This window comes from Dermacentor silvarum, chromosome 8 (assembly GCF_013339745.2).
Source record: "Dermacentor silvarum isolate Dsil-2018 chromosome 8, BIME_Dsil_1.4, whole genome shotgun sequence".
NCBI lineage: Eukaryota > Metazoa > Arthropoda > Arachnida > Ixodida > Ixodidae > Dermacentor > Dermacentor silvarum.
This window is the reverse complement of record NC_051161.1, coordinates 122070022-122214200: the sequence shown is the minus strand read 5'-3', so window position 1 is coordinate 122214200 and position 144179 is coordinate 122070022. Positions and strand designations below refer to the sequence as shown.

The 144179-nt window shown below is 45.8% G+C and overlaps 1 protein-coding gene across 1 annotated transcript; it reads left to right on the top strand.

Annotated features, from left to right (window-relative positions):
* Nucleotides 1–42843: 42843 nt before the first annotated feature.
* On the top strand, nt 42844–143183 carry LOC119462387 (uncharacterized). The gene is made up of 30 exons (XM_037723731.2): nt 42844–43419; nt 56523–56706; nt 60101–60175; nt 62321–62402; nt 65407–65552; nt 67661–67749; nt 69294–69380; nt 71120–71204; nt 73442–73455; nt 73523–73585; nt 74985–75145; nt 83866–83986; nt 84585–84962; nt 93818–101349; nt 103561–103633; nt 107200–107341; nt 108727–108895; nt 111307–111605; nt 118307–118490; nt 119245–119357; nt 120413–120554; nt 121701–121945; nt 124254–124305; nt 125541–125620; nt 132227–132293; nt 133666–133773; nt 136342–136448; nt 139308–139422; nt 140732–140869; nt 142971–143183. Exons 1-30 carry the CDS (start codon nt 43200–43202, stop codon nt 143163–143165), a joined length of 11466 nt encoding a protein of 3821 aa, XP_037579659.1. The 5' UTR covers nt 42844–43199; the 3' UTR covers nt 143166–143183.
* The last annotated feature ends 996 nt before the right edge of the window (nt 143184–144179 follow it).

The following is a 144179-nucleotide window of genomic DNA, read 5'->3' as shown; positions in this document are numbered from 1 at the left end:
TTCTGTTCTCTTCCGTTAGCATGTTTTTCTGTGATTTCACCGAAATAATCCGCGTTTACAGTTTTTCCGGAATTTCGCAGAATTCTTTTTTACGCATTTTATTCTATTACGCGTGAGTAGGTTCAATCCGCTCATGTCTGCAGCTTTTTTGTAGTACGAAGGAGTCCACTGCTGATGATGATGATGATGAATTTGGTGTTTTGTGGCGCAAGGGCCAAGTATGTCAACTGCTGGAATGCGGTTGTAGCAGACCATACGTGTATACAGATAAGCACGTACGCTATACGTATAGCACATATCAGATGTGACCACCCCTGAATAGATATCTGGCGGCAAATCAGGCCGGCACCACGCCAAACATCCAAGTATGTATGTATCCACTCCACGAGTTCATATATATAGCCATGTTCTGAGCGGCATGATCGACTGATTGCAGGTGTATCTTGCACAGAAAATATTTGGCTGACGCGTACGAGGTTAAAATGAATGAAAATTCTGTTTGGCCATAAACGGAAAGAGTCGTTTTTTTAAAATATCTCCTTTTAAAAATATATTTCTTCCAGTGAAAAGGCGTTATGCAATACCGAAGGAGAGAGAGAGAGAGAAATTTATTAACAGAAAGGCAGAGAGGTCGGCCTCTCTGTCGAAGGCCTCTCTGTCGATACAGCTTCGCGGCCCGCTTTCGCGTGCCGCGAAGCTGTATCGTATACGGCGCGCAATTGTCACCATGCACACGTCTCGTTCTAAAGGAGCCCGCGAACGGCACTTATATACCACGCATCGTGAGCGCATGCGCGAGCAACATCACTCGTACAACGCTATCCCGACTTGGATTATATGTGACAAGTTAAGCGCCGCTCAGAATCTGTCGGCTCGCATGCCACGGAGCATATAAGGTCAAATAATGTGTAGCGACACTTGTTGCAGCACACGTGTGCATGATCAATCTCGTCGGGAGCACAGCAGCAGCCGTTGCGACGCAGACAAAGCGCGCCAGCCGTCCACGGCACTCGGTGGATAGTGGAGTTATGTATATATGGAGCGTTGTATATACGATGCAGCGAGCGCTTGAGATGCACTGCTGCGGGTAGTTATACCTGGTGTCTGCAGGAGTGACCCCGCTTCGCATCATGACTGTCTACCGCAAGGCCTCGCAAGGTAAGTTTTGGACAACGGGCAGCCGCTATGGACAACTGTTTACGGGAACGAATTTCCGCGGCACATATTCGTTTGCGATATCAGAGATCTTGATATATGCGTGCTGTTTAGGCACTGACGTGTCCGGAGGGAGGAGTAGGTCCCAAGGTGCTAGCCCCTTCCCTGATTCTACTTTGGGGACAATGTATAGAAACAGGGGGTATAGCCCTGATTGCAGGGGGTAGCCCCTCAGCTATAGCCCTGCATGTGTGTAGGCCGCGTATAGCGACGCACACATGCAAGTATACCGATCTTCCGTGCACTTCGACAACGTTTCCGCAGATTCTGTTCAATCAGGCATGTTGAGTTCCAGTGTATAGGCCACATATCACGATACCAGATATGATGCATTTCGCTTTCAACGATCATCCATATGCACTTCAGCAATACAAACTTTTCCGTACAGACGATCTATGCCTAAAACGTTAATGACAACGTCATCGCGATAAAAAAAAAAAAAGAAAGCTTATAAGATACAACGATCCATTTTGTTTGCCTAGTGTTCTAGAAGAAATGAAAACCGTCGGGGATAGAACGGAAACACTGAAAGTGTAACCGTTGCTCAGGAAACGACGCCGTTATGTGCGCGGCGCTTGGCGCGTTCCGCAATTTGGCGCGCGATTTTATTTAGCGGCTACCGGCTCACGTCAAGCGCTTGCATGCTACACATCATGACAATTTGACGCCACCTGCCGCATAGTGTAAACGTCACATGCATTTCATTTTCTTGGGTTTAAATACTTAGTGAAACACGTACACAGCTATAGCTAGTTCATTTGAACGGACATTGAAGTATTTTCGTGGCCTTCGTGGTTTCTTCTATGACTGGGGGCCATATATACGTTTCCGCAATGCGCATGTAACTGACCCATCTTAAAATGTGAACATCGGATATGGCTTATCTATATATAAGGGGTCTGAAGCACGGTCCTTACAAGAGTGCTAGACGTGTTCTTTCAAAGCAATCTCAATTGGTCACTCCAAATCTACATGTCGCCTATACACTACACTGTTTATAAGTATGCGAACTGCAGGATTTGTGTTTCGTGAAGATCGTTATAACTGGACTTCGCTGTGCACCTGCAACGTGCGAAGCACTCAAGCTTGCGAATACCTCAGCGCACCACTATAAATTACAGCCAATGATTTCATTGATTTTCGCCCATGCCAGAAGGACGAATTAATTAAACCGCGCATACGACATTCCACCAACAGAACGGTATAATCTAAGCGACGAGCGCGCCATCCAGACAGCCACGTGGTCAAATAGCTACAGAAGGGTACAGCTTACTCGGACTCCAAGAAAATGCCAGTCACACAATACCTTTTGTAGTCAGTTCTTGGAATCAACTGGTCTCCTCCGAAGCTGAAAAACTCATTGTTTAGTCCAATGGCACGGGTTCACACGAACTTGCGCAACTCGGTGCATGCAATCCGGGACCGGGAGCAGCTCTCGATGTTGTTCAGCTAAAAACCTCTTCTGCTCGTGCCAACGCTGTCGACCGGCATTTATCGAAAATGGGACGGGGGTCTCTGGATTTTGCAGCGTCCACAACCCGATTGTTTAAGTAACTGCTTTAGGCACAAAGAAACTCGGAGGCACCTAGCCTGCTTTTTGTTAAACTCTATCCGTGCAGCTCAGGGGTACTTATACGTCAACTTTGTACAAAATAAATGTATGCTAGTATTGTGCAACTATCTTTAGGTCATTCAAACGAACACGAACCGGTTCAAACTGCTCTAGAAAACAGTTATATTTTCGCTCGCAGTTGAAACGGCAATGAACCGTTTTCGATGAACTGGAACGAAAGCTGGAACTAAAAAGTTTAACTTCGACACCCTGGGTAAGATGGTGTCACGCAGGGGCGTAGCCCGAAATTTTTTTTCGGGGGGGGGGGGGGGGGGGGGGCGCATGCGTCTGTTTTCCTCTACGTGCCGTGATCGATAATCAATATCGGTAGTTTAAGCAGACTCTATACATGTATATCAAAAACGTGGGGACTCCCCCCCCCTTCGCGTGTGCTTGTGCAGCAATTAAGTAAAACGTAAAGTAAGCTCAGTAAAATACAGTATGTACGACAGGTAAAGTGGGCGTTTGGAGCAACGGTCTCTCATCACGCCACTGAATGGACCAGTGTTCGAAAACGCATCATTGAGACGATCCGCCCGATCGGAGAAGACGTCGTTAATCGTTAATCTCCGTTAAGCGTAGATGGATGGTGTCGTCCTCGTCGGGGCGAAGTGCGTTTAACAAGTCAAGGACGGCTAAACACGTGAAAATGCATGTGTGACCAGGCCAGTAGCGCACCCAGGATCTCTGCCAGGGGGGGGTTGACAGTTTGCCAATACCATATAAACAGCACTAATTTCGATTTCTTCACGGGAAATTGTAAACAAATGCGCTTTTTGCGAGTGTGCCGACGATTGCGCATCTTACATCTTAGTTGCAGCACTCAAATGCGTAAGGAAAGAAAAGGGGTTAAACAAAAGGGGGGGTTAAGTCGGCCTCAGGGGGGGGGGGGGTTACAACCCCCGAATCCCCCCCCCGTCGGTGCGCCACTGGACCAGGCTATACCTACTCCCATAGCAATACCTTGTTCGCTGCGTCTTTGGGCTAGAAAACTTAAATACGCGCAAAAACGCGTAATGCTTTTTTTTTTTCGAAGCTTTCGTCGCCCTGCTCCCTCATACGAGAGGGTTGCTTTTCCTGCGGCAAGTGCATGGGCCGCTGTGTCATCCGCTGTGTGCGAGCGTGCAGCCGTCATTTGCCTTTACGTCAACAGATTCAGAATTGTACAGAATATTTCACCGCACAGCATAGGTATGGCATGTGCACGCATTTTAAGTAGTGCGTGCAACTCATTTCTGCTGCACTTACGCCGGTGCAAACAGGAAGGGGCCTCGTACCTCACAGAATGTCGACCGATTGGTGTACTAGTGATGCAGGAATGAACTCCGGTATTGTTCAGTGCATAGTGCACATAATCGATTTCTCAGGACGCGTGAACTCCGACGAGAACTGTCAGCGCCTGCAACAAGAGTTTACTTACGCTGTACTGCGCACAGCAGTAATCCATGCTTGTCGGCTGTATGTTTCGTGCATTCTGTTGCGAGTCGGTGGAATTTCACTGCTGTCATCAACCCCTTCGTGCGTACATTGCTGGTTTGGGATTCCACAACAAAACAGCAACTACCAGCCTTCCGTAATTGCTGGTTTGGGATTCAGAAACACAACAGTAACTACCAGCCTTCCGTAATTGCTGGTTTGGGATTCAACAACACAACAGTGGGCCTCTTCGATTATGCAATCCCGGACTGTCCGCAAACCGTCCGCGGCTTCCGGTCTGACTAGCCCTGACCAGCGCCTCCCCAGGCGCTGCCCTGACAGAAGAGCGCGTCACAGTCACGTGATCCAGCTGTCGGGGACTGTCCGAGATTTCGGTCGAAGCACCGCGACCGGAAGTCACTCTACTGGCTGCCGTCGTCTGCTCTTTGCTATATACTCGTAGATAGCCCCCTATCCAGCGTTTTTATTAGCGTGGCCTCCGAAATGGTGCAGTCTCAGAGACATACGTCGCCGACACACCATGAAGCTAGCACAGTGTAATCGTAGCCTGAGCGCGTAGAACGTTTTCGCAAAGCGTTTATTACGTCGCGCTAGCCAGCTCATTGCCTGAGAAACTTAAGTTGAATTCCCACACGGACGTATAAGCAAAGTCGTGGTGGTGATGAAATATATTTATTGGCCCCCAAAATTGCTGTGGAGATTCTCCGAAATTATGGTCGTGCCACGTCGCTGTTCATGCAGAAAGCACCCGCGAACATCCTCAAAGCTCGCGAGACCGTCTGCTAATTAAAAGCCCGACGCGTGAGAGAGCGCGTGTACACCGTCTACTAATCCTGCACGTCAAAAATCAAACGCTCGAACTTGGTAGCAAAAGGGATCAACAGGTATGTCAACAGCAATCCGCGAAGCGCCTATTGTATACCACCCCAGCTACCGGCGTGAAATAGCCACATGCAATATATGATTCCTTGCACGTACGCTAGTTTCACTTACCTGAAAAGCAAAATTTACCTGCTTACTGCGTACGTATATAGCAATGAGCATGACAGATTTCGTGAAACACATTAAGAAAAGCAAGCATGTGCGCCTGATCGCTGTACTTCTTTCTTAAAAAAAAAAAAAAAAAAAAACACGCAGACTAAAGCTACAACAATTAGACGGCTCGTAAAAAACTTGCAAAATGGCACACAAAGCACCGATGTAACAGAAGCGATAACTCAATGCACAGTAGTTGCCGTCTGGAGCGCGCAAAGTACGCAGAAGCACACGGAATCTTTCACAACATGGCGTCAAACACCGCGCACATCTTTTTAAAGACAGCCGTCGTCTGCTAGCTACTTGCGCTTGTCCGAGCAAACATCTGCTGACAGCTCCAACAGTCCGCGGGCAGTCCGGAACTTCCGGTCCGTGAAAAAACGAACGTGCTTCTGACAACACTCGGACTAGTGGGCGGAGCTTCGGAAGCTGTCCGAGCAAAATCGAATGCGGCACAGCAGTCCCAAGCAGTCCGGGACTGTCAGGGACTGATAATCGAAGAGGCCCAGTAACTACCAGCCTTCCGTAGCGGCGCAATCGCAAACAAGAGACGTTTCGCGCGCAGAAGATCTTGCGCGAACGCGGCCTAACCGGCACCTGAAGGGAAGCGGCGGAAATGTATACCGGAAATTTCGACCACCTGTGGTCTTTAACGTGCACCTAAATCTAAACGGGCCTCGAGCATTTTCGCCTTCATCTAAAATGCGGCTGCCGCATTTGTTGCTTAATTTGTTGCGCATTTGTTGCTTCAGAATGCGGCCGCCGCAATGCGGCCGCCACATTCTCGCCCAAAACCTCACAGAGTGTCAAAGCCTTGACAAACACCGTGACAGTTTTTTTCCATATGCACACATGATTCGCTGTAAATTACCAACCCAAACGGAAGCGCCCAGGAATGAAATTGTGATAGTAGCATCGGTTTCTTGAATCATGTCAGCGCCAAGCGACGAGAAAAAAGGGGTGGGTAAGGGGGGGGGGGGGGGTTGAACCTTTCCAACGAACCTTCCCAAAGGAAACCCATACGGGTTCCTCGAAAGTCTTTTGAGGAACCCGTATGGGTTTTCTTTGTAGCAGTTGCTACGATTGGGTGGATGTCTCATTTCCCCTTTAAGGTGGACACTTGCAGAACCCCCCCCCCCAAGTGTTTCTTTTTACGCAGCACAGTTTTTTTTAATGTCATATTTTAGTCCCTAACATTAATAATAGGCTACGTGGCCATAGGCGGACGTTAGCTCCAAGAAAATTTTCGACGATTATTTCGCTATTAAATAAGTGTTAGTTTGCCAATTACTACATTTATGGCACACGTGTTAATTGCGGAATTGCAGCAGGGCAGTCATGTCTTCTTAGCAGAAATCCTGATAGCAGCACCACTTTCGAGACATCCGTCCGCGAAATCCGCTAAAGAATGCCTCGACGTTCCAGTTAAGATCGTCCCGACCTGTTAGGGACACGCTATTGGGAAACTGTTAATTGGAACGCCAATGTATTTCGTAGCATAGTTTAAGATCGCATATCTCGTGAGTGGTATAAGTCTTAGGATTTGTGCTAATCAGACGTGATTTCATTGCCCCTCGGCTTCCATTTCGGACTTACAACATGTGCCCTAAAGTAAGTAATTGAAACGTTTGTAAGCATATTTTAGATAATTAGCGAAATTATCAGTGAGATTTTACTTGCTGCTAGTGTCCGCCTACCAAAGTAGCCTGTCAGTAAAAACGACAGGAACATAGACATGCCAGTATGTAAAAAATATTTTGCATAAAAGAAGCACCGGGTATATCCTGTATGTGATGCCGCCGTAAGACGTATTTATCGGGGGGGGGGGGGGGGGCACCTCCTCCCCACCATGGTCAGAAGTGGGGGGGCACAGCATTTCTTTTTTTGGTGGTGGTGGTGGTCGGGGGGGGGGGGGGGGTATGCATGCGTGGCACGTATATTGGGTTTGCCTGGTGTCCTCAGTGAACTAAATAAGGCACTTTCTTTGTCTGGTGCCAGTGAGAACGAGGTGTGTAGGCAAAGTTAAAAGTGTATGGTTAGCTGGGGCTGCTGTAATAATTTACACATGCAAGCGCTCTATGGAGCGTTATGAGTGTCTAACGAAAGGGACAGAATTTAGCCCGTTGTCCTGGCAGAATTACAAATGCCAGCCGCCCATTTAGCGAAAATTGGTGGAACGCTATGAAAAATCTCTGTGCGAAGTTGATTGAGTCAAATCAAACACAGCTTCTGAAAAAAAAAATGTCTTCATCAAGTTTTAGAAGATGTGATATGGCCGCTATCAGCTATGCTTCCCATTGTCCCAACACATATCTGTATGTTACAAAATGTTTGTATTTTGTATTGTGGAAATTGGAGGAGTGGCCATGGTAACTGCCATGTTAGACAAAGGTTTTACATTCCTGGTCTAGTTAGAAGCGTTGAAAACACTTACTGAAGCCTCGTTTTCTTATTTGTTTCTTTTCTCCATTTTCATGTATCATAATAGGTTCGTATTTGTTTTCTCCGAGGTTCTCGGTGAAATAATTAAGTGAGGTATCTTAACTGTATACTTGCGGAAATAAGGGGCGCGTTATGGGTAATGTATAAGGGCAAAGTTTATAGTGAGGGGACAAATTGCGACATTTGCAGTAAATTACGCATGCAAATGATCCGGTGCTTTATCAATGTGTTTTGCGAACAAAGAATTTATCCCGCGCTGCTCTGGGAGAACTAAAAACGCAACCGAGATCAAATCTAGCAAAAATAGGGGGAGGGGGCTATGGTTAAATGTTCTGGCGAAGTAGAGTGTGTGTTGATGAAATATTGGCTTATTCAAAATTCCCAAAAATACGTGCTCGATCGCGTTACATTCCGGCAAGGTTTCAAACGGAACCGTCATATACGGGCAACCTTTTAAATGTGAAACTGAAACAGGAAACTGAAAATCTAATTTGAACTGCTCGAAAGAAACAGTTTCGCTAGAACATGGTTTGTAATTCTGCAAGGTCCCAAACATCTGCGGACGTTTTTAAAAATTTTGTTGTTGTGATTAATACAAGTACTTTATGTTCACTGTACTTTGTTACGTATAACATCGACAATATCATCATCATAATCATCCTATATTTATGTTTACTGCAGGACGAAGGCCTCTCCCTGCGATCTCCAATTACCCCTGTCTTGCGCTAGCGTATTCCAACTTGCGCCTGCAAATTTCCTAACTTCATCATCCCGCCTGGTTTTCTGACGTCCTCGACTGCGCTTCCTTTCTCTTGGTATCCATTATGTAACTCTAATGGTCCACCGGTTATCCATCCGATGCATTACGTGGCCTGCCCAATTTTTCTCCCTCTTAATGGCAACTATAGAATATAGGCTATCCCCGTTTGTTCTCTGATCCACACCGCTCTCTTCCTGTCTCTTAACGTTAGGCCCAACATTTTTCGTTCCATCGCTTTTTGTGCGGTCCTTAACTTTTTCTCGAGCTTCTTTGTTAACCTCCAAGTTTCTGCCCCATATGTTAGCACCGGTAGAATGCAATGATTGTACACTTTTCTTTTCAACGACAGTGGTAATTAGGCTCCCAGGCACGATTTGGCAATGCCTGCCGTATGGACTCCAACCCAATTTTATTCTTCTGTAAATTTCTTTCTCATGATCAGGGTCCCCTGTGAGCCAAGATAAACGTACTCCTTTACAGACTCTAGAGGCTGACTGGCGATCCTGAATTCTTGCTCCCTTGCCAGACTATTGAACCTTATCTTTGTCTTCTGCATATTAATCTTCAACCGCACTCTTACACTTTCTCGATTAGGGTCCTCAATCACTTGCTTTAATTCGTCCCCATTGTTGCTGAATAGGACAATGTCATCTGCAAACCGAAGGTTGCTGAGATATTCGCCCTTGATCGTCTCTCCTAAGCCTTCCATCGACAATATACATCGACATAACATCGACAATATACTATGGCCTTAACTAGTGATAAATTTGCGCTGTTGACTTATACGTCAAGTAGTATTATTTGTTAAATTAATAAAATTGTAGAAAATGTCTATTTTTATACGCGCTGTGCTGCTGTGCGAGGTCAGGGGATATTCTGTCAGGTGCTCATTAATTGTCTTTTCACACTGCATCACCTTGTGATTTTATATAATTTCAGGGAATATGTTCAATGTTCGCTCCACCATATGGTTCACCATGTGTGACTGATAATCACGTAATATCGACCAAAAAAAGTTTACGGACCACGGTATCTCAGAAAACGCTAAATATCCGAGCAGCCTTTAAAAAAACCGTACAACACAACGTTCGCTTATATCAGTATAGAGGCTGGAAATGGGAATACCAGGCTGCGTTTTGAGGCTGCGGGAATATTCAGCTTTGTGTCAGATCCCTTGGTCCGTAAACTTTTTTGGTCGATAGAACGTGGCTGATAACGCTAAAAGTAACTGACAGACGCATTTCCAGGCTATTTCTCTTAATGCAATAGTAATTAGCAATATGCACACACAATTATATATATATATATATATATATATATATATATCGAGAGAGCGAGAGAGAGAGAGAGGGTCGGAATGGTTTAACGGTTTGCCCCCAGCCCACTCGAGAAATAATTGGTATATACACCACTGGATGCCGCATGCATCTGAAGCAACAATTACGGTTTACATTTGAGCACCATATATAATCGAAGTTGATATTGTTGAGGAGGATGTACACGGAGTCCGAGCAGGATAACGGTCTCAAAGTAAGCAAGTTGGCGTTGGAGCGTTGAAAAAGTCGCGACGCGGAGAGAATTAAGTACGGATAAAAATAAGGCTGCAGCACATTCTCGCGCACGAGGCGAGCATGCACTTGTGTTTTTCTCCTATACCATTCCGCTTGCGCCGGAGCAGCAGCAACATGCAGTCGCTTAAGTATGTGTGTTCTGTCTTTCCAGCTGCTTGGCATATTCTTTAGCAGGACAAATACCGATTGATCACAACGGAAGCTGAGGCGCGTTGTACGATGCGAAGCCTGAACATGAGCGTAAACACATAAATATATATATACAGGGTGTTTCAGCGAACGATTTCGAAAATTCTTAAAGGTTGCCTGTGTGTGGAGAGAAGAATTACGATTTTTTCGAACTCTCTGCAAACGCCTCTAAAAGCGGGAGCGTGACTCATATATTGCATTCTTGGAGAAGAGTGCCTCCGACCGGCCGGCGGAATTTGGAAGTATATCCGCAAGCGCTCTAGTAATCGCGGAGAGTGGTTTCGCCTGCTCGACTCTATAGAGGAGTAGAAGTCCAAGCAGTCGCGGATTGTTTTGCTGCCCATTTTGCTTCCTTATATGCCAAGATAAACGTACTCCTTTACAGACTCTAGAGGCTGACTGGCGATCCTGAATTCTTGCTCCCTTGCCAGACTATTGAACCTTATCTTTGTCTTCTGCATATTAATCTTCAACCGCACTCTTACACTTTCTCGATTAGGGTCCTCAATCACTTGCTTTAATTCGTCCAAACCTTCAGGTTTCAACGCTGGTGTATGTCAGCAGCACACAACAGCTCCTACATCTAGTCCTGTGTGTTTTTTTTTTTAATGAAAAGCTGATCAGCGAATGCCTTAAGCGCTTGAAGCCTTCCCTATCGTGCGGCCCTGATGGCAACCCCTCCGCAATTTTAAAAGCTTACGGCAGTATATTTGCACCAGTATTGACATCTATATTTAATAACTCTCTGAATACTTCCACTTTCCCTCGCATGTGGAAAAGTGCTCGTGTTTTTCTTGTATTTAAGTCTGGCTGTAAAACCGATGTCTCAAGTTATCGCCCGATTTCTCTTCTCTGTGCCACGTTTAAGATATTTGAGCTTGCTCTTCACAACATATTGTCTTTTACTGTGAAGAACGCATTGATCCCGAATCAGCATGGATTCCTCACCGGCCGCTCCACTATCACAAATCTCGCAAGTTTTATGACCCAGATCTCCTCGCCGGCACTCCAAAGGGGGCAGGTTGACACCATTTATTGTAACCTCAGCAAAGCTTTTGATGTGGTCAGCCACTCACTGCTTCTGATCAAGCTTACATACTTTGGTGTTGAATCGTCAAATGTAAATCTCTTGCGGGGTAATCTTATTGATAGATCGTGGTATGTTAACGTGAATGGCCAAACGTCTTCCTTTTACGAGGCAACTAGCGGCGTCCCTCAGGGATCAGTATTGGGACCACTCCTTTTTAAAATTTTTATTAATGACGTTCTTTCAACTATTCAGCATTCTTCATTCCTTCTATATGCCGATGACATCACCGATGACATCACATCCTGCACTCTCACCTGCTTTCTTTTTCTAAATGGTGCATATATAGATAATAACCTAACCTTGAATGCTGTTAAGACCAAAGTCATGACTTTCACCCGCAAAACAGCAAGCATTTCTTTTTTTTATTCGGTAGATTCTGTACCATTGTGTAGGGTCCGTGAGATCAATGATCTCGGTGTACTTTTTGATACAACCTTACACTTTTTAGCTCACACTAAACGCGTTGCAATGCGGGGCATGCGAACTCTTGGCTCTGTTTGCCGACTATCGAGAGAATTCAATTCTCCTACATCGTTCCGCAAGTTGTACACAACAACCTGTCTTCCTCAACTCGAATACGCGTTGGTCGTCTGGAACGGCATCCCTAGATCCAATTACCAGTGACATTATAGATCAGGTCCAGGAAAAAGGTTTCTAAGCATATATCGTCACCGCTTTGCTAACACGGACGCATAATAATAATAATAATAATAATAATAATAATAATAATAATAATAATAATAATAATAATAATAATAATAATAATAATAATAATAATAATAATAATAATAATAATAATAATAATAATAATAATAATTATTATTATTATATTATTATTATTATATATATATATTATTATTATTATTATTATTATTATTATTATTATTATTATTATTATTATTATTATTATTATTATTATTATTACTTTACCGGACGCGTCTGGAACGCCGTCGGTCGGAACTGCATCTGGGCAGTCCAAATGCTTTGGTTGTATAGTTAATCAGTCCAAACTTGATAATCTTGTGATTTCGTTTGCCTGGGCATCCTTAACCAAGGAATATTCGCCGGTAAAAGTCTATGAAAGGTTCTGTACTCAACTGAACAAAATTTGAATTGCGTTTCTAAACGGTTGGTAGCTAAACCGATAAAAAAGGGTAACTGATGGTTGAACACGGAAATTCTTGCTGCGATTTTGTATCGAGATACCTCGTGGAAACGCTGCAAAAGAAATCCGAGAAACCAAGCACGGCGACTTGAATACAAGTCGGCAAGAAATAGAGCGGTTGCTTTTCTGCTTGGAGCCAAACGCCGTTACTTTTCCCATACATTTCAGCAATCCTCAAATAATGTAAGCAAAACTTGACCTTTGGTAAATAATCTCAGAGGGGTGAGTTCGAGTAAACGCTCTGTTTTCGATTCTTTTTCAGCAACCTCCCACAGCAGTGGCTGATGCTTTCAGCAGGCACTTTGTAAAAGCGTCCCCAAGTGCTGTCTCTCTATCCACGAACACTCGGTCGTTAAAGCAATCCGTATCTGCGTCAGCTTTTCTTCCGAGAATTTTTAGGTGTGACCTGTAAGGAATTCTTTTCAGTTTCCGTCCTAACAAGCCCCCTGGATATGATGGAATGTCATTGCACATCAACCGAAGGAATTTCAGTGCTCTGTCAGATATTAACCTTCATATGCTGAATTTTTTTGGGGGGAAGGTGACGAAATTTCGGAATGCCTAAAAACTGCAGTTGTTTTACCACTACACAAGTCAGGGAAGAAAGATAAGATCGAAAACTATCGGCCTATTTCTATCTTACCGGTTATCGCCATTGTTGTTTAACATCTTCGTTAATGACTTTCCTGTGGCAATTTCCACATGTTAGGTGTTCCAGTATGCTAACGACACTGTGTTACTGGCAAAACGTCTTTCTTACAAAATGTCCACTGAAATGGTGCAAAATGACGTGTACGATGCAGTGCTTTGGTTCACTAACAACGGAATTGTTGTCAATGCCCCAAAAATACTTGTTTGTTTTCGCTCTCCACTCAATACTATTGTAATTAACATGCCTCTCTACTTACATAAGTCGAACTGTGTTTCTTGTAAATGTGCGCCTATTCCGTACGTGCGCTGTGTTAAATATCTTGAAATATCTTTCGATAGTACCTTATGTTATAGCGTGACGTCGCATATCAGTGTGCACCCAGTGTGTGCATTCCTTTTGTTACGGATCAGGTGATCCCTGTCTATATAAGTGCACTGTGAAATAAACGGTCATCCTTTTGCTTGTTGGAATGCTGCCTGTTCGCTCTATCGCACCTTATTCTGGCAACATCACTTATGACTTGTTCAAAACTGCGATCAGTCGCTTTAGATGTTGCTTAATATCAAAAGATTTGTGGCCCCTGTCTATAAAAAAAATTATTGTACACGCATTGGGTTACAGTCTGTTGAGATACGGCATTACAGTCGTCGGCTTCTGTTCGGATCGTTGGTGATGCAGGGTAGACAGGATTAAATATACTATATTCTTTTAAAATGTTGCCTACAATATATATATATATCACCGAGAGGTGCTCAAGAGACGAGCCGCCGCGAGAAAGATGATGAAGTGTGTCTGGGCTCTTGGCGTGAGCGAGTGTCAGCCTGGCTGCATGGCTCCAGTGTAAATAGCGTGTAAATAGCCTCTTTCGTCTGCGTCTTTCCACACGTCACATTCTGGTGGAGGTGCTGGGTAGCCGCGTGATGCGGTGTGTGATACGGCGGCTCTAATTAGCCTGTTCAAGGCGACGGCATTCTTTTATAATGGCGTCGATAGTCGAGACGTTGCCGAAAACAAGCAAATTGAAAGCGTCGTCGGCGACGCCTTTTAGCACATGTGCCACTTCATCTGCTTCAGACATAGTGTCGTCAGCTTTGCGGCAAAGAGCCATGACGTCTAGTATGTATGAAACGTACGCCTCCGTAGATGTCTGAACACGAGACGCAAGAGCCTTTCTCGTGGCAACCTTGTGCCCAAAGGGGTCACCGAACAGTTCCCGTAGCTTTTCTTTGAAACTGTCCCAGCTGCATGGTTATCTCGTCGTCATGCGTTTGGAGTCACACGCATGGGGTGCCGCCGAGATAAAAGAGGACATTGGCGAGCATAATCGTCGGGTCCTACATGTTATTAGCCCTGGCGCGTTCATAGAGCTTGATCCATTCCAGGCCAGAGAACACACCAGGGCCGCGATGTTGGGGCAACCGTGACGATTGGAGAGTCGGACGCAAGCAGCCTTCCCAGCTCCCCGCTGGTTACCTGCAGCCGCTCGACATCCCTGCCGAGCCCTTCCATCGTGTCGGCCTAGACATTCTCGGCGCATTTCCGGAATCTGCATGAGGAAACAAGTGGGTTGCCGTCGCTGCGGACTACGCGACCCACTACGCCGTAACATGCGCTCTTCCTACCAGTTGCGCAACTGATGTTGCGGACTTACTCCTACACGATATAATTTTGATGCATGGTGCTCCGCGTCAATTGCTCACAGACCGTGGCCGTACGTTTGTGTCCAAAGTCATTGACGACATCATGCGTGCCTCCTCAATACAGCATAAATTTATCACCTCCTACCACCCACAAACGAACGGCCTTACTGAGAGTTTGAACCGCACCCTTACAGACACGCTACCGAAATACGTTTCAGCCAACCACCGTGACTGGGACCTGGCTCTACCTTACATTACCTTTGCGTACAACTCTTCCCGCGTCGAAACTGCTGGCTTTTCCCCGTTTTACCTCTTATATGGCCGAGAACCGACACTACCACTAGACACTGTGCTTCCGTCCACCACAACTTCAACTAGCGATTATGCCCGTGATGCAATCGCCCGCCAACTTGCGCGCCAACTTGCGCGCGCTCGTCTGCAAGTGTCTCCAGACAAACAGAAGCAACGCTGTATACGACCTCCGTCACCGTGATGTCCATTTTGCGCTCGGAACTCTCGTGTTGCGTTGGTCACCATCGCCTAAAGTTGGCCTTTGTGAAAAATTGATCTCCTATTACACAGGCCCATATCGCCTGCTCCGCCAAGTGACCAATTTCACCTATGAAATCGTTCTAGCCACGCCCACTAGGTCCACTATAGTGACATTGTCCACGTCTCCCGACTCAAGCCCTACAACTCTACACACGCCTTGGATATTTAACAGTGCCATGATTGCGCTTTTGCCGCCGGGCAGTAATATTACGATATCAACGATCATTCCTTGCGGACAGAGAAGCCACTCTCAGGGCGGGAGACCTCGTTTCGGACTCGGTTAGGCTGGGTTTCAGAGGGACGCCACAGGGGTCTGTCATATCCCCGACCCTGTTTAACCTAACCATGATCGGTCTGTCGAGGAGACTCTCCGAAGTCGAGGGTATCAACCACACAATATATGCAGACGACGTCACCATTTGGTGTACCGGAGGCAGTGATGGACGGGTGGAGGCTGCGTTGCAGGAAGCCATCGAGATAACGGAGGAATATCTTAAGCCGACCGGCCTTCGGTGTTCCCCTCGGAAATCAGAACTGCTCATTTACAGGCCCAGGCGAAGGGGGCCCAAACCGAAGGGTTGGAAGCCTGTAGAGGACGTCGACATCACTCTACGGACAAGTGAGGACGGTGTCATCCCCAGGGTGGACTCCCTCCGGGTCCTAGGTATGACGATCGAATCAAACGGCTCCAATAACCTGACGGTGTCAAAACTAGCCAAGAAAACGGATAATGCCATCAGACTCATACGGAGAGTTGCCAACCGGCAGCAGGGTCTTGGAGAGGACAATCTTGTGAGACTGGTGCACGCCTTTGTAATGTGTCATTTTACCTACGTGGCGGCCATGCACAATTGGCAAAGGTCGGAGAGGGACAAGCTCAACACGTTGATCAGGAAGACTATCAAGAGGGCCCTCGGCCTGCCCATGTACACAAGCTCGGAGAAACTGATGTGTCTCGGCATGCACAACACGCTGGAAGAGATCGCGGAAGCGCAGGAGAGGGCGCAGTACGCCAGGTTGTCCACCACCCAAGCGGGTAGGAGCATGCTGCGGGAGCTGGGGGTTTCTCCGGCGGAAATCGAGTCCCGCTTCTGCGGTCTCCCTCGAGAACAGCGGGAACGCATTGTCATGGCTCCAATTCCACGCAATGTTCATCCCGAACACAACGTAGGTCGGAGACGAGCTAGGGCCAAGGCTCTCCTGAGCAAAGCTCGGGAAGAGGCTCCGGATTGCTGTTTTGTTGATGCTGCCCGGTACCCAGACGGGACGGCGTTCGTAGCGGTGGGCATCGATCACGATGGGAAAATCACCAACTGTGCGACTGTTCGAACGAAGTCGGCCGAGGTGGCGGAGCAGGTGGCCATAGCCCTGACCCTGCTGGACGACAAAAGGACCACGATCTACAGCGACTCGCGGACGGCTGTACGAGCTTTCGCCAAGGGCACCGTTTCGGAGCAGGTCGTGCGCATTCTACGGGACAAGGACATCAAGTCGCACACGATCATCTGGTTCCCTGCACACATGGGGCAGATCAAGGGCGCCCCGCCCAACCTCAACGAGTCGGCCCACAGAGCTGCGCGAGGAGTCGTTGACCGCGTAGATACCGGGTGGCGCGACGCTGAGGTTATGGACAATCGGGACCCTCCCTCCTCATATAACGAACTTACGAAACATTTTTACATGGGACGGAGACGATATCCTCCGCCACATAGGAAACTAAACAGACCACAGGCGTTGACACTCAGATTACTCCAGGTCGGGGCATACCCTAACCCCGCACTGTTACACAGAATATACCCAGATATACAATCGACCAATGCTTGCGAGCTATGCTCAGACCTAGCTGACTTGGAACATATGCTCTGGCGGTGCCCCGCGTTACACGACGGCGACGATGTCACGTCGACCAAATGGGAGGCTGTCCTAAGCAGCCCCGATCTTGAAGCACAGCTATGGGCTGTCCATCGGGCCCGCGACGAAGCAGAGAGGCTCGGCCTTTCTGTGCCGACGTGGGAGCGGCCCGCTACGTGCTGATGCGCGTTCCGACGGAATAAAGTTTTACCATACCATACCATCAACGAGAGATGCTCAAGAGACGAGCCGAGAAAGACGATAAAGTGTGTCTGGCTCGTGGCGCGAGGGAGTGTCGACCTGGCTGTGTGGCTCCAGTGTAAATAGCGTGATATACATATTTATTTATTTATTTATTTATTTATTTATTTATTTATTTATTTATTTATTTATTTATTTATTTATTTATTTATTTATTTATTTATTTATTTATTTATTTATTTATTTATTTATTTATTTATTTATTAAAAAAACACCTAAGGGCCCTCTTACGAGGGTATTACATAGGGGGGCGGGTACATTTGAAAAAGCGAAAAAAAAAAAAAAGAAATACAACTGTGGAACATATATAAAAGCTGGTATTAATACATCATTATAGCAGGAACATTATGTAGAACACAAATTTGAAAGCGTTGACATTTTCTGATTAGAAAACATGTAAACATAGTAACAGTGGTTGATGCAGCATTATATTCACACTGATGCTAAATGTATTGCTGCGTACATAACGAAAACAGGTATTGCTATCAGTCTAAGTAAACTTTTCTCGTAAGAAAGCCTGAAAATATGATAAATTAGATTCAGTCGCTATGTATGACGCTAGGTTATTCCATTCAATGATTGTGCGTGGTATAAATGATTTAGCGTAAAGAGATGAGCGGCAAGTTATGCGTGCTACTTTGTTATCATGGTCACGGCGCGGGAAGACAACGTGAGGTGAAGAAAAGAAGTCATTATGAAGCGTGCGATGATAGTACAGTTTATGAAATAGGGTTAGCCGAGCAAAGTGATGTCGACGTGATAGTGGTTCCAACTCGGCTCGTTGCTTTAATGCTGTGACACTCGTGAAGCGGGAGTAATCAGAGTAGATGGAAGCGAGCAGCACGGTTTTGCAAGGATTCAATGTTGTTGATGATATATGTTTGATCAGGATCCCATATTGCAGAAGCATATTCAATCTTTGGGCGGATGAGTGTTATGTAAGCTAGCTTTTTTAGGTGGGATGGGGCATGCTTGAGGTTACGCTTGAGAAGACCGAATGCTCGGTTAGCTGATGCTAATACAGTGTTAATATGGTAGTGTCAAGTTAAATCAGACTGAAGATGGACACCAAGGTACTTATAGGTTGATGTAAGTTCAATGCTAGTATTATTGAGTAAGTAGGTTGTAGGAAGGCGAGTGGAATGGTTAGTGAATGACATTAGCTTCGTTTTAGACGCATTCAGGGACATTAGCCATGAGGAGCACCAAGTTGTCACTTCCTCAAGGTCAGTTTGGAGGGCATGGCGGTCAGCATCGTTAGTAATTTTTCTATATATAACACAATCATCTGCGAATAATCGAATTTTGGAGGAAACACGTTTCGGGAGATCATTAATAAAAATTAAGAAAAGTAGGGGACCAAGAACACTGCCTTGAGGAACTCCAGAGGTTACGGGAACAGAAGAAGAGTTATAGCCATCAGCACATGTGTATTGTTGTCTATTGGAAAGAAATTCTTTAATCCAGGCGATCACGTTAGGATGAATATTGAGGTGCGTTAATTTCGTTAGAAGCCGGTGATGAGGAACACGATCAAAAGCCTTAGAGTAATCGAGAAACACTGCGTCCACTTGAAAGCCTGCGTCAACTGCTGAAAATAAATCGTGAGTAAAACCGGCGAGTTGTGTATCACATGAGTAACCCTTGCGAAAACCGTGCTGATATTTAAAAATTATGCCATGCTCTTCTAGGTAACTTATTACTTGAGAATGTATGATGTGCTCGAGAAGTTTACATATGTTACTAGTTAATGAGATAGGACGATAGTTGAGTGGAACGGAGCGGTCACCTGATTTGAAAATAGGGATTACTTTAGCTATTCGCCAATCGTGAGGAACAATACCAAATGATAATGACTGTGAGAACAAGGCTGATAACACTGGAGAAAGGTTTAGAGAAGCATTTTTAAGTATCTTGTTATTGAACCCGAGGTGATCAGAGCTGGTAGTAGTTTTGAGGTTATTCAACAGGGCATAAATGCCGGATTCACTCATGATAATTTCTGACATAGAAATGTTAGGCAGTGGCTGCAATGTAGGTGAAGAAGTGATGTCTTCATTGGTGAAAACAGATGAAAAAGCGTCGTTCAGCAGTCGTGAACACTCAGTTTCATTGACTGGTTCTCTGTCAATGGTCGTTAGGACTATGTCAGGATGAAAACTTGGATTGATTACTCGCCAAAATCGATGACAATTATTGGTTAACATAATGGGCAGATCATAACTGAAGAAATGACGACGAGTTGTTTTAAGCAGGGTCTGATACTCCTTATCGCAAACACGGTACTTCTCCCATGACAAAGGGAGGCCGGTATCAACTGCTCGGCGGTACAGGCGTTTTTTCTTATTATTAAGACGACGAAGGCGATGTGTAAACCAAGGTGAATTTTTATGATGACGGATGGCGATAGTCGGCGCATACTTCTTGACAAGGTCAGTCAATGTGGTTTTAAGCGACAGCCAATTTTGTTCAACTGTGCGAGTTGAATAATGAGCAAGGAAGTTGTCAGAAAAGCTTTGTAGTTCTGTGTTGATCATCTCAAAGTTAGCGCGGTTGTAGCAGTGAATTTTCTTAGCGGTTGTTTTCTTTTTCCTTAACGGGTGCATGATGCATCCGGTAATATTGTCATGATCAGATAGACCATTAAAATGCAGCATATCAGTAAAAACGTCTGGGTTGTTTGTTAGGACGAGATCAAGGATATTAGCAGCTGTAGCGGAGCGACGGGTGGGACTAATAATTAATTGCGAAAGAGAAAAATCCAAGCAGGACGAAAGAAATGCATGGGCTTCATTGTCACTTGACTTAACAGAAAGTGTGACCCAATCAATGTTTGGGAAATTGAAGTCGCCAAAGACAAGGAACATAGCGTTAGAAAAGCGTACATGTAAGTCACTAAGTATTCGGTGAAATTCACAAGAAAATCCACTACACATATCTGGCGGCCGATAAAAAGCACCAATAATAACATCGGTAACGCCCAATTTGCACCGTATCCACACACATTCAAGGAAAGTAGGAACAGTGAGGGGAACAGCGGATATTTGTTTCTTTGTGGCTATAAGAACCGCCGCCCCCTTTTCTATTTTTTTTCTGTCACATCGAAAAAAGCAAAATTCAGATTCACTGAGCAGGATGCTATGATCCGGGATAGAATCATCAGTTAACACAAGAAGTGAAGTGCATGTAGAATCCACGAGTGAAGAAAGGGCGACAGTTTTGGATAAAATACTTCTAATGTTTGTGAACAAGAAATTGGCGATATTGTTCACGCAAGGGCGAACATTAGGCGGAAATGAAGCAGACACTGGGGAAGTTGGCTTATCTGCCAACACAGGTCAAGCTGTAGCGGGTTGATTTACTGGTACTGCACGAGCACCCGCAACATCCCACATGTAAATATCGTTATTGATATGCAGTTTATCAAATGTTAGACGAACACGGTCACCTTCTTTTTTAATCGATCGAGAGAACTGAAGAAGTTGTCGGCGCTTATCACGAACGGCTTGGGAATAATCACGTCCAATGCTGAAACCTGTGTTCCTGAGCTTGCGGCCGTTACTTAAGATAGTCTCAACTTCTTTATCGTTAAAGAACTTTGCTATAATGGGGCGCTTTTTGTCGGTCGAAAAACGTCCCACACGGTGTGCTCTAGCAATGGAAGTCACACTGACGCCAAGTTTATCATGACCGAATTCATGCACAAATCGCTCTGAAGTTACCCAGCTTTCGGATTCAACTGCGTCTGCAACACCGTAGAACAAAATACTTGATCTACGCGACCGGTTCTCTAGGTCATCAATTTTATTAAGTATATTAGACATTCCACCCGCAAGGTGCCCTGAGACATCGACTGACGCTGATGATTCCACTTTGGTTTCCAATTCCTGTACTCGATTGGTAAGACTTTCCAGGTCTGTTTTGAGCGTGGCATGCATATTGAGCACCCTCATTACAGATTCCAAAAGGCTTGCATTGCTGGCTTCAAGACGCCAACAGCCTCAACCACACCATCTAACTTCTCCTCTTGAGCCTTTGTCATTGGTCCGGGGTTTACCTCTACGTCACCGCCCAGAAGCAACAGGCGCAAAACGTAAACGAGAGCAATATAGGTGCGTTTGAAAGAATTGGGTGGCCACGACACTGCCAGAAGGCAAACATCATTGCTGCGGTAACAGTGTGTTTGGTAATAACTGACCTGTAGAAAAGCAGTCGGTGAGCAACGAACAACTGTGGCACTGTCGTGGCCCAGGGGTTCGTCGAAAAAGCGCGCGTTTTTGAGTAGGCGGTGCTGATATCGTCGTTCCAGGTTGACCGACGAGTGACACGAAACTGTCCAAGAATGGCGGCGGGTGATGCAGCAGGCTTGATAAGTTGCGGCAAGTAGGCGGGTTTTCCATGCAATCCGGAAAGATCATGCATTTTTCGCTGACCCAGGCATCACCGAGTTGTACTGCAGGCAGCGACAGCAGCCGTCCCAAGAGCGGTAGTAGCAGCATCGTCGACGTTGTAAGTCCCTTCGGTTATTGGCCAGTACTGCGAGTTCCACTGATAACGCCAGGCGTCCTCAGAAACCGTTGTGTAGCTGCCCAAAGTAGATGAAGAACACTATATATATATGTATATATATATGATTCAAACAGCATCAAATCCCAATACATACTGAATTCTCGAATCGAATAGCAAAGCACTACAAAAGCATTAGAAATATCGATTAGGCGCACGCCCCTACGTAATTAATGAGCTAGATACATCGTGAAGCCGTGCATCGACGGAAGCCTGTCGACGGCCACATAGCCATATGTACCATGAAGTGCACAGTGCTGATCAAAGGGCAAAGGTTGCGGATACGTAAGCGCGCCGTCTTTCCACAAATGTATTAGCGCTTGTTCCGGCTCAATTTATGCACGGAATGCAAACAGCAAAGCAAGACATTCGAAAAAGCAGTCGTGTCGATATGCATTTATAGCTGGACTCGTGCAAGTGACAATTTGACAGGTACTTTGTTTCATTCTTTACGCCGCATCTTCTGCACCGCGTGCGTTTGAAAATGCGTTTGAAATTCCTTAGGAATAGGAAAGGTGAGATGTTTAAATGATTTCCTGTGGATTGCTTTTACCGCGGATGCATACATTTGAACTGACGCGGTGTTCTAATTAGTCAAATAATTATTCAAATTAGACTAATTGAATTTTAACCAGTAGAGCCATGCGACTGGTCCCAATGCAACACTTGAATCGTATCCATTCGAGGAGTTCATATTCTTTTCCAGAATTCCCAAAAGTGGACGCTGCTAATTTTTACAGCCTAATGAATCCCGCCCGATTTCGCGCAGAAAAGAAAAAAAAATTCGGCGGAACCCATTTTACAATGACTGTCAATACAGCGACACAGCGTATTGCCGCCGTCGAAACGCGTTATGTATGAGGCGTGTACTACAGCGGGATTCCTCTTTCGCGCTTTCACACGAACACTCCGCGCCATCTAGCGCTGCCGCCGCAAAGCCTGCGTGTGGCCTCCGAAATGCGTGGCGCGCCGGTGCGTGCGAACACTGAGAATTGTTCCCTTGCTTGCCGCATGCTGAGTGGCACATATACTGAGTGATCGAAATTGGCGAGAGAGAGAGAGAGAGAAGCAACTTTATTTTACCAAGGGATTCCGGCACTTAGGTCCCAGCTTCCCCGCACGACCCCACTGCACTACACGTTTGTGAGTTCATGGAGTTCCATGACGTACGTGCGCGGCCGGGTCAGTGGCGATCTTCTGCCTTGTCGGGTCCGTCGAGCGCAGCAGTCTCTGCCATTCCTCCAAAGTGGTCAGGAGCTCCAGGCCCCGCGGGGGAGGGTCCGCCGGACATTCAAGGAGAATGTGGGTAAGGGTAGCATGGGGATGGGTGCATTGAGCACATGAGGGGGTGTATGCTCCCCGGTGGATGCGGGAGAGGAAGTAGGGGGAGGGAATTTAGGGGGTTGGTCTGAAGGTGGCGCCGTAATATTTGGTGATAATTGTCAAGGGATTGGTGGGGGGGGGGGGGGGGTATAGCTGGCCTTCGATCGGCGCGATATGGCTGGGTCAGCTCGCTCACGGCCGGACTCGACTCCACCCTCCGCGGAGCGCGGAGGAGAGTCGAGTCCGGCCGTGGCTCGCTGAACGAGTGCATACGCTCCCGGGAAGAGCTCGACTCCGATTCCGCCGCCGCCCGGTTGATGAGACCTCGGGCGTGGTCTCATGAGGCGAGCCTGCTACAGCATCGTGTTGCTGTCCTTGAGGAACCCTTGAGACATGGGTTCGATTCCGCTCAGCACCGGAGAAACTTAAGGCACATTCCCAGTGGCACGTACCTATAGTTACCCAAGTTGTCGTCAAATATGTTCACTCAAGAGCGGCACATGCACGCTACTGGCACATACCCAGTGACCCAAGTTAACATAAATGTTTCATTGAATACTAGCGCAGACCGAGTTGCACATATACCCAGAGCTCCAAGTCGGCGTCAAAGAGTTTCTTCGAACAGTGTTGCCTACCCAGTCCCGCATCTAGAGCGACCCATGTCGGCGTGAACGAGGTTCGTTGAAGAGTGGCCCGTATATATACACGTTGCCACACAGTCAGTGACCCAATTTGATCTGATGGTTGGTTTCGCACCCTGTTACCGCAGCTCAGCCATGCACCACCCGGTGACCCATGGAGGCGGGGAAATGGTTAGATATAGATAGATAGATAGATAGATAGCCCTTATTAGACACCCATGAGTGACGTGACTGCTTTCGCCTCACGGTGACGTCACTCATGGGCGGCCATAGTAAGAGCTCAACAGTTGCGCTCTTCGGCTGTTCAGTTTCGCTTTTCTGTGTGACATTGGCCGGAATACATTTTGCTGTCACTTGAAACATGCAGCGTCAAGTTTTGCAATTCCGAAAACGTTTATGAGCTCCTCATATGGAACGCTTCAATTTTTCCATTGGGAATATGGAATCGCAAGACTTTTTTTGCTTAATGTAATAAGTTTAATTTGCATAAGAGCTCGAGTAATTAGTAATTTCTACATTCAGTCATTTTCAAGTGTATGCATCTGTCGTGAAAGCAATCAAGAAGAAATCATTTAATTATCTAATCTACTCCATCTTTAAGCAATTTAGAGCGCGGTATAAGCATGCTTCGACACTAACTTGCCGGAGTTCGTTCATTTTGCCAAACGGTTGTCGGTGCTATCAAAAGCAGGTGGCAGGACGTGGAGAACGGCTCAGAAATTTGCGATGCACACAGTGACCTTCTCGCTGCTTTGTTATCGCTCATATGTCGCAACAGGGTTGCATTCCATTGTCGTTCAACATACAGGGTGATCATTTTCAATTGTGTTACAGAATTTTTAAACATAGCATGTTGCAGATAATATACCTCAAGTCCTTGAGCTAGAATCTTCAGAGAGGCGGACATTACTTGCACGAGAACTCAAAACACCTATTTAACTAATTAACAAAATATCACTAATTATCTTCTGAATTAATTATTTTCGCACATATTGCAATTTACGGTGAGCTTGCAAGGCGTATTCACTGGGAATGAATTTCCAGAATGACGCCAGTTTGGAGATGTGCGCCGTCAAACTCGCCGTAAAATGCACTGTTGTTTCACAAATTTTTTAACACGACACACTTTTATGTCTTGAAGCACAAAAGCAACTGGAACGCCCATGTATTTAGTCCCGCACTTTGGGAAATGATTTCTCGAAACTGGTGCCATCCTGGAAATTATGTTCAAGTGGACACGTCCTGCCAGCTGAATGGCTGCAATTCAATATTGGCCGTGAAGTAATCAATTAAGAAGTTAATTAGTTGAATATGTGTTTCGATTTCTCGTTCTAGCAATGTGCGCCTCTTCGAATAATGCAGCTCAAGGACAAGAATTATGCTGTCTGCCACAGGTGACTATTAAAAATTCCATAGAACTTCGAAATGATCACCCAGTATAACACTTGAGCACTGTTACTTGCGAGCAGACAAGTGATAGAGCCAAGTGTTATTAGTAATCGACAGGTACCATAGAATAAGATCTTATCGCGAAATTTGAGCGATAACATAGCAGCAGTAAGCGCAGTATCTTTTTTGAGAAGTATTTAAGCAAAAAATTCGCAGTTCCACCCAAAAGGCGAAGCTTCAATTGCAATAGCAAATTATATCAGATAGCCATACGAAGCAAGGGTAGTAGCTTTATCGGCCGTATACAAACTTGTAAATATTCGCTGACTAACTTAGCAAGCATGGTGTCACGCGCGCACAAACATGAACACACATCACTCAATGACCACGCACACTCGCTGTCAAAACGCTCGAAAACGCTTGAACGCGAGCTAAGCGGTGAGAACATAGCGCACGGCTCACTGTGACCCGACGCAGATGGCACTCGGCGCACTCCGCCTCCATTGCAGATCGCTTTCAAAATAGAGCCAGCGTGGCCGCACCATACGCAGCCGCCACCGGAGTAGACCCCCCCCTCGCCCCCCTGGTGTCTTGCGCGCGATGTAAGATGGTGCGCTACCTCCCCGCTTTCCTCCCTTGTGTGAGCGAGATCGTGGAAGATGGTGCGCTACCTCCCCGCTTTCCTCCCTTGCGTGAGCGAGATCGAGCCACCATCGTCGGCTCACCCTCGCACGCTTTCACTCGCACATGCAGCATACGGCGCGCGGCGACGATGTTATCGCAATTAGTCTTGTGGGGGAGCACACGCTGCCACCTTCTCCCGCGGGCGCTCGCCCGTCGCCGGCGCACGGAGCGACCGCGACAGCAGCCGGGTGGACATCTCGTGCGCGCACACCGCGCGCTGCGGGAGCCGGGCGAACACGGGAGAAATGCACTTTGCCCTCTCCCGGTTCTCGCTCGCCTCTCGCGACGCGCGTGCCGCGCGGGAAGAGGGAAAGTATCCGGCGGGCGAGGAGGACACTCCCCTCGCGGAAAGGCAAAAAGGCATAAAAGAGCGCGACCGAGAGACCCCCGCTCTCTCTGACCTCGCTTGACCTTCTGCCTGGACGGATTTTTACCTGCTGAAAGCCGTGAGTGACCTCGTTCGCGTGACTACCACATACCTACCTTCCAGAGATGGGGTTTGCATTGCGATCGACAGTAAACCGCTCGACTGGGTATGCGCCTTCTTCTCTCAACCTGGGGAGAGAGCTGCCGAATCCGATGGATAGGGTTCTCGCGGATCGCAGCGGAATGCCAGTCGTGCCGTCAGCACGAGCTGAATACGCGACGCATCTACGTGCCAAGATGACGGAAGCTTTACATAAAGCACGCTGTAATCTTCGCACTGCAAGGGCACAGCAGAAGGCGCAGTACGACCGCTCGCATCGGAACGTCCACTACGAAGTGGGCGATCTGGTGCTTCGACGCCAGCACGTTCTCAGCGATGCTACCAAACAGTTCGCTGCCTCGCTGGCGCCGAAGTGGACCGGGCCGTATCTAGTGAGAGAGAAGGTTTCCTCGCTTGTTTACCGGCTCGAGAACAAGAAAGGAAAGCCGATCGGCGGACCGGTACACGTATGCGACCTGAAACGCTACGTGCCGCGTGATGAGCAGTGGGATGACGATCAGGCCCTCCCTCAACCGCGATCGGTGAGAGAGAGCAGTCAGAACAGAACGGCGAGCCCGCAGCCGCGCTACAATTTGCGTAGCAGGCGAAGGTAATCTGACTGCTAGTTGCGTAACCCGACGACTGCGAGGAACATTCGTAAGTCCGGGTGGCGTTGCGTACCGCGTGAGCATACAGCCGCGCCGGGCTGGCACCTTGGTAGTTCCTGCCGGGGAAGCGAACGTCTAGTGACCACGGAGCGCCGAGTATGGACGACGAGTCGTCGAGGCCACGACGGGAATGTGGCGTGAACGCTCTACGCGTGGGTGTGCGGTTTCACTAAAGACTGCTGTGAGGGCCAGTGCGGTGATTATCCTGTGCTGCGACTCGAATTGGTGATGATGCTTGCGAACATTCCCTTCGCAACAGACGTCGATGGTGTCCCCGGATACGGCCAACTATGCTGCTGATCACAGTGCCGTTCCGTGCAGTTTGCTATGCAGTTGCTGATAATAATTTCCAGGAGCAGAGCAAGACGAGATACGGCCGTGCGAATTGCCTGCAGTACGCGCTGGAACAACTGACGCCCTTGCAGTACTGACGGCGCTACGCCGGCCTTGGAGCCGCACGAACCGCTAGCCGGCGGACGACCACCCCCTCCAGCGCAGCCGACACCTAGGGCGCAGCACTGAGAGTCACCTTCGAGCCCCGACAACGATCCCGCCTCGCAAGCCCGAGCAGTGCAGCTGACCAGCCGCCTCCGAGTCGGCATCAAGTGTCCGCCAGCTGAGGGCTACATCACCACAACGCTTCCTCGGTCGCCAACCTCGGCGGGTACTCAGGCAAACGGACGTCCCTAGGTGCCAGCCTCAACGTACGGGGGCCTTCTTAAGGGGGGGAGGATGTGGGGGAGCACACGCTGCCACCTTCTCCCGCGGGCGCTCGCCCGTCGCCGGCGCACGGAGCGACCGCGACAGCAGCCGGGTGGACATCTCGTGCGCGCACACCGCGCGCTGCGGGAGCCGGGCGAACACGGGAGAAATGCACTTTGCCCTCTCCCGGTTCTCGCTCGCCTCTCGCGACGCGCGTGCCGCGCGGGAAGAGGGAAAGCATCCGGCGGGCGAGGAGGACACTCCCCTCGCGGAAAGGCAAAAAGGCATAAAAGAGCGCGACCGAGAGACCCCCGCTCTCTCTGACCTCGCTTGACCTTCTGCCTGGACGGATTTTTACCTGCTGAAAGCCGTGAGTGACCTCGTTCGCGTGACTACCACACGCGACGAGGCAAGCCTATTTTATTAGTTGTTGTACAGAGCGGACTTCCCTCTACAAGTGTGTTTTATTGCTGACAGCAATAAACGTTGTTGAGTTGACTCGCTGGTTGCCTTATTCGCCCGAACCCTACGTAGCTGCGATTACACGCGCTACGGGTTGGGGAAGACCAATGCACTTTGCCCTCTCCCGGTTCTCGCTCGCCTCTCGCGACGCGCGTGCCGCGCGGGAAGAGGGAAAGTATCCGGCGGGCGAGGAGGACACTCCCCTCGCGGAAAGGCAAAAAGGCATAAAAGAGCGCGACCGAGAGACCCCCGCTCTCTCTGACCTCGCTTGACCTTCTGCCTGGACGGATTTTTACCTGCTGAAAGCCGTGAGTGACCTCGTTCGCGTGACTACCACACGCGACGAGGCAAGCCTATTTTATTAGTTGTTGTACAGAGCGGACTTCCCTCTACAAGTGTGTTTTATTGCTGACAGCAATAAACGTTGTTGAGTTGACTCGCTGGTTGCCTTATTCGCCCGAACCCTACGTAGCTGCGATTACACGCGCTACGGGTTGGGGAAGACCCCCACAGTCTTTATACGGAGCATCACGGTGACGCCGTCGACGACGATGGAAGTACGCCTGAAGTCTCCATAAAATTGAAACGTGGATCTCTGTACGCTCACTTGCGTAATGAACACAGGTATTTCGAACCCTGAGCCCGCGTGAACCTGTTCATGTAACTCCGGTGCGGACTATATACGCCAACAAAATAAAATATAGAAGGAAAACAATAAGGGAACTACCGAGGTTTACCGAACTGGGATGGGTTGGTGCATATCGAAAGGAATTTGCTCACACGTCCATCGTCTAACACTATATGCATCGCCCTTTTTCTGCGCTGTTTGATTCGCTCCGTTAAACCGGAAAGAAGCACGCTTGCTGCACATTGCGCTTGCGCGACCTTTATTCGCACCGCTTGCAGTCCCGTACGGCCATTGTGTTCCGGTATAATATAGATCAACAGCTTTACTTCGAGGACGGAAGAAGGATGTACACGGAACAATGATCTTGCACGACTCCTCATCAGCAGAGTAAAAACACGCGTTGCCAACAATTTGGCGGGGTGTTGCGAACAGGTGCGCTCGCTGTGCCACTTTTCTTATTGTGTATGATGTGAGCGCACTCTCACCTAAGTCCAGCGTGGATACAATGTATACACAGCGACTCTCTGAGCTGGGGCTTGTAGGGCACCTCCATGGGTCAGACGGCACTGCAGTGGGCTGGTTGCGCTGAAATTGCCCAATACAGCGCTTGCAGCTTTCTTTGAGGGTAAAAGGGAAACATTGTCATGGAACGAATTAAGCTACAAAGGAAACCCCATACTGGTTTCTCAGAAAGAAAACTTCGAAGTTGAAGAAAATTTACTCCTTGTCCCGGGATTCGAACCTGGGAGCTCCAACGGATGTATGCGGGAAGAGAGGGGGGGGGGGGTTACATTAAAAAAGAGGTATATATATATATATATATATATATATATATATATATATATATATATATACATGTATATATATATATATATATATATATATATATATATATATATATATATATATACACGTTTCTGTCGTTGTGAAAAAGTATATCGGTTTCATCTTGTAACGTATGTACGTGCACTGAACTAGTCCACTCAAGTGTGACCAGCCGAAAAAAAAAAAAAAAAGAAACGTTTGTGAAAAAATATACAGAAAACAAAGCGGCTTTTTACTGACATAACTGTTTTTGTTTGCTTGTTTTTTTTTCCATACTTTTTCCGTCGTTTTGCTAACATACTTGGTTCACTTTGTTATTGGAGTAACCATTACTCGCCCTCCTGACTTCACTTTTAACAGATCGCGAAAGTACAGATAACCAGGCTACTTAATAGAACATATGTAAGGAGTGACAACACACGCGCTCTTTAAAGTGGATCCAATGTACTCGATCGCTTTAGCCTTTCGTCCCTATCGAAATTGCTTCTAATCGAAATGTGGCAGCCAGTGCTGGGGTACGTCGAACCGGTGACTTCGAGTTCAGCAGTTAGCTATAGCGCAGCGGGAAGATGTCAGACCTACGTTGCACGTGTGTTGTGCTGCGACTGTCACGGACATGCGTGACTGCCCGTAACCTTCCCCCAAAACTGCCAAAATAAATAAATAAATAAATAAATAATAAAAATTCATGTGTATATCTACAGTTCTCGGCGCTTGTGACAAATTTTCACCAAACATGGCCAAACTATGACCAAATTTTGAGCTCATGCTTATCTATCTCCGCAATAAATCGCGTTCTCTCGTGTATGCAGTCGATGTCTTTATGCAGGATTGCACTGATGCACGCAGCATAAAACAAACCTTTGTTTTTATTTTATTGCATTATACGTGGTCAACAAACATGCCACCTGACATATATGGGTAATGTTCACTAGACGTAACTAAATGGCATCTATACGCTGTTTGCATGTAAAGTTGTTACTACATATATATTGGTCTCCGACTAGACATTAACCCGCCGCGGTGGCTTAGTGGCTAAGGTGTTGCGCTGCTGAGCACGAGGTCGCGAGATCGAATCCCGGCCGCTCGGCCGCATTTCGATGCAGGCGAAATGCAAGAACGCCCGTGTGCTTGCGTGGTAGTGCACGTTAAAGAACCCCAGGTGGTCAAAATTAATCAGAAGCCCTCCACTACGGTGTTACTCATAATCAGAAATGGTTTTGGCACGTAAAACCCCAGAAAGAAGAAAAGAAGACTAGACATTAGGACCTAATTCGTACATCGCAGAGACATTTGTGGTTTGCTGTGAAGGAGATGATTGCCTGGGCACAGGAGTGTGCTAATTGTGTTCATGGTGCTTCTTGCACAAAGTTAATATGCATATGGCAAAAAATGTGCAGAAACAAAAGAAAAAAAAACCTGAAGAGAGAGTGAAAAAATTCAGAGCCTTTCCCCTGTCGAGAAAATGGGGGTAAGCGGAGCTTGTGGCAAGACGACACTGTCGCAGGCGTTCCGCTTCGTTTGTCCTAAACTCGGTGTCCGCGGCTCTTCGCTGACGTTTCGCCTGGGCTTCGGAAGCCCTCACGATAGAATCGGACGACAAGCTTCGCTTACCCCCATTTTTTTCGACAGGGGAAGGGCTGGTGATTTTGTCTCTTTGGGTAATTCAAGGGCGCATTACAGTTCCCCGAACCCACAGGGGTATGTGCCATTGATCTTGGACCCTTTCTGCCCATCACCAGGATCGGCCCACATGACAGGGGTATGTGCCATTGAGGTTGGGCCTATTCGGCACTATCACCAGTATCGGCCCACTTTTCAGCGTGACACCACCACCACCGCCCACACTTGTGAGCCTATCAAGCGTCGCTTAAAAGAAAAGGACCTAAAAGAGAATGCGGAAAATTAAATATACATGTATGCGCATTACCCGATAAGTTTAAGTTGTATAAGTTACATATGTGTAAGTTAAACCAGACAGATGCGTGTAATTTTAAAGCGCAGCTTTATATTGCCAGGCGAAACGGAAAAGCGTCTGTCCGTCGCCTGTGTACAGAAAACTACCATCATCAGCACTGGCTCGAGCGTCGCCGTCTTCTTCCGCAGCTGGCTCGTTGGCGCCCCTCGGGTTGCGCTCGTGCTCGGCACGCGCTCGTGCCACTGCTCCCGCGTTCGTCGTCGTCGTCCGCTTCCACAGCTGGCTGCGTTGCCTCTCATCATTCCAGCATGTTTCTCTGTGATTCCATGAATGAATGAATAAACCTTTATTTGAAGCAGTGAGTTGGCAGTCGAGGTGGGAGGGTCCCTTATTCCAGGAACCCTCTGGCTAAATGGATCGCCCATGCAAATAATTTTTTCTCTCTCTCTCTCTCAGCGTAGAACTTCCCTTCTCTTCTGTCGTCGTAATGCGGAGGCCGCGTTTACGGGGGTATGAGCCATTCATTGTCTTACGGAATTGACAGATTTAATTTTGAAGAAATTGTATTTCGAAGAATCGCAAGCGGCAAAGACGGGCGAATACTATACTAATCACGCCGCCTATAGCAAACTCGAGACACCGAACGCAAGCGACAACGGCGGACTGCGGGCATACCGATCAGTGACATCGTTCGCTCCGTCACAGCCGAACGTGTGTGTAATCTCATAATTGAGAAAGACTTTAATGCACCATCGGGATTATACCAGTGATAAACACTGGGGCCGCGCGTTTCAGCTTCGCTGGTTAACCGTCTGTACGGAGTGCTTGGGCGGTGATTTGTTTTCGCTAAACGGCACCGACCGCCAGATCTTTTGCGGCATGGGGCCCTTAAGGCTATCGCGTTAAAATAAGCGTGAAGCCCGAAAAGAAGCAAGAGCGAAAGACAGCTGCCGACACCGCCATCAAGTTCCCCGTGCGTGCAAGCTCGGCGTGACGCCATGCATTTTGACAGCGTCTCCTCGGGCCTTGTTAATTTATTACCGGCAAAGATTGACTGCACATTGTATACCAATAGAGCCATTAACAGAACTTGGGAGACTTTCGACAAGTTTTACTGCGTCACACTGGCCCGAATAAGGTACTTTGAAATCAATGACGTGCCAGTGCCAGCACTGGGGTCTCGGCGCGCGAAAAAAAAAAAGAAAGGAAATTGGGCCTTCACGTTCTTTTCTGGTAATCAATCTCTTACCGCAAGCTTAATGTGAATAGAGTCTCAAAAGACTACTTTATTATTATGAACTGTTTTAGTATTTCGTTTCACTTTTCCTTTAATTGCCGAATGGGCGAGAATGATGTCACGCGTGTTCATGAGCTTGCAGAATCGCAACCAAATTTCCAGCGAAGCTGTTTCTTTCGAGCAGTTGGAATAATAATTTCAATTCCCTGCAATTAAATCACAAACTTTAAAACGTTATCCCTAACACTAGGCCGTTTAACACCCTCTAGCAGGATGTATATAGCGCATTCCGGCACTCTCGTTTTGTTTTTGTTTTTGTTTTGCTCTTCTTTACATTTTTTACATATCTTTTCTATTATCCTTTATTCCCCTTGCCCCCTTTCCCCAACACAGGGTAGCCAGCCGGTCTGAGAACTGGCTAACCTCCCTGTCTTTCCATCTATTTCTCCTTCCTTCCTTAAAGAAATAACAAAATAAATTACAATGACTTTGCTAGAATATTGGCCATCATAGTCCCCTCATTTTCACTAGTTGTGATCTTGTTGGCATTTACAGCTCCCCACTTGCCGTGGTGGCGTACGGCCTTTTTTTTTTTTTTTTTTTTGCGCTGCTAAGCTAGAGGGCGCGGGATCAAATCCCGGCCGCGGCGGCTGCATTTCGTATAAAACGGGAAAATACGCGAAAAAAAAGGGAGCTCAGTAACTACTTGCAACGCTTATAATCTAGCCAGGAAAGTTAAGGTTTCGTCACACATTGCACTGAACATGGACCCCGTTTTCAGCAAATATATAAACTTAGTGTAAAATAGCGTTATCTCGGCTTAAAAGGAATTGCATAGCTGATAACGGCACTGTGACATCTTTGAGCAAATGTTTAAAGTTTTAACAAAGGGAGTATTTATTTACCACGCATTTATCTTCGCACAAGGATTTGCCATAGCCTTCTCCCCATTTTCGCTAAATTTAATCTCGATGGCATTAGTTGTTAATGCAGGGAAACGAGCTAAATTTTGGGCGCTTGTATAGCAATCATATGAGCTCTTGGATACGTAATTTATTTCAATATCCGCAATGAACCGTAACCATTTTGAACTTTGACTACACATGACCCTTTACCTGGCCCTTCACCAAAAGAAACAAGGTAGATCTTATAGTTCACCGAGGACAGCGGGCGAATTTCGTATATCTCGTATGGAAATACTGCAAAAACGTGGATTTAGGGATTTCTTGTAGCGCTCCTAATAAGGAAAGTAAGGCTAAAATTTCGGGACACATTGCACTTAAGATGCTCATCCTGCTTGTTAAATATGAAGATAGTGTAATGCAGAGGTCTTTCCGCAGGGTTGGGGAAACGTCGCTATATATAACGGCAACGTGACATTTGGGAGCATAATTTTTAGATTTTTTTTAGCAAAAGGTGTATTTGATTCACACGCACTTAACTCGAATACAGAGTGGTATGTCTATATTGGTATAGTTTTGTCTTGGTGGCCTGTATGCGATGGCAGCGGAGTAAATTTGGCGTCGCTCGTAAAACCACCTCATAATGCTCCTGAGCACTTGCATACGCAATTTATTGCAAACGTTGCAATTAACCCGCACATTTCCAACTTTGCGTACACGTTAGTCATAGCCTGGCTTTATTTTCATATAAGCGAGTTGCCTTGTCTAATTTACCAAGGACACCGGAGACACCAATTGCAAACCTGGTATTACAAATGAAAGTAAGAAAAAAAAAAAGAAAAACCGAAGGTCCCGTAATTCTTTGTAACGCCTCTATTTAAACAAGAAAAATTAAAAGTTCACCAAACGTTCCACTTACGTTCTGACTAATTTCCCTGAATTACAAGTTGGTGTCATGTGCAATTGATTTAGTACTTTGGGATATATAGCGAAAAGCGGCAGTACAACACTCTGGCACACTTGAGTAAGAAACTTTCTAGAAAGGCGGTAATTAAATGGGTCCTGAACCACCCTTCTTGGCGAAATAAAACACTTGGCGTTTCTTCGCCAAGAGCGGTGGTTGGTGAAAAAAACACAGTCCTCGGATAGCATACGCTGTTGTGAACGTCTAAGCAAAATTTTTCTGCTGTGCGCGGCGTCACCTTTTTCTCAAACGCTCTTTTCCACAGAACCCTATCCGCTCCTCACTATTCTCTGGACGCTTTATTACCACACGCGGCTGCTATATTAATTGGCCAATGACTGACATCACTCATCATCAGTGCGCTTCTCCCTGCTGTTGCTGTGTATATTTGTAGACGCAGTTTAATAAAGGGGCTGAAGTAAATAAGCTAAAATGTGCGTAAAAGTGGTAAAATTACGTACTTCCGGAAGAAGCCGACTATATCGTCTGCTCACGCTCGGCCGTGGCTGCTCGCGTAGGTCTTAAACTTTGGCCACCCTGCTTATCGGTGTCGAAGCCGTCGGGTTTCGCTAATTTCGACTTGTTTTGAACACTAAGCTATAGCCTCGAACCACGCGAAACTTAAGGTCAGACCACACGCGCGCTCACTCCTATAGCCGCTCGTTAGACGCCTTGGCAGACTGCACTTCGTATTGAACTATCGATAGCGCTTCAGGATGCGCAAGCTGGATGTGGCTACCATCCGCCGATAAAGGCGGTGCAGGACAAAGCCGGTCCGCACCACGTAGCACGGCCAGACTGGAGCATACATTATGAGCTCGAGCGCGCACTCAAGTCCTGTCGGGCCCAAAGCAAACGCTGCGCATGCGCTCCACAGTTGCATGCAGCTGCGGTCTGCTACGTAGCGTAGGTACCGCGACCGCCGCGGGGCACAGCGACGAGTCCACTGACTGAGCACACTGAGGCTCACTGAGGACAGTGTACGTGAACATTCAAAATCAAATTTGAACTGAGCACCAGGCGGAGCGTTGTGAGCACACGCCGCAGGGCAAGTCATTGAAGAAGGAGCGGAGGCACAGCGAATGGGATCATACGCGACCTTCGATTGTCAACACCTCCGCTTCTGCTGAACGCATCGAAGTATACTTTTCGCGGCAAAGTATTTCTGAAATAGTCTTCAAATGCATTTCTCGAGTTCGGTAAAAAGTGGTTCAAGGCCCCTTTAAGCTACAGAGATGAAACATTTATTGTTCGTCGCGCACCAGATGCTCCCTTCATCAACGAGATGTAAGCAGCGTGCTTCGTGCAGTTCACTAAAGAGATTGGGGAACAGCAGCTACCTGATGTGTGCAACATTTAAAAATTAGGAGAAGACGAGTGTTCAGTAATTCTATTTGAAGCACATAATTACCGTAAACATTTCAAGCTTTCGGCAAACGTCACCCATAGAATGGCCCCCATTTCTTCAAAATTTGGAATTTATGACATTTAATGGTCCGCCCACAGAAGCGAGAAACATTTTTAAGCTGTTCATATTAAGCGTTCTATGTAGGCTTTTCATACATAACCTGTATATAGGCCAAACACAAGTGTTTGATAATTTTCGTTTACCCCTGAGTGACAAAAAAATTTCAAAGTTTACCTTAACAATCCCCAGATTTGCTTAAATTATACATTTTAGGACTTGGCTTTTTCATAAAATCGTGAAAATTGGCAGATAACGTTTTCCAGTGGTCCCAGTCGCAATACCAGTTTCGCTCTAAAGAAAAAAAGACAAAAAACGAAGCATTTTTCAGAACTCTCACAACACACACACACACACACACACACACACACACACACACACACACACACACACACACACACACACACACACACACACACACACACACACGCACACGCACACGCACACGCACACGCACACGCACACGCACACGCACACACGCACACGCGCGCACAATTAAGATCTACAATTGCCTTCATCGCCTGACGAGCGAAACATTTTGGCCCGGGACCTAAAGTATAGCGCTTTCAGAAAATGGTCGACTGTCGATTACACGCTAAATAGAGTCGCGGCTAGATGTTTCTCTTTCGAATATGCAACGGTTACACGCAACGCATATATGATCAATAGACTACGGCATTGATCACAGTCCAGGCTGTCAGCACGGCCAACAAGATGAACGCAGTATACCGATCGAGTAAATAAATTAAGAGCACGACAAGTCGTAATTGCCTATGCATCCACCGTGGTCATTGTAGCTTCTCTGCGTGTACACGTGGGGTCGATGATAGAGTCCATATGCAGCGGCGGGTTCTCCACGTAGCCGTGTATGGTGACGCGAGACCTGCGCAGCCAAAAAAACTGCGCACAAAATATAACACGTATGCCCGTTCTTTTCCGTCCACGTTTATACATCCGCTCTTAGTAAAAGAAAAGAAAAATTATAGACACATAACAGAATATTAATAAATAGACGGCAACTCGGAAGAAGTATGCGCTCGGTGGCGCGAACAATTAGATAGCTTTAGTTTAATAGCGGGGTTAAGGGAAATAGCGTTACCGTTCATCAAACGAACTTTGCGGAATATGCATCCTTATCACGCAGCGCGCAAACCTTGCGCTCGTATGTCGAAAAGCCAGCGCGTTTCATGTGACGATGAAAGTAATATTGCCGGTCGTTTCGCGTAAGTGCAGATAAGCACTTCGCCGTTTTATAAGGTGGCGGATATTTAATTATGCGTGAAACTGGTGCTTAACATTAACTTCCAGCGGAAATTTCCTCGATTGTTTAATTTATTCGATCGACATGCGCACATAAAAATAATTATTATGTATAACACTTCCATGGTGATGCGCGCGGATTGAAAGTTTGGAGGACATCTCGATCTTTGGCAGGTCTATATCACTTTTTTTTTTTGGGGGGGGGGGGGTTGGGTTAAGAACGAATATATGCCAAAAATAGCCTGTGTGACATACAGCGTTGTTTTTTTAAGTGTATTTCCGAAAAAGGTAGAAATTACATGCATGATAAATCGCACTGTCCAGTCAGCTAATTTAAATATTCACTAGTTTACCTTTTAATTATTGAATCTGGACCCACGTTGAAATTGCGAGATTGAAGCCGAACTTAGACGGACTGAAAAAGTCGTAGTTTCGCCCGAAAGGCGAAGCATCGATTGCGATAGCAAATTAGTAGAGAGCTATACGAAGCAAGGATAGTAGGTTAAATATCCGTATGAAGTTGTAAACATTCGCTAACTAAGTAGACAAGTACGGTGTCAGGCGCCCACAAGTAAACATCAACAAACATCGCTCAATGACCGCGGAAACTCGCTGTGAAAACGCCAGAGTGAGAAAGCGCGCCAGCAGCAGCGGGCAAATTGACCTTCGCACTGTCTCTCGTCTCGCTTCAACGTGAACTAAACGTCGAAAGCACAGCGCATACGAAGCTACCGGTACTCGGTGCATGCACTTTGTCCCCATCGCAGATCGCGTTGAAGATGAGGCCCGCGCGGGCGCGCACCTCGGGCACGTCGCAGATCGCTATCAAGATACGGCGGCCGCGCGCGCGGTCCGCAATGTGAGCAGCAGCCGATGGAGCTGAACGTTTTTTCACCGTGAGCAGAACGCACCCCCCTCCCTCTCGCTCACCGTCGCCTCGCCCCAGTGCCTCGCGCGCGAACGAATACGGCGCGCTTCCGGCCTCCTCCCTCGCGTGCGCTATACTCAGCCGCGATTGCCGGCTTACCCTTGTATACGCTTTCACTCGCACACACAGCGTACGGCGCTCTGCGACGATTTTATCGCCGTTGGACTTTATACGGAACCTCACGGCGACGCCGACGGCAGAAATGCGCTTTGGAGTGTCCATATAATTGTTATCGCAATAGAACTGAATTCCATTCTGCTGTATGACGAGCCAGAACCACACTCCTATTGGGGAGCGGGCCGTATAGTGGGGGTCACCGGATTAATTTTGACCACGTGGGATTCTTTAACGTTCACCCGATGCACCGGTACACGAGTGTTGGGACGGGAATCGAAACCGCGACTTCGAGCTCAGATCGCTCGACAGTTGACCAAGTTGATATAGGATTCATGTTACTGAAGGCAGGCGTCCAAAGATGGACACGAGTCAGTGTCACGCACCTGCCTGTGTTTTCCTTTTAGTCATATACAATCACACGTACGCGGTGATCATATTGAAGTTTTCCCGAAAATTTTAAAAATCGCCTTTTGCAGATAACGTAATTCTTGCCCTTGATCTGGATTATTCAGAGGTGGCCATTATACTTGCCCGAGAAATCGAAGCACAGATTCAACTAATTTTTAAAAAATCACTAGTTAACTTCCTAATGAATTATTCTCCTTAGCGAATAACTTCTTAATGAATACGTTATGGAACATATTGCGATTTACGAATTGCAGCAGGCCATTGTGCTAGGCTAACCACTTGGAATTAATTTATAGAATTTCAGTAGCATCTTTTGTACGTATATGGCCTCTAACGCCGAACGCGTTTAACGTGATGGTGCCATCTAAGAACGGTGCTAAGTGCATCTTAGCCACTTGGATCACGTACCTTAGGTCTGTGTGATGCGTCATTAGCAATACATCGCGCTTGCCAAATGCAGGCTAAATGAAACGTGATCAGGCGTTGCCAAAAGTTCAGGGCCCGTCATTTTTGTACAGTTGAGCATGGAGGAGGCGCGATGATCAGTGAGGCCGCATGTCTCGGTATACCGTCTGCGAGGGGAAAAAAAACTAATTCGTTTAACCCTGATCTATCGGTTGAAAGGTATGACTGTAAATGAGCTCCTATAGCATATCTTATCGCCAGAACAGCGCACTCCTCTCCACGAGGAATGTGGATGCGCTACTGGCAGGTTTCATAGTGAAGCTGTTTATGGCTAGGGTTCCGTGCATTTTTGTTCTGCACGTGAAAAACACGGGTCCCACGCGAACGCGCTCGTGCCACTGCTCGCGCGTTCGTCGTCGTCTTCTTCCACAGCGGGCTCGTCGGCGTCCCTCGGATATGCATTTTGAGTAGATTAGTTATCAACATAGGCACCATTTTCAAGTTCAGTAGACTCCCAGGTGGATAATAAAGGTTTCTCATAGATTTGGCGCTGTGCGACCCGCGTCGGTCATGTCTACTACGTTCGCACCACCCTCTCTTTGTCGGTGTTCCAAGCGCTTGCCTATCTATAAAACTTTAGAAGGCAGCGGCATTTGCCCCCTCAAAGGCGGATGCATACGAGCCTCCACCAATGGGCGCGCAATAAGGACTTGCGTCATGAGCCGGACAGCCGGTGTCCCCGCCGACGGAGAACATGGCAGCCCACGCTTCAAGCCGGGGCGAGTCGCGTCAGCGGGACTATTTATTTAGTCGCGGAGGAAATCGGCTGCTGCGCTTCGGTCATCTGGGCGGGGCCTCTCCTGTCTTCTTAAGTTGTACCCGACTATAGTTTCCTTTCCTTCCGCTCTCCTGTGGTGGCGGTGCATGCCGTCGAAACATCACGCGTGTCTACTTTTCTTCGGCTCCTCACGCGAATGTATATATAAAAAACCGGAAAGTGAAGTTGCCGTTCTCCATTTTGAATTTCACTATACTGTCGTCGTAATGGGGATTCCGAGTATATAGTCCGGATTCCCGAGGAGCAAAGTGCCTACCTGCTAAACAGCTTAATTCGCTGGTCATCCTCGCTCACAGAGTGGAATGGCTCACTATTTTTTTTTATCATTGTCGAAGCTGCACGTATACGCTTCAGCACGGAGAATGCAAAACAGGCGAGCCACTGAAATTATCGTGTTTTATCACAGATCTCAAGTAAAACAGGCAGGGACCTTTCTTGCATGATTTCTTGTTGTTATACTCCCGTTTACGTCACGAAGTTTATGCTGTGATGATGCACATGAAATTGAAAAATTGGGTCTTCCAAAGTTGAAAGTAGCAAAGAGAGGCAGCAGAAACATCTGAGGCACCAGGCGCAGGAAAGTGTATACCGCTCAACGGATTAGACTATAATAACGCACGTTTTGTACATTCACATGGCAATGACTAATAGTTAAAAGTGATTAAATTATGGTGTTTAACATCCCTAAGCTGCTCACTGGCTTATGATAAAGGTTGCAAAGGAGGGCTTCAAATTCATTTTGACCACCTGTGGTTTCTTACCGTGCACCTAAAGCACAGTAACGAGTACTTTTGCATTCCGCCCCCAACGGAATGCAGACGACGCCGCTTCATGGGTATGATTGATAAGCTCATTAGGGAGTTCATCTTGTATATCATTTAAGATTACACTGTACATGGGATGCCACTTAGGTATACTTTGTGTCAATGTAAATGCAGATGTTTTGTCCGAAGGCCACTCATTTAAGCAAATTGTCGTTTTGAGCGCTGTGAAAATATACATCTTCTATGGTGAAATGTTCGCTTTCGAAGAGTAAAAAAAAAAAAATGATCTACGGAAGAGGCATTGTTATGAAATGATCATATGCTGGCTTATATAAAGAAACCGTGCACTTGACAACAACGCTATGTTGTTCCAGTAAAACGAGGATGGTTACGTCCCTTTAAATGTATATAAAGTCGTTTAGCGGGCCCTTTAGAATTTTGTGAATTTCTTGCAGCTCCTGTGGACAATTTCGCCCGCGTTCTTGCAGCTTCGTTATTATCTGATTTTCAGTTTTCACGCGTCTGTTTCTTTAGATCTCTCTTTGTGGCGCGCCCCCCAACTGCTGCAACTTTCATAATTTATCACTCCCCTGATTGCACCGCGTAATTGCTGCATTTCCAGCATGTTGCGCAAGTGTAGTGCGCAATTTATTCAGAAGTATTTAACTCCGATCCAACTCTTACTTCTCTTGCAGCAAATTCGTCTCGACCACGTCGCGGTGTGTGCAATATTCAATCAGCGAGGTTTATAATTTGATAATTTCTTGTGACTCCCAGGATTTCAAATATGTACAATTCCGTATGTGTATCCACGCTCATGCCGGAGCGCTAGCACTGTTCTCGCGTTCTAACGAGGCCTTGATGTACGTATCGCAGCCATTACCGGGAATACTATTCTGGTCATACGTTGTTGAATTCGGTAATGGCGGTATTTTGAGCCAATCAGGGAGATGCCAACAGTAGCCTCTGATTGGCTCAAAATTCTGCCATTACCAAATTCGACAGCATGGCGGGATTGTCAATGTCCTCCCGTCGACGCATGCAAAGTTTATTGAAGAATCATTTTTGCGAGCTCTTTTCTCCGCACGCTTATAAATAATTCTGCCACTCTTACCAGTATTCCTGCAACGATCGGGAAGAAAACGCGAGGTTTCTTAATTCCTTCTTTTTTAAGGAGCGAAAACATCTGGGCTCCATGCATCCAGCCATGTGCCGCCCGTGGCTTTTGTTTGTCATTTTTTGTTCCGTTTTAGTGCTGCCGGAGCTGTGAATTTTCTGCAACGGCGCATACTTTCTCGAATTAACAGAACTTATTAGCGGAACACTTTTCGTGATGCTGGAAAAAGCGCGCTGTGTTTTCTACTGCGTTTCTGAGAATGTACTCGGCCATCAAAATTAAAAAAAAAAAAAAAAAAATGTTCCAAAAGCCAGGGGAACTCATACTTCAACGTTTTCTTTTACTCAACAAAAGTGTATGTTATATATAACATGGACGTTTCGCCACCTATGTGAGTGGTACCGTCAATACAGAATTTGCGTGAAAAAGTCTGCTTGGCGTGGGAATACTGGTTCGTGCGCTCGCGGCAGACAACACGCGCAGAATCGAAAACCGAAAGCTCACCTCCACCGCCTCCATTGCATGATTTCGAAATCACAAAAGAACCATAATGACTTACGTTGCAGATATTTTATGACACAATATAGCTACAAAATTATAATGAATATTTTATTTCACTTCAAAGCAAGACAATATAGAGGCTGCGTTAGAGATATGAACCAACAAGGGCTACAAAAGCGAAAAGGCGAAACTACCAAACGTCACGAAAGGCCGACGTCAGTATGTATGCGTTGCACATGGCGCGGAGCTGCGCGCAGTTTCAGTTGTCGAGAAGTTTCCGAATTGCGACTCGTTAATCGCGCCGCGCGCCCCGTGTACGACGGAAGATGTAGGGTTCTCGCGGCTTCGTTTGTTCTCAGACTGCGACTAGCACGAGGCTGCCCGTTTAGCGCTTGTGTTGTGGTCGCTGGCCGAACGGCGCCAACCGAACGGTGGCCGCTCGTTCTATGGGCTTTCTCTGTGTTCGTTTAGGATTGTGCACTTGCGCATCGCTTTGTACGTAGGCTCGCCGCGGCAAAGTGCGCGCTTTTTTCTTCGCTCGTGCGAGAGATGGATGACGATCGAAGGAGGGATCACAAAGGCGCCGTAAAACACGGCACCCACGACGACTCCGTGAATCACAGGAGCAGCATGTTCGAACTGCGGCTGGTGACGCTGGACCACTACCTGGCGGCTCCCTCGGCCCCGCTGGACCCGCTCGTCTCCAAGCTGGGCGGCTGGGAAGTCTGGCAGGTGCCCGTTTTGCGGATCTTCGGCGTCACGCCCGCAGGTAAGTTGTTCTTTTTTTCGATCCGCGGTGTGTCCACGACGGTGGCGTCGTTTAGTACGGACCGCCGCTCACAATCGGTGTCGATGGCGGAGCGCGAGCGGCTGCGTGGCCCCGGGCTTTTGTTCGCCGTCCGCTGCTTGGCCGGCTCTCCGGTGCCGACAGTGTTTGAAGTTAACTTGCTAGGACGGCGACAGCGCTCTGGCGACCAATTCCTTGCTGCTGTCTCGTTCGCTGCACGTGAGGCAAAGGTGAATGACCTGCGTTGCGATGGTGCGAGACCTCGGGAGTAGCGTTAGCTGTGACGGCTCTCGCTTTGAGCGCTGTTTCCTGTCTGGCAGCTACGGCTCTCGAGAAGCGAAAGAGGTACAACTTAACGGTGTTCTAGGCGACGCTGAAGCTTGCAGCCCGCTTTACTAAATGTCAGTTAAAGGCAAGTGACCTGGATTTAGATTGGGGACTTTTGTAATGTATGCTACATAGCTGTGGGTATAACTAAAGCTAACTAAGTTCGCCGCCAATGTTACGAATATGTGATTATCGCGAAAATAATAACGTTATGATATTCGCATATCTTGTTATTGCAGCGGTCGGACTGTTGCGGTTTAAGTTCGTGCAGTAGATTAGTGATTAGTCGTAGTATTTGTGCCTAAACTAATGGTAACCGTATGGTAGTTTTATGTTATTGCGTAGGAACACAATGCGATCGCTATACGGAGGCTACATCTTTATATGCAGCGAAACAGATTTTAGGTACTACAATATAGCTACCAAAATCTGCACTTCAGCATTGTAGGAGCAATAAAATAGTTACACTAAGTTTTGCTTAATCTCGGCGTAATTTTAGACAGAGAAATGTGGTACGTTCTGCTTCCAAAGGCAGAAAAACAATAAAATGGACCAGCTAATTTTTATTCTGGCAAAGGCTTTGCACCTGTTCCTATAAACAGTGCACCAATTGTCTTAAAGGGTCGGAGTGAACAAATGTTGTACAAGGAGACCGTTCATAACCTGTAATGCCACGCGACTTGGAACCTGCCAAACCACTGGGTCCTGTTTTGTTTATTTGGTTCCTTAGACAGTGTCTAAGAGGAGCTCGATGCTAAAGGCTAAATTGTGTCATGAGGCCTCGACCAGGCATTCTGATGACTTGCTTCGGTATCCTTGCTTTGGTGGCCTGTGACGTAACGTTTCATTGCGAAGGAGTTGCCAACCAAATAACCATTTTGTTGCTTACTCACGGTATCTCGGTTGCACGAGGAATTGTAAATGTCACCGACGGGTGCACGAACCTATTGCTAACAAATTTTAGCACTGAGAGATGGCACCTTCCAAAAGGCACGGCTGTGGCTTATTTTGACGGTGTTGCGGAAGTTCGTGGCTGCTGTTCACTACTCGAAGAAGCGCCTACACGAGACCCAGCTCCTGTACTTGACGTCAGCACTGTTTTTCCGCAGCATGACCGAGAACGGCTTCTTACGCTATTTGCCACGTTCAACGACTGCTTTTTGTCGACGTCAAAAGTTGGTCGGACGCCTCTAACAAGGCACCGAATAATGACATCGGATACGGCAAGACCTATTCACCAAAATCCTTATCGTGTGGCTCCCAGAGAACGTGAAGCCATACAACAACAGGTGACAAAAATGCTTGAAGACGACGTGATCCAACCATCAACGAGTCCCTGGGCATCCCCTGTAGTTCTAGTCAAGAAAAAAGAGGGCAGCTTGCGTTTCTGTGTGGACTACCGAAAACTAAATCAGGTGACGAAGACGTGTACCCGCTTCCCCGTCGAGAGACGACGCTGCTTTTGTATGGGCCGACGAAGAGCAAGGGGCATTTAAGTTAACGTCTTGCGGCAACGTCTCCAGACACCTCCACCAGTGTCGCGGTACAACGCTAAGAGAAGACTCTGAGACGTTCTTCAGGAACAACGATACAACCAGTTCAAGCAAAACAGATCAGAGACACGTCTTCTTCGTCGTCGGCAAAATCCCACCGACCCACTAGACGGAGTCCGTTAAATGCCCCCCATCGTCGTTGTCGTCTGCCTAGAGCACACGCGTCAATATAAAACCGATTAGGCGGTTAAATGTGTTAACCTATTTAAGCACATAGGTGGTCATGTTACAATACACCGAGTGGAATACAATCATGCTCGTACGGGAAGGAACTGCATCTGGACCTAACAAATTCACCAGCGTACCTTCCTTCACTTGGTAGACCTGGACTAGAGATTGCAATTTACCTGACTTATGATGTGACGCAAATGCCAATTACGCCGGGCGTTTCAAGGCCAACTTTCGTATAACATTAAAATACCCTACATTTTCCAGTCTTTGCACTTGCTAAGTGTAATCCTTTCATTTGCAAGAAGCACATGTTACAGTTTGTACAATTTGAAAAAAAAAAAAAAAATCGTGTTAGTACTAAGGATAGGTGAAGATTCAAGGTTTTGAATATGAATAGAATATTATGCACTAACTATTTGCATTCTTATTCAAATATGAACTATTTGGTATTTTTGAATATGGAAACAAACCAAATATTTTGCAACTACTTACTGGCTAGTGTTCTCCGTCTGTTATTGACCCTTTTTGCAGAGCAGTTTGTTCTCGAGAAACGAGATGGCGCTTTCGGCGCTGTGCCGCATTTGGCCTCAGCGAAAGCGCACTAGTACGAAACCATTACAGCTTCTGCTCTGTTTCTGTGCGATCAGCTGTCGGAAATGCAACTAGGTTTTCGCTCACGCACTGTGCTCCATTCGTGCTGCAAAATGTGGAGCAGTGGATTGAAAACATGGACAGTAGTTGGCGGCAAAAATAGTGACTGGCATATTAAGGAATGGAATGAATATGTGTGACCAAGTTCACGGACCGTACCTACATACGGACAACCTGTGTTGCCGGCGCTTCTTGATGCACAACTTTCCTCGTGGATAAAAAAATTTCACTCATTTGCCAGTGTTGTATCGCTAAACTCCAAAGAAAAGACTTCAAGCCCAGAATGTTGGCAATAGTGAGTACCGCTCGTTAAACAATGACAAAGGGAGTAACGCCACTTCCTGGCATAGTAAGTTTCGCGCACGTTGTCTACAAACATCTACCCCAACTCGCACCGCAAGCTTTTGCACACTTTATCGCCAGCGTATTAACAATATGTGAATAGGCGCACACTTGAGTCAATGTGCCAAAGCATGGGTGACAGTGACTACACCGACAGCACACAAATGGTCGAAGCTGAATGTTTCGTTACGGTCCACAGGAGTAAGCGAGGTACTAGTGATAATATATCTTTGATACAAGCTATTACAAAGTAAAGAACAGCTACGTTGCAAGCCTTGTGTGCAGCAAGAACAAATCTATTGCAACTGAGCACACCCGCGAGCAATTGGGCAGAAAATAATCAGACAGTGACCACACCGACGAACTTCACTGCGTCGGAAACGTGACAAGCCACTGCTTCAAAGTATTTGCCAAATAAAAAATGAAGAGCAAAACACTGATCCTGACTCAATTCATAAGCGGAAAGTTTGAATAGCTTGGAATACATTTTTAGCCTCGCTTTAAGAACAAGCACCATGTATGCTGTTCGCGCCGTTTGGACAAAGCTCAAAGGGCTCCGAAAGCGCTTTTATGTGTCCTCTTAAGCTGTGGCCAAAGCTTCGTGTCGTCCACCCAGTCAGCTTCTACGATATCTCCCGAAACAGACGTTAAGTGAGTCGCACCGGGTGTCATCTACGTACATTGTAAACAAGAAGGCAGCTGAGGCAAGCTATGGACGTGTCTACACGTGATCATACATAGCAGCACCCATGGGATTGCCGTGAAAAAGGTCAATAAAATTCTCGCAAATTATCAGAAGTGAAGCAACGACGAAAGTTTTTGAATCAATGCAGAAATAAAATGGGCAATGCGAGCTTTGTTTTCTGTTTCGCCACAGAAGCCTACATCGCAACCTGTAATTTTTGCTTGTAATTTGTGATTGTGTGTTTCTTGCAGTGTAGTCATGTAGTAGTATTATTTTTATGCTACAACCAGTGATGTTTGCCATGCAATCGGCCCTTTTTCATGTGTTTCCCGTATACAAGTTTTCCAGCAGCTTTTTTTTTTTTTTTCTGCGACTTCTCTTTTTTCAACGAGTGTCTATTGAGCATTTTTCGAAAGCTAATCATACAGCAGCCAGGCACTCTTGGAAAGCTTCTTTGCAACCAGGCTCTAAAGATGTTGAGAGGCTATTCTGTGTTTAAAACTGATCCTAACTGTTCATGATATTTAGCTGTCTTTTTTTTTTTTTTTCACTAGTCAGTACAATCGTTGTAGGTAGTTATACCGAAATAAATATTCCTGGGCCGGTATAACGTAAAACTATTCCAATCTGTTTTTATTCCAAATCGGTCATTAGCTCTCCGTGATAGGTCAAAATAGCTCGGACTCTGCCCATAGGGGCTGGACCTGAACCATTCTGACCTATCACGGAGGTCTAATGGCTGATTTGGAGTAAAAACAGATTGGAATAGATTTACGCTATACCGGCCCTGCTGTAAATATATGTGTCTGCATTTGACTATTCAATATTTGATACTTACTATTTGTATTGGATTAATATTCGAAAAAAATTGATATTTGCCCACCTCTAGTTAGTAATTCTGTAAGCATAAGTGCATTGAAAAAGCAATAAGGACTAGGAACATCATCTTGGCACCGGCTTGAGCCGCACACATGTGCTCCGAGTGTCTTGTTACCAGGCCATTGAAAATGCCCGAGAAGTGTTAAGTGCCTATTGTAATGAGAACAAGTCTTTGTCTGGCTGGCGGGAGGAAGTAAACACTAGTGTCATTCAAGGAAAACACGTGCTCGCAATGTGCGCAGTCAAAAACAAGGATTAATTACAGATTATGAGAGCAGCTTCGTGGGCCCAGGCATTCTCTTTCCACGAACACTCCACAGGTGGCGGCTCAGATATGCTGCCTTTGTGCTTGCATTTCCGACCGCATTGTGCAGGGTCGCACTTGGGTGTGATTAGTGAAGCATGGTGATGCAGTAAGAAAAAAAAATATGACCAGACTAGCCTCACTATCAAATTGAAATGTCTTATAAGTGTTGCCTAGCCTTCACACTTGCTAAATGCCATCTGCATCCCGTTTGATGAGTGAGAAATTGGGAACCAGCTTGGTATGATTTGTGCTGCTAGCTTATTTAGGGGGAAACAGTACATTAATTTGATTACTACATAATAGCTTAATGCTTTACTATGTCGTACTTCGTCTGATGTTCTAGGATACTTGCAGCTTTAAAATGATGAATAATTTTTGCAGCGGTGCGCAATTAGTGAATCTGCCGGCTTTAACCCTTTGTTTGCCAATGTCACCAATAAAGATGTCTTGTGTCGCAGCTGTATTGCTGGCCTTCTGCACCAAACTTTGTGTCTGCCTGCATTGAATGCAAACAGGAGCCAGAAATGTGCATTTTTAACTGGCTTTGTCATGGGGTGATGATGGCTAAGCGTTGTACTAGTAATGGAACTATATAAATGATTGATTGATTGTGTTTAATCTATATCATAGTTATGACATATGTTGGGAGTGGAGGGCAACGGATTAATTTTCACAACTTAAGGCTGTTTAACAGGTGTTCAAAGTGCGATACACGAGCTTTCTTGCATTTCACCAAAGCTTGGAGAGCCAGTGTGGCACACAAGTTATTCGTTCTTATGACAACCAGTAATTAAGCACTCTTAATGGCATTTTTTGACTGGTCGCCTGAATCCTCCAACTCAGAGTTAGGCGGGTATGGCATCCCTCGAACTCAGGCATGCAAGCTGAATATGTGACTCACTCTGTGATCTTGGCAAAGGCAAAAGCATGTGACTACAACAAAAATCACGTTTCACGTCGAAGCGTAGCCAAAGCTCCTGATGCTGCCAGGAAAAACGGTGGATGCGTTGATGGGAGGAGTGTTTGTTGAGATGCAGTGGCCTGGGTTACGGTGGACCGTCGCCAACGGTGGCGATGCCACAAGGCTACGTTGTGATCGCACAACGGGTGAAGCTCTCAATCTCGACAGCTGCTCCAACGACAGTGCTTAGAGATCCTGAGAGTGCTCCATGTCAGAGGAAAGTGATCAAAAATAACCAGCTGAACGCAAGGCACGGGGTCTCAGTCGACCTGTCAAAAAGAATGCTGCTTGCGAGAATGGCCTAGAGCGCTCCGAAAGGACCAGCTGAAGATACCGTAAGATAGAATTTCTCATGGGAAAAAAAAAAGAAAGCATTGTAACTTTATTCCGGTTGTCTTTTTGTTGCTAGCTATTTCAGTGTATATACAATCATTATAAATGGCCCCACTACTAGTACACAATTGTATTCATTTTGGTAACTTTTTGAATATAAACTTGGAACCTCAAATTGCAGTTGCTGTGAAATGCCAATGAAAATTCTGCACTGCCTCTTAGACCACTTCATGTATCCACGCACTGCAAATTGACAGAATGTAGGGGCACAGTGGCACCAGTTTGCTCAGTGCATCTATTAGAATGCTGAAGCACCTGCATGACATTGCAGCAGTGGGCTGAATGCCCACAGTGGACGTCCACATCAGACAGAGGATCGCAGAAAGATGGAGGCTGGAAGTCATCTACAGTGGTCAAACAAGGGATGTCAGTGGAGCCATCATTATGGCATGCAGACCAGTCAGGGCATCAACTGCTTTCCTTGACTAAATTTATGTATGCAAAGGCCGCTCTGACATGACATTGTCAACTTGTTATTTGTTTTGCATTAAGTGATGTTCCAACACCGCTAAATCCTAGATAAAGTACTGTCAGTATGATAAATCAGTTCTGTGGGAAGCCCACAATGTGGAAGAAGGTTCATGAAAGGTAAAATTAACATCCACGTGACTTTTAGCACTAGCATACTTGTCGACTAATATCCATCTGACTTGCAGGTTCTACAGAACTGATTTGCATTATTCAGTGACCCTTGCTTCGAGTTGTCAGTTAATTCAGCATCGCGCAACAATCGGCCAGTCTCCTGGTTAGCTCAGATGGTATAGTGAACGCCCCCGGAATGGCGTTGGTCCTTGGTTCAATCCCCGGAACAGGATGAATTTTTCTTCAACTGCAAAGCTTCCTTTTTGCAAAACTCGTACTGGTTTTCATTGTAGCTTTGTGTGCTACTAGTCGGATGGATGTTAAAGTACTGTCAAGGGTCAGAGTGCTCTAAATAATTTACTGTAATACTTGTTTCTACGAACCAGTTTCATTTTTGGTACCCAGGAGGTAAGTGTGCCATGATGTCATGACACACTGGCTCATTTCATTTCAGCTGCCACATGGGAGTGCTGCCAGAACAAGTGCATGCAGCACTCTTGCAATTTTTTTTTTTTTTTGAGCAATGTGACTATACCTAGCCTTATTGCTACACGTTTGTAAATTTTGCTCTGTGTCGTTATGGCACAGTTCAATGTTTTGAGACTAGCCTCACTATCAAATTGAAATGTCTTATAAGTGTTGCCTAGCCTTCACACTTGCTAAATGCCATCTTGAAGTTCAAAAAGTGTGTGGTAAGTTGCCTGCTGCTTCGAAATGTGTTGGTACTCCTTTAAGTATCAATGGCCCAGAAAAAGAGTGACCCGTATTGAGGTTCAGTTTCCCTTTCATATGGTGCAAAAATCAGGAAATTTGATCTTTCCGTTATCAAAGATCAACTTTGTCCTACCTTTACGTTGCTCATTTATTGAAACATTCAATCACTTCTGACTGGTGAAGTACTCTTTCAGACATTTTTTCGTTAATTTGGCAGAAAATTGCTCATTACTAGCATTTGAAACAAACACATCAGCAGCATATTACAAAGCCATGTGTAACAAATGCATCACAAATGTTATTATATCACAAAAGTTTGTTAAGGCGAGGTTGGGTGTATTGAAATACTACCTGATATATCGAACTATAATTTGCGCATAAGCCTGTTCATTTTAGCTGGATTCGACCGTACACTAATTATATTGATATTAAAAATTTATTTATTTATTTATTTTACATACCCTTAAGCATCTAGGCATCGTAGAGGGGAGTGGGGTACATGCGTACAACAATAACAAGATTAAACTTGCACAATACTAGCGGCACTTGTGCTGAAAACAACGAGGTTGACAAAAGACATAAAAAATAATAATTTAATCACTAATACAAAGAACAATATTTGCAGTCATGGGGTATTGTCATAACTCGATAAAGGCAAGCATAGTTTGGCGGAAAAGTGCAGTCTTCTGTTGATACAATATCAGCGGGAAGGTGGTTCCAGTCGTCGGTTGTATGTGAAATGAATTAGCATAAAAACCTAGCAGTGTGACAAAAAATGCCTCTTTGTGATCTACTTGAGAGGACTGATATTTAGTTGTTAGGATAAGTTCACTATGAAGGATAAGGTGACGATACACTTTCTAAGAAAGGCACAAGCGAAAAATTTTTCGGTGCAGTGATAACAGTGGAAGACGCAAGCTGTTTTTCATAAAGATACGATTGTAGTTGGAAAGAATGGAGCATGTGGAATTATTTTGAACCATTTCAAGAGAGTTAACGAGCATAGCATTATTAATGTCCCAAATGGCAGCAGCGTATTCCAACTTGGAACTTGTATTTATTCCCTTGTCATGCAGAATAAATACTAGAGACACTCAAAGGGGAAGAACAACTAAAATACAGAACAAATTTGCTAAAGAGGCCGGCTTTATCACATGATCATTTGGCTGCGCTCGACATCGCAGTAAGAAGCACTAACGAGGGTACAAAATTTCTATCAGATTAGGGCGTCAGGAAATCAATTTCTTTTGCGCTAAGGAAAACAGACGGCATGCTTACGCACATACATCCCATGCACGCAATCTCAGCGGCTACTCGGTGGCTTCGATAATCTCTCACCTCACTTGGCTTCCATCTTTGCTCACAATCATGCAGTTCTCAAAGATTGGCTGACATCGGCAATCTCTACAATGAATCCCAAGGTGTCCGGCGACTGCTCTTAAAACATTATAGTCATGTGCCTTTAATCTTTTGTTCAAACAGTACTCAATCTGTCTGATATACTTTCTGCCGCACGAAAGTTGAACAGAATATACCACTTGCTCAGTGCAGCCGACGAACTTCTTTCTGTGTTGTTTTTCACAGCCTCGTTTCTGTGTGGCACCTGGCTCTACCTTGGCACACACACTCAGCAATTTTTCCAGGGCCGTAAAAAAAAACAAAAAAAAAAAAACACATTTACCATTGCACTATTTACCAAATTTCTCTGCATGGTGCGTGATCAAATGAATGTATGGCATCACCACTATCTTTTAATGTCTGCTTGGGCTGCAGGGCTGCAGCCCAGATAATGGTTGCCTGGTTTCGATTTCCTTGAGCAATGATTGTGCCACAGATACCAACACATGGGAAGGATAGCCTGCTCGCGTAAGCCTGCGGGTTTGCTCCCGGAAGATGTCAGCAATGCTATGATGGCATGATTTTAGAGCGCAGCTCTTAGGCGCCCGTTCCTGCATTGAGCGTCGGCGTCCCTCGGCGTAACCGATCGATTATGAATCGAATACGAAGTCATCAACCGATAAGTGTCAGAAGTGAATCGAATCGAATATCGCAGTTTTCGAATGATGAACAGCTGTTATCAAAATAAATATAAAAAGATGTTGACATCCTCATACCGTTAAAGTTCGCAAGTTCCTGTCATTACATAGTATGTTATGAAAAAGTTTATGAAATGCACAAATGGGGGCGTTAGGAGCAAACATGTAGTTTATTCGCATTCACAGGACTTTTCGGAGAGTGCAAATGACCGCTGTATATATAGCCTATAAAATATGGCTCCCTAAACGACATAACGGGGAGGGGGGGGGGGTATTCTTAAGTCTCCTAGTGGACATGTCCATTTCATCTGCTGCTAAAGCTCTGATTGGCTGGGCTGGGTTAGGCGTCAGGAGGACACAAGCAACCCCTGCCAATCAGCATTTCAGCAGCACACAAAATGGACATGTCCACTAGGTGGACACCTACAGAATATCCCCACCTGCTCCGCTATGCAAGTCTCCATGTTTTATGTCTATACTATGTTCATGGGGGTAAACATTTATCGTATCTTTGCTCCTATTTTATGTTTAATTGGGCGCAGTTGACGTATTGAAATATTTCCAACGTATTACAAAAATATTTGCGTTTACGAGTAGTGACTATTCGATTGGTTATTCAAAAGTTTCGAATATTCGCACACCCCTAGTATAATCCAATAAAAGAGTTGTAAGTGCCCTATAATTGATGTTTGCTTTATTATTTTCTAGGGCTATGGCTTTTCAGGAAGCCTTAATAAGGTCACATGACCTCTGGCCTTATAGAGGGCCTCGGTGCTTGATGGCCAGACTTGTATGCGATGAATTACATGTAATTAAATACTTGTAAATGATTATGTTGCTTGGTAATTTTGTAATTTAATGACTACATATTTTACTCGGTAATGCTTACGGTAATTTGGTAACTTTTTTCTGCAACCAATTGCATCTAATCAGTTACATTTTTGACGAAACAAGCTCCGACAGGCGATGCAGCTTTGAGCACCTAAATTTGGTGGGACCTGCAGAGTCGAAAGGGACGAAACGTGAACATAGGTTACCTCCTCATAATCAGTGTCTTGCAGCTACGCCTGGATCACCGGAACATGGCAGCCTTGCAGATTTGCGCACTTGTCTTGGAAGTTCGACTTCTGAATTTTTCTCATAAATTTCTCTCCTTCACTCCTAGAAGCACTAATAGGCATCCTTCATAGAATGCCGAAGCTGCTGCTGAGTTTTTCTTTGCTTAGTGCAGTCTATGACTTGCAGTCTATGATGTGCACGATGCAGACTCAGACAGTGGTGCCATCTCTGCATGGATATTTTGTTGACCAGTGTAGGCGACACTATAGCAGACGTGGACAACGCTATGGGCATTTTAAAGAAAATGTCTGCTAGAGTTCAGAGCCAGAAAAAACGCTGAAGTCTGCCGACTTTCAGTTTCACAGACAGCCACCACAAGGACATAGAGTAAAACGTTTAACTAACTAGTTCACACTGGTGAAACAAAAGCAACGAAAAGGGGGCACATCAGTCTGAAGTCTGAATGGCTGAGTCATTACACTGCTCTGAACAAAGGATTGCAGTCTAGTGAAAGAACCGCTGGGCAGGCGACACTTCCCCCAGGTGCTTGCTCCTAACATCTTCTTCCCCATACCATACTGGCACGATGTATTAAAAAGAATTGAATGCCGTGGCTCGTGGCATATTGTGGTGGATTCTGGCATCTGTATATTTCCACTGGTATCTAACATTGTTCATTGTATGGTTCAGCTGCTCGAAATTTTTGCTAGGTGCATTGTCTCATTGTTGTGGGAAATTGAAGAAGAAAGGAAGGGGGGGAGGTGAGAAAGGTAATGGAAGAAAGGAAAGGTCACTGGCATCTTGACTGTCTCGGCTGTCGGAGGACACCTTAGTTTTCCTTCGGAGGACAAAATGGAGGACAATGCCAAGAAGCAAGGAAACAAGAGAAGACATGCGTCTGCTGCATTCGACTGGTTCCTACAAAGCCTACCAAGCGATGTGAAGCCCCCTTGAGATTAGAGTCAGCGAAAGACTGACCCAACTGAGCGTGCTAGATGCTTCCAGAGCAATCGGTGTAGCCACATGCTCGAGTTTCTGTCTGATCTTGGTTGAAGGTTGGAGTGCCTCGTGAAACGTGGCACTCTGAATGAACCAGACGAATGCATTTTGAGTGCTTAATTTCAACCAGTTCAATGAAAACAGGACTGCGAGAACGCTCGAAAGCGACTAGCTGAATGTACTAATAGACAACCAAATTTATCTTGTTATACAAGATGCTATATACCAAAAATAAAAACAAAATGTCTTGATGCAGTCAGCAGCCCACTGTTGTGACACATGCTGCCAAGTCGATCTCCACCAGGAATGTCTCCAAGGCAGTTTGATCTCTCTCATGAATCCATGGCATGCCCTCAAGGAAGAGCTATGCAGTCTTGGAGAGCGTGAAGGAATTCAGTAACATTGCCAAGCACCATTTTTTTAATCATTTCATGTGAAAAGTCTTGCCTTCATGCCAATGTATTAGTTCTTTGTTGTCATGTCATTGTTACGCGATTTTCACTCTGTTGTCACTTCGCTGTCATTACATAAACACGCCATCGTCGTAATTTCTTCCATCTTTATGCCATTGTGATCATTCATTCATTGTCACACCATTGTCACTATTCTGCGGTCTTCACTCTGTCGTCATCACTAAGCCCTTCATTATCTCTTTATCACCATTATCTCTCTATCACCATTATCTCTTTATCACTCAGTTATCGTACAGCTGTTGCCACATTCAGTGCAGTCATCCCATTGTCATCATACCGTCTTTATTATTTCAGCATCATTTTCTCATTGTCATCATGCTGTCATGCATCATACCATCGTCATGTTGTGATCCCATTGTTGTCATGCCTCCATTGCTTTCTTAAATGAGAACAGTATTCTTCACAAACACCGATGAAAGCTTCGCTTCATCTGATTCCCACATCACATAGGATCTGTATACTTTTTTTAGGCCGTTCGTCCAAGTTATATAGTAGGTTGGCTTTTCAGAACCTGTGGCCCATACTTTTCCTCATTAGTGTGCACCGCTTTATCACGGTAAACTAAAAGCACTATTAATGGCAGGCAGTCAGTGCAAAACTCGCCACCAGAATCTTTAAACAAACATTGACATTTTTTTATTATTGTTTCATCCTTCATGTGGTTTGTAAGGTTTATGCACAGGTCGAATGTCTACCATAGCATTGCTCTATCATTCCACTCAGATTAGTACCATATAAACAATGCACCATGTTATGCGCCGTGCTAATCTACAAGTCATCTCTGATGAATTTCAAGTACTACGTTCCCGAAGATTCCTATTGGTTTCAGCTGGTTATGTACATCTGCCATAAAATGTCTTGCTGACCATGTTGACTTCTTTGTGTGGCTTATCATTTTTTTTTGTCTGTGCCCTCAGTGCTCAAAGTTGAAATGACATGTCGTCCCTGTGCAGGCCAGAAAGCATGCCTGCATGTTCACGGGGTCCTGCCGTACTTGACGGTGCCATGCACGGAGCCACGACCCGAGCGCTTTGCTGTCGTGCTCGCTTCCGAGATCGACCTGCTGCTCAACACGGCCGCTGGACGGGCCACCAGCATGCACCGGCACGTCCACCACGTGGCTGTCTTCCGTGGCATGTGAGTAAAGCCACACTGCTACTGTGCTAGCTGTGTTTGACTTGTGGTTGAGCTGAAGTACCTTTGAGTAAACCCATTACTAATTGTGAATGTTTTTGTCTTGGAAAAGGACAAGAAACAACACTATTGCACCACAATTTTGCTTATAATAAAGACTAGGAATTTGACCAGTAACATGAAACGCACGTTACCATTGTGTTTCTTTAGGCCAAAATAAATTAATAAAGCTTGTACTCAAAAGCAAGTTTTCCTTCTTTCTTTGAACAAACATGACAATCTGAAATGCTGTTGCTCGGGCACTTAATAATGTAAAAAAAACGAAAAGCATAATGCTGCGCAAAAAGGTCTGATAGCTGGAGAAAGAAAAGTTGCAATAGGATTGAAAGTTGGGTGAGTTAGTAGGGTAACGTAATTTTTTTGCAGCATGAAAGGACGAAGACATAGACGAGATACACGGGATGAGTGCTTACTTTCAACTGTCATCACAAGCTACAGTTAGATCTGTGCTGCATGTTAGAACCTGATCATGTTTGTTGACGTGACTCTCCTATGTCTAAGAAACCACTGCTTGATTTTTCTTCTAGTCATTCAAAAGTCGTAATACAAAGGACATCACACTAGGCTCTCAGATCAGCTGTAACAAAGTCATGTGCATATGGCAAACAGCCAAGTTTTTTGCAACAGATCGAGAGGCTAAAGCAAGCTGGTTTTCTCAGTAAAGTGCTGTGCAGAATTTGTGAGAAGCTTTTAAAAGGGGTAAAAGAATCAGGCTATTACAAGTAAACAGGAAAATAAACAAAAAAGAGAAAGGTTTGCTGTGGTTTTGCAAAGGTTTGCAAAATGCTTGCAAGTTGTCACATGGTTTAAGGAATGTTGCCAATAGATGCGGGGTAAACTCATTGTTCTCGGCTCCAGAGAAGCTGTCAATGATTTGTCCACTCACTAGAAGAAAGCTTCAGCGGTGTGATAATACACAAGGTGGTTGCGCTATAAAGTACTTGTCAACGTTTGTGCCTTGCAAGGCTGGGATTGGGTATCAAATTCCACTAACATGTAGAAAATCATATGGGACAGAGTGGTAGGTGCGTCAGTACCCAATTAAAAGAGCACAATCAATCATTAAAGAGATCTAATGCATCGTATCTAATGTTGTGCTGTCATACATGTCGCTGCACACCCACGTTTGTAGATACAAAAATCCTTTCTAGACATAGGTACCAAGCAACTTGCGAACTAATCGAAGCTTTTCATATTTAAAGGAATGAGGGACGCATGCGTCAGCCAGGCTTTGGTTTCGTTGTCAGACAAGGAATATGCATATCTGCGCTCACCACACATGCGCTCACCTTACATAATCTGTTATTTTAAGTTTTGTTTTTTGCCTTTGTGGTTTAGTTTATTTCAGCTATTTTTTATGTTTGATTTCTTTCAATTTTTATGCTTTGTTAACCTTTGTGTCAGACCACATGTTCCTTTACTTTCTTGTGTGTAGCAGTCATCTCATACAGTCAGTGTCCACTTTTCCGGACATGCCCCATAATTTGGACTCCTTCTCAACACAGTCACCGACCCCATAAAGCCCAGTGTATAAAAACGTCTGACATTTCGGTTGCTCAAACTCTTCGCCGTCCGATTTTCCGGCCTTTTAACCCTAACTGCAGGTCTGAAGCAGCATCCGTCACCGCCATTTTGATTATCTTGCAGCCTCGAACCCCCACTCGTGCCCGCCGATATGCTACCGGTAGCGAGCTGTAGCACCACGGCCTCTGTATCATATTGAAACCTCAATCCAGCGCTCATGCACGCCAATCCATTGGCAGCCGTAGCCAGCCGTAGCTATTGCCACAGCCTTTTGTGTTTATCCGCGTGTCGTTTGGTTAGGTTTGTGATAGGTCATGTGATTGTGTTGTGTTGTGTGGCTGTGCGCTCTCTTTGATGTTCGCTAAGAAGCTTCCCGCTGTTTGGTGATGGGCTTTTCATGGAGCGGATTCGCCGCTGACAGCGATGGCACCGACTATGCCTTCGTCATCTTCGCCCATGGCTTTGAAGCGCTCAACGCCCTATCATAGGCTGACAATGGCAAAGAAAGCTGCCATCATCAAGCATGTTGAAAGCGGCCGGTTACAAGCCGACGTGGGCAAGGAGTTCGTAATTTCAAAGGAAATGGTTTCGAGTTTTGAAAAACTAGTTGAAGATCTTGGAAATGGCTGTAAATTCAACCGGGGCTCATAAAAAGTATGCTAGCCAGGGCTTTCACCCGAAGCTTGAGGAAGCATTCCTCGTGTGGCTCACTGCCGTGGTCGCAAAGCGAATCCCATTCTCGGGTTACATCTTGTAGCAAAAGGCGGAGACTTTCGCTATTTATATGAATGTTGAGGGCTTCAAGTTTGGCGATGGGTGGAACAGAAATTTGAAGAATTGCAATGACCTCAAGTTCAAGAAGATCTGCGGGTAGCGCTGTAAACGATTCAGCCGTCGCCCAATAGCGGAATGGAAAGCTGCAGTCTTCGTTGCAGCAGTTCGCACCTGAGAACATTTTCAATTGATATGCAATGATATGACCCAGGCTGAAATTGAAGCAAACGTCATCACATCCAAGCGGAACGCCGCGCAAAAGATAATAAACAATCGGGCAGTAACAAGCAGCGTTGACCCAGCTGAAGATAGCACTAGCTACATTGACGGCACCCTCTGTCGGATTAAAAAAAAATTATTAACAACTCTGTTCAGAGCCACCTTAACAATATATTGGCAAAGTTGTGCAAGTCTGATACTACGTCGTTGACCCTCTCCATCTGAGAAATGCCTATAAAATGGCGTGTTTTCTGCATGCATTCTTTTTTCAGACTGCCAAATTTTTCGTATGTTTTAGTGGTCCTTTGCAAGTCCGAAAAATCGGGCGTTGACTGAATACAATCTTTTTCAATAAAATCTTCAGTCGAGAGTCAGCGCTTGTTCTGTGTATCTTGTCTACGTCTTCGTCCTTTCGCGCTCCAGCAAAATTATGAAATAAAAGTTATTAGGTGCGGTATATAAAGTGCACAAACTGAAGCTATGCTTACATTGGTGAAAGTGGCTATCTTAAAAATTGCCTGAAACAATACAAAAGGATGCTTCCAATGCACTTGAAAACTGTGGCAGCTGCGAATCATGATGCTCACTGTAACATTGCTTCCATAATCATCAAAGAAAACAGTTGTAATTCATAACAGTATTACTGGTTATCCTAACATGAAACATGCTGAATTAGGATGGCAATCTTCCGTTTGCATATGCAAGATGCCCGATTCAGCAACTAAAATGAACTTAGGCTTATCATTTCGAGGAGCTCATTTTTCAGGAATTATGCTTTCCATGTGGAAAAAATTATACATGAATGACTGTTTATGCGCAGGCGCCTGTACGGTTTCCATGACAGAGAGGAGACCTTCCTGCGAATCTACCTCTACAACCCGCATCATGTGCCCAAGTGAGTGTCCAGTTTTGTCTTCTGTTGGCAACGGCCCAGTGCTTCTGAAATGCTTTCACCAGCCTGCTTGTTTTCACTTGCACATTGAGATTCTCTGCTCTTCGAGGCTACCATCAATGACCTATTCTTAGAGCAGATCTGACAGCAGTGTTTTGTCTATTACTGCTCATTTATTATACCATATTTTCTGATGTATAAGTCACGTTTTTTCTGAATTTTTGTCGGTGTGTGTTATAGAACGGTGTGACTTATATGACCACGCGAAGCGTGCTGAATCGGCCTCTTCTGGCAGTTAGTATGGGTTGTATATGCGCTATGGAGGTACTGGGTTCAAGACGCGCGCCGCTATGCAAACTATGCAGATGCAACGAGAGTGCAAGACGGGGGGGGGGGGGGGTCTTGTTTGTTGATAGTTTGTTGGACATACTGCAATACCCTTCCTGTGCTGCCTTCCCGCTTTCCTCCCTTGTGCGCGATTCGGCTCACCGTCGCATGCTTTCACTTGCACATGCAGCATGCGGAGCACGGGGATGATGCTATCGCCCTTGGAATTCATATGAAACATTGCGGCGACCACGATGGCAGAATTGCACCTGGAGTGTCCATATCATTGCTATTGCAACTATATAGGAATGGCACTCATACACTTGCACGTGACCCGCATTCATGAAGTGATATACATCACTGTAATTTTTTTTAAATCGCTTACCGAATGAACAGGTGCATCTTATACACCGGTGTGACTTTTATAAATTTTTTTTCCGGGAAAGCTGCCGCTTTGAGGGTGGTGCGACTTATAGACCGGAAAATACGGTATATGAGGATGGCTTTTTCTTTGCTCATTTCAGTGCAGTTCAGTGTATTGTCCTAGATAGCCCCTGGAAGGGGTATTACTGCAATACATAAGGCGGGGGGGTTCCACAAAATGTTACATAAAAAAAAACACAGGGTCTGATTATGTACAGGGTGTATTTATACTGAGATGCACGGCTCTCAACAAAATGGTGAACAGCTCGCATGCAGAACAGTAACATAAATGGGTAGCTGATAGCAACAATGTAAGGAGGAAGGCTGTTCTATTCCTTGGCGTTTCAAAAAAAAAAAAAAAAAATGAGGCAGTAAATGTTGTACTGGCATCTAGGTATGAAACTTGTTGCATAGAGCTGACACAGTGAGAGATGGGCGCTGTAAAATAGCTTTTGATAAAGCGTAAAGGACCCCTGGGCAGACTCGATTGAAAATGTTGGCTTCATGCAGGAAGTTGTAATACGCCATCTAGGGAGCATTTTACTGCAAGAATTCTTCAATTTTGTTCATTACAGTTGAAACTTGTAACAAAGTCGCGTTCGGCATGAAAACATTTGTTACATTCGATATTTGTTATAAGCATATAACAAATATTATATAACAAATATGTAACAGATATAACTCACTGGTGTCAGGGAGAAACATTTTAGATTTACTTCTTTATATCTGATAATTTGTTAAATCCATGATTGTTTATTGTGGTTTATTAGAGGAGATATGAGAAATTGAAATGTCTAAATTTCATTCTTCCAGGAGGTGAGCTTACCTGCCTACATAAACACACTCTCCCTTTGCCTCAACTTGCGCTCGCAAGCAGCATTTCTTCCCTGCGTTCTCCTGATGCTGTAGCTGAGAGACCGTGTCACATGTAGGGACATTACATATACACTTTTTCCGGTGGTTTGTAACTTGCTACGTGCGGGTTGCTTAGGGAATGGGCAGCGTCCCTTTCAGTCGCATTTCACCTGGAAGAAAGTGGTCGAGCTCTGCCCGTTAATTCCTTCACCCTTCTATCTGTCTGTCATCTCTCTCGCACTTGCTCCTCTGCCTCGCAGCAAGAGCCGTGAGCAGGGAGTTGTCAGCGCATTGCACGCCAAGCCTTTCATTTCCGCCCTCTCATTTCGAAATCATTTGCCTCTCTCACTGGCACTTGCGTACGCTTTGTGCGTCTTCATGTCCATGTTTTCTTTTGCACCATTTTATCTATTACAGTATGACCAACAAACTATCATCACAACCTTAGTCAATGAGCAAATTTTGGATGGGTGCTTGCTTGGTATTTCAAAGGAATACTCAACGTCGAAGTCATCGGGAGTAACCACGTGTCTCTGTGCGCAGAGTGGCGGAGTTGTTGCTGTCGGGGCACGTGCTGAAGCAGGTGATGCAACCGCACGAGGCCCACATTCCCTACTCTTTGCAGGTGAGCCAGGGGCAGTGGACTTGGCTGCTGTCTTTGTTGGGTATTACTTAATTCTGTCAGTTTGTCAAACTTTACTTCTAGTGCATTTGTATCTTCAGCATTGTGAAAAGCGAACAATGGCAGAACAGGTTGGGAATTTGAAATTTTTTTGTGTGTTTTGTTATGCCCTCAAAGGGTGATCTCAATGCCTTAGCTCCCAGAGGTACTTCAGGTACAAAAACACAATCTACAATTTCACTCCCAGTGTCAAAAGGGTTCAAAGAATATTGTTTGACATAATCAATGCAGTATGCTGCAGTAACCCCTTGTCAATTTGGATTTCATGGGAGCATAAAAAATGTCCGAATTAATTGAATGCTGAATTATCAAATGTATCAAGAAAACAATAAACAAATGCTTACTGCACCAATTAGACTGAATAAATCCGTAACTGCTTTATTTTGCACAAAATCAGCGTGGAAGCTGCAAACCTCGTCATCTTATGACCAATTAGTGCCCGCAGCAGCGAGGGCCTCACGACTTCCTTCTCAGTGCAGCCACGCTATCTGACCTGGGTTTTCATCCGAGTAGACGTACTTGACGTGCTTTTCACTACCACATGCACATCCAAATTTTTCGCCAATGAGCTGGTCGGCAACAGATCGTTCGTCCATCACAATGTAGCCGATGGGTTTAATGCCAGTCAAACCACGGTAGAATTGCCCTTCATCAAAAGCTTTTTCCCCCCATTTATGACGTTGTGCGTGTCTTGCAAACAATACTGCTGCTTGCTGCAACCACTGCAGATGTATCTGCTGTTATTGACGTGATCATGGATGGTGACCATGCGCGCGGTTTTGGTGTTGTATCAGATTGCACTGTGCAGGCAATTACCCAAAATTTCTTGGAAAAAAAGGCATTCATTAGAATAGGGAATTATTTCAGTTACAGTAGAACCTCATTGATACGATTTCCTTGCACCAACGTTCGCGATCGAAAACACAAAAAATGATCTAATATGGTTACTTCTTTTTTGCCTGCTTATACGTTCCCGGAAAACATGGATCTTTCAGCACTAATGTTCAATACATTGCCAAACTGCCATCGTTATGGCACATGTACTGGCCGCTAGATCCCATGTAAACAAGAAAAGACGTGATGCACGCCTGTTCGAGAACAGTAGCCACCAGCCACAGCAGCTTCCCCACAGTACTCACCTGCCTTTGTCACGTGAAAATGCCAGCGCACACTCAGCGCGCAACCGAAGCGCGCTGCCGTTCTCTGCTGCATGCGGCGCGAAATGAGCGTCATGTATCGCTCTGGCGGCATCATATTCATGCACCGCCCAGCAACTCGATTTCGTTTCGTTTGCCTGTCGCTGTTTTAACTCTTTCCGTACCACACCCATTGAGCATCATTAGCCTGCTATTGATGGTTTGAAACACTGCTTTCGAGACCTTCCGCGTCGCTCACGGACACACTGCGCAATAGGACGTGAAGGAGGAGAACTATATTTTAGTTTTCTAAGCAGTTCGCTTTTTTCCCACGAGGTGGTTATTTTTGAACGCGCTCCGAAGTTTTGCGATCATCAAAGTAGAAAGCAAGAATGGCCGCCTCTGAGTGGTGCGCGCGCTTTGAGAAATAGCAGATCTTGTGATTGAGCTGCGTCTGCGGCTCATTTTATCGATGGATCGTGCAGCAGCGAGTCTGAGGATGGTGCTATTTCGTCGGACTTCGATTCTGAGAGCGACAATGATGCAAACCAGCCCGGAACATCGGTGGCTGCGGCCCAGCATGCCCAACTGTAGTGCTTGCTGTCGAATTTTTGTAGCGGAATACCTGTTCAACGAAAAATTTCAGTTTTTGCGGAGATAGTGCCTATTAAGAGGGCAATACATTTTGTAGATCTCGTAATTTTTGTAACATTTTTTTCCTAGTGGATACAAGCGTGTTCAGTTTTATCCCACAATCTTGATTTTGGCAATTTATATCTTTTTTTATGACATACATCTCATTAATAAACATTTATGTGTGAAAATTGAATTGATTTTGCTTTTTTTATGTTTTAGATAAAATATTCAATGTAGTAGTTCCTTCAGAAAAAAGAAATCTGGCATAACCTACAAAAACACCTATTTTCCTCACGGTAGGGAAAGAGTTGAAACACTGCACAGTAGAGAATCAACAATGCGCGTCTGGCCACTCAAGCCCCACCACCTTGACTTGCTTCCCCGCCTTGTGCCGCAACAATTCGCGCCGCGTGAGCATGTCGAAACATTTCGCCTCCCGAAGTCGCTGCTGACCCGGGCCTAAGTATGTGTCCCTTCCTCACCTCCACCTCAACACTCCACTCGGGCCGAATTCGAGGAGCGCAAACGTAAGCAAGCCGCAGAAACAACAATGTGCATCTCGGGCTGCCCAGGTCGTATCAGCTCGGCGTGTATCGGTTGTGCTACAATGATTTGTGTAGCGCTTCGCATTATGTAGATGTCCCGAGTCTTCCAAATTTTGTAGTGACTTCGGATCATACGTTTTTCCGGTTAGTATGTTATTTCTCATGTTTTTTTCCCAAACGTATGAATGTGGTTCTACTGTTTTTCATTGTGAGCTATTGTTACTTGGAAAATCTTCCTGAAAACTGGCGTTTTTGGCATGAGATGACGTCTTTAACACATTCACTGTCCCCTAAGTGCCACCGAGGCAGATGCTCCCGCTGTTTGAGTCGCCATCGGGTCACCATTGGAGTCGGGCGTGTGCGTGCTGACCATTGAACCTTGATTTATCCAGGGAAGGCCAATTTTGGGATTGAAATAACAAATGTTTGGGCCCATTGAAGTCTATGGGACGTTCAGTCGGGACTGAATTAACCCTAATTGATTAACAGAAGTCTACTGTATCAGAAGTGAAAAATAATGACGTCAGTCAGACTAAAGTGTGTTGCTGCTTCTGTCTAGTTTGGGGGGGGGGGAGGCATCGGTGTGATTTTGAACTTTTCAAGTCCACGATGGCACTTTATCGGTTGCAGTTCATGGTGGACCATAACCTTCATGGCATGAGCTTTGTACGCGTGGAGTCATTCAAGTTCCGGCGGCCACTGAGCTGGGCACACGACGACAGAAGCAAGGCCCTTGGTAGTGGACCTGGCATCTGGAGCCTGCGAAACCTGCCCGTGTGAGTCTTTGCTTCTTTCTGTGACTGCTGTTGAATGCATGTGAGCCCCGCCGTGTTGCCGTGTAGGCATTACTTTGCATCATATGATGATAACGTAAGCCTTCTTTTTTTTTTTTTTGCCCGCCGTGGTAGCTTAGTGGCTGTGGCATTGTGCTGCTAAGCACAAGTGTGCCGGATCAAATCTTGGCCGCAGTGGCCACATTTCGATGCCTCTTGTTTTCAGCATAGGGGTACATAAACATAATCATGGCTATGTACGGATTAAAAAATTAAGCGGCGTTTCTCGAGGAAAGCGCAGGAGGGATCGACCCACTAGAAACGGCTGGAGAGCATGACCCGCTATGGCGTTCGTATTCTTCGCTACATTGTAAAGAATTTTCCATAACATTTGTTGTTTTACCAACAGCAGGATTGGGCGCTTCTGATGGTAAGCTTTCTGTTGCATCAAAAAGATAATAGATACCATAAAAATTATGCAGATCGAGTGCAGATCTTGGAATACGCTGTTTAACCTCGATCTAAAAAACTTCAATATAATGAAATTCTCGATATAACAAACAAAGTGTTTAGCTTTCCATAACTTGTTGTCCATAGAACATCATGTATTTAGAACCCCAATATAACGAAGTGTGTTTATACACCATTTCAGTATGACAAAATTTCTCTGTCACCATAAAGCGGAGCAGTGTCATGTTCCGTATAACGCCGAAGTGCAATAGGATCCCATTGCACCCTGCACATTGTGTGCTTTGAGTGCGAGTGAAAGCCTGCGAGGGTAAGTCAAGAAGGATGGTGGCTTGATGAGCTGTCTTCCCATGCGAGCAAGGGGAAATAGGGAGGGTAGCGACCTCACGGTAAACCGATCAAACGTGCAGGAGGAAGGAGGGGGGGGGGCAGGTAGGCGCTTGTGTCCTTTTCTAGCGTAGCTGTTGCTGTGCATGCCTGTCGGTGTGGTTGAGTGCATTTTCAGCCTGGTGCCCCGTTTTAGAGGTAATCTTCTGCGTGTGCTAAGACTGGATGAGCCGAGATGACGCGGCGTCATGTGCGCTGTCTTCCCGCGCTTTTTGTGCTGGGTGTTGCGCAATCTTGAGTTTTGGAAACGCGTTAAAGTGAGAAAATAGACGAAGCATTCGTTCCAGCCGGTACTTTTCATGATAGTGTCATCCCACTGCGGGCAACACTGTCAGCCGTGGGGGCAGTGTGGGCGAGAAAGTGTGGCTGGCTTCGCTTCGTACCGCTGATGTGAAGATGTCGTTGACACGGCATGAAACTATCTTTCGTAGCCGCCTCTCAAATTCAAGATAGTGAATTTTTTTTTCTCAACCAAATTTGATTTTTCTGATTGCCTCACAATTTGAAAAATTTTGTGGTCCCTTATGTGTAAGAAAAATTCTTCAGTGTATGTGTTTATCTGCAAAAAAGGTCATATTTTAGTATAATGAGATTTCGATGGAATGAAGCAAGTTGCCAATTTTACCGACTTCGTTATATTGAGGTTTAACTGTATTAATTGAAAGGCATTGCACTCACTCTAGTGTGTTCTCAGTTTTGAAAAAAAAAAAAAGTGTCACCGGGTTCCTTAAGTGTTTCCACACTCTGCAGAAAGGCACTGTGGTTTCAAGATACTCGTCCTTGAACCTCTAAGTACTTGCAAAGTTGAAATCATTCTGTTTTAATGATGTGTAGATAGCAAGTGTTACACTACACTACATCGCAGCTGTGAAGAGGTGTTATGATTATGGTAGAAATTTGCGTCACGCGATATCTGAGCGATAGCCTTGATTTTAAAGTGCTGCAAGAAAGCGTGGGCGATATTTAGAGTACATTTATTGCTATGAGGCACTTGGGTAATAGCTGACTTGTAAATTATTGACAGCATCGTCTTCCTTTCAAAAGTGTGAGTTGCTGGCCTTGTATTGTGAAACAGCAAACCGCTCACAATGACCATCGGAAGTCATATGAATTGTTAGCATGCTAAAGTCAAATAATAAACAGCTAGCACTTCAACTAGCCATGTTGTTCATTGATGGCAGCTTCAGATGCTGTTAGCCTTCATTTCACTGGTGGCTCTTTTCAGTGATGAATTAATGACTCCACATACTCTACAGGGAGCAGTTTGGAGACCTGGAGAAGCAGACTACGTGCGAGCTGGAGCTGGACTGCTGCGCTAAGGACATCGCCAACGCCAGCGAGAAAGGTGCCATGGTCTAGGGGCACCAGTCCCGCTTAATTAAATCAGTGGATACAGACTCGATTCCTACAAGCTATTTGCAGTAGGGCAAAGTAGTTGCCCATTGCTTCTTTATGGTTCGTCAGGATCGTTGGCGTTTTCTATTTCTCGTTCGGAAAAGGGGCGCCTCGCATTCACGAGCCGTAGAGTTTCCTTAAAAATATTTCTAGAGAAAGACCAGGTGCTCGTGTCTACGGAAACTGCAAGTATGGCACCCGAGACAGAATGTGAACATTGAGTACAGTACATGGATTTGCCTAAACTGCGTCCTTCTGGCTTCAAAAGGCTTTGCGACATTGCAAATTGATCATTATGAACAAAATCTAAGTGGTGTCCAAAACAGGGCCTCTATGACATGTGTATATCTGCAATTGCTTCCAATGCATGCAGTTAGCAAAAGTATAACCTTGAAGGGCAGCTTTTGTTACCTACGGAGAGCCATCGCTGGGGTCAGTATTTGGAACCACCTATTGCGTTAAAATTTTCAGGCGCAAGTTGAAATCGGCTAGCGCAAGACAGGGGTAATTGGAGATTGCTAGGAGGGGCCTTTGTCCTGCAGTGGATATAAAAATAGCCTGATGATGATGATGATGATTGCATTATAGATGCGAAAGGTTATCAGCAATTAGGCATGTGCACAGATATTTGTTGGCTTCATGCGTTTAGGAAAATATGAATGCCTGAAAATGTGAAAACATAATTCATAATTCAGATAAATAAAAGCACACGGGTGTCTAAAGCCTTAAGTACGAGGACTAGACAATCAGTGAACTAACCTTCATTCCCATGGTTGCTGAATGATCCCTGCACGAGATTTCCCTCTTGTAATTTTAGCACGAAACTTTTATGTCGTGAGCATTTTGCACAGTTGCGTTTCCATGTGCTCTTGACGGGTGAGTGTTTGTCTTCCATTTGCCGCTTCGCACGTCCATTCGCTAAGCGCAGCCACATGGCTCAAAAAGCACTCGTGCAGCATTGAGAAGTTTCCACTAAGGCACAGGCATATACTACATTTTGGTGCCTCCTTCTTCGCCGACCACTGTCCAGATGACTACTTCCAAAATTAGTCGGTCTTCTTGATTCTCTTTCTTTATTTTGTACTTGTTCAGGATTGATTGGCATGTGTTTGGAGAGATGACACCACCGCGATACGCGTAACAAAAGATCCTGGGCTAGGCGACATCTCTGAGCATGCAATGGGATACTTTTATACGGTCAGAAGAAATTGAACCACCATCCTTGCCGAGTTGTGTTTAGTTCATGTCCCACCTAAAGTGTGTCGACCATGCAAATACTAGTGGGAGTTGACTACTGATCGCTAATGTCGAGACGAGCTTGGCCCCTGCGAACATGACATGTGGCTTTTCCTCAAAACTTTGGTTCATTATACATGCAAGATGGTGGACCTCCGCGCAACTCTGCTCACAACTCTACACCAATGAGCCTGCTTGTCTTTGTTGACGCCGTTTAACGTGTCAGGTCGCAGCATGTTGTTGTCGCTGGTCGTGCAGAGGCACTCAACCCGGGACTGGCGGCTCTGTGGCAAGAAGAAGAGGACCGTCGGCAGGAGCCAGTCTCATGGGCACCCCTCTCACTTGGTACGTTGTCTACAGATTGAGAGAGATTGAGTCGATCATAAAGAAGCCAACTGCAAAAAAAAAAAAATTTACTTTGGCTAAATTTATTATGAATGACTAGTATGTGCTATTGAAACAATACTGGCAAAACTGCAGAGGTAGTAATTGTTAAATATTTTTTTTTCTAGAAGTCTTTAAATGGCACCTAAGCAAATGATGTGGTCGCCTGGTAGTTTTGGGGTGTGACCCAAATGCCAGAACATGGCCGATTTTCACCGTGCCGCGGACACACATCCAATCTCTAAAATCATGCCCAGGAGTTGAGCTGTTTCTCAATGTCCCAGTTCTGCATCATTTTTGGTGAGGGACAATGGTGATATTTTGATAAGTTTCTGCATAAAAAACATGCCATTTTTAAACATCTTTCATGATGCATTCACTGTTATTTCAAAAATAAAATTTTGTGTGGAGGATGATCTATACCTAAGCTGTCTAAAGCTAAGATTGTTATGCGGTCCGAAATTTTGTTGCTGTAGCCTCTTTTTAAGAGGAGCTTTTTATTACACATTTCAAGCACCTGTCAAACGGAGAAAGGTTTGCACATGGCTATTGTTGTGCAAATCTGAATTAAATTCGTTGCATTTACCTGACAAAGTTTTATTCTTCTGGCAGTTGTGTAAGCAGAAGTTTGGATGACGGCTTCACCTGAAAGAAAACCGAGTGCGTGATCCTGGAGACTGTATCTACGGCTGTAACATTGAAGAATCGAGCCCCTTGATTCTCCTTATTCTATTTGCTCATTGATGCATAGGGGTGTCGTTATAGGCCCAACCAGATACACGTGATATTCAAGTGATAACGATGAGTGACAATGACAAGCACAGAGGGTGTTCACAGACTGTCACAGAGGGCGATCTGTTGCCTTTGCTTGTCGCATCACCAGCTTTTGGCGGCCTAGAAAATATTGCTTGTTGCCTGAAATTCTGCAAAAGGGGCTTCCATCAGTCAGCATGATTGCGTAACAACATTGCAGCGCTTGGGCTGCCCACTTCCATACAATTTTGCCCTTGCTGCTTGGCCTTCATTGTGACAGCAAGAAATCAATAGTAAAAAATAAGCCTGTGCTTAGTTACATGTCGCACCAAGGACAAAGTTTGTTGTTGGTAGTGGAATTAGCTGTTTTATTTGATGTTGTTAGGCCTAAGACAGAACTGAGCTGTGAAAGTGTTTTGATTTGCACCTGCCCGATGGTGCCACAGCATCTAACATTGGTGATGCGGAACACTTTTTCACTGTGCTCAAGCGCAGTATGAAATGGTGCTATATTAAAACTATATCTAGTGCACCCTAGTTGAAAACATTGATCTCGTGGCACATTTGCAGTTTTTTACAGGTGTGCGATTGTATTCAATTGGACAACAATGTAAATTTTTCGGTACCCATTATCACGATGTCGTGTCAGTGTGTTTGCCCCACACTATGAAACGGCAGGGTCCACTTATAGCCGTTGCTTGAGGATCGAATACATGTTGTTGCCGCTCAAGTTTGCAAATAGGATATGTTAGGTCACAGCTAACAGAAAATGGTTGCATTGCTTACCTCAGTTTTGTAAAAGGCTTTTTCACAGCATTTTGGTGTAGAGTAGGCATTCAAGAAGGGTGGTAGAAGCTAACTTGGAATCATCCACTACAGCGTACCCTCGTGGCTGATATGCAGTTTTCGGGCATTGAACCAATCAATGCCTTGCACTAACCATGCAGAGGACGATGGCTTCCCCCCTACCGAGAGCGAGCGGTTCTACCTGGCCAGGCTCGACAAGCTGCTTACCAGGCCTACCATGGATGAGTGAGTGTCCCTTGCTGCATTGAGCCTGGCTCATTGATGTGTGCCGCTACACCCAAGTTACTGTACAGTTTGGAAAGGCTATTGTGGTGTTGTTGTCGGATTTTTGTTTGCTTTAGTGTACACCATGCCCCACGTCCAGATGTTTTAGCTTCTGTATACCACGTCAACACATAACGGACATGTTACACTAAGATGGGCCATAACTTCTTCGCAAGTGCAGTTCTTCTTCACTATCTGCTAGACTCAGGCTCACAAGCCTTAGATGCTTCAGTTGGCTTGGCATACTGTATAGCTGCAATCTTTGTGGTTCAGAAAATGGTTATGTAAAAGCGGGGTTATAGTCTGTTGGAACAGAGAAGCCACCTTGTTCTGAAGGACAGATGAGTTGCAAAGGTGGTACTCAATGTTCGGATTGGTAATACTTAAAAGAAATACAGTTGACTTGCATGAATTCGACCCTGATGGGACTGATGGAATTGATCAAATTATCTGGTGGATCGAATTAAACAAGGTGCAGAAAAAATCCAAAACACACCACTGATTCATTTGGCAGCGGTTTCCTGATTCTGACATGCCCCCGATTCAAATGCTCGCCCACTTTCCATGTGTCCAAAGTACAAAACTAACGTAGAATTGATAAAGCTCCTAAACAAAGTAGAAATCTAACGCACATCCTATTTCTTAGCAAGAAAAATGGGCAAAGGTCTAATATGTGTTGTACAAGGGCGGTCGGTTTTCTAAAGCCAGCTTCACCGCACTGGTATTTTTTAAGTCAGCTTTGTCTTAATACAGCAGTGTTTTGCGGTAAAGCATATGAACACGGTTCTGGCTTTGTGTTCGACTGCACTGTGCTGGCCCAATTTCGTGGAAAAAAAAAAAAAGAAAGACGCATTAGAATCGGGTAAATACCGTAATCAGACGTTGTGAGCTACCGTTATTGATTGAAAATATTGCTAGCGCAGGCAGAAAATAGGCATTTCGAACGGGAGATTACGTGTGTTCAATGTATTCCCTTAAGCTCTGCTGAGACGTGCTGCTGCTAGAGGAATTGCTATTGGGGTCACCATAGGGGTGGCGCACATGCATGCTGACTAGTCAATTTCGAATTATCCACAAAGGCCAATTTTAGGATCGAAATAGTGAAAGTTTAGGCCCATAGAAATGCATAAATGTTCAGGCCCATAGAAATGCATGGGTGCTAGCGGGGACCTTTGTTTGATATCGAATTGACCAAAATATGGCATTAACTGGAGTCGAATTAACGGAAGTCTACTGTACTAAGGATACGATTCTGGGTGTCCGACAGTTGACTTTACTTGCTCCATGCTTCTGGCGAGAATATATTCTGTTAGAGTTCCTCGTTAGATTGTATGTCAACTGTCATGGAATTTATGCTGTCGTTGATTGCTAAGGGGCAACTCCTGCAATGTATTTAGTTGCACAGGTCTCAGCAGTTTTGTGCGTTCTACTGGGCACTTTGGTTATGCCTACCAAATTGTGTGAGTGAGGGTCATGCAGACGGCAAGGTTCCTCAATTATGTGCTCCACGAGCATGATCACAAAGTGCACATAATCAATGCAAGGACACCTAGGGATCAACTTCCATGAGTTCAGTTGCCAAACTGATTTTCAAAACTGCTTCGTTTTGGCCAAACATTCCAAGCTTGGAGAGTATGGAGGCAACCACAATTTATTGCTTGGGGAACCACTGTGGGTGTGTTGCTTTGATGGTGCTATTGCAAAATCATGTTAAATTGCATTGGACATGTGGTTGCAGTTGTTTTCTTGGTTTACTTGGCTACCTTGAATTTTCATATTTTTTTCGTGTTGCTTGGTTGCAGCTCTTTGTATCTTGGTTCTATAAACAGTCAAGCATGTGTATCATACCAACGATATGAAATAATGTACGTCTATCGAATCAATTCCAGTTAGAAATTTACAGTGATGTCTCTCCTTTCGCACTTCTTGTCTTAACTTCGTGTGCCCCACCAGGATAACGTATTCCTGAAAGCAATCAACACAGGATACGGCGCATGCCTTGCCTCTGCTTCCTTTTGCTGCTGAGATTTTGTCGGTGCAGTGAACGGCCAGGGGGGTGTTCATTGCAGGAAGCACTGTGTGCGAGTGTGTTGTTCTCTAACCTCTGTGTGTTTCTGAAGGGCTAGGCTCAAAAACCAGGGGGGCATAGCCACGCTGCTTCTTTAACGGTGTGGCACATGTTTTCTGTTGCTTTGCAGGCAGGAACTAACGGGTAGGTGGGCATGTTGGTGGCCTGCGGAGCGCGCACTTCTCTTTCTCATCCCTTCTCTTGGCCTTAGGCAGCGCCAAGCAGTCCAGAAAGAAGCACCACTCCAGGCTGCTGGACACCTCCCACGGAATCCGTGAGTGTTTCCTCCACACTTTTATTTTAGAGTCCCAGTGTAATACACTGACTTGACTGTGTATCACTGTGTATTACTTTCCCTTTGTTTTGCTCCGTGCGTTGAGTGTATAATGTTTTTTTTTTGTGTGTGTGTGTGTTATGCTTTTCTTGCTGGTACATACATGATTCAGTTTGTACTGTAGTGCACCACACTAAAGGCTGTCTGTGGGCAAGTATGCAGCAAAATAAAATAAGAAAAATAAAAGTATTATTGTGAGTGAAATTGGTTGGAAGTTAGCTAGCTCGCCTATGCCTTGTCTTCTTATTTCTGTCCTGTTTAGTTCTTCTTTCTTTCTGGGGTGTTACGTGCCAAAACCAGTTCTGATTATGAGGCACACCGTAGTAGAGGGCTCCGGATTAATTTTGACCACATGGGGTTCTTTTACCCTTTGAGGGTCAAATTTTTTTGCCAAATGCGACCCCCCAGATTTGCTTTTTTTTGTTGCTGATTTAAATTCTTAGAAAGAATCTATTTAGAAAAAAATGGTAATTTTTTTAGGGTGACCGTAAAGTGACGAAAAAATCGTTTGTGTTGTGGAATACACAATGTTTACTCATGAATAAGACAAGCGCACTGAAAAATGGTTGTGTGCACGTCCGTAAATTGAAACAACTGAGAAGCCTTCGTTTTATCGTAAACAAGGTGCAATAGAGCTCTTGTGGTCTATAAAAAAGTAAACGCAAAAACGGCAGCATCGTTTGTGTATATACATGCCTGCCCGGAAACCGGTGTAATTGCGCTGCGGTGAGCGATAAACGATCGAGTGACAAGCGGTCACCCTTTGAGAGATTTGAAACCAGATAGCCATCAGGTTAGCGCGTGCAACAAGTGGGAGCCACCACAGGAGAAAACTGAAACTTGCCGCCGCCGCACGCGCACACGCCCGGATGCGGCCAGATGCGCGAGCAATAACCAACGTAGCGTTGCCATAAAAAAAAAAAAAAGAGAGAGAAGCATTAGCGCAAGTAAAAAAATTCCACGCATTCCCGTCGAGTGGCAGGACATGCCAAGCGAAAGAAATGACCGAATGAGGCGGGCTTTTTGAATGTACAAGCGATGACGTACATGTACGTCATTGACCATTTTGAAGGTGTTCGCGGAGGGCGTATATGTACGTCATTGACCCTGAAAGGGTCAACGTGCGCTACAACGCAAGCACACGGGCGTTTTTGCATTTCGCCTACATCAAAATGCGGCCGCCGCGGCCGGGATTCAATCCCACGACCTCGTGCTCAGCAGTGCAACGCCTTAGGTAACAGCCACCGCAGCGGGTACTGTCCTGTTTAGTGCTAGTTCGACTTGTGCAGCGCTAGAGAATTTGCATAATGACTCTGGTTGTGACCCGTGACATGTGCAGTGGACAGTCAGGATGAGGCGCTGGCCGAGGCACTGGCGCAGGCGGCATCCAGCTGGCACCAGGGTGCAAACGAGGAGCAGGACAGCATCCTGGGTAGCCTGCCAGGGCCCGACGATGTGGTTGACGAAGAAGATGACAATGACGTTGAGGACATGTCCCAGGTATGACTGCTTGTGGACGAGCCTTGTGGAAATGAAACTAAAGAGCTCACGGGGGGGGGGGGGTTCAGTTGGTCCCAATTGCTGTACTGGCTAAGGGCTTGTGCATGTCTGTGCTACCTCTGTTTGGATCCATAAGGAAGTTCTGTGCATTACACATACTTAGTGAGCAAATTAGTTGTGCACTTCCATAACTAAGGTTACAGTGGAACCCCAGTCATAGGGAGCATGGATATATAGCGAAATACCAATGATTTAAAATCTCTGAATTTGAATTGACAGATGATTCGAACTGCGTTGTGGACCTCGGCAAAGTCCTGTGTATTTGAATAGAGAAAAACTCCCACGAATTTGAACAAACCCGAGCTAAAGGCAAAGGTTCGACGCATCCCTAGCTACCATTGCATGCCGCAAAAATGACGAGGCAAGACACGCGAGAAGCCGAGACCAAAGCGGAGCAAGCAGAGCAGTGCACGCCCTCCTTTCCCATCTGGCTTAAAAGAGCAGGAATGAGCCCCCAGTGCCTGCTTGATCACGTTACCGTGCCCTGGGCCATTAGTTACGCTGCCTAGGCCATTAGGCCTAATCGATGTCGCCGACTGGCGTTGCCATCGGGGGTTGGTGAAAGTGGTGCAGAATCGACGCAGATCTATTGACAGCAGTGTGCGACACTCGGAAGCCGACAAACTGCTTTGCACATGGAACAACGGCCTCTCGTTACTATGGTCGTTCGTAGACGCACATCAATCTTTCTTTCTTTCTTTATTTATTTTTATAGTCTCCAATTTTTTTCTTTAGCTTCGTGCAACCTGTCACAAGACCAGCTTTGGATTTACATGGCTGGTGCGAAAGTCTCACGACCTGGTTGCATGCATTGGCGCGGACGACAGATGAATGAGTGGGGGAGCGTCGTGCGAACTTCCTGTGATCCTGCAGATTTCAGAATCTTTGATAGGTGGCAAATCGTGCTGAATATGACAATGAAATGGCATGGTTGCTGCTCTTTATTGTTGGCGCCGGCTTCGTGAGGCATGTGATGCGTGCTCCTTTTGTCGATGTCGCGCAGATTGGCCTTACGATAACCCACCTGCCTTAAAGTTGGGATAGCCCTTCTGCATTTTGGAGAAAACTGGAAAGCAACACTTTCTATGCAATAAATAGAAGTTTGCCACAACACACAGGTCCGCTGTTTAGCTGAGAACCTCATCGGTATTCAATACAACATGCGTCACTAATTCATTAGTTTCAGAGGAAAAAAAGCACTTGGTTATGTTAAAAAAATAATATTGATAAAACACATATTTTCCAGACCTTCCTTTACTAAAGCTGAACTGTAATCATTGCTGGCATACTAATTTGGTGCTCCCGTTAATAAGAGTATATTGTATAATATATATTGATTTCTATGTATCTAAGTTACTGATAGCTTCCTAAATTATTGTTATGCAGTGAAAAGGAGACTCCCAAGCATGTGCAGCATGGTATTTTCTTGTGGAAAATTTGTAAGCATTAAATTTTTTCAAAGAATTTATGATATTCGATTCGATATCGGCTTTTATTTCTTGATTCGATTCGATAATCATTTCGAAATCTACTGTTCAATATTCGCACACCCCTAATTTCTGTTTTCCCCTGCATAATAATTGCACCCCCAAATTTGCTACTGTTCAGCCTCACGATCGAGCGGCCGGGCTGTAGCTTTTCAGAGAGACTAGAATCTTTTACTGTCGCATGTGTTTAAAGCAAGCCCACTAATTAATCTCAATGCCTGTCGCTGTGTTGGAAATACTTGATAATGATGCCACGTGAGAAACGCCGAGATCACGTAAACAAAATTCTGCAGCTGACTTCTGTAGGCTGCCCATCCACGCTAGCTGCAAACCTGCCGTGGCGGCACACCGGCAGGAGCGGTGGGTTTGATGACCGAGAAGCTGACGGCAAAGCCATGGCGAGAGAACACTGGCGGTAAGCATGTGGTAAGAACAGTCTGCGTGTTATCGCGGTAGCTTGGGGCTTGATAGAAAGAGCGACCGTGATGACGCTCAACCTGTTCTCACCACAACCTTGCCGCCAGTACCGGCGTAAAGGCACCTTGCAGACTCTAGAGAGAAGAAAACCATAACTGGCTCTCTGCAACAGTTACTTTACACAGTTTACGGACTTTACTCTGACGTAATAGCAGAGAGTGCGCACGCAATGTGTGCGGACTCTCCCGTGGACTCCGCACGGGAGAGTCCAAGTGAAGAAGGGGCTGCCGGCACTTGGTCGGCATAGTGAGCATAGTCGGGTGTAGTGTCGAATTCGCATCTGTTGCCCACTTTTCTGCCTGTTTTTGTTTCACTGTGTGCGATGGGCCCCAAGTCTAGTTATACGCCTGCTGCGGGACAGAGAGTTTATCTGCCCCCAAAACGGAAACGCTGATCAGACACCGATAAACTTTGACATGCCGATGAGCAGGATGGTTGAGGAAAGAGGTGCACACAGTGTGCTTGTGAAAACAACAGGTGCCGAAAAGCAGCGCTTTAACATGATGCTTGCGATAACGGCAGACGGCCAGAAGCGGCTGCGAGGACGAGCTGTTGTGGAACCACGATGTGGATGAAGTGGCCAGTGAGCAGGATGACAGGTCTGGTGGTTCTGATCTATGCGGAGTGAAGTGCAATAAAAACACCGTTATGGTTTGCTAGTATAAGTGTATTTTTACTGCAAAGATAAGTTATCTAATGCATTTTTCAAATCATTGCCATCCTAATTTTCAATTATTGCTGTTTAGAAAAAAGTTTGCGTAAAATTTACCCCGCGTAATTAATGCACCCCCAGCTTTTCTTTGGTCTTTTGGAAGAAAAAAAGTACGTTCATTATGTGGGTATATACAATATTTATTTCAGAAATACTGCTAGCCCCGATTGGGCCATAAGCAGGAATCTGTAATACGGTTAAAAAAAATACTGTGAAACAGTACACTTAATGTAAACCGAGGGATGAAACAGTGTATCTATCAAGTGTGCAGAAAACAGTGGATCCTATACATCTGAAACAACAAAAAGTCAAAGTTTGCAAAAGGAAAAGAAAAGTCAAAGAATAAAAATAACTGTGAGCACATTTGAGTGGCAAAGAAATAACAGACATTGGGGATGTGGCACCTGTTACAACAGTGAACTGCACTACAAATGGTCGCCAGTATCGACTGAAAGGTGTAGCAGATGCCTGAAATGAGATAGTACAGTGGAACCTTGTTGATGCTGTCACGAGCCTTCAGAAGTACTCTTGGGGGTTTAATAAACTGTAGAGCAGCTGGCTCCTGGAAAACGCATCCGTCGGGGCTGGCTCGCGAGCAGGGTAGACGCGTGTGGTCTTCTTTGTTCTTTTGGGCTTGACCCACCCTTGCCCTCGACCACTACCTACAGGTGGCAATACGATCTTCGCAGGAACCAGAAAATAAAACGTATCATCCAAAAATCGTATCAATCAAAGCAAACTCCAAAACGTAAGAAAACAGGCTTACTTGGTGACACTCACTAGCAAAGCCTCCTCTGACGTCCAAGGATACTGCTCCGCATAACACGCGTGTTATGCGGAGCAGCATCATGACACCACACGAACAGCAGCCAACATACTTTTATTGAGCAACTTTAATACAGCTCGTCAGTTTTCGCAGAACTTCTTTTTTTTTTTTCGAAGTCCGTAAGCAAGTTCTTTTGAAAGATAAGTTCCTTACATAGCTACGGAGGTCATGGCACCATGAGGCAAAGAATTGCAAAACAAAGGAACACCGTAGAGCACCGTGACACAACGAGCGATATGACTGGTGGACGAGGGCAGGTGTTTCACTTAGCCACGTGACTGCATGAAGATCTCACCTGAAAAGCCAACCAAAACAAGTGCTAGCGAAAGCTGACGCGAGCAGACGATACTACGAGTGTGAAAATAGCTGTTGGGTGGGTCCGCATGACACCAGTTTCCTCCCGCCACGGCAGGTCTGTAGGCGCGCGGTCCCTACCTTCTGTAAAGAGCGAGCGCGCACCTCCAGACCGGCTGTGCCCATGCCCGTGCTTAAATCACTAAAGGGGGCAGCTCTCATTGGTCTGCTTCACTCGCGGCTCGTTTGCTGCCGGGGTGCGTGGCAATTTAAATTGGTCCAGGACCGATCCCTCCCACGGCACAAAAAAAAAAAAAAAACCCTGCTTCGCGGCAGCTTTTGTGGTGCGTGTTCTACCGCCGCCGGCGTGCAGCGTGCAGCGTGCATTTTTCTGCTAGTGTCGTTGGCACTTAACACGTTGTTCGGGGGTCGTTGGAATCTAATTTAATGTAGTCCACTTGAATATACGCGATCATATCAACCGCATAAACATACATTGCTTCCTATGGGGGGTTGGCAGGGAAACGAAAAAAAAAAGACGTATAATCCCAAAAAACGTATTACACAGAATCGTATCAACGAGGTTCCACTGTAACAAAAAAAAAAGAAAGAGTACGAGCGCTGGTAAGATTGCCCACCAAGTGTCGATATGAATGACTGCACATCAATACAGTTAAACCTGGATATAACGAAATTGACAAATTTCCGAAAAACTTCGCTATAAAGAGGATTTCGTTAATGCAGGTTCGGCATGAAAATTCGAAAAAGAAACGCTTACCGTATTTACTCTGTTTTAACGCGCCCTCGATTGTAACGCGCACCCGTTTTCCGTTTTCGTCGAAGCACTCATCCTTGGAATGTCACACCAGGTACTGGATGCATGGACGTGTGTCGTTTCGCACAAGCGCGAGGCATTGGAAACGAAGAGCGAGCGTCACGATGGCATTGTATAGTGTTACAGTAGAACCCCGCTGTTACGTTCCCGGGTGCTGCGTTTTCCCAGCTGTTACATCGTTTTCAGCGGGTCCCGGCACAGCTCCCATAGAACCTAATGCATTGGTAACCCCACTGTTGCGTTGCAACTGTGGGACCAGTTCCCGCATCATACGTTGCGAACTGCCACCCTGCGCCGGCCCGAGCGGGCATTTTGACTTTTCATGTCGCTTGGCTTGGTGGCTTGACGATGGCATTGGCCTGCCCAAAGTGCCGGGGGCGACAACATGATGTATTTTCGGTTTCCGCCAGCAAAAGCATGCCCTTGAGATCCGTATGTGCTATCTAAAGATGGTGTCTATGACGCGTTGTGGCCCTAAAATTGGTCTTGGCTCATAGATGTTCCGTATTAAGTCCAAGGGCGATAACGCAGTCGCCGCGCGCAGTATGCTGTATGGGCGAGTGAAAACGTGAGAGGGGAGCCGACGACCGCGTCTAAATCTCGCGCGCGCAAGCAAGAAAAGCAGGGAGGAAGCGCGCCTTCTTCCGTTGCCCTCGAGGCACCGGCGAGGGAGCCAGGGATAGCGGGCGGCGTTGTACTGTACTCTGGCATGAAATGCGTACTGCGCGGCGCGGTCGCGCGGGCCGTATCTTGAAAACGAGCTGCGTTGGGGTAGAGTTCTATACAGTGTAGGCGCGTCGGCGGCTCGAAGCTTTGTGCGTGCTGTGTGTCTCGGCGCTCAGTTTGCGTTGAAGCGACAAGCGGCAGGATCAGGTTTGAATGAAGCGAGGGGGAAAGGTCACGCCCGCGGCGGCAAGATCGCCGGGTCGAGGGATGCAGGCCCGCCTCGCACACGCTCGCACGCACGCACACGTGCGCTCGCTTCGCATTCCGTCGCGGCGGAGAAGGTGCTTCCGGTTGCTGCTCGGGAAAAAAGGACAAAATTTGGGGCGAAATCTCTAGGTTGTCGGCGAGGAAAATTCGTTATTTCGAGGGGGTCTCCCGCTGCCACTTCGTTACGTAGGAGGTCTGAAATACATGTGCTTCTACGGAGTAACGGCGGGGAATAGAAAAACTTCGTTATATCCAGGAATTCGTTATATGGAGGTTCGTTATAAGCAGGTTTAACTGTACATTCAACTGTTCTTGCGAGCAACCGATTCCATTCTGTAACGGTGTGCGCAAGGATCGAGTTTCTTGAACACATTTCGTGTTTTACTAGCGTATAATTCCCTCAGTTCCTTTGAATGCCGGAAGCATGTGGGGCGTTGTGGAATTGACTCAGTGTATTTTTGTCTTTGTCAATGCCTAGCTTTATATGGTAAATCAAAAACATGTATTTGAGTTTGTCATTACGCTGTCGCTTCTGTAATAACTCAATATTTGCCTGTTTGGAAGACTGGTTCGTGAAATGTGCCAGCCGTACAAATTGTATGTGAACCTGATTGCCTTTCCTTTGATACTTTTGTGTTTTCTCTTTTTTGATGTTAACTTGACTATGGGAATCCCAAACCACTGAATGGGGCAAATAAATGTTTTGTATGCAAGTAAATTTATTTCTGGTGTGGACCTTCTCGGTACCTCTTAAGAAGCCCAACTTCAGTAAGGTTTTCTTTTAAGCGTACGAGACGTGTTCGTTACATTTAAAATCTGAGCTGAATATGACTCCTAAATAGTACTCGAAAGACATTGCAAAAGTTAGTTTATGGTCATTGATAGCATTGGCAAATTGGAGGGGAAGCCCTTTATGCGTTGTAGCCATAGCCACTGTATTTTTTTTAATTTACTTCTCTTTGCCTGTTGTACACCAGGAATGTATTTTTAATAATTCCAAACTTATGAGGTCCTGGTCACAGTGACTAAAAATTTCACTATATAAGAGGCATTTGTTTGCAAATAATGAATATCTTGTGTAATGTTGTTAATGAAAATTGGGAAAAAAGTGGCCCTAGCACTGATCCCTGCAGGATGCCTGTCTTCACTGGCTGTGAATCAGAACTAGTTCCATCAACAGTAACCCTTTCTTTTTGACAGGAAAGGTAAGCATCAATCCACCTGAGTAATGTCATTTTTAGTATAAGCTTAAGTTTAATTAAAAGATTTGAATGGAAAACACGATTGAAAGCTTCTTCATACTCTGAAAAGATCATGGCAATTTGGCCTTGCTTGTCTAATACAGTTGCTATGTCATGAGCGGTTTTGAGCAGTTATTTTGTAGTTGACACCCCTTTTCGGAACCCGTGGTGTCAACAGGTGGTGATGTTCAAGAAAAAAGGATATAATGTGTTCCATAGTTTTACCGCATGTACCTACCGTGTTTACTCGATTGTAGCGCGTTTCTTTCATGATTTTCATTGCTTGAACTCAACCCTTGCAATACATTTGAATACCAGCAAAATTTATGATTTTAAAGCAAATATTTTAAATTCTGCGGTTTTTAACGTTACATTGGCAACCTGTACCTTTAAGTCTCAATTCATAGACAAGTCCACTGAAATCAAAACTTCTTTTGTGTTGGAATTGACACCATTTTCGCTGTGCTTGTGGCTGGTGTTACGATTACGATGCTGGATTACCCAGCGGCCTTTCGTGCTTTGATTACGTTCATTCGCAACGTTATGGTGACGCAGGGCGTTAAATATGACGGCCGCTTCAAGAGACGAGCAATTTTGATGGCTGAGGAGCTGTGAAACTCCTCTGCGGCTTGGCGGCTTGACGTCAATGAGTCAACGATTCTCGAATGGTGGCACCGATGGGAGGCCCTTTATAAATGCGGGGTCGGTCGGAAGTTCCCAGTAGTGGCCTGGTACAGTGCCCGAATGAAATGGTTGTGCGGTCTTTAAGAAGTACTTAATCTCGCACGAGCCCAACAGCACAATGACTTGATTCTCAGATAACTTTCGGAAGTAGTGTCTTTTTTGCGAGACTTGGCTTGTTTCGGCACGGAACCGCTCGAAGTATACGGCCGACAGCGCTCTTGGCACCGATAATGAGTTTGGCACAATGCCAGAAACACTTCTCGGGGTTCAGTGCCGAGTCATGTGAAATTTCGCGAAAGTGACTCTGTCTCCCAAAGTGATTGCCCGAGAATACCGACGATGATGATAAGCGAAGAGAACTCTTTTCTGAATTGATTCTTTGAATAAAGGGATCGTTTTTCTTTCCGTTCGTCTCGCGATACATTCGCAGTTTTATTATTTTTTTTTATTTCGGGGACTGAAGAGTCGGCCCTCGCATTACAATCGCGGTTGCGTTACATTTGAGTAAATATGGTAGCAATGAAATGGGCCTGCGTGAGGAAGCAATAAATGTAGAGGTGTGCGAATACCAAATAGTAGATTTTGAGTCGAATATCGAATCGAATCAAGAAAGGAAGCCGTATGTCGAACCGAATATTGAATATTAGAATAGAAACTTTTTCACAAAATTTAATGCATACAAAGTTTTGGGCAAGGAAATACCTTACACATGCTCGGGAGCCTCCTAGCATTGCACAACAAGAATGTAGCATGCTATCAGTAACTTAGGTACATGGAAATAAAAAAGAGCGTGTCAGGCAAAAGGACCGTGCATGACGGGACTCGATGACCACTCCGCGCGTAGCCGGCGCCGATGATAAAGAGCAGGCGCTGTCCGCACCATGCAGTTGTCAGGCTCGGCGGGATTTGTCGCCTGCCAAATATTCTAAAATCTGCAGGGTTACGGCAAGTTTGCGCAAAATTTTCAGGCGTGAGGTGGAGCTGGCTAACGCAAGATGAGAGGGTAATTGGAGATCACTGGAAGAAGCCTTTGTTCTGCAGTGGACATCAATTATGTTGGTGATTACGATGAAGCATTTAGATAACATTGCATGGGCAGTGGGGAGCTGTATCTAGAGATGCGATATAGACTGTGCCATGTGTGATGGAGTGCCGTTTTTGGTGGTGAAAGGTGTTTCAGCTAGCAGGCGAACGGGAGCAGGACAATGATGGAGATAGCTCAATGTCGGACCACTCTGATGGCAACGAGGCCTACGACCCGTTCCAGCTCGACGGTGCCGACGACCGACCTGGTGAGCAGTGTTACCCTGCCAATTCTTTGAGGTCACTGTACCCATTGGTGAATTTAGCTAAACTGACTTGTACACAGAGGATTGGCATGTAAAATTTGGCAGAATTTCCGCCGCCTACATGTGGTTGTGATGCTAATGTTATTCCGTTCTGTGGGCTCTCGAAGGGTGCAGTCGGTGGTCGTGATTACACGCACATGGAAGGAGAGTCTGAAAAGTGTGCAGTGCACCTATGACAGGCTGTTTTCTGTAAAACTGTTAGTTAGAAATGTGTCTGTAACACGATTCTGGGCTTGGTTTGTGGGGTTAAAGAAAAACATACTTAGCACAGTGTGCACTTTCAAAAAGGGCACTTATTGCTCATATATAATATAATGCAAACTAGGCGATAAACATAGAATGGATCCTTGATCAGGTGCTGGGGAATCAGGAAATTTCACTTGCCGATAGGGATACTGAGCGAATGTTTGCCCATGTCTGGCATCTTGGTCTAGTTTGTTCACAAGGGTGGTTCCACAAACCGAAGTGTGTACGAGGGATTGTGTAGGACAAGCAACACTGCTGAAACTAAATCAATGCCACATTTGCTGGGACTGTACAGCGGGTGCAAGTGGGACGGTGGCAACCACCAGGGACCAGGGGACGCAGACGGGAGCACGGCCTCCCGTGTTGGTGCGACGACTGCTGGGGAGGGCACGAGCGCGGCGCTGCACGCGCCTCTCGCTGCAACGACAGCAGCAGCAGCAGCAAAATTCGCAGCTGCGTAAACCAGAGCAGTCGCCAGCAAAGTCTGCTGTACCTGACGCGGGACCAGAGGCGTGTCATCAGAAGGAAGTCCCGGGTTCCTCACCACTTGTTGCCGAGGACTGGCAGCGCTGGCAGAGCTGTCACGTGGCGTCCATGCTGATGGCACCATTACCAGGTGACGGCGCACCCTCTGGTGGTGAATCCAGCCCAGCGCCATCCCTGTCTCCCAAGTGTGAGTAGTGGCTGTGGCCACTTTCTGTCTACCATTAGAAACGTTGGGCTGTGGAAAAATTGGCAAGTTACTGTAACACCTAGCTGCGAGAAAGGCAGTGTGTGTAGGATGGTAATAAACAGGGTTTGTGTTGAAAATTCAGTACGTAAAATGAAAAAAAAAAAAAATGCTTTTCTAAGGAAGGACATAGCGCGAATGCTGTCACTAGAGGGAACTGGGCAAGTTCATGGGAATTGTGTGTTGAAAATTCAGCAGTGGAAGCTGATAAAGAGGTGGCCGAACCTTGTTATAGCAGTCACATTCAATACAGAGATACCTTTGTTACATCTAATATGCCTTATGAGTGTACATGCTGATATTGGCCGAAAAAGTTGTGATAGGGTCTATGTGAAAAAACGCAATTGTGATGCCTCGTCATCGTCATCATCATTAGCCTATTTAGCCTACGTTTTATGCCCACTGCAGCACGAAGGCATCTCCCTGCGATCTCTGATTACCCCTGGTCTTGGGCTGACCGATTCCAACTTGCACCCTCAAATTTCCCAATTTCAACACCCCACCTAATTTTTTGCTCTCCTTGACTGCACTTCCCTTCCCTTGGCACACATTTTGTAATTCTAATGGTCCACCAGTTACCTGCCCTATGCTACATGTCTTGCCCAGCTCCATTTTTTCTGTTAATGTCAACCAGAATACAGTGGAACCTCGTTGATACGGTGCTGCATAATACGTTTTTCGGGATGATACATTGTTTTTTTCCTTTTCCAGATAATACGATTTTCGGAATGATAAGCTTTATTTCCCAGTTCCCGTGAAGATCGTATCAACGAGATTCCACTGTATTGGCTATCCCCATTTGCCTTCTGATCCACACTGCTGTCTTCCTGTCTTTTAACGTCATCGCCTAACATTTTTTGTTCCATCGCTCTTTGTACGGTCCTTAACTTCTTTCTCGAGCTTTTTTTTGTTAACTTCCAAGTTTCTGCCCCATATGTTAGCACCGGTAGAAAGCAATGATTGTACACTTTTCTTTTCAACAACAGAGGTAAGCCCCCAGTCAGGATTTGGCAGTGTCTGCTGTATGCATTCCAACCCATTTTTATTCTTCTGTTAATTTCCTTATCATGATCAGGATCCCCTTTGAGTAATTGATCGAGATAAACGTACTCCTTCGCAGACTCGAGAGGTTGACTGCTGATACTAAATTCTTGTTCCCTTGCAAGGCTATTGAACATAACCTTTGTCTTGAGCATAATAATCTTCAACTTAACTCTTACACTTTATCAGTTAAGGTCCTCAATCACTTGTTGCAATTCATCTCCAGTGTTGCTGAATAGGACAATGTCATCTGCAAACCGAAGGTTGCTGAGATATTTGCCGTTGATCCTCACTCCTAAGCCTTCCCAGTCTAATAGCTCGAATACTCCTGAAGTATTCAAGCTTAGGTGAGCGTGCGCTAGGGGCTCCTTCCTGCTCCTTTTAAACTGGATGGGAAAGGAAGGTTCGTGCCGCTCTGCTTGCTTCGGTTTGGTCTCGGCTTTCCGCATGCCTTTCCTCCTCACTTTTATGGCACGCGACATCACGGTTGCAGGCGATGCATGGAACATTCGCCTTTGGCTCGTGTTTGTCCGAAAAGTGGTCCTTGGGAGTGAGAAATTTTGTTTGAAATAACCGTTGTGTGGCCTTTGGAATTTGAATTCGCGGAAGCTTTTCTTTAGTGAAATACATAGGACCTGGCCGGGACCAACAGAGCAGTTCAAGTAATCCCTCATTTAAATGAAGAGATTTCGAATTATTAGGATTTCACTTTATAGAAATTTCTTATAATGAAATTCAACCTTTTGTGCGTATATGTACAGTCGCCGGTGGATGTTTCTTACGCTGAAGGGGCCACAATATTTTCTGTATTATCGAGCAGTCTAAAAAAAAAATAATTTGGATGAGAAAAAAATTTTTTTGTTTAACTTCAGAGTCGGCTACGAAAGATACGGTTTTATACCGTGTCGATGATATCTTCTCATGCTATCTTCTCACAAAATGAAGCCAGCTGTGCTTTTGTGTCCACTCAGCCTCTGTGGCTGATAGTGTCGTACGCAATGGGACGACACTATCGTGGAAAGCGCCAACGGCGGTGAAAGAGTGCTTCGTCTGCCTATTGCTTCAATGCATCTCCGAAGCTTGAGATTGTGCAACCTCAAACACTAAACACATGGTACAGGAAGACAGTGCACCTGATGCCAAGCCATCTCTGCTCACCCAGTCTTGCACATGTGGCAGATTACCTCTTAAAGAGGGTGAGCGGGCTGCGTAAATGCGCTCAGTCATGTGCACGTCCGGGCTAGAAAAGGAGTCGCGCGCCAACCTGCCTCGCCCCCCCCCCCCCCCCGCCCTTTCCCCTTGCTCACTCGGGAAGACGACGCTCATTAAGCCACCTATCCTTCTCGGCTCACCCTCACATGTCACTCGCACCCAAAGCATACTGTGCACATTGCACGTTAGGATCTTATCGCACTTGAACTTTGCACAGCACATGACATTGCTCCGTTTCAGAGGTCGCTCTTGGTCACGCAGCGCGCGATTTGAGAGGTGTGTTCGCAAGCAGCCACTTGTAATTTAACCATTTCTCCATCTGCGTCCACAGAAGCTTTCATTTTTTGTCTCGGTATTTCTTCGCAGAGGCAGTGAAACTGTAAATCGAAATCGTGTATAAATGCACTTTGTTATATTGAGGTTCTCAATACATTAAATGCTACCCATCAATCAATCAATACATGGTGTTCGATGGACAAGAAGTTATAAGAAGTTAAATACTTAGTTATATCAAGAATTTAATTATTGAAGTTCATTATATTGAGGTTTAACTGTATGCACGCTAAATTACAACTACACCGTGCAGTATTCTTAACATGCATACATTTAATCCATGTGAACACAAGGGTTCGTCAGCTTGGCTTGAGAATGTACCGCTTTAAGAAGTAATATGGGTTGTCGAGATATTTTCTGTATTTTATGGCCGAACGTGATGAATATACATAGATTGGTTTAGTTTTTCATGCTGACTTGTAGGTCGAATAATTCAAGAGATATATAAAACTGTCATTCAATAGTTTAGGAGGGAGCAATAGAAAAAAAAGTTGCTCTGCAGGACGCTAATGTTATTGGATAGCTAGATACTAGAATATACAATAAATGCAGTGCTGGAAGCAGTCTTTGAATCGAATCATAATTAGCCATTCCACAGATTATCAAAAGTTCACTGTTTTTACAAGGGCTACTGAGAAGAAAGAACAAAAAAAAAAACATTCGCAGTTTCGCCCGAAAGGCATCAATTGCGATAGAAAATTAGTAGAGAGCTATACAGAGTAAGGACAGTAGTTTTATCGGCTGTATAAACTTGGACACATTTGCTTACTAACTGAATTAACAAGCATGGTGTCAGCGCGCACAAGCAAACATGAATAGATCACACCCGATGACCGCACACAACCGCTGTCAAAACGCTGGCGTGAGCAAGCGCGCCAGCAGCAGCAAGTGAAGGTTCGTGCGGTCTGTCGCTTCAACAGAAACTGAGCATCGAAAGCACAGCGCATACAAAGGTAGGAGCCGTGTTGCAGATCGTTTCAAGATACGGTGTGCGCGACCGGCCGCCGCCGCTCAAAAGTATGCAGTTGCTCGCAGAGCAGAAGCCCCTCCTGCGCTGCCTTCCCGCTTTCGTCCTTTCGCCTGCGAGATTCCAGTTCTCCTTGCGCCCGGTCGCAACATACGCATTTGGCACCGCAGCACAATGTCGCCCCCCTTCCCTCCCTTCCATCCCCCCACAGCCAACGGAAGAAGGCGCGTTTGCTCTCCGCCGTGCGTGGGGAGCGGTGTCCCTCACATGCTTTCACGCGCACATACAGCATAGAGCGCGCGGCGACGATTTTATCGCCCTTGGACTTTATACCGAACCTCACGACGACGATGGCAGAAATCCACTTGGAGTGTCAATATAATCGCTATCGCAATAAGAACAAATTTTAGAAATACTCTATGGGCAGGAAATTAAACATGTGCTGCCAGCATTACCTGATCTGTAGATTAGGCTTTCTGTTAGAAAATTTATTAAAGCTGTAGCTGTTCTAGATGATAGCATGTCACTCCCAGAAACTAGTAAAGTGACTAAAAAAATATGTTTTGAGAAAATTGTGAAAACAAAAAAACCTCATTCATTTACAGTTGAAACAGCCTAGTAAGTGGCAGGCACATAGTCTTGACACTGAAGGTAGGCTAATAAGTTCCAGGCTTATAGTAGGGAGTTTGAGATTTTGCATACGCAAAGTTAGGAGATGCAAACCGCCGGGCTTACAAAGGAACCCTAATGGAATACAAAAGAATGCAAGCTGGGTGTGGCGGTTTGCATACGCAAAGGTCCCTTTGGGTACCCAAACCCGTTTGCATACACGGAATCTAAATATCCTTAGTCACGCTGACTATTTGCATCCATGTGCTGCTTTTTCAAGATATGCAGCCAATTTTCGGTGGACTTGCATGCTGATGCCACGGAACGATGCTCATCTTGGCCACCTGTGTGCGAGTAGCGGCCGGTCTTCACATACGCCTGCCACGTCTTCGTGTGAAGGCCAGGATGCTTGATAAACATTTATCTTTGAAAACACCTCACTTAGTGCTGTTTGATTGCCAGTCACTTGCATAGTCACGGCGAGCATATTCACGGTAGACGGCTTGATCTGATCTCCATGGACGAGCGGCGAACACACGCCGATGTCTTGCTGCTGTTTGCACACATGAGCAGCAGCTTGATGGCAAGGCCGTACAACCACTCACACCTGTATATTTTTACTTCACTGTGACACATCTTGCACTTTGTAAGGCACTCAAGGCACTCCTAACTCACCATTGGTGAACGTTGGGTTGTATCGAGTGGAAGGTCTGCGGCAGTCGGCGCATTCAGCGAGAAAGTTTCGTTTTTCGTTTCAACAGGTATTTGCATGTTGTGACACACACGGCTACTTTCAGCAATGCTGTTGGCAGCTGACGAGTTTGTTGGTTCGGTGTTAGGCCTATTGGAGTGCGCTCGACAATTGATGTCCCCAGTTGTTGTGGGGCGCGCCGGGGCATTTGCTGAAGTTCTCGGCCAGAGACCTCGTCAGCCGTTTTCCAAATTAACGCTTAGTGCAGAACTTCTTTTCTGATCGGGCAACAGCTGCGCACTCTGGCGACGACACTAAAATAAAATGCCGTGTTTGTTCATAAATGATGATGATGATGATGTGTATACGCTGACCCCTTAAAGCAGATGCCGCTTGGCCAATAGGATGGTGTGCTGCCGTGACATGCACTGAGCAACCTCTACGATCGGGCATTGGTACGTCTCGATCACATGTTTTTTATAGAAAGCCATTGAGCTAGGACAATCAGCGGTGGCGGAAAAGTGAGGGTGACGGGCCGTTCTTTTAAATGAGACCAAGATGACCACGATAACATGGGTGCGTTTGCATGTTGTGTAAAAAGCTCTGTTTTAATGTAAATTCTGGCTGTGGTTCACCTCATAGGCACGTTATCAATAGACTTTTCAGCAAAAATATTACGCGTAGAGATAAAGACAAATGAAAATGTATTTACTATTTACAAGCTAGCATTAGTACAACTAGTATGGTGGATAGTGCAGCCTAGCAGCACTGCATCGTCTTAATCATCTCATTGATCTTCGTCCCATTGAGTGATAGCATGACAATGGTTGAGATACGGGCCGCGATTTTGTAGTGATGCCTTCTGCTCGATTCTATGCCACTCTTATCATCCACTGTTAATTGCTGGCTATTCCCATTGATGACGCATGTGGAGTGTTGCTGTGACCACTGATGAAGCACAAAAAGTGTGAAACGGAATAGCATAAAAGATATTGCTAAAAAATTGTGCCCACAGAATGTCTATGCCTAAGGCAAGTGAATGTGCGCACAGCAACGTATTGACGAACTTGGGCCATACTCTAGGACGATGACATTTGAAGAGACTTTCATTTTCGCAATATTTATGTAACTAGTAGCGAATGCGTTGATTGGCGGCAGCATTTCTGCACTGTGATAAGGTAATGTGCTTGTAACTTTGCCAAGACTACCGTCACTCGTAGGTGCAAAATTGAATATATCTCCGAAAGTCACAAGTCGAAAATACAGCACACCTTTTTCGGCCACTTGTGGGAAGACAAAAGTCACTTATTTTTGGATGAATCCGGTATTTGGACTCCCAATTATTCAGTCATTTTGGTAGTCCTTGTTGAGTCTTGATCTATCGGTCGGCGACTGTATTGTGGGGAATTGAAGCAAAAAGCATGTGACACCCCAACTATCCACTAAGAACAGATAGCAAATCAATTTTGTAAAACTTATTTCTTAGTCTAAAGCTGACATACTATATGATACATTGACTTACAGCATGGGCAAATTTTTATGTTGCTTATGTAAGTTTCCCTAAGTCCTATTCACTAATTAGAGGGGTATTTCATATTGTGTTATGTGTTATGTATTCTTGTGAAAAATGTACAGTCAAACCTCGATATAACGAACCTCGATTTAATGAAATTCGCGATATAACGAACAATTTTTATTTCCCAATCTTAGTCCTATTGAATTAACGAAACCTCGATATAATGAAACTCTCGATATAACTTTTTCGCTGCGAGTACAACTTCGTTATATTGAGGTTTGACTGTATTATGAAATTTGCAGCTATAAAGTAGTCCACACTTTCCACGACCACGTAAGATAGAAAGACACTGGACATTGATGTTCCAGTTAACACTTATGAACACTCCATTTTACACAGTGCTGATAAATGCTTACTGGAACGTCAAGCTTCTCACCGCTGATTTTGATAATGTATTTCTCGAAACAAGTGCTACCGTGCAGGATTTTTTTAAAAGAGATATTGCTTTATTACTGCCCAGTCTCAGTTCTTAATTAATACATGTTCAAAAGTATTTAATTACAAGTAAATTAGTATAATTGTGTTAATTGGAAACGGTGTCTGCCTCTTCCAATAATCTGACTGCTATGACATAATTGCAATTTCTACCAGGTTTATAACATGATAAAGTGGAAGTGGAATGTATCTAATCAATAAAATAGATAAAACAGTACAAACACACACAAACCTACCCAGAAAGGTGGCTGCTTGGGCTGGTTGGTGAAACATTAGTTCAGACAAGGAAAAACCCTTCATAGTGCGGAAAACGTTAAACAAAGAAAGAAGGCATCGCACATTCCTGTCCTTCTGCCTTCTTCCTTCCTTGAACATTTTGTGCACTAAAAATGTTTTTTTTTTTGTCTGAAGTAAACATACCCAATCACGAACACACATACATAAACACACGAAAACATAGAACACAAAAACAGACACACAAGAACACAGGTGTATGCAAACACAGGCATGAACGTGAACACAAATAACCCATAAAACACACAAACATGCATAAGCATAACCACACTATACACATAAATGTATAGTGCTTGGCGATTACAAAATGATACTCAGAGCGCAGTGGTTTTGTCACTTGTTTGTGCTGCAGGAGAGCACTGGGGGACCAAATGCTGTCGTAAAGTGTTGCAAAGGCACTCACTTTCATTGTATACTATACATGCATCGGCTCGGGTGTCCCCAGTGCCCACCAGTGGCGAAAAAAACGCTGGCAGCCACGCACTCCAAGTATTGCGTTTGAATTGTACATACATACATAGCATTGTACATCCATACTGTATACTGTGTTTGCATAGACACGTATACAAACACAACATACAAACACTCATATTTTGAAACACTCATAAACACACACAAAGACAAACAAGCATTCTCACACAAACACAAGTACAAGCTTACACAAATGCACACAAACACAAGCAGAAAAACACAGTCACATACACGCATGTGTGCAAACACACAACGTACATGCACATGCAAACACAAGCGCACCAGCAAACATGCAGACACGCAAGTGCCAGCACACACACAAGCACACAAATACATACAAGTTCAACAAGCACAGGCACATGCACACATCAACATAGAAACGCAAAAACACACCCACACTAGCACAAGCACCACGTGCATACATGAATGCACAAATTTAAATATGCACTAAACATGTTCATGTAATCAGACGTACACACACAAACAGCACAGAATCACACATGCACAGAGACACAAACACAACACGTACACACATATGCAAACACAAACACAAGCACAAGGAAACTGATACACAGTGCAGGCATACCTAAATGCTAATACAGACACACACTGTAATGAAGATAAGTCGTGTGCCTATTGGAGTGCCAACACTGTATATCTGCATAATAGTATATTGATTTTGTCTGTAATTGATGCATTTTCCAGTGTTGTGATATCTGTTTTCATTTTGTGGTTACATAGTTGTAAACTCACAGTGCTTACTGTATATTAAAATTAGTAATTTTCGGTAAGCGCACAAATAAAATGTGGGTCCCAAACAGCGGCGTCCCTAAGGGGGGGGGGGGGGGTTGGAGGAGTGGAGACTGCCCTAAGTGCAGCCTCCGTGAGGAGGTGGACTGTGCAAGATGTGTGTTAGAAATAGAAGGGATTGACAAGGGAAAGAGGGGAGGGGGGGTGACGCGCCGAGCAGCCGCACCAGGTGCTGGGGAGCCAAGTAACACCAGTGGTCCCAGCAGCTCACAGATTTTAGTTTTCTACTTGAAGTAAAACCGCACCCACCATCCCTTCAGAAAGCAAAGTGGTTTTCCCATTCTCATGTGCTAATTTGTTTAGATCAAGTTAAAGTGAATTGCCTTCTTCAACTAAGTAGAGTGGCAATGGGCCTGCAGCGCGTGCAGGTCGTGAAACAAGCTCCTGTCTTCTGCCTACCGTGCAACCATGCTCCGTCGAGCTTTCACGCCTGACAGACGAGGAAATTGCTTGGTGGCAGCAGCGACGAGAGCCAGAGGGTCGCCGTAGGTGGAGACTGCGGCAGCTGGATGTGCATGGCCAGAGTTGCGCTTCCCCAGTTGAGGACATGTCCGAGCCCAAGAAACAACGTCGGAAACGCGTCCATTCAGCAGACAGTAGTGTAGCTGGTAGCACCAGCTCGCAACGGAGTGCTTTGTCTGTGAGAAAACATGCTGTCTCAGTGAACTCTGTGTTGCCTCATGCTGAGGGATATACGGAATCTGAAGTCTGCCCAGTGGAGGTGGACCACCGGACTCGTCGGGTTTCTTACAGCTCTTTGGCAGGCGACAGCGAGGCATCGAGCAGACGTGTGAAGGCTGGCACTAGGAAGGCCAGCAAGAGGGTTAAAGCGACAAATGACTCTGCTAATGCCAGGACGTTGAGAGAGAGGGATATTGGTGAGAAAGCAGATGAGGGTCAGGTTAGGGTGTGCGTGACAGGCTCTGGGGACAATGCGGAGTCTTCAGTCCTCGCTGCAGCTGCAGCTGCTGCTGGCCTTGGCTCAGAGCTCAGTGTGCCACTTGTAGAAGAACGTGCTCCAAATTCGCGCAGAGGAAGAAAGCTGTCTACAAAGCGTCGTCTTGCCGTTGAAGTCATGGAGACCGTACCCGATTCTGATGCATCCTCATCATCATTGTCATCATCGTCACACCTTGTAGGCAAGTGCAGTGATCTTGAAGTGAGTGGCAGCAGGCCATCTATCATCTGTCGGATCCGTATCCAAGGAAAACATGGAGTCATCTCTACCACCAGCACTCGGCAAGTTCCTCGTGTAGTTGGCTTTGTCAGTCCCGACAGGTCTACAACTGAAAGTTGTGTTGCGGATCTTGGCAGCCCTCCAACCTGCAGTGCTAGCGATTCATCGAGCAGCACCATCGTTGGAACACAGATGTCAGATGGGCCTACATCCGGTGCCACACCTTTGAGCTCTGAGATGGCAGATCCTGGTGTAGCACTGAGGCACAAGGTTTCTAAGAAGAATAAATCAAGCACCGTGACACCTGAAGCACCTGCTGTGCATTTGGAAAGCTCCAAGGCAGCCCACATGTCAGATGCCCCAACATCTCTTGCCACACCTTCGAGCTCTGAGGTGGCAGATTCTGGTATTGTTTTGAGGCAGTCCAAGAGTTCCAGGAACGGCAAGTTGAGCACCGTCACACCTGAAGCACCTGCCACGCGTTTGGAAAGTTCGGAAGCAGCCCACATGCCAGATGTTCCTGAGCCTGTTGCCGCATCTTTGAGCTCTGAGGTGGCAGATCCTGGCACGACATTGAGGGCAAAGTTTTCTAATAGCAAGTCAGGTACTGTGACACCTGAGGCACCTACTGCACATTTAGAAGACTCCGAAGCAGCTCCCGTGCCAGATGCTTCAACATCTCTTGTCACATCTTTGAGCTCCGAGGTGGCAGATTCTGGTGTCGTTTTGAGGCGGACAAAGAGTTCCAGGAAGGGCAATTCAAACACCGTGACACTTGAAGCCCCTGATGCGCATTCGGAAAGCTCTGAAGCAGCCCACGTACCAGATGCTCCAACACCTCTTGCCACGTCTTTGAGTGACGAGGTGACAGACTCTGGTGTTGTGTCGAGGCGGCTTAAGAGTTCTCGGAAGAGCAAGTCAAGTACGGCAGCACCTGACACACTTGCCATGCATTCGGAAAGCTGCAAAGCAGCCAGTGTGCCAGACACTCCCCAGTCTGACGCCACACTTTTGAGCTCTGAGGTGGCGGATCATGGTGTGGCATTGAGGGCCAAGTTTTCTAGGAAGAGCAAGTCAAGCATCGTGATACCTGAAGCCCCTGCTGTGCAGTTGGAAAGCTCTGAAGCAGTCTACATGCCAGATGCTCCTGAGCGTGTTGCCACACCTTTGAGGTCTGAGGGGGTGGAATCTGGTGTGGCGTTGAGGCCGAAGAGATCTAGGAAGAGCAAGTTGAGTACCGTAACACCTGAAGCACAGTTGGAAAGCTCTGAGGCAGCCCACATGCCTGACGCTCCAACAACTCTTGCCATGAGCTCTGAGGTGGCAGATTCTGGTGCACTGTTGAGGCCCAGGAGTTCTAGAAAGAGCAAGTCGAACACCATAACACCTGAAGCATCTGAAGCACAGTTGGAAAGTCCTGAAGCTTTGTTGAGCGGGGTGCCTCCTCCAACTGTAGAGTTAGGTGCCTCTGACATTGCACCACATGACTTGCCCAGCAGGAAAAGCACTCGGTCAGCTAGTGATGCTGGCACTAAAAAAGCAAAGCAAGCTGCCAGTTTCATTGCTTCTAAACCAACTGAATCACCTGAAGCACTGAGTAGTGGCCCTGCTAGAATTGAAAACGTAGATAATCATCAGCTGCATGGTAGCAATAGTAGAATGGAAATGGGAGCCCCTCATGCAACTCTAGGAGCATTGCAATCAGGCAGTGATGTCGATACTATTCAGGAGCCCAGAAATGTGAAGCCAGTTCCAAAGCGGGGCCGGCCTAAAAGGACAAATTCTGTTGGGCCACTGTTCTCTAGTCCTGACAGCCAAGGTGCAGCAGATGTACCGTCAGATGACAGCACTGTACATTGTGAGAACTCTGTACGACCAACTACGAGGCGTACGAGACGCCAACTAGCGAGTTCTAAGCTATCATCAAAGGAGGTTAGTGCCACAAGTTCAAGTAGTGCAGAGTCGGTCACAAGTTTTAGCAGTTGTGAGGTGAGACGAACAAACATCTCAAAACTAGTCATAAGGCCCAGCCGTTCCAAAGTGAAAGATTCTAATGCATCTTTGAGCCTTAGCACTGAAAACGTGAATGCCACAGAACTGGGCGCCGATTCTGCTGTGCAGGTAGTGGATCATGTTGCTAAATCTAGCAAGTCTGAAGCGAGAGGGCGCAGCTCATCGAGAATCTCTGCTAACAAGTTGGCTCTTAGAACGAAGATTCGTAAAGAAGACAAGAACGAAGAAAAAACTGACAACCCGAAGCTACAAAGTGAGAGCTGCCTTGTTGCTGATACTTCGGGCACCCCCCCACCAGTCTCTGACATAGGCGTTACCTCAGCAGCCACCGTTGACACGGTAACGTCCAGCGTTTTGTCAGTTGGCACTACCTGCAGCACAGGCGCAAGCACTGCCAAGCTTGTCAGTGACAGCAACATGACTAGGCAAGTAAGTTCCGGCTCACAGGTGACGAGCAGTGGCACGGGTGATAAGGGGATCAGCGCTTCCAACTGTGGTGCCCCTGAAATAGTCAACTCTCGTGACCGCCTGATGTCCATCACGTCTAGGTCGAGTGCATCGTCAAACAGGCGGGAAGTGGGAGGCCTGCCAGTACGTTCGAGCAAATCGCGAAAGAGAGCAGGCCTCCCTGAAGCTCACGACCCTGGGATACAGGAACTACTCGTCACCTATGAGAAGCTTACGATTACACCGCCTAGTGAGCTTTTGAGTGACGGCAGTGTGGGCAGCAAGCAGTCCAATGTGGCACGACCGTCTGCGGCATTTAACTTGCCCGAAGCAGCAGGGAGCAGTGACTCACCACGAAGATCTCCGTCAAGCAGTGGTACCAATTCTGTTGAGAAGGAAGGCACCCAGAAGTGCATCGGTAATGATGAGCCTGAAGCAGAGCACCCTAAAGAACTCTCAAGTAGCAGCAATCCCATTGCTGAAAAAGAATCTGGCAGTACAAAGTCAGTTGTGTCATCGGATAGGAGTGAAGCAGCTGATGCCGGTGATTTGATGAGAGGTGCTGATACGGGAGTAGAGAACAGCCCTGAATTGGTCCCAGCACTGCCTGTGTCAAACTGTGCAGGGACCAAACCAGGTGCAGCAGATTTTACCATACGGTCTAGTAGTGCGAGTATTGCAAACTCGTATCTTGTTGCTGCTGAAGAATTGGAAACTTCATCGCCGCACACCAGGCAGTGCCAGTCTGAAGTAGCAGCTTTTGATGTCCCTGTAAGCAGCAACATTCCCGTCTTTGAGGCAACCACATCTGAGCCAGCCATTGAGCCTGTAGTACCTGAAGAAGTGAATGGTGGCTCAGCATTTGGTAGTGACCTTGCTCCTGCAGATACTTCGGCGAATGTCAACTTGCATGCAGGTTTAAATGGCCCTGTACCTGTGGGTTCTCCGCAAGGAAACACATCCAGCATTTCTGCCAGCATAATGGATGTTTCTGAACCAGCCGCTAAGCCTAAGGTTTCCGACATGGCTGGAACCGATGCCCCTCTAAACAAATTACCATTGAGCTCCGATAGCAAGAACGTGCCGAGGACCAGTCCTGCCAGGTCACTGAGCATGTCTAATAAAGCAGGAACAGAATCTCTTACTTTGCCATTGGGCGATGATTTTGATAGCTCGAGCTTAAGCTCCATCAATTCAGCTTCTGAGCTAAGTAGACCTCACGTGGCAAGTCCCATTGAACAAAGTTCCTCTGAACTGTTGGACAGCCACCGTGCTGTTCACGAGGGCAGTGCCACTGAGCTTGTGACCGAGTTAAGCTGCTCTATAGAGCTGGGTCAGAGAGTGACAGAGGGCTGTGCTGAGCAAGATGCCAGTGTGACTGGGACACCTGAACTGGTTCATAGTCTTTGTGTGCAGAAGGGAAATGAATCCCAAAAAGCATCAAGCGATGATGTTCAATTTGAGGGTGAACCTCCATCTCGTATTTGTGCTGGCAGCAAGCGGACTATGGCTGAGGTGCCGAGTGCTGTTGGCTCCATAAATTCTGCTGAGGTGTCATCTGTTGACGATGACTTTATATGTCTAAGCCCCGAGGCCGATGCAGAATGGATCCTGCTTGATGAGGTTAGGGATGACTCCATAGAGCTGTTTCCATCGCCTGAGGAGAGCATTGCAGCGGACTGTAGTGAAAGGTGCATTGACCATACCATTGAAAACCATGTGCCTGACTCTGAGATGAACTGCGATAATGTGGGTGTTAGCGAGAAAAATGCCATCGGCGACATGGGCGAGAAAGACCTCGTTGGACACTTTGATGGGGTCAGCAGTGAAGAGAGTGTTCATGAGGGTGTGGCTGATGGAAATTCTATCCAGCATGGGGGCAGTAAAAGTAGGAGCAAGAGAACTGTTGAGAGTGTATGCAGGGAGAGCTCTATTGACAACAGCTGTGAAAGCCGCATTGGAAATGTTGGTAGTGTGAACTGTGCTGATAATGTCGCTGGCGAGAGCTGTGTTGTGGAAGTCGGCAGTGAAGGATGCTCAGAGGCCACTAGCAGTAAAGAACACTTTGAGATTTCTAGTGCCGACCTTGCCGATACTAGCTGCGAGGAAATTCTTCGCAACTTTGGCAGTGATAGTAGTATGGTAGATCTTGGCAGTGAAAATTTTTCAGAGCCTACTGGTAGTAATAAATGTACGGAGGAGGTGGCCAAGGAAGATTGTGCCGACATTAGCTCTGCAGACCTTGTTCCAGGCTTTGACAGTGAAAATTGTGGCGGTGACATCGGCAGTGAGGGCATGGAATTCATTGCAAGTGAGAACTTTGTCGAAGACATTGGCTCTGAAGAGAGCATGGAACTATTTAGTGGGATTGACTCTGAGTCTAAGCAGCTAAAAGATGCAGTTGCATTAAATGAAATCAGCAGTGATTCTAGGCAGTGTGAAGATGTCTATGCTGCGATAGCTGCCGGGAAATTATTACGAGTGGCCGTTGAAAGACTGGAGGATATTGATACTCACAGTGCAATTGGAATGTTGTACCGTAAGGCCAAAAAGGCTTTAAAGTATAACAGAGCCCCTTGCAAAGGTGTCGAAATCTCGGGAGACAAGCATGATGTGAGGCCTGACAATTCACAGGCTGAGAACATGGGCATCGAAGAGAAAGAGAGAAGTGTTGCCCAATCTTCAGCGAGAAAGTCACCTGCCTGTCATCGACAGACCTCAAGACCTTCCAAGTCCCTGCATAAAGATGTCGGAGCCCCTAGTAGCCAGAGCAGGGGAAGAAGAACCAGTGATTCGCAAGCTCAACACCGAAGCCCACGAGAGCAAGACAGAAGTGTTAAACCCTCTTCGGTCGAGATGGCACCAGCTTCTGACCAACAGACCTCAAAGTCTTCCAAAAGTTCTCACAAAGACCTCGGGGCCTCTGGCAACCAGCATTCCAGGGGTCAAACCGACGATTCACGTGCTCAGCATGCAAACACTAAGAAACACGATGGAAACGTCGTGCCTCTTTCAGAGAAGTCGTGTTCCTCTGTCAAGCCGACATCAAAGTCCTCCAAGACCTTGCGCAAAGATAGCCGGGACACTCGCAACCAACGTCCTGAAAAATCAGCTAAACATTCGGAAACTCGGCATTTAGGTGTAAGAAAGAAAGACCAAAGTGCTGATCCTCTCGCAGTGGATAAATCATCCATTTGCCACCAAAAGGCCTCAAAGTCATCCAAGGCTTCCCACAGTGAGGTCCAGGTTTTCAAGAGCAAGGGCAGTGAGGGTAGTTCCAATAAAACAGAAACACAGCGTGCAGTCACAGAAAAGCAAAGGGAAGCTGTTGAACCTTCTCCATTGGAAAAGTCACTGGGCCGTGACCAGCAGGCCTCAAAGTCTTCCAGAGATTTGCACAATGATGTTCGAGCCTCTGACAACCAGGTCCAGGTCTGTGAGAATCGGGAGAGGACGCCTGACAGTCCAGAGGAACGGCGGGCAGGAGGCAGCACGCAACAGCAAGACGAATGTGCTGAGACTCTTCAAATGGAGAAGTCACTTTCTTACCACCAGAGGGAGCCACTGCCACCAACTGACGTGGGCAAAGAACCTGGTCTGCTAGACCAAGTCCTCGACCTAGGTGAGCTTCCGGATGCCATAAAGTGCCTACTGGACTCTGAGGTTCCACTCCCCGAATTGGATGCTGACTGCTTCAGCCTACCGCCTGACTCTACCCGTTGGCTCTCTGATGATGGTGTGGTTGAGAAGCGGAAACCCGATGAGCGCCCCCAGGCCAACAAGGAGGAGCCGCCATTCTGCCCCTCGGGCGACATCATGCTTGGAGACCTGACCAAGGCTTGCTCGCTCACAAATGAAGGCCTCGTTGCTCTTGTGCCAGCCGTACCCCCACCAAGCTGTGGCCCGCATTTCAACAACAGTGGCTCAACCACTGCTCGTGTCCGCAAGAAGTGCTTGAGAGGTCTGGCCCACTGGCAGAAGACCAAACTGGAGGCATTTGCACGGGACTCGTGCTTTGAGGTGGACTTTGAGCACAACCCTGAACTTCGCATAGCCTTCTGTCGTGACCGTAGTGTGGTGCTGACGCCGGCGCGGTCTGCGCCGACCGTCGCCTTGCTGGCACCAACCCGTCAGCGGCCACCACCCAGTCCAGACGACGACGTTGTGAGCATCCGTGAGCTGCCGCCTTCTGATGCCTCACCTGACCCAACCATACTTTTGGTGTCCCCGCCAAGCACACCCCCACGACATGAGGTAAGTCGGTCAGAACAGTTCATCACTTATATTCTTGGTGTTTTTTCATTTTCTAACAGATTTTATGAAATTGCACAGAGCACATAGTGCAGTTCGGTCTTTTCAGGTGGATTATACATAAATGGGGCAGAGATTACTTGCATGAGAAAATGGCAATGTCTGTTTAACTAAATAAACATTTCCTTATCAACTATGTAATTACAGTCGAACCTCAATATAACGAAGTTGCACTTGCAGCAAAAAACTTTGTGATATTGTAAATTTTGTTAGTTCAATGGAACTAAGATGGGGAAATAAAAATGATTTGTTATATCGAAAAGTTTGTTAAATGGAGGTTTGTTACATTGAGGTTTGGCTGCATTCACTGTAGCATATGCCACAATCGCAAATTTAATGCTAAGCATTAGTGAAGTCATGTCAGCTTAGCAGAAATATTAAGGTTAGCACCACTCTTTTAATCTACCCTGGAGTGTGCTAAAAATGCATTGCCTTTCCAATTATGATGGGTTCTTGCTGCTAGGGAGATGCTTTTGAGAAAGTGGTTACTGGAACTCCCAATGTATTTCATAGCACATATTGTTGTTGGGTACCTCGAAAATGGTGCTACTCTTAGGATTTCTGCGAAGCAGACATGACTTCACTACTGCTTGGTTTAAATTTGGGAAAATGTAACGTTCGACCTAAAGTGAATAACAAACAAGTTATTTAATAGTTATTTTTCATTAAGTATCTGGAGGTTTGGCAAGCAGGTAACTTTTGCTTCTTCCAAAAATCCACCTGAAAAGACGGAACACGACTACCTGTCACTGGTAATTTCTTAAAAATGTGTTCAGAAAAAGTGAAGAAAGCTGGATTAGGCATAGCTAAGCACAGCACTTCGAAGGCATACTTTTGCTGTGAATTTAAGTGATATCCTGTGATCCGAAGTATGTAAAGATTTTGTCGTGTGATTTGACGTGCCATATGCGACATTCTGCAGGTGGACTTTGCCACTCAGTACCTAATGTATCAATGCGGCTAACATCACATTTCATGTGGGGACAGCACGAAGACCGATGCTGTCCTCTCCCTGTCCATTTGTCTGTGTGACCCCTAGCTTTGATTTCACTAAACTCGCAAGCTCAGCTAATTTACACTTGAACCTCGTTATAACGCAGTTGCATCCGACGTGAAAATACCTTTGTTATGTCCATTTCCCATAGCCTGCTGTCCAGGTTTAGAACGTGAAAAATCGAGCCGAACACATTCTTTGGGTATGATTTTCTACATTAATGCGATTAGCATTCAAACGGTGGTGCCTATATAATCTGGTGATGGGAAATTGATTATTGCTAGAGATGTTAATGACTACGTTATGTTATTTTGTATTGTAAGTTGTATGCCTGGGCACATTACCCGGTGGCCCATGTTGTCTGCTTGGCAAGACAGCAGCTTGCATATACCTAGTGGCCTAAGCTTGTTGACAACTTGGGTCACTGGGAAGAGCAGCATAATGAGGCTAGATAGATCGGTAGGTAGATACACTAAGTTGCTGAAGTAGGTGAAGGATGCTAATTGCATTAAAACTCTCTGAGCTTTCCTTAACCTATTACAAGTGCCTTACCGGAGTATACTTGTCCGAGTGCCGATGCACACCCTGCCTTTTCCGAGGCAATGCGGCTACGAGAAACATCTGTAGACTGGTTGTGTGCCAGCTACACAGAACGTGGCTAAATGGAAATTTTGTGGCAGGTTTTTTTTTTTTTATAAGCGATGTTGTGTGGCAAAGCGTATCTGTTATCTGTCAGCATTGCTCGAATCTCTTGTTTTCTGACTTGGCAGACTGGTGCAGAAAGCCCATGTCTTGTTTTTTAGGGATGCAGAAATTCAAGAAGTTCTTATAAACTCTGATTTAGAGGACTTCAATTTTGATTACGTGGTCTCTTAATGTGACAGTGACGAAAAGGCCATGTTGCCTGTAGAGCACTCACTATCCTAATTAAGATAATTCATTAGCATGTCTTAATTTTCGTGTGAATTCTCATATTTAAGAAATTAGTATCACATTTGGCAACATATCCCCAATAGCAAATAGCATTTAAAAGCCTACTAATGTGTGCAAAATTAAATTTGATGCACTTTGGAAATGCCTTTAGCACACAGCAGGCGGAAAAACACCCTAAACGTCCTCCAGCCAAAGAGTTAATGGCTTTCTATTGGCACTGTTTGCAGACCAGCACGTCACAACTTGGATGGACCGTCAGGACGCTTTGCCCTCAGTGGAGCCAGGCTGCCTGCAGACACGGTGAGACATCGTCTGGCATGTTTACGCACTGCCATTCAGACATGCCCCAGATCACAGCATATCTTTTAGGACTAGGTGGAGGCTTCAGTGCATCCGCCCTGTGCTCTCTCACTGACATTGATGGGGTACAGTGCCAAATTGGAGCTTGCATGCAGCTTTGTGCGATGAACAGGGCCGGTTGCTGGGAATAGTTTTTTTCTAAAGGTATGTAAACATACTTTATGGGCAGTGAAGGATGACAGCGGGCACAGCAAAGCAAAAGCTGCCAATTGTTTATTTGTGGTGGTGGTGGTGGTGGTGAATTGTAGCAACAGGCGGGTTTAGCCTGGCGATCAAGGCCGGCAATTGCTCCGCCTGAGCGTCTCTTACAATATCGCTGAATGGTTTCACCATATGTCCATCAAACCAGTCTCTCTTAAGAATTCCATAAGGAGACGTGAAGTTTCTGTGCGGGCTATAACTGATCCCTCGGGAAATACAAGGTGTTGCAGGCACACATGTGGAAGAACCTTTTTTTGTAGATTCTCCAGGAGAGCGTCCCTTTCAACTTGGAATTGCTGGCATGACCACAGAAAGTGTTCAATATCTCCTCTCTCATCACATGCAGTACAGTTCAGAGAATTGATTCGTCCTGTCTTAAATAACCAGGCCGGTGTACTAGCAGATCCTGTCCTGATTCGATATAAAAGTGATGCTTCCTCTCATTGAAATCTCTTGGTTACGCAGGGCATATGTGGTGGAACCCAAAGCGACCCAAAGTGATTTCAAATGTCCGATTTTTTCACTTGATTACTCTTTGGAGCCTTGTATTTGGGAGGATGATAGAGCGCTGCATATGCAAGCGCATCAGCTTTTTCGTTGCCAGTAATACCAATGTGGGAGGGAATCCACTGAAACTTTACCTCCTTTGTTCTTGAGTTCTTTCACAAGGGCTAGTGATTTGCATGGGAACTTGGTGGATGGCAGACCGCGGTATAGTTGTTGAAACGCGGCCTTTAAGTCCGTAAGGACAACCACCTTCTGCGAAGGCAGACTCTTTAGTTTGCCCAGAGCAGAAGCTATTGCTACGCCTTCCACAACTGTCGACGAGGCCATACAGTCCAGACGGCCAGACCATGTATATCTCAGAGAGGGAATACAGAATGCAGCTGCACAGTGGTCGTCTACTTTGACAGAGCCATCTGTGTATACTTGTAGGTGGTTCGGGTAAGTCGTGTGCAAATGTTCCAGGACTAATGACTTGGCTTCTGCAGATGGAATGCAGCTCTTCGACTGCAATCGTGGTATACTTAAGTCGCATGTGATGTCGTTGAATGTCCAGGGCGGTTCTATCTTTTCCCTCTGTCTCGAGTAGTGCAATCCTAAGACGCGAAGTGTGTTCAGTGCTGCATAAAAATGTGACCGTGGCCTGTTACTTATACGTCTTAACAGGGCTTTGCCGGGCGTAGACTCACTCAATCGTAGTAACTGGATCATGAGACTCTGGGAAGCCTGAAGTCGCAGAGGGCGTGACTCAGCTTCGTAGAGCACTTTCTTGTTCGACGCTGGCTGAGGGACTCCAAGGCAAAGTCGAATACCTTTTCTGTGGATGGCTTCTAAGTGCTCGTATTGGATATCTGAGGGTGACATCAGGGGTAGCTGGTACAGGATCCGACTGGTAACCAACGCTGTATGTAGCCGTAGCATCGACGTCAGGTGGTTGCCCCAGCGTATGCCAGCGACTCGCTTGAGCACATGTAGCCTCTGTGACGATGACGCCACAACGTGGTCAACAGCGCGGCGCCAGAGTAGCCTGTGGTCCAAGGTAACGCCAAGAAATCGGACGTTGGTGACTTGTCGAATGTGGTATCCGTCCGTCTTCAGCTTCAAGCGTGTAGATTTTCTTTTAACTCCAGGAAATAGTATGAATGATGATTTCTCTGCTGATAGTGATAGTCCAAGCGTTGCCAAGTGGCCCTGAATGGCATTTACTGCTCCCTGGGCTATTCGTGCGAGGCGCCGATGCTGGTAGCCGGAGACCCATATGCAGATATCATCGGCATATATAGATATCTTCACTGGTGTTCGATGGTTTAGTACTCTTGGTGGGCTAGCCATGGCGATCTTAAACAATAAGGGAGATAAGACACTCCCCTGTGGCACGCTGCGAAATATATCTATTTCATCGCTCAAAGTGTTACCAAGACGGACTCTGATGCGGCGATCATTGAGAAACGTATGTATGAAGTGCAAGAGATGACCCGTGACGCCTATAACTTGTAACTGGCTGATGATGGCTATTGGAGACACGTAGTCGTAAGCCTTGGAAATATCCATAAAAACAGCAAGTGTCGACAGGCCATCCGCACTGTAATGTTCTATTTGGCTTAGCAGGTCTAGCACATTGTCTTGAGCACTTAGACACTGGCGAAACCCAGTCATGCACAGCGGTAGTTTTCGACCTTGCTTGATAGACCAAGTGAGTCTTGTGCACACCATCTTCTCCATTAGCTTCGCTGCACAGGAGGTCAGCGATACCGGTCTGTATGAGTCCAGAGCTGCAGGATTCTTTCCAGGCTTCAGAACCGCTACCACCCATGCTACCTTCCATAAATGTGGGATATCCCCTCTAGTCCACACTTTGTTAAAAAATGCCAGCAAGTCACGTCGTTGCTCAATCGGTAGGTTCGTCAGCATCTGATTACTGATGCGGTCAGGTCCCACCGCACAGCGACGTCGGAGGCTGCTCATAGCTAGCTCCATCTCTCTCAGTGTAAAAGGAGCATCCATCGGAGACGACGATAGCGGCAGAGGCGGGTTGGTTGTGCCGGCTGACCTTCCAGAAGAGTATACTTGGGCAAAGGCATTCGCAAGACAATCAAGTGTCTTGCCTAACTTCAATGCTAGGGCTTCAAATGGCTTGTTTGGTCGAAAGTTTCCAGCAAGGTTATTAACGACCCACCATATCCTTGGAACTGGCGTTAAGACCGATAGGCTTGCACAAAATGCTGCCCATTGATCTCTTCTTAGTTTCTTCGTGTAACGTCGAATCACCGCGTTAATTCTGTTGTATACTGTCTTCATTGGTGGGTCGCCCTTCGTCCTCATCAGCCTCCGTTCGGCTCTTCTACGAGCAGTGCATAGATTTTTTAGCTTTAGATCCGGAGCGGGAAAGTGGTCGGGTAACTTCAGCTCAGCGGTAGCTAATCTCTTGCTACGTAGCATGTCCGCGAACAGGTCTCCAGATGATTCACTTAGGCTGTCCCTGTATGTATCCCAATGCGTCAAAGGACAGGAGTTTCGGCTGTTGGTTCTATATCCAGCAATGTTGACGAAGACAGGAAAATGGTCACTACCCATTCTATCTTTACTCGTCTTTGACGATGCGAGGATGTCTGCTGAGTATAATGTCAAGTCAATGACACTGTAAGAGGCCGGTGGCCGAAAAAATGTTGGTTGTTTGTCATTCGCCAAGCAGAGTCCCTCAGTGTCTAAGGCACTAACAATTTGCTTCCCACGTGCATCAGTCACCTTGTCGCCCCAAAGAGTATGGTGTGCGTTAAAGTCCCCACATATAATCCTCGGAGCCGGGCAGCAGCTGCAGAGGTCTCTTATGATTTCTTCCATCGAGACCTTCTGGCGAGATCTCACATACACGGACGCCACGCTGAGGCTTCGGTTTCCCAGCCGCACTTGTACAGCAGTGACCTCCGAAGCACTGCTGCAAAGGTCTTGAACTGGGAGAACGTAATGCGGTATTTCACGTCTCACATATAGCGTGGTGCTTCCATTCGGAAATGTCGGAATACTTTGGTTTCCATGTGCGACGTAACCAGCAATTGATCTGAAACTTGGAAGACCAGCCTCGGACAGGGCCAATATTGGCACAGGCATGTTGCCTAAGAAAAGCGACAGTTCAGGTAAATGGCACGCAAGACCCGCACAGTTCCATTGCATAATAAGTGGCACCTTTGGGCGAGATGGTGAACATTGTGTCCTGACCACATCCATATTGTTAGGTGCTTTAAGAAGAGGCAGAGCTTAGAATCACTGACTCGAGAGCCAGGACTACTTCGAGCATGTCCTTCATCGAGCTCGCTGGCATCTTCTCTATGTGTGATCACAGGGCCTTGAAGAGAGCACGTAGCACCTGTTGGCAGTCCTCCTGTGGTGTTTTTTCATCGCAACGCGATTGGGGTCGCTGCAGTGCAGACACATAGCTTCACTTTTCCGGTTGTTCAGCAGTCTTCTCTTCTATGGGGTCTCTGTTCACTGATTTGACTGCTTTAGCCGGTCCGCTGCGCGATGGCACCACTGTGTTCTGGGTTCCTGAAGGAGGCTTCAGGCTTGGGAAATCAGTTTCACTCCATTTGATGTCGTCTGACTCTCTGCGACTCTCCGTCTTTTTCTTCGTCTTATTCTTCTCATCCTTTGCTGTTGGCCCCAAGATAAACGTTTTCTTTCGCTTTATTGCCGCTGCCCGCGTAGGACACTTGCTATAACTAGCTGGATGACCACCACTACAGTTTGCACAAAGAAAGTTCTCCCTGCACGTGCATGTTTTGAAATCATGCGGTCCTCCACATCTCTTACGCCGCTGATCACCACGGCAGTACTTGGCCACATGTCCATAGCGCTGACACTTGAAGCACCGCGGTGGTGTCTCAACGTAGTCAATGGTCTCGTGTCTTGTGAAGCCCAAGTTGATCTTCTCTGGGCGGTCTGTGTTTGGAGCGAACGTTAGAACCACGGTGCTGGTTTGCCTGGACTCCCATTCGGATTCGGAAGTTTGGACGCGTCGCGTGACTCTGCATGATAAACACCTTGTGGTTTTAGGTAGTTCAACAGTTCCTCGTCAGTGTGCCACTTCGGCACTCCTCTAATAATACAAGTGTTTTGTAGGTACGAATTGGGCACTCGTGCTGAGATTGCAGTCCCTGAGATTGACTTGCAACTGAGAAGGGCATTCACATGTTCTTCTGTCTGTACATCTAGGAGTAGCGCCCCTTGAGCAGTAAATCGGCTCCTAACTGGCGATGCGCCAAGAATTTCTTAAATTTCCGTAGACAGAGCAATGGGATTCACCTTTTTTACGTCTGCTCCTTCTGTGACAGGTGTAGTAATCACTGGGATTCCGACGGTCCTCTCCTTGCGGTGACGCACAAGCCTGAAGCCTTCATCGTCCAGATCTGTGATGTCAGCTATGTCACAGTCATCAATAAGCGTAGGCTCGTCGTCTGTTTCTGTAGCCTTATATCTCTTACATTCACGGTTGCTCTCAGGGTCAGTTGGTTGCCTCTGTCCCGGTGTCAGGTCAGGCGTAGTCATGACGGAACTACCGTTGCTACCAGATCGGGCTCTTCTGCAGGCTCCTATCGAAGCGGCGGGAGGCGAAGGCGCCCCCGGCCTCCGGTAGGGAAGGTATCTTGGCGAGTCGTCTGACATCTTCGACAATTCTGGTTGACGAAACGTCGAAAAAAAATAAGAAACACTAGGGAGCGAGACAGCAGTGCCAATTGTTTATTTCTTGTCAAGTTTTAGGTACGTATGTGGATGGGGGGAAAAAAATGAACCCGTCATAGTACATCTCTGTTATCATGCCTGTAATTTATTTAATTTGATTTAGTTTTTCACCCCCATGCACGCACATACATGCAGAGTGAGAGAGAGAGATTGTGGCTTGATGAGGTTCCTCGCTTCATGTTCATGCAACAGCACCATGCAAACAGTCACTGGTTACATCATTTGTGGTAAAGATGTGACAGTTGCACTCTTTGGCAGTTCAGTTTCAGTTCTGTGGCTGAAATTGTCCGAAATAATTATATGCTCCAGAAATTAGCACTGTCAGCTTATTGCATATCTGGAACCAGTTGTGAAACCTTCAAATGGCTGCTTTCAAGTTTTGCATTTTGGGTCACTCATCTGACTCTTTCAGTTAAGAAGTTAGTTTAATTCGCATAATTGTCTAATTATTACCTCGAGTGATACTAAAATGTATATTTCTGTGTTAAATGTAATACCGAGGAAATGGCATAATGATGGCAAGTTTACTATCTTTAAGGCATTTTGATTGTGTCCATTCTTTCTTCCATCAATGTGCAAAAAGTGTTTGTACTGTGAAAGAAAAAATGTTCTGTGGTGTGCCTGTTGCATCACGGTTGGTTCACTTGCACCGGCAATCTCACTGTGTGGACGTTGCTGGGACATGCAAAAGACATGTATAGCTCCAGATAATGGTGGCTGGAGACTGCGGCTTAAATCTTTGGTCTTTTGGTTAATTTGTGGCAGAATCACTTGTGAAATGGCTTGTTAAGAGTTGCAGCATCACATTAGAGAGTTTTGGATCAAAGGCCATTGGGGGCGGGGGGGCACGAAGCTGTACACCCAAGCCCAACTTGGTTCTTTAGGGCTCACTACCTCATGCAGGTAGGAAACGCGGTGGCAGCACTTGTTAGAGTGCAAGCTCTTTGCTTCAAGATTTGAAGGGTAGTCACACTTATACGGTATGTTTAATCTGCAGATTCACATGTCACAGTGGGCCTTCACATTCTTTCAGCTTAGTTCCAACACAGAGCTTGATTGGCAAGTTAATTGTTCAAGTGAAATAAAAATTTTTTAAATGTCGAACCCTGATAAAAAATTGGAGGACGCTTAAGCTTCGGCTTTAAGAGTGGAATGCGATAGCGTTATTGGGGCCATTCGCATTGCATTTTTCTTTCAGTGGGCTTCACTACAACACATAATGTGGCAAAGCCAGCTTACAAAGACCAAGCTTACACCGATCCTCTTAAAGTCGGCTTCACTTTTAAACAGAAATGAATTGCTGGGCAGATGTTTTTTAAGGGCAATATAAGTCATCTTATATTGAAATGTCTTATATCTTAAATAATCTTATATTAAAATCTTATAATAAAATCTTATATTAAAAGGCCCTAGGACCTTTTTTTATTATTTTATTAATTGCTATTGCACCGATGTGCGCGCGTGGGTCCAACACGCATTAGGCAGGCGAAGTCCCAATTTGACCTGCTGAAGATGCCAACGCCATCTGGATTGCATTTTCGCAAGTAAACTACCCGAGCACGCCACTGTTATAAATGCTGGAAAATGGGTTTGTGGGGTTTGAGTTTCTTCGTAACAGAATTATGTTTTCTCGTACATTCAAATTACAATCCGACGCCACCATGTATGTAGGTTGTGGTTAAGTCGTACTTTGAAGTTTTTCTGACGGAGTTCACTTGAAAAATTCAATTTTGTTCACCAAGACCTTGCACCACATGGAGGGCCTGCATGGTTGGGGTGGTTCTGGATGATGTTCTCCTTTGCTAACATCTTGCGCGGCGCGGAGGGAGTGCGCGGTCGAGGTGGTTGGTGATGATTTTCTTCGTCATGGACGCCAACATCCACGCCGATGCCAGATTTCCTGTGACACGGGGCCCTTAACGCTATCGCGTTAAAACACGTACCAAGCATTGGATGGGCTGTCCAAGAACCTCGGGCAACCAAAATTAGCCTGGCACCCTCCAACACAGTGCCACTTACAGCCCCTGGGATTCATTGGGATGGTAAACCCAATCAATCATTCAGTCAATCAAACTGTGGTGGTTGCTAAGCAACTGTGGCATTACAACAGGTAGGATTTAAAACTGCTAGCCTATATGGTAGAGCTATTTCTCTGCTCTTGTGGCACGCAGGAGCGGGTGCTGACGGTGCTAAGCGTGGAGGTGCACGTGCGGACACGCAGCGACCTCCGTCCTGACCCGGCACATGACTCCGTGCAATGCGTGCTTTGGTGTGCACGTGGCCATGGCACGGAAGCGCCTCTCGAGGCGGGCGCGATGCACTGGGTGCTCGGAGATCCCCGGCTGGCGGACATTGAAGACCTCGCAGGAACCTCGCTACACCGTACGGGCGTGGCCACCCCAGGCCTGCGCAACCAGGTTGTGCGCTCAGAGCTGGACCTTTTCCATGCTTTGGTCGACCTGGTGCACAGGTACGCACAGCCTACTGCATCCTGCTGTCGTGCAGTGAGCTGCAGTTTTTTAGACTGTCTAGTAAATACGTTTATTTTTTCCTTTCGCAGAGCATGCTTGTACTAAAGTGTATAGTAATAAACTGTAGAGGACAAAACTTCATCCGATGGTACTAGTCCCAAACAACATCAGTGCTCCCACTCCTGTGCCAAATGCACCAGATTGCGCCATACGAAATTTCCTGCGCCATCCTGATATAAATACACGTTTTTGCGCCAAAGTGCGCCAGAATTAGCGACGGCGCCAAAATTAGCGACTGCGCATTACATCTGTGGCCGCAGTGGCCCGCAGACGTGCATAGCGCGCATGACTAAAGTGGCTTCATAAGTCGAACTTCACGTTATCTATACGTCGGTGACCGATAATTCGGGCTCTGTGGGGACCGCCTGAAGGTGAAAATAATTAGGAGTCGAAAATATCTAAATTTGCCAGAAAAGAACTGAACTTATTCCGCCAGTGGCTAAAAAATTGCCTTATTCTCGGTTGACCACTTTTAGGGATACGTTCACTTTCGCGGGATTTCGCGTCACTAGCGTCAGCGTCGGCATACTTGCTATAGTGTGCCAGGAACACTATCATCCGTCGACGTGTCCAGTGCTAGTCGCACGAAATGTCGCGAAAGTGAAAGTATCCTGGAAAGGGGATTGTCCAAAAATAAAGCCGAAGTTTGTCAACGCGGTCCTGCTCGCACGCTTGCCTTTGATCTGGTCAGTCCGTATCTCTACCATTGTTATGCTGTCGCCACAAATTGACGAAAGTACAATTAATGCATGCACCGAATCTTCAACCTTTGGCAACAGGACTGACAGGACCGCGAATTTGTAGCGATGCCTTTTCCACTGCCACTCCTTGCGCTTCGTCATTGGTATAAGAGTGGCGCTCCACCTGCATTATGTGATATCTGCCGGCAGAGAATGGTGGATGATAAGCGCGGCATATAGAATCGAGCGGAATGCATCGCTACAAAATCGCCGCGCAGGAGTACACCGTGCTATCATAGCCGAATGACGGCGGGGTTTTTTAACGCAATAGCTTCAAGGGCCCCGTGTCGCAGAAAATCCGGCGTCGGCAACCGGTGTGCGATGAGGTGGCAGAGAAAATCATCCCCAACCACGCAGGCCCTCCGAATATATTTAGGTACATGTATATGTTCAATTATTAATTTTGCTCATACCTTGTCTTGCATTCTTGCAAAGCTATTCCTCGGAATTTTGAGAATGACAATCCACTAACAAATGTCATGAAATAAAACACCCACAGCGCATGCCTTTTATGTTAAATCTTCTCAGACTGAAATATTAAAAGTATGAAACAAAAACGGGAACCTGAAAATTATGCAATTTTTTTGGTGCGGCTGTGCAACATCTCCGGGATCGCCCCACGTAAGAGGCCGCGTTTCTCCCAGAAAGCTCTCCTTCATGCGTAGCGTTCGCCGCCAGTGTTTCCCGGTAGCCATTACGGTTGCTTAAGCTGCAGTTGTCGGGAAGCGTGAGAAGCAGTCGGAGATCTTTGAATGCTATCGCGTTCCACTCTTAAAAGCGAAGCTGAAGCGTCCTCCAATTTAATTTATTTAAACAGTCACTGTCCTCGTTGGCGGAGACATCGAGGGTGTAGTTGGCGTGTAGAATGCACTCCCGAATGGCTTGCCGGAGTTAGCTTGCCCGACGATTTGGGCGCGGTCGGTGCTGGCTTCGCTAGTTTCGGTTTACAGGAGGTGTTGGCAACATGGCCGACCACCATGCTTCGGCGATGCCAGCGACGTATCAATGCCTAATTATTGCTGTTTGCGCTCAACTCGGCGGTCAAATTAGCACGCGGTCGTGTAGGCGGAGTCCAAATTATATAGAATGGCATACCTTAAGGTGTCCGAAATTTTGGTCATACTTGTCAAATTTATGGGCCAGTGATGGTGCCTCAAAGTAGTCCAAATGATCAAGCTTGTTTGAATTGCTGGTGTCGAATTAATTGGTCGACGCCAGTTGTGAATCGGCCAGTTCAGAGACTTCAGCTTTACGAGGAAAAATATACAATTGAAAAGTACCTGCTGTCGTCTGAAGCAATGACTGTGCGTTATGAGGGGCTCATCAAGGCTGGCCTGGCTCAGAAAAGCATTACAGTAGCGAAGGATACGAACGCCGTAGTGGGTCAAGCTCTCCGGCCCTTTCTAGTGGGTCGATCCCTCCTGCGCTTTCCTCGAAAAACGCCGCTCGTGCTGAGAGCTCGGACCCTGAAACAGCGGTCGGCGCAAACGGCTGGTGTCTAATAAACGCCTTTACATTACTGACATTGAGTCTGGCCAGGTGTTTCTGACTGATGCTAGAGCCTTGCTGGAAACATAACAAAGTGTCAGCTGTCAATGAAAAAATCATACAATGTAAAAGGCAACATCTGAGCAGCTTCACTCAACTTGAAATTAACTAATTACAGCACACTGTGTGAACAGGTTTGTTGTCTTCATTTAAATTAAAGAAAGGGACACTCATGTATTTAGAGGCAGAGCAACATTGTTTTAGAGCAAGCAAATACTTTCTGGAATAACGCTTGTCAATTTTAACTGGTTGAAATAGCTTAGGACGTTTCCAGCAGCTGGCATTTATTAGCTCCAAAGTGCTCCGAAATCTGTACATGGATGCTCCAAACTGCTCCAAAATTAAGATTTCGCTGCTGCAAAAATTGCTCCAAATCTCAGTTCATCAGTGGCACCACTGCAACATGTTTATCGAAAAGGATATGACAAAAAATGTGTGCAAAGATTTTGTAAGAAAAGAAAGATATATAAAATGTTGCTTCGCACAGAGAAAAAAGAAATTCAGAATATACATTTTCAATGCAAGGGATCTGTGCTTTATTCCAGCAAATATCGGCTTTCAATGTACAGATTTTTTATTTTTTTGGATAATCAGAAAATGTTAGGCTTAGTGATTAGCCCTAATGCAATGCCAAGGCCTTGTATCGACATTGTCTATAGCAAAAATAGACTCTGTGTGGCCGTAGGCAAGTTAACTTGTTAACACCTTGCAGGTAAGAACTGTGATCTTTAGGACATGCAGGATATCTTTAGATCAGCACGTGGCAGCAAAGGAACGGTCTGAAGAAGAAAGGGAAACTGTGGTCTGAAATCTGTATAACCAAAGTTTTCTTCTGTGCCAGTGCTGCCTCAATTGTCCAAAAACTCTTGTGCAGATGCGTTAAAATTGATAGAAATGCAATCTTTCCGTGGATGACCGGTGCACGACGTTGATGTCATGTTGAGATCTACGAATGCTCATCATACCAACCACACCCCTATACCGGAGGCGCTTTAAAAATCCCTGCGTGTTGGAAAAAGGAAACGAAAAAATGAAATTGAATAAATTGTTCTTTTATAACTCATTAAATGGAACTAGCTGTTTCAGAGTGCTCGGAAAGCGACAAAATACGAATTTGCAACCACCAATAATGGGTTATTCATGGGAATAGGTGTGCACAGGAAAGTTTAAAGGGGCCCTGAAATACCTTGTAATGAAACCTGAGCAGCATGGTAAAACGGAGTACAACACCTCTCAAGAAACATGACGCAGCTCCGCTTCGGCGGTTGCTCTTGGTCGTGCAGTGTGCGATTTGGGAAGTGCATTTGCAAGCAGCAGCATGTAATTCAACCATTTGACCATCTGCGTCTGTGAAAGCTTCCATTTATTGCCTGGGTATACCTTTGCAGCGGCAGTGAAATTTCGTTATATTGCAATCGTGTGAACACACTTCGTTATATTGAGGTTCCAAATACATGGTGTTCTTGGACAAAAGGTTATAAAAAGTAGAATACTTGTTATATTGAGAATTTCGTTATATTGAAGTTTGTTATATCGAGCTTTATCTGTCTAACGAAGTGCCGATTTTACTAACTTTATTATATCAATGTTAACTGCACTCCCAAATAAATTTTTGATATTGACCTAATTTGAATGCAGATATAAGAAATGCAATGCTTACTTTTTCCATTTCCCCTCAACTAATTGGTTACCTTCAGTTGGGCACCACCGATAGAATCACCCAGCCCATCACATTGTTTTTTTTTTCAAGCAAAGCTTGTATTGCCTCACAAGTGTCGGCGGCGGTGGTGGTGGGTGGTAGTGGTGTCACACTAAAAAGTGGGTCGATCCTGGTGATAGTGCAGAAAGGGTCCAAGCTCAGTGGCACATACCCTGTGGGCTCAGAGACCTGTGATGCGCCCTTGAACTGCCCTTGTCACACATGGGACCCAAAGAGACAAAATCACCAGCCCTTCGCCTGTTCAAAAAATGGGGGTAAGCAAAGCTTGTCGTCCGATTCTAGCGTGCCGATTCTAGAGTGAGCGCTTCCGAAGCCCAGGCGAAGCATCAACGAAGAGCTGCAGACCCCGAGTTGCGGGAGCAGTTTTGTTGAGGCCAAACATCGGCGAAGAACCGCCGACCCTGAGTTTAGGGCAAACGAAGCAGAACGCCTGCGACAGCATCGTCTTGCCACAAGTTTCGCTTACCCCCATTTGCTCGATAGGGGAAGGGCTCTGAATTTTTATTTCACAGTGTGCTTGTGGTAACTCTTTGTGGCTGATGTCTGTCTAAGATGCCTAAACGTGACAAAGGAGCTCTAACAGAACAAACAGGACACATTAACAATTGCTGCTTCCCCGTTTCCTAGAAAGTTTGGGTATGTGTGCATGTAATGTGATCACTGATGTTGCATAGAGTGAAAAAAGTGTGGCTTTCAAAAAATGCAGGAGGGACCAAGCCACCTCCGATCAGACCTATCTAATACAGTCGAACCCACTTATAACGATACCAGTTTTAGCAATATATCGGTTATAACCATGAGAAGCTCCTGCATCATGAACTTTTGTAGGTTTTCTATGGTTACATAACTCGCTTACTACAATGCCCCCCATGCCGCATTATCGGTTATAACGATGAAGTCTGGCTACTAGGTGTCCGTGCCGAAAAGGAATGCAATGCGAACTACTTAAAAAGCAAAAAAGAAATTTGAGCCGTAGCACGCCGCCACGCGCTGTTTTACACCATTCTCCGCATCGCCAGCCTCGCCTCTGTCCCGTTGCCCTTACACTCCTCCAAACATGAATTGGCTGCGCCCATAGCTCTACGCCGCGCCACCCTCCGAAACACAAATGGACCGCGCCAACAGCTCTGATAGCGCTGGGATGGTGGAGCTCCGCAAATGTGCGACACAATAGAGCCAAAAGGTGTTGGTGTCCACGGAAACGAAGTGACGGAGTTTGCATCGCCTTAGTCATTAGTGAAAATCGTACTGGAATGACAGCAACGCCGGAGCGTTTCGTGCCTATTTGTGCCTTTAAAGCCTTTATTCTTGTGATTTCTTGATGTGTTCAGAAAGTGTTACATTGCCCCTTTGTAGGACACTAAAAGGCGAACATTAAATCATCAGAGTATTATATTGCTTTCCTGAAACCTCGCGGCACTTTGTTTCATGCCAAGAGGTGACACAGTTGCAGAGAAAGAGTCACAAATTGAAAGGGCCGCAAGCCACATCGCCCTAGACAGTTGCCCTAGACACATCGTGTCTCTAATGTCCTGGTGACTGGGTCTTACTGTCTGCTTTGAGTCAGAGGCCTAGAGAGCGCGCTGCTCTCCCCAAAAAATGTGCCAATTGAGCGGTGTGATGAGGCAGCTCCACTCAAGTTATTCTGTGGTGTAGTCCAGTAAAATTGCATCAAGTTACACTTACTTACGTGCTGATGAGCAAAATAGTAAGCTTCCTGCTTATCAGTTGTTGATTACAATTTACCAGTTATAAATGGTACATGTTTTTTCATGGCAACTTGTGCCACATTTTCTGCAGTGGCTGCTCTAAATCTGTCTTATGTTTGCCATTCTCTTGCTCACGAAAACCCTGTTCTTGATAAATGTGACACCTTGGGATACTAAATTGTCATTTTAATGCGAATAGCGTTTTTGGTATTGTCAGGCCAGTTTCTTTCCAGCTACACATATAACGTAACCAAAATATATGCGCCCATCCCGAAGATGGGGCAGGTTAAAAATGTGAGTCATTCCCGTGGGCATGTGCTACTGTGTTTGTGCCTTAGGGGCTGCTGGGTATAGCAGCTGTAGTCTCGTAGAGCACCTGCCTTGGCCACAGGAGGTCGTGGGTTCGATTCCCATTGCCGCTGAGCGCCCACCAGTTCACCAAAATGGGAAGAAGCATTCCTTGCCCTGGTGCTTGGCTTTCATATTGGGTGATATGCTGCAGGAAGGATCCTGCGCCTTCGAAATCTTGTCTAGTAAGCTGCCGTTCTGGACTGCAGCTCTGGGCTGTTTCTATTGTGGATGTTTCCTATGTGGGCATACCAAAGCACCTAATAGGTAGGGGTGTCCTCAGTTTGCGACCATAGTTGCAACCACGTTTTTTGCTAAGGCGTAGGGGCAGCAGTAATTTGTGCACGTCACAATAGCAAACAGCTGCTAGTACTGCTTCACTTGTTTCACATTGACTTTTTTCACCCCATGGCATATTGACCGCTGTAGTGCAATTCTATATCTTGAGTGGAGAAGGACAGGTGTAGGTGGCAAAAAGGATGGAGCTTCTAAGCACGGAACAGAAATTACAGATGATCGGTGTGGCAAAGACAGCCGCTCACTGTAAAAGGATGTTTGCGTGGTCTTCTGTGCAGATGGGACCCCGATGTCCTACTGGGGTATGATGTGGAGCGGGCATCCTGGGGCTACCTGTTTGAACGGGCCGAGCAATTGAACCTGGACCTGTATGCGCGGCTCTCGCGGGCGCCACCTCCGCCAGGTCGCAAAGAGATCTTGGGGCGCATCCTGCTTAGTGTCTGGCGGATCCTGCGCAAAGAGGTTTGTAGAAGACAGTGCTCCACTGAAGTTGGTGGCTGTAAAGAGGCGATGGCCCGGCTTCTATAGAGAATTGCTCTGAAGGGTGCTGGTTGCAGCATTACTTGAATGCAAAAATGCAGCGTAAACAATGGGCAAATGCCTGTGCTTGTCTACTCTTCATCCTTTCCCTAGCACAGCGTCAACAAAGCAGTGACACTGAAAAGACTCACAGAAAACGACAATACAAGCGCTGTATGTCTTCTCTGTGTCTTCGATTGTTCATATTGTGTTAGAGAAATGAATCCGAACCAACTAGCTCAATTCAGGATACTTCTAAGGCTTTATCTGGTTGTTTGTATTGTGTGCTTTTTTTTTTTTTTTACTGGTTGAGACTGGCATTATGATTTATCTGGGTGCAAATGTTGTCGGCAAGCTTAGCCAAGAAGCTGTCGAGTGAAACGCAATCTTGCGCCACTTGTCGACCGGTGTGTTCCTTTCCTGCCCCACACTTGGGCACCTTGCTTGACATGCTGGATAGATTAAACCTGGTGGAAGTGTTGCATCACATTTGAGAAGCCTATTCATCCAAAATTGAGAAGGAGCTAATGAAATAAAATTTTCGGTAGGGCGTTGTATGGCAACAAGAATTCTCTTTTTATTTTGAAATGTGCACTAAAGAAGTGTTTTGTTTGGAAAAAGTCCATGTAACAGGAATTCCAAAGTGTCACATTCCACCACATTTTCACGGTTGCCGGTGTTTGGTTGATGACTGCAGGTCACACTGAACATCTACACCTTTGAGAACACCTACTACCATGTGATGCATCGGCGAGTGCCCCTCTACTCGTTTCGCCTGCTTTCGGAATGGTTCAGCAAGGACCTGTTCAGGTGAGCCCACTGTTGCCCTACACTTCAGTTGATGAGAACAGTTGATGATAAGCTTGTTGATGAGAACTGTGCCACAGTTAGCAAGTCACTCATCACATGCGGCTTTAGAGCTATTGCAAGTTCTTTGCGTAAGTGTTCGGCTGTCATTGACTGCTTTCAAATGAGTGTGACATCAACATACTTTTTTTTAGGCATGCAGCTTCCCCTTTCTCAGTGGTTGTAGGCTGTGGCTGATATGTAAATAACCATAGATGCTGTGGGATGCCGCAGTCATTTGCTACAGAGCTCTCAGTACAGCAGTCGTTCTTAGCATTGCTGTCGGAAAGATGGCTCTTTGCTGTTTTTGATGTCAGTCAACAAAGTGTTGGCATGCTGCTGCTATCGTTGTCGTCATGCCACGGCTGCAAACACTGCTGTCAATGTAGGGTTAAAAGACATTGCACGGGATTGCAAGAGTTTTGCACACAATCGTGGCCATTGGAGGTGGTTTGGTGATTAAATGCTGTTGTAGTGAGTGAGTTTAGAGCTAGAGGAAGTGCTGAATTTCCAAGCTTTTTGTCCACATGTTCTTGCTGGGAGACAAAAGCTACAGCCGTTTTTAAAGGGATCTCTGCGAGTGGCTCAAGAGTCGTTAATTGTAAAAATTTTAAGAACTGCTTTTTGTGATACTGATTTACTGGAGCAGCTTGCCTACTCGTCTTGATGGTATGCCTCTTCAGCAGCGTGGAAACAGGCAGCCATATAGTTTACTGCAAAGTTAACTAGAGGTAGCTAATGCTAGTGTTTATGGGAGCTCTGGGCATGATGGTTCAGCCACCGTGGCAATGATGAGGAATACATGTACCACTTAATCCTCGATATAAGGTAACCGGCAAAATTAGCGATTCGCAATTCGGCATTTGCATCTTCATATAAAGAATGAGATCTACATTCTGCTAAAATTGCATGGATGGGATAAAATGAGTAAGCTTGCACGAGCCCTGTCAGTGATGAGTACTTTTGTGGGCACCTCTGCTACTTGCTCCGATTCTTACACGACTCCGGGATGGTCGCAGGTGGCGGACTGTGGAGCACTACGCACTGCGGGCCCGTGGCAACCTGGAGCTGCTCGATGAGCTGAATGTGTTTGGCAAGACGAGCCAGATGGCCCGCATCTTTGGCATCCAGTTTCTTGAGGTGCTCAGCCGAGGATCGCAGGTGGGTACCACTCTTGCACATTCTTGGCATGGCAAGGGGCCTCGCCAGGTTGTTGTGCTAGTGGACAACGTTTTCTATCTACGAAGGCAAAGCCGCAAAACCAATGTGCATGTGGCACTGCTGCTGGAAGTGTTCTCCTAATTTTGTTCGTGTTTCCTAAGGTGAGAAATGCAACACTTAGTTATTATCATTGTGTTCATTGTGGCATATTGTTTCAGATGTTGAACACTTTCCTGTCGGCGCCTATAGCCATCGATAGCCCGCTATCGATGGTTTCAACTTTAAATTTTGCCACGCTCGGAGCGGTTTCGGACAGCTAGCGGTAACCAGCGCTTAAAAAAGAGGAACTTTTTTGCTAGTTTCGCTTTTGTGTTTCTTTTTTTCACCACGGGGAGATTTTTAAAGCTCCTTTTAGTTCGGCTTGACGAGCACTCGTAGCATCCAACATGGCGTCGACGTCGCACGCAGCTGCCCTTCGGAAACGGCGAATTTCGATGGATTTTGGCGAGTCTGTGTCGGAATGTTTTGACGGTGGTAGCAGCACAGACTCGGAAGATGATTTTGTTTCATCAGACTTTAGCACGGACGGTGAAAGTGTATCAAATAGCCCCGAAATGTCAACAGCTATCAGCCGGCAAGTTTCGTTTTCTACTTTGAACCATTTCATTGCTGCCGCGCTTAGATCTAAAGATATCCGGTGTGTTCTAAAGGTAACAGTTCTTATCTGGCGGGCGTCAACATCGCTTGTGCGAAACTGCGACTTTTCATGCATCCAGTGGTCTCGCGTTACTTTAACAGTTTTCTTTTCTTTTTGCTGGACGCAACAAAAGTTACCCCTCGTGTTACTTTTGCGGTTTAATTTTTTTCTTGATGGACGCAATGAAAAGTCACCCCTCGCGTTAAAATCTCGGTCGCGTTACAATCGAGTAAATACCAGGAGGTGTGTGAAGTACCCTAAAAATGCTAACACATTAAAAGTGTTTCAGGGCCCATTTAATTTTTTTCCACATTTCACTTAAATGGAACAGTTGCCGAAATTTCTTCTATGGCCTGGCTTCATTGTCTGTCAGCATTGTGTGAGTAGGTGATCCGTTTCACATTGGCCTTGCTGCGGTCCTGACAGAGCTGGTGCGCGTAATGTTTCAGTTCCGGGTGGAGTCTATGCTCCTGCGGCTGGCACGCAGCCACCGAATGGTGGCGCTCAGCGCGTCTACGGCCCAGCGCGCCCGGCAACGGGCGCCCGAGTTCATCCCCCTGGTGCTGGAGCCTCGGGCGCAGCTCTACACGGACCCTGTCGTGGTGCTGGACTTCCAGTCCCTCTACCCGTCGGTCATCATCGCCCACAACTACTGCTACTCCACCTGCCTGGGACGCGTCGAAAACCTCGGCAGGTGGGTGCTCGGGTGCTGACACTGTTGCCTCTGCCTGGCTGGTGGAGCGTACGGCGTCACACGCACCAATGTGCAAATGCAAACACTTGCACATGCTGACACACGCGCATAATGCGCATGTACTAACACAGTGCACACTGACACAAACACAAGCACGCAACAAACAAATAATTCAGCTGAAACTGCAACTGATTCAGGACTAAAGTGATACCGTGCGCACATTAGTTGTTAACACCCCATCCTTGCATTGGCAGTGGCTCGTTGTCATGGCTTGTTGGTACAACTCGTCACTCACATTGCCTTGTTTCAAGAGTAACTGGGTATGTGGCTCAAAGCTAAGTTGTGGATGCTGCTACTGCTGCTAATAGTTACACCAAGGTTCTGCATCCCGGGCCCATAGAAATAATTTTTTTCCATGCTGGTTTTAAGCGGTTTATGTATGTGGTATAGTTTGTGCGTCCTTTCAGTTTACTTAGTACAATTAAACCTCAATATAACAGTCGATAAAATTGGCAATTTTCATCGTTATATCGAAATTTAGTTACATTGAAATTTGATCTTTTATGCAAATACAGTGGAATCTCGATGATACGATCACCGCTAATATGAATTTCCGGATGATACGAATTTTCCCGTGGTCCCGGCCGAGCCCCATTACTTTGCAACGTGCTAGAGAACGGTTGTTACGAATCCATTTCCCACCTGCGTCTGTTGATACGAATAAATGGCGCCCCACCGACGGCCGCGAATGAGAACAGCGCGCAGTCACGCGCTTTCTCCCTTTCTCTTTTGGTGCGGAGGCACGGACGCGGCGCCGGACAGCGCGGAGGCCGCGACTGGGCACGAAGAGTTGAAGCGGTGGCGCTTTTGTTGCTTTTCCTCCTTTTCGGCGGCCGTCCATCGGACGGAGTGTCTGGTGTGCTTCGGGCCGCGTTCTTTATGTTTGCGCCATTTTGCCTCGTCGCAACGAGATATGTCTACCGAGATACGATCTCGGCTGATTCGCGCGGCCGTACGCCGAGGCGCGGAAGCCTCCGTTGGCCCGTCTTCCGTTGACTGCGTTATCGGTGCCGATGGCACAGGGCGATTGTCGGTTTCGCTGCTGGAGTCACATGGTGCAAGATAGCGTGGCACGTTCAGTCGGGTGCTCCTCCGTTTCTCCCGCTAATCGCCGTATTTTTCTTGCCGTAGGAGGCTTGCGCTTCCGTATTCCGAAGGCGTGCTTCGTCCAAAATTTCTTCTCCTACGAGCGACGATCCATCACTAACCTGGGAGCTCTCAGCGTGTCAAGTGAAGACGCCGGCGTGGTTTACGAAGCAGACAACTGCGGTTGCCATCTTGCCCCTCCCACAGCAGCAACCAATGGAGAGATGCCTTTCAGCACGGCAGCCAATCAGAAGCCCGCTTTCACCGGAGGGCCCGTGTGATTACCTAATACCTATCGCAGACCCGCGCTTCTTTTGCGTTTGTGCGTTTGTTACAAGATGGCGACTACGGACGAATTGAGAAGCGGAACGGTGAAACTTTGAGCTTTCGAACGATACCAAGATGGCGGTGCTCGGCGGGAAATACGAGATATGACTCTGTGAACTGCGGGGATTTTGCACGATTTAAAGCTGTTTTCTCACCCTGCGCACTGACGAATTAATGTTTTTCGGGCACTTTTAGTGCGTTTTCAGCCAAACCATTCTGATGCAGCATAGATTAGGCGTTGCAGATGCCGAAACGAGTGGTTTTAACAAATCAAATTTTCTCGCAATTTTCGCGATCTGATCCTTTCATCCCCCCATAATTTGGCTAGTTTTTATTGTGTTACGATGATACGAATTTCGGCTAATACTAATATTTTTCGTGACCCCGTGAGATTCGTATCATCGAGATTCCACTGTAAGTACAGTCGTCGATCGATTTTTCGTACGTGGAAGGGGCTGCAAAATTTTCCGAATTATCGGGCAATCGGAAAAACCTTATTTTAATGAGAAAACCAAATACATTGCGTCTTTTGTGCTGTTCGATTCCCTTCAAAACATGCACCAAACAGACCCCTGTTGATAACACTCCTGTACTAGCTTATAATGTGAAAACGATTTCATATTATATTATTTATTATTATTATAATATATTATATTATTTCTGATAGAGGCCTTTTTGCATATCAGATTTTTTTTTGTTCAAGCAAATAAAGGGTAAATATGATGGAAATATTTTAGATTAGTGTTTGGCTGCAGCTGTGGGTGTGAGAGTTGTCTTCACTTTAGTTGATGGTCGTGCTGGATTGAGTCCATGAGGTGTCGTGTCGCCATTTCAGTTCGGCCCCCTTCGGTTGCTCTTCGCTGGAGGTGCCCACACAGCTTGTCAAGGTGAGTTCCGCGAACATTGATAAGTTCTTGCTGATGTGACTGTATTCTTAAAATATAGCCTGTGCTGCCACAGTTTCTTTTTTTTTTTTTTTGCTGACGTGTTTAAGCTGGACACCTGTCATTCATGGGATTCGTCTCAGATAAATATGACAAATCAGTGCCCTGATTTGCCAAATCCAGTGTCCTTGCACGTCTGTTAATATGTCCTTGCTTTGTGATCTGCTGGCCTCCTGGTTAGCTCAGATGGGGGAACAACTGCTCTGGAAAAGCCTTAGGCCCAGTATCTATTCCTGGAGCGTGACGAAGTTTTTTTCAACTGTTAAGCTTTATTTCTGAGCAACTTGTATGGGTTTCCTTTGTAACTTTGTGTTGCTGTCAGGTGGATCAGGGTTTGGCTCCCACCTGTTGCAAATAATCTCAAAAACTTCTAATATTAATTGGCACGTGTTAAGTATTTCACAAGAAAAAAAAACCTTTGCAGTTGAAGAAAAATTCACCCTGGTCTGGCGATCTAACTGAAGAGCAATGCATTTGTGGGTCATCCTCACTGTTCTCTGAGCTAACCGGCAGGTTAACGGAGTGTAGTGTGAGGTCTAATGCAGACTATTTTGGCGAAATGTGAAAGTGACTGAGATTACTTTGATCTGATACCGATGATCAACTGCTGCTTTAGCAATGGTTATATGTGATTGTGAATACTTTTATGACGTGGTGTTCAACTTTATCGGTTTGATGTCATTTCTGCCACAAGTACTGGTATTTTAAATATATGGCTCATTTCACTGCACATTTGATAACCATCCATTTTCTTAATTGTTTGTTTCTTGAAGTTTGAGTTGATTTATTGTATGTGCAATATGTTTCATAAATAATAAATATTAATATTTATGAGACCCTTCGGCGATGATTTTAACTACAGGAGTCGTATGGCATATTTTGCCAACTGCTCCGAAAACACCAATAGCTGCTCCAAACTAGCATTTTTTCTGCTCTGAAAACACTTATGACTGCTCCGAAGTGGCATTTCTTCTGCTCCAAAAAGTAAAATGTCGCTTCCATCACTGAAATAGGTCTGTGCAATTCCGCAAGGTCGATGACAAATTTAAATAATGAAACTTTCTCCCTCTTGTGGATTCTTATGGAACTGATTTGCCATTTTGTCACACAATGTTTCTGAAAATATGTTTCTTTAGTGAATCCGTGTGGTTGATGAGGGCTGTATCTATGTGTTGCAGAGCCTGCGCGACCACATCACGGTGTCTCCAGCCGGCGTGGCATTTGTGAAACCCTCCATTCGCAGAGGCCTGCTGTCGCAGTGAGTTACCGAAGCTGTTGTGCTCCCCGTGATTTCACTTGGCTCTATTTCAGTTCACTGGCGATGCTCATTGCACTGGTACTCATCAGATGAGCAGAAAGAACCTGTAATTTTGATTGGTGCATGTCAATATGCATTTTGCAAATAATTGTGGAAAAAGCGAACATAATCAAAAATTGATTGTTCATTGGTGAAACTGCAGTGAATTGAGGAATAAAGGTCAGGCGTAGTGGTACAAACACCAGGTCAAAAAGTGACAAACGCACATGCGTGCCCGTGGGTCGCTTTCTCTTCTCGTGTTCTGGTGTAACTTGCAAGGCTGTGCCTAAGGTGTATAGCAGAGTGGGGCCCTCCATTCCATTCCCATTCCGTTCTGGAGAGTGGAAATCCCCATTAAAAGTGAAAACTGAATTAGGTGCGCGATGGTGGGATTGGGACCGAGGTTCAAACTACAGCGGGCCCTAACCATTTGGCCACGATCGCACGTACGCTTCTATTGTGCCAACACCAACTATCTCTCTTGGATGATGGCCACGCAGGAATCAAATGTGCAAATTTATAGCATTTGATTAACTGCTTCACAAAAGTGTCGCTTCACTTAGGCTGTGGCTAAAGGTATGTCTGACGTCTCCCTTCAACTTTTTTTACAGATACGTTAGACGGATCCGGCGGTGTTTTTGTAGAAGTATGTCTGATGTATTTAATTTGTTTTTGCATGCTTCACATTAAGATATGTTGGGCACAAGCACGATGAACAACTAAATATGGTGGCTGAGCGCCACCACAGCACCAACATGAGCGCCACCACAGCAGCCTGCGCTGTGGTGCCGCTGTGGAGCCACCACAGCCCAGCGATGTTTACCCTTGCTGTAACCAAGGGTAAACATCGTTTAAACATGAAAAAAAAAAAGAATGTGTTCACGATTACGCTTCTGGCGAAAATTTACACCAGCAGCAAAGTACAATACACTTGGTTACTGCTATATTAGAGCTGTTGAGCTCTGTGCCACCAGGTGGCTGCACCGTGCAGGTCGTTCATGTTTGCGCCTCCGCCAATCCGGTAAAATGCCCAAGCGCAGTCTGCTTGCGCTTGCGTTTACCCGAACACCAGACACGCTCTATTGTGGTAGTAATCCTCCGGCGTGAAGTGACATCTGCTAACGCGTAGATGCTGGTGCCGATCGGATACCGATAGCCCAGTGCACTGCAGCCACTCCACGCACACGTTGCTTTACAGAGGGACATGATGTCGCAGCTGACATGTTGCCGATGGCTAGATTTGCAGCCCAGAACCTAACAAGGAACCATGGTGCTTGCGAAGAGAAAGCTTGAGACCAACACTGACTGCGCAGCTCGCGTCAACTCTTGAGTCTGAGAACGTTGTAACACAAGCAGACGACACTTTCTGTGTGCCGGAAGTGCTTGAGTGTAGTGATAAATTGTTGTGCATTCTCTTTCTGTTAATTTTTTTTATAGAAAGAAATTAACGTGCTGACAGCCATGCGCAGCCCCGGCCGCGCTAGAAAAAGAGACATGGGACAGCCAGCCCTCCACTCCTTCTCGCACTTGATCGCATTACTGCGAGCTTGCTCCCCTCCCCCTTTCCCCTTGCCTGCATGGGTACAATGCGCTTATCGAGCCACCATCCTTCTTGGCGCACCCTCGCATGCTGTCACTCTCACTCAAAGCATCCAGTAAGCGTTGCACGATGGGGTCTTATCGCACTTCGACTTGGCATGGACCACGACGCTGCTTCGCTTCTGTGGTCACTCTTGGTCGCACAGCGCGTGATTTTAGAGGTGTGTTCGCACGCAGCCGCCTGTAATTAAACCATTTGATCATCTGCGTCTGCCGAAGTTTCTGTTTATTGTCTCGGTATCCCTTCGCAGCAGCAATGAAATTTCATTATTTTGAAATCGTGTGTAAACACACTTTGTTTCAGTGAACTTCTAAATACATTGTGTTGTATGGACAAGGAGTTATCATTATAGTATTGAGAATTTCATTGCATTGAAATTCGTTTATCGAGGTTTAAGTGTATTTCCACATCGTCAGAATGCAGCCTTGTATTTGGGTTTCCAGTCTTACTAGCGTGTGCGAACAGCATAGTGCGGTACAGATTTAATGGCTAGCCTCACCAGATGCTCAGAGATTTCTTTTCTCGTTGACTGTACCAATAAGGCTCACGTGTAACCGTAGTTGAGTGATCGGCCTCTGCAACTTGGCGATTTCAGAATGTGATGCGTTTGGCAATTTACTGTGAGCGCAGTGATGCAGTCGATTTTCTGTCAGTGCAATGGGGTATTTGCTCATTTCATTAGTATTCAACAATATATCGGCATATTTCTGTGAATAAAATTATATTGTTTGCATTTCAACGTAAGTGCAACAATGCTTTAATGACTTAAGGGGGGACACGGCTCTTTGGGACGAAAAAATTGCAAAAAAATCGACTTTTGGAAAATGAAATTTTTGAAATCTGCAGGTATTTTCCCCCAACTACACTAAGTTTCTTCACTCTTGAATCAATATCTTAGCCACAACATCACTTTATTTTGTCGATACCTGCAGAATTACAACCGAAGTTATCTCAAAAACGGTACTTTTTTCGCGAAGCGCAGTTGCCGTTTCACGCATCGTATCGCGGACATCTTGGTGTCATTTGAAAGGGTGATCTTTCGTCTTGAAATTCGCGCCAACTCCGGTACCATGCTGCCATTGGCTTTCTCAAAGTACCGCGCCGAAAAAAAGTCCCAGCGCGGCCCCTTATTGGCTGTTTAGCGCACGTGACCTGTGCTCGGCATACGATTGGCGGGATTCCTTTCTCGTCGTCTGCATGCGCTCATCCGCGCGGTCGGGTGTGCGCCATCTTGTCCGAGCGTCGAGTCATTGACAAGTGAATTGACACCGTGCTACGCGATGGCCCGTAAGAAATTCCATACGAAGAATACGTTCGGTGCAAAGAAGGTGCGACGTGCACTTAACAACTTCAAGAAGCGTAGCGCAACACATCCGGACGTCGAAGTTGTCGCGTCCCCCTCTGAACCCGCCTGTGCTGACACCGCCGACGTAGGCCTAGGCCTAACAAGCCCGTCGCCGTGCGAAGGTGTCAAAGGTCGCGTTCGTCACGATACGAAGTTTCTGAAGCCCGCAGAAGTGGAAGAGAGCAAAAAAAGAACCAAAGAAAAGCTTCAGCAGCTGTCGTCGACTCCCGCGACGGAAAGGAAGCGTTATCTCCTGACTGATAACACCGATGCCGCAGCTGAACCCGTTGAGCCGCTTGATGGGACCGTGTTTACTATAGTAAGTTTAGATGCGGTGAACATTCTGCTTGCGCGAATGAATTGCAACGAATGCAGTGGCGGGGATATGAAAATCATCAGAGGTGAGCACGAATACGGACTCTCTGTCAAGTTAATTCTTATGTGCGGGAACTGTGGTGATGTTACGTCGACGTGGAGCTCGCCGCGCATCCGCGGTGAACAGAAATCGAACCCGTTCGTTGTGAACGTTCTCGCTGCTCGAGCAATGCAAGCAACGGGAAACCGGCAAACAGCCCTCAATGATGTGTTTTCCACGATGAACATTAGCCGTCGCGGACTTCACACGAAGACGTGGCAACGCTACGTCAAGGAAAAGCTGACTCCCGCCGCCGATCGTGCTGCCCGAAACGTGACAAGCGAGTGCGCGCGCTCAGTTCGCAAACTTTACGGTGAATTGTGCCTCAACAACCCCGGGAACATCACGGTGTCGTACGATGGGTCGTGGATGACCCGCGGACACACCTCTCACATCGGCGTCGGCGCCGTGATCGAACTGTTTACTGGTCTTTGTTTAGATTACGTTGTCTTGAGTAATTTTTGCGCGGGATGCGAGACGGGCCCAAATGAAAATGATCCTTCTTTCGGAAACTGGAAGAAGAATCACCAGTGCCAGAAGAACACCGAGAAAAAATCGGGAGAAATGGAAGTGGAGGCCGCCCTCATTTTGTTCAAAAGGTCCCTCGAACGGCACAACCTCCGTTACACCACTATATTGAGTGATGGGGATAGCCGTACCTATCTTGCACTGCAAGAGGAAAAAGTTTACGGTTATTTGCAAATAGACAAGGAGGATTGCGTAAACCACGTCCAGAAACGGATGGGTACGGCGTTGCGCAATCTTGTTTCTAAAAACAAAGCTTCTGGCCTTCAGAGCCTCGGTGGAAAGGGTCGGCTCACAGCAGACCTAATTACGAGACTAAGCTCGTATTACGGATGGGCGCTAAAAACGCATAAAGGAGACGTAGATGCCATGCACAAGGCAGTGATGGCAACTTACTACCACATCACCTCCAATGACTTTGACTCAAACCACACATTTTGCCCAACAGGCCCCAATTCGTGGTGCCGTCAAAATGCCGCAGAGGCTAGGGGCGAGCCGGCCCCAAAACATCCCTGAAACCTGCCTCCTCATGTTTGCCAGGCCTTGCTGCCTATTTACGAGCGTTTGAGTGAAAAGAAGTTGCTTGAGAGGTGCCAGAGGGGAAAGACCCAAAACAGCAACGAGAGCCTCCACTCTGTTATCTGGTCTCTTGCACCAAAGGATCGCCATGCCTCCCTGTTCACCGTACAGGCAGCTGTGGCAGAAGCAGTGCTGAAGTTTAACGCAGGGAACGTCAAAGCGTCTGCATCTATAATGCAAGAGCTAAGCCTCAACCCCAGCTCATTTTGCAGTGATCGCATGGCTGAAAAAGATCGGCGGCGATTGAAAGCTTCAGCTCAAAAGCGTGCATCAGCTGAAAACATGCATCAGGCCCTCAAAAAACGTCACACGGGCAACAATTCCCAAAATGACTATGTGCCAGGGGGATACTAGCCAGTTACAGCTGGTAACTTGTAAACATTTTGCCATATTTCTGAATAAATCGAGCTGTTTTCGTTTTTCTTGATTTTCTCAGAACTAGCTTTTTACTCACCCTGCCCGTTCAGAGCAACGATATCTCAAGCTGTAGGACAGCTGCAGCTGTATTTTTTTTTGCTATACGCAGCTAAATGAATAAAGCTTGAAATGCTGCAAGCACATTCTTATTTTTCTATCCCTGCAATTTTTTATTCGCTTTCTTTTTTTTTAATTAGTAGCTGTGCTGTAAACACTGAACTTTCATAAGCTGTTAAATTGCTATTTGTTGTTGGATTGGAAAACTGCTTGCAGCAATGCAATCCTTATACATTCTGCTTTCCACACATGCAATAAATATAACTTTCTGGCCAGTATATTTTTATCTATTGTTTCACTAAATAATAATAATTAACATTTAATTATCTCATTAATTACTTGAGCCACAAAAAAAGTAATTGCATTTTTAAAATCAGCACAAGAAAATACATAGATCTGTGCATTTAGGTTGAATTTGCTCAATAAATAAATTAAGAAACCTTCAGATGCCATGTCCCCCCTTAATGTTTAACACTGTGGTGCATTGACAATGTGCTATGATGCATTGGTGATGTACTAGGGCTGCTACGATGTACTTACAGTGTGTGTGGGTGGTTCAACCTTTAGGATGCATTGGCAGTTCATGTTGAACTCGCACATGCTGTGCACATGCGGTGAGCGAGATGCATATACTCTCTGAGGCTTGTGGGCAATGGCTTGAATTGTTTCAAGATGCGCAGCACTTGCACATATTTGTATGTTTATTTACACAGTTAATTTCCACATTAACTCGTCAAAAGAAACTTTTCAATTCAAAAGAAACTTTTCAGTGTTTCAGGTTCTGTATAGAACTTCAAAAAGTTAATGTTGACTTCGTCAGCGAGCCAATTTGTGCACTCAACTTGCTTTTACCTCACCAGAAAATTCTTAGCCACGCTCTTGATTTCACCTAACTGTGGAGTGCATGCACATCTTTCATCGTGTTTCGAACAACAGGCATTGTTGCTGTGATGTGACAGGTGATGCAGCAACAAGCTAAAATTAATAATTTCCAGTGATTGCAGTGAGTAAACACTTGTGCACCAAGAAGTGATTGTCAAGGGCTTGCCGCTTCATCTCTTATCTTGCATTCACCCACTGCGCTCACTGTATCCCAATTATCAGCATATCGGTAGGTGCCGTGTACTAACCTGAGAGAGCTGCTGCTCTGATAAGGAGGTGCCCAAAGATGAGGGTTGTGGCTGGTAGCAGTGAACAATGTCATAGGGCATGTTTCGAAATAAAACCTGAATAAAAATTGTGCAGGCACTTTAGCTGTGCAGGTCAACAGGTTTAGCTTTTTATTTTGAAGGCAACAGACCTCGTCAAAATTGTTTCAGTGGTTGGCAAGCAAGACAACTCCATTCCTGCATATTTAGATAGTAAGTCCTGACGAAAGATTCTTTAACACCACCTTCATATGATGTGCAGTCATGACACAAAGAAGCTTGTTAGCAGTTCCACGTCTGATACTTGATTTACAAATTTTTGTTCTGGTGTTCCTTATTGACATGAGGTTTTTGCTATTGTCAATAACACCTTGGCAACCCTTGATTGTTGTTTTTGTGTGGTGGCTTGATTCTTACAGTAATGTGCTCTGGGCCATTTTAGTAATCTGAATAAACTAACAAAGCTCTCGGCTGCTTGCAGGATGCTGGACGAGGTTCTTGGCACACGGATCATGGTCAAAAAAGCCATGTCCCAAAGCACAAACAAGGTGAGTAGCCACGGAGCACCTAATGAGACTCTTCGTCTTGAAACTGACCTTTTACGACGAGGTGTTAAAGTTTAATGGTTTAATAAAATACAGTAGAACCTCATTAATACGTTTTGGAAAAAAGCATGAGAAAAAACAACAACATACCTACTAACCATGAAAATATACAACCTGAAGTCACAAAAAAATTTGGCAGACTTAACATACTTAACGGCTACATAATGTGTAGCGTTGGAGCACGAGATGCCAATGGCCCATATTTGTAGTGTCACACTTAGAACAATCCGTGGTGATTACTTTAAATTGTATACTTGCAGCAATACTACATTCATTGCATAAAATTTGACAAGAGAAGCCTGCCTTTCTGTGGATCCTTGTTTGGTCGTGGTGTAAAAACAATGATGCACAGTGCTCTTCTTGCGTGAAAGCAGAAACATGATGGCACTGATTACTGTACAAAGAAAACAGAAATGCAAGTGTTGGGCTTAGAACAAGTGACAATGTGCTTGCAAAAATAAGCTTTGTCGGCAATTTTTAAAGGCACCCTGAAACACTTTATGAACATACTAGTGAGAAAACATTGCCAATCTGTCGTAGAGGCTGCTGTGAACATGTAAGCCCAATATTATTGCACAGCATGCAGCAGGAAACTTAAAATCTCATGTCAAAAGCAGTGAACAGTCGCTTACTCTTGCTTCCACAGTGCCGTCATGTGGCGTCATTGGAACCAGCTGGCCCAGCAATGCTATTGGCTGATTTCGTGATCACAAGAGCATTCTCAGTGATACATAATTGTTAATCTTGAGTTAAATAACTGAAAAACATATATGTCTGCAATTTCAAAAAGATGCCAAAATTATTTCATTTTTGCACTGCGCGTAGCTGCGTCAGTTGCGCGTGCCCTCCGAGATGGCAGCTGCGTAGCATAGTCTGCGTTGCTGTCATGGGATGCCACTGTGAGCCCTTTCGCTGCCGCGACACTCAACTTTTGGCCGCGGCTATGCTCTCTTGGCTTCTCCACTTTGTAGCGTCCAGCGCGCTAGTGGAGAGAAAAAGTGAGAGAGCCGGATATTGGTGCAATAATTCCACTTATAGTTGAAGGATTTGAAAAACTTCTGCAGCATGAGATTCGCGAGACAGCATCCTTTAATAGTGAGGCCATTCTGTGATTGGTTGGAAAAGTGTTGGAAAAATGCGCCTTGACTGAGCTTATCGACATTGCTTATTACAAATGATGGCAATCGTACCTTCATTTGCTCATTGTATTCGGGCTCAAGCTCAAGCCTTGGCTTGACTTCCTCAAACTTCCTTCAAAGCCCAGTTTGATGAGTGACCTGAGCAAACCTGCTGCAGTGCCTCTTTGTTTGTGCAGGGACTCCGGCGAGTGCTGGACGCACAGCAGCTAAGCCTCAAGCTGATTGCCAATGTGACGTACGGCTACACATCTGCTGGCTTCTCGGGACGCATGCCGTGTGTGGAGGTGAGGTCATCCCTGCTTAGTACAGTCAAACCCGACCAGTTTACATTAAATTATCCCTTATATAACACTCTTGAATCACAAGTAGAATATATAGGTCCACCCAATTGTCCACCCCAATTGGCTCCCTCCCACAGCTTGCCGAAAGGCAAGCTGTGGGAGGGAGCCATTGGGGGGGGACAATTTTGATCCGAATCAGACTCGATCGTGATCGAAAGTGTGCCGTGTGACACCGGTATTGGCCCAGTTTGTCCTTACAGTGTTGTTACAAATGGTATTTGCTTTTACGTTGTCGAATTCTTTAGAAGGTTTATATCGAATTATGCTCTATATCGAACTGGTAGGTGTTTTTTTGCAACTCTGATGTAACTGGGTTTGACTGCGTGCCCACCAAGTGCAGCTCGACAGTGTTTGTCACCATGCTGTATATTTTATTGCGATAGAAATTATAGGGACACTCCAGGCGAATTTGCGCCTTTGCTGTGATGTATATACAGTCAAACCTCGTTAATACGTAGTCGGCTGGGAACGACGTTTAGGTACGCACTAAACGATGTATGAATTAACCGCCAATGCCAGTTTAGCGGCTACTTACCATCTTCGAGCTCGATAAGGCAGCGAGCCAGTTTGCCCATGAGGCTTCGCTTACTAACCAAATTAACAAGCACGGTTTCAACGTGTGCACAGGTAAATATGAACACATCTCGCTCTATGACCGCGGAAATCCGCTCTTAATACGCTGGAATGAGGGAGGTGCGGCAGCAGCAGCGAGCGTGCCATGTCTCGCTTCAACGACGTCGAAAGCACAGCGCCTACAGAGCTACTGGCAGTAGTTGCACTTTGTTTGCAGATCGCTTGAAAGACGAGGTCCGCGCGGGTGCACACTTATTCCACGTAGCAGATTGCTTTCAAGATACGGCACCAGCGCGGCCGCTGCCAAAGTCCACCCCTCCTTCCTCACCGTGCCTCGTGGGCGTCGTGCACGACAGAAGAAGCACGCTTTCACCCCGCCTTTCTCCCTCCCGCGTGCAAGATTGAGTCGGCTGACCCTCGCAAGCTTTCACTCGCACATACTTTTATATGACTTTATATGGAACCTCAAAGCGACGTCCACGGTCACGGCAGTAATGTGCTTCGCAATAAAATGTGCTTCTGCGCTGTTACCACTTGAATTAGAGCCGACGGCAACAACGAATTCGCACCCCTTACCGGCAGCTTCTTCGCGTTACCGGGAGCTAATCTCGAAAGCCATGCTTTTGTGCGCGGCAATTGGCAACAGCTGTATGAGCAGAAATTATGTCATGGTGGCCATGTTTTAAGTTCACTATAGCTGGCGACTCGTCCGGGCATCGTAAGTCGACAATCGAACGTCTGTACACATGATATTTTGCCAATTTTGGGCCTGTGCATGTAGAACAAGAAAGAAAAATAGTATGCACTAACCGTTTGGTGGGCAATGAGGGACTACGGCTTAAGCGGTCAACCAATACACGGAGTTCAATGGGGGCTGAGTGGGTGAATCTTTGCGACTGCGTTTAAACCACAATTACACATTAAGAGCGTATGTATTAACGAGGTTTGACTGTATTTATGTTTAAGTATTCTGTATTTTTACCTATGCTGTATATGCAAGGCAATGAACGAGACGTATATGCAAGGTAATGAACGAGACGAAAGGGAACCGAGGGGCCCGATTTTTATTATCATATCATAAGAAGCCAACAAACAATGACACCAAGGACAATATAGGGGAAATAAATTGTACTTACTATTTGAATTAAAGAAATGATAAATTAATGGAAATGAAAACGGATGGAAAAACAACTGTGCTCAGGTGGGGAACGAACCCACATCTTCGCATTACACGTGAGATGCTCTCATCATTGAGCTACTGCGGAGGCGTTTTCCCATCCACTTTCTGGGGTATTTATGTTTTGCAACTAGAATTAACCCTGGGAGTGTTAGCCAGCGCCAGCACTCGCAAGCCCCTAGGCTTGTGAGTGAGAGCATCTCACTCGTGCTCGTGAGAGCATCTCATGCGTAATGCGAAGACGTGGGTTCCTTCCCCACCTGAGGACAGTTGTTTTTTCATCCGTTTCCATTTCCATTAATTTATTATTTCTTTAATTCAATTAGTAAGTACAAGTAATTTCCCCTATGTTGTCCTTGGTGTCATTGTTTGTTGGCGTTTTATGATATGGTATGCAAGGTAAGTGCTATACAATTGAACCCCCAAAGTTCATTTCATAAACTTTTCATGAACTTTGGGGGTTCAATTGAAATGGTTCAAATGAAATGTTTCAACCCCCAAAGTTGATTTCATTGACTTTGGGGGTTGAAACATTTCATCCAACGTGTCTGCCTTTTGTCCGAAATCTTATATGAAAGAGTGAAAAACAGAAAATATTAGTGCTCACAATCTGAAAATTATTTTAATTTCACTGGGGCCGCTCTTTATGGGCAGCATGGTGGCACCTGTGTGATCCAGTGTTTGTTACTTTTACTGAGATGTTCTATGTATAGGCGTGGGTTTGAACATTTTTTTGACCAGATTCATTGTGTGTGGTGCAGGTGGCCGACAGCGTGGTGAGCAAAGGTCGCGAAGCCCTGGAGCACGCCATCCGCACGGCTGAGGCTATTATCCCAGGTGCACGGGTTGTGTATGGTGACACGGACAGGTCTGTCTTACATAAAATGATTGTAATTTCACTTGATTGGTTTGCACTATTGGAATTTTTGTGAAACATACAAGTCAGCTTCCCTGCGCAGCAGAAACACATAATCATGGTGGCGTAACCAGTCCTTCATGCAGTGTTTCCATTTTAGCTGGTAGTTATTGCTTGCTTAGTGTCAAAAATGCTGATTTAGCGGATTTCAAATGTTTAGCAAATTGCGTCGCAGTAAGTAAAGTGTGCTTATACGTATATAGCAGACTTTTAGCAGATCTTTAATGGCTGTTTTAGTGTAAGAACAAGTAATCTGCATTGACCTGCATTGCCTACTTTTGATAACATATATGTAATGCCTAAATGGCTGTTCATTAACTTTTTCGGCACGTTTAATGCTACAAAGAATGCAGTTTTATTCAGAAGGCAATCAAAAACCTTGCTGCTGACTTATTAGCGAGTGTTGTGCGAGTAAGTGCTGACTTGCTGAGTGCTGACTCGCTTATTAGCGAGTGAGTGCGGACTTACTGCCTCGCTTGTGTTTTTGGCATTGCTAGTGTAACATTTGGTACTTGCAGGCCTTCGAAATTTTTCTTTACTCTTTAGTGCTGTTCTGATCTTTAGTGGTCTTCCAACATTATTTTTCTAATCAAGTGGCATACAAATATTCAATAAAAACAACCTCCGAATATCAAACCAAATAAAGTAAAACCTCAATAATTCGATCTGTTTATTGGAAATTCAGTTAAATCATAGAATTTGTTCAGTCTGAATTTGCAATGCATGAATTGTACCAGATAACTTGAAAAGCCTGTGCGCATCCATCCGGATAATTCATAGTTTCTGGTTGTGACCTTGAGACTGGCATGCTCTGTCGCGCTTCTGGCTTCGCATATCGTGGAGGCAATGTCAGAAATACAATCTCAAAATGATAGCCATGACCTGTTTCTGGCTCATGCAATTGCATCTATCTACGAACTTTAATTGTTTCTGGCCCTTGCAGTACATAAATGCATGACCTTCGAGTTCAGATCCAAGAGAGCCATATTTGGGATTGCAATTCGGACACCACTGATTGAGAAAGCACTAGATTCCGCGATGGGGGCACTGATGAACCGTGCCACTGTGCGAAGTGTCAACGCTGTGTTGCAGTGCGCATTAATTTTATGTGTTTCCGCCCGCTACAATGAAGTCAGTGAAAATATATAATTATCATCATCAATAAATGTGGCACTTTTGCGTTTGTATTTTTTTCTGTGTAAATATCAACTGGGTGTTGTTAAGTTTTCTCTATTGCTGGTTTGTTACGTGCATACGAGTCCCGACCGCATAAAAAATCTTGGCCACATGCGCGGTTCCACTAGTGTACGAAGATGGCAACAGCAGTGACAATCTAGGCTGACTGGGCTTCGCCGACTACTTGAACATAGAAGCAGACATGCAGACATTGTACACTAACATGAAAGACGAAGTCAGTGACAGTGTGCCAATAGATGGTGGTAGGGATGATAATGAGCCCAACTGTGCGTCCGCTTTAGTGACGGTTATTAAATCCCTGAATGTCGTCTGCAGCTTTGTTGAGTGTAGCGGTGGTGACTGTGGCATGCTGAAAACTACCATACCAAGGAATCTTGAATCAATAATTACGTTAAGTAGTCCTCTTGCATGCAAAATAAACATGACATGCTTGTGTTGTGCGTTTGCCCTTCTTTTTCTGGGTTCTTTCTTTTGTTGGAGTAATTAGAAAATCCGCTTAATTTTTAGATTTTTCGTGGTCCGGCAGAATTTGAATTAACAAGGTTTACTGTATGGGATATGATCTCATTTCTAAACAAACACAAGTACTGTAGGCTTCTGTTAATTTGGCTCCGGTTAATTAAATTTTTTGGTTAAATAGATTTTTCGGTTATTTTAATCCCGGCTGGCGCCCATGCATTTAAATGGGCTAAAGTTTTCCTTATTTAAATCCTAAACCCGGCTATGGTGTTGGGCTGCTGAGCACGAGGTCGCGGGATCGAATCCCGGCCACGGCGGCCGCATTTCGATGGGGACGAAATGTGAAAACACCCGTGTACTTAGATTTAGGTGCACGTTAAAGAACCCCTGGTGGTCCAAATTTCCGGAGTCCCCCACTACGGCGTGCCTCATAATCAGATCGTGGTTTTGACACGTAAAACCTCATAATTTGATTTAATTTATTTAAATCCTAAAATTGGCCTTTGCTGTATAATTCAAACTGGACCAGACAGCACACACGTGCCTGACTTCTAGGTGACAAATAGCGACTCCTTTTCTGGCAGCATCGGCCTTGGCAGAGATTAGGGGACAGTGAACGCGTTGAACACACATCATCTCCAGTCATAAATGCCTATCTTCGGCCTGTCCTAGGAAAATTTTCAAGGAAGAACCGTAGCTCACAATTTCTGATAACAGTATTTACCAAATTCTAACGCATCTCCTTTTTTTTTTTTTTTGTTAGTTGACCAAAAATCGCCTGCGCCATTTGGACGCAATACCAAATCCGCCTCCGCAGCGTTCGGATGCTTTATCGCATTACACAGGTTCATTTGACTTTAAAAACAATGCGGCGGAGCTGATTTTTAGGAAACCAGCCGCCGTTGTGCAACGCATATTTGACCCCTGCCCATTTTTCTAAAAAATTGGGCGCATGCTAGATTTCTACTTTGTTTAGGTGCTTTAATGTAATTTCTATGTTAGTTTTCTGCTTTGGACACATAGAAAGTGGGTGCGCGTTTGATTCGAAGGTGTGTTAAGACTGCCGGATAATTCAATCTGTTTTATCAGTCCCGTCAAGGTTGAATTAACGGAAGTCGACTGTAAGGTGTGCCATTTGATGCGGTTACTGTGCAGCCTGTTTGTACTGATGGAGGGCCGGTCACGGGAGGAAGCCTTCCGACTGGGCCAGGAGATTGCTGACCGGGTGACAGCGCAGAATCCACGCCCAATGCGCTTGAAGCTGGAGAAGGTGAGTGCTCACTTTTGATTTCACGACACTGGTTGGCGTGTCATGCGTGTATCGTTCAAGAGATCTGCATTCATTCACCGACTTGCAGAACCTAATACAGTCGAACCCGGATATATTGAATCTGAAGGGGATCACCAAAAAGTTTGATATATATGTAATCAGATATATAAAATAAACTTTTTATGCAGAAATTTCCAAGGGGTTCTTACAGCTGTTCCATGGAAGTTATTCTATGTCGCATTCGCATCGGACACACACATCTCACATATAACTTTTTATTGAAAAATGAAGAACAAGCGGTTTGTAATCAATGCTAAGTATCTCCAACTATGAATCACATTTTAATAACATGTCCGGTGTTGGAGGAAAAAACACAGATATTTTTGTGAACTTTACAAAACACTAACACCACTTCATCACCCCCTGATACTAGCTGAAAATGCACTTGTATCTCTAGACGATGTTTTTAAGTCATCAAATTATATATATATTTTCATCTTGTGCATGGTGCATGATAGCCTTAGTTGCTTTTGCGCCATAAAACCTTACATAACTAACTAACTATATACGAAATAATTTGTTATATGTGGTTTCGATATATCCGGGTACGACTGTACAGTTAAACCTCGATATAATGAAGTCTGGAAAAACGGCAATTTGCTTCGTTATATTGAAGTTGCATTGTATTGAAATTTGAAATATTCGGGTAAATAAGTACAGTTGCTGATTGAATTTTTTTACATGGGAGGGGCAGCAAAATTTTCTGAATTATTGGAAAATCAAAAAAAGAAAATTTCAATGAGAAAACAATTAATTTTATTGAATTTGAGAAACAAAAGATACAGTTTCATGCCGTGTTGTTGATATCTCTACATCGGCAGCACGAATTAAGAGAAGCCAGCTATGCTTATGCGTCCACTCCATCCCTGCGGCGGATTGTGTTACCTGCAGTGGGAACAGATTATCATGAAAAGCACCGGCAGCGGGTAGTGAATGCTTCATCTGATTCTCGCTTCAACACATCTCCGAAATCAGAGATTACGCAACCTCCAGTACCAAACGCGCGGGAAGACAGCGCACATGATGCCACGCCATCCCGGCATGCCCGCTATTTACACGTCGGCCGATTACCTGCAAAACAGGCCTCAGGGACTGCGTGTGCGCTCAGCCGCGCTGACAGCCATGCGTAGCCAGGGGACTTCCTTTACAGTTGAGGTCTTGTAGTTCCTTAAAATCGGGCTTTGTGGCCTAATGGTAATCGGTCTCTCCTCGGCTACAATCATCGGTGTATACGTGTGACCATCTGCAGGTGTACCAGCCGTGCGTGCTCCAAACAAAGAAGCGGTACGTTGGATTTGCCTACGAGAGCCCTGACCAGCAGGAACCCAAGTATGATGCCAAGGGCATCGAAACCGTGCGTCGCGACACTTGCCCTGCTGTTGCTAAGGTGAGGAGGCAGGGTACTCTTGGTCTGCTGCTTAAGGCGCTCAGTGCCATTAGAGGGCAATCTGGCGATGCAGTTGGTCTACGGCAAGGATTTGTAAGGGTTGGGCACTTGTGGTACGATAAAGCTTGCAGCTATTGGGGGTGCATCATCACATGGATTCTCCCGTAAACCTCATGGATTTGGTATCTCCGAACTTGGCACGTGTGCACTTGCATACAAAGAAGTAATCAATTACTTTTATGTTACTTTCCTCCCAACTTTTATTAACATTGCACAAATAAAGTAAATAGGACAAGCTGGCCTCGCTATTTCAGTGAGTACCTTTGCAAGTTGTTTATTCTCACTAACGATTGCTTTTGAAAATTCTTATGGTTCATCTTCCCTCATTTTCTTGTGAAGAGATCAGGCAGTGACCCTGACATCTGGGTCCCTTCCCTCTGGGTCCCTTCCCTCAGAAAGAAGGGTCACTGGCTGTGACCAGAGGGAAGGGCGGTGTTTTAACGTGCAAACACCTTGCACATAAGACTGTGGTTGCCTAATGTATGCTCACGCATGGTTTGCGCTTTATTGTTGTTGGGACCCGGAGAAAGTGCTCCCGGTAAAGCCGATGAAAAAAATTGCCTGGAAATTGTTTTATGGCATCAACGTCGGTTATTGAGCACCAGGGTCTGCTATCGCTATCAAGCCATAGTAGCTTCATCGGTTCAATTCATCGCTCAACACCTGATGGCGCATTGAGATGAGGAAACAAATACATAGTGCCCAGGTCTTCCTGTCCAACGATGCACATTCGTGAGGCTGCGGCATGGGGTCCTACTGTAGTTTCACTAAATTCAAGTGCTCAGAGCTCTGTTGCCTCTTCCAGCTTGTCTTGCCAATAAAGCCTATTTTTTTTGTTAGCGACAAGACCTCACACTTAATTTCTTCCATTTTTTTACTGGCCATACTCTATTTTTGTCATAGTTTTGCTTTATTGTTTGAGATTTGTTATCTCGTTTTTGTTTCCTCTTTCCTTCCCTTCCTGTTTTCTATTTCTGTGTTTCTGTCCCTTCCTTTCTGAAGAATAGGCAGGTATTGTGCCCCTTCCGGTGGCCAGCTTGCTCCGTGCTTTCCCTAAACCTAATTCTTAATTTTATCTTTCGCGACAAGCGACGTCCACTGTCAAATCTGTCGCACGAACGAGAGCCGCGCTACGAGGCAAGTTCAACTCAAAGCCTGCGTCTGGCTGCTGTTGCGCTACGTGCAAGACGGCTCGACCGCATCACACGCGTCACAGTCCTTTGTGCGGATTGATGCGATGAGAAATAAAGCGTTCTTAAAACAGGTGCATATTGCGATGGTCGGCGGTTGTGTTTGAAGTGCAGTATGCTACAGCATCGATACGAAGTTTAGGTTAGGCCTAGCGGCACCCTCGGTATTTCCTCTGCACCAAGTCGACAGTAGTGGGCGGCAGTGGTCCACTTGCATGGTTGACACAAGAACTATTCGCCAGTGGGCCGTTGCATGGCACGCCGTTGTGGGAAGCTTGCCGCTAGTGTATTTGTTCCGTAATAAAAAGTGCATTTCTGCAAATTCCGCAAGCGGCCAGTAACAGTTGCGTACAGCGCACTGCCACATGCACGCTCGCCATGCGTTTAGTTACACCATGTAGACAAAATCTTCCAAAACATTTGTCTGCTGTAGCCAATACTCCATTATAGCCGGGTTCGATAAAAGTGCAATTGGTTACATTGATAATATAGGCAGACCAAGCTAAGTCAGTAGACTTGTCTGGCATATCCAAATGTATGTTGTATGCAGATCTGTTGTAATAGGCGTGGACTGTATATGTTTTCACAATAATGTAACCGGTTACATGCCTTTGGTGACTGTATAAATTTATTTAATTACAGAGATTGTTTCTAAATAAATAAAGTAATTGATCACTTCCAAAACTACCAAAAAGTGTAATTGATCACATGTAATTCATGCATGCAAGTGTTTCAGCTCACTTGCCGTTATGTGTTTCAGCCTCCGAGATTTGCTCCATTGTTTGTAAATGTATTTGTAATCAATAGCTGTGTGTTGAACAGATAATTAACTGAACTCGATGCACACACAGCTCCTGGAGAAGATGCTGCGGGTGCTGTTCACCTCACGGGACATAGTTGCAGTCAAGCGCTTTGTCAAGCTGCAATTATCCAAAATCTTGGCTGAGCGGGTCAGCCCCCAGGACTTCATCTTTGCCCGCGAGTTTCGTGGTCTGCACGGCTACCAGCCCAGTGCGTGCGTTCCTGCTCTTGAGATTACCAGGTGAGACTCTCATTTCTTGAAAGTCCTGCAAGTTCGACGGCTTGTGTTGGAACTTCTTTGGTAGACAAGTCATAATCCTTGTAAGTCACTAAGCTATTAATGGCTCCTGAACCATTTCTCATAAATAAACAAAACAGTCGCGTGCTTCTCTCCAGGCTTTTCTGGTTTTCTCCGGGCTTTTCACATGTCCAGCACTAGCAAGGTTATTCATGTGACATCACCAGTGTGAAAGCTATTAATTGGTCCACATTCAAGAGACATCAGTTCTAATCTATCTCCTAGCACTCTTTTGCCATGCAGTTGCATGCCCGCTCTTCCTCTTTGTTTCGCTTGCCTGTCATACGCAATCACCTCCTGTAGCTGTTTTGCACTGCTCATGTGGGAGCAAGTGTGTAGCCAAAAAGTGCAGCATCCTGATAAGCTGAAGTTGATGGTGTTTTGAAAGTGGCACATAAAACCCCATAATTTACTCCTTTTTCTATTAAGAAAAGAGCGCCTACGCAATGTTCGGTACTGACATAGTATCCACATGTCTTCCAACTATGTACGTGGCGAGGAGAAAGCCTATGGGTGAGGGTAGTGAAGGCAAGAGTGACACTGCATGCTCGCTTTCAAGCTCAGAGTGGTTTAGGAGCCCTTATAGCTTGCCTTGGAGGGAGATATAATGTTGGGGCACATGTTGGTACTTTTTAAGTGGCACTTTGACCATGAAATGGGACGTGCAAGCATAAGCTTGGTTCAGTTGATAACTTAGTGTGCTATATGACTACAGCCAGAGTACTAAGGATGGCATTTGAGAACTAGAAAAAAGCTTTGGTGCAGGCTGTGCCTACCGCTGGCTGCCACTGTCAGGTGACGACATGTACATGTGTACCATGATCATTGTCAGCCAGCACTGGCGCCCGCTTTGTTAGTTTACATTGGTGAAATGATCTGTGAGCAAGGTCATTGTGGTGTCATTTGCATTAGTTTCCAATACCGTATTTACACAAATCTAACGCGCTCCTTTTTTTTATGA

Coding starts and splice junctions, on each gene's coding strand:
- LOC119462387 (XM_037723731.2), top strand. CDS start 43,200: ATGGATGACGATCGAAGGAGGGATCACAAAGGCGCCGTAAAACACGGC. Junction 62,403..65,406: donor ACATTCCCTACTCTTTGCAG/GTGAGCCAGGGG, acceptor TATCGGTTGCAG/TTCATGGTGGACCATAACCT. Junction 73,586..74,984: donor GGACACCTCCCACGGAATCC/GTGAGTGTTTCC, acceptor TGACATGTGCAG/TGGACAGTCAGGATGAGGCG.